This window comes from Numenius arquata, chromosome 2 (genome assembly GCF_964106895.1).
Source record: "Numenius arquata chromosome 2, bNumArq3.hap1.1, whole genome shotgun sequence".
NCBI classification, from domain to species: domain Eukaryota; kingdom Metazoa; phylum Chordata; class Aves; order Charadriiformes; family Scolopacidae; genus Numenius; species Numenius arquata.
Window position 1 is genome coordinate 63,313,830 of NC_133577.1, and position 144,179 is coordinate 63,458,008.

At 41.1% G+C, this 144,179-nt stretch overlaps 1 protein-coding gene across 2 annotated transcripts; it reads left to right on the forward strand.

Annotated features, from left to right (window-relative positions):
* Positions 1 to 2,470: 2,470 nt before the first annotated feature.
* On the forward strand, positions 2,471 to 110,794 carry RERG (RAS like estrogen regulated growth inhibitor). 2 transcript variants are annotated; one of them, XM_074168535.1, is made up of 5 exons: positions 2,471 to 2,592; positions 4,227 to 4,401; positions 95,361 to 95,417; positions 109,364 to 109,437; positions 110,170 to 110,794. In XM_074168535.1, the coding sequence occupies exons 2-5, from the start codon at positions 4,341 to 4,343 to the stop codon at positions 110,575 to 110,577; spliced, it is 600 nt and encodes a 199-aa protein (XP_074024636.1). In that variant the 5' UTR covers positions 2,471 to 2,592; positions 4,227 to 4,340; the 3' UTR covers positions 110,578 to 110,794. The 2 variants fall into 2 exon arrangements, with proteins under 2 accessions (XP_074024636.1, XP_074024637.1); XM_074168536.1 differs by lacking the exons at positions 2,471 to 2,592; positions 95,361 to 95,417 and having other exon boundaries at positions 4,341 to 4,401; positions 110,170 to 110,577.
* The last annotated feature ends 33,385 nt before the right edge of the window (positions 110,795 to 144,179 follow it).

Here is a 144,179-nt window from a genome sequence, read left to right on the forward strand (position 1 = left end):
CACAGCATACCTGGGCTGAGCTCTTCAGTAGTGGCACGTCCACAATGCCTGGGGTCACCAAGGGAGAGGAGGTCACCTGCTCTGCCCTATTACAAGGCTCAGTGTTGCCCCTAGGAGATGCAAAGCCACAGATGAACTCACTGGTAACCGTGGGTAGATACACTTCACTGCTTTGACACCATAGAAAAGGAGCCTACAGAAAAGACTGAGTTTCCCTCAGCTCCACTCCAGCCAGTAATTCCCATAAGCCAGCTACCCTTTTGTGCTGGGACCGCTCCTTTTCCTGGTAAAACAAGAATAACATTTTTAAATATACCAAAGTGCTATTTTCAGAAATTAATTAAGTCTGTGAAACACTCTGACTCACCAAAGATGCAAGGGACAAGATGGAGAAATCTAAGACACGTGGCTCTGGTGGGGTGGGAAAGGGGTTGCTCCTGACTTCTGCGGGATCAGGCTGAATTCAGACTGACAGCACACAGACCATCTGCGATCAGACCCCATGTACCTTCAGCTTTGCTTCCCTTCTCCCAAATTTTCATAAGATGGAAGGGCAAAAAAAGGAACCTGCCCCATCATTTATTCATTCAGTCATGTCACGGTCTTTAGAGGAGAAAACCTTGATCTCATTACCCATGCCAGGATAATACCCATGAGCGCACTTTAGGATCAGCACAAGTGGCAAAACCACTGAGAAAATACACAGCCACGTCAGCCACAACTACCAACAAACCATTGCTTATGACAAAGCAAGGTGGTCCTTGGTCTACAGAACTAAAACCTAAGGCTTTCAAGCCTCATTCTGGGTAGGAAAAAAACCCCAAACCCATCAACGTCATGTATGAGAGCACAGTGAGTACAGAGAAAACAAACAGCAACAAAAGGGGTCCTGGACCAGTCCTGTGGGTCTCAACCATCTGAAACCTTTTCCTGTGTCCATGATTAGTGTTTACTAAATTCCTATGCCCTGGCACCAGTAAGAGACTTTAGCACAAGCAGACTGCACAGCCGCTAGGATTTTTAATGACCAATAAATTATCTGCTGCTTTGGAAAAGCCAGTTATCGTATTTAATTTGACAGCCCCATGCAGGGTGAATTCCTTGGACACAAAACAAATGTCAGGCCTCGAGACTAACACACATTTCCCCAGATGCAAAATAGACACTCACCAGTTGCTCTCTTAGGAGGATGGAAAAAGCTAATCCCTCTAAATTATGTAAACCAAAACAGAGACTGAAGGCTTAAAGTCTCAGCATTTATTTTTAACAAGTAAAGCATAAACCATACTACTGCTTTCACATCTGCCTTCTAATTTAATTTTTTTTTTTTTTTTTTTTTGCCTTTGAATGATAGGCAGTACAACTATTTTAAGATCTGCTCTGCTCCTGAGTGCCTGCTGCTGGCACAGTTTGGAGGGAATAGTAGGTGCTCATTTCTCCTCAGGACTGCCACCCCGCCCCCTAAACTCTTACCGTGCTCTCATAGAGAGGCTCAGATCATGGAAGATCTTTTCCAATCCAACTTTGATTTAATTTTGCATCAAGAAAGACAGCAAGAGGAGAGCTTTTTCTTTTACTCATCTTGTATCTCATTCAGATCTGGGCTGGAACAGAAACAGAGGAGGAACATCCACTGAACTTTCAAGCTTTCCAGCTCTGGTTCACATCTGGTACTAATGTATCTTTACATTACTGGAGAGTTTAATAAACAAGGAAGTAAGAGTTGTCCGGAGAATTTGGTCCTGTCGTTTCAGAACTTGATCCCTGGCTCTGACACTAGCCTCTTGGATGGACTGATGTAATTACACGGTTCGTTTTCCCCATTTGCAAATTGAAATAACAACGCTTTCCTTTGCCATAAGCCGTGACGGGATGCAGGGAGGAAGAGCACCATGTAAAAAGTTGGTGCTACTGGGAAGTGGTCTGATGAGGCAGTGACCTTACTGTCGCTTTGCTATTGTACTTCTCCAGACAGGGAGAGGACTATCGGGCTCTGCATGGAGTTCTTGGGGGTGGTACTGCTGAGCAGCGCTAAGCAAATAATAGGGAAGGAAAGAGAGTACTTGAGATGTTAAATTAAATTGCGGAGCAGACTTGGCCGGGCCCGCTAGCAAGCACTTAGTCAAAATTTCTGCCTGTGAACAACAGCCATTGTCCCACATAATTAAAGGGCTGCGTTACCGTCAAACACGCCGAATTACAGGGTTGCGCTCCTTCCTCTCGGAGACCGCGCCGGGCACCGGGTTAGGCTCGCAAGGAACGGACAGCGAGGGGACGGCCCACCCTCCCTGTCCCACCTGCCGCGCCCCGCGGGGTCCGCACCGCGCCGGCACCGCACCGTCGTCGCGGGGCGGGTGTGCTGCGCCAGGCGGCCGGCAGGGGGCGCCGCAGTGCCGCCGGGCGCTCCGGGAGCCGGAGCGGGGCCGGGCGGGCGGAGGTGGGGGGGGGGGGGGGGCGGCCTCTCCGCATTGTGCGGCCGCGTCGCTGCCGCCGGCGGGAGCGCCCGGGGCTTCGGCCGCGCCTCCCTCGCTGAACGCCGCCGAGCAGCCCCGGCACCGCCGAGCGCGGCCCCTCCGCGCCGCTCGCTGGGAGGTGAGCGCCGGGGCTGTGTGCGCGCCCGCGGGTCTTCTCCTCCGCGGGTGCGGGGAGAAGGGAGGAGTGGGCGGAGGGGGAAAGGGGGCGCGGGGAGGAGCGTGAGTGGGGAGATGTGGCGTGGGGAACACGGCGCCCGCTGCGTGCGGGTCCGCGGGCGCGGAGCCGGGCGCGCCGGTGCCCGCAGCCGCGGAAGGTGCCCGGCGCCGGGCGGGCGGCACCTGCCGGGACCTGGCCGGGGAAGGAGAGCCCAGCCGCAGTTACGGGACAGGCGGTGATGAATCCGTATCTACATAGAAATGTAAAATATACCTGCCGGCGAGGGGCGGGCGGGGTGCGGTGCCGGTGCGGGGCAGGGGCTCGCCGGGCGCGCAGCCCCACGGCGCTGGGTCGGGTACCAGCAGGCGACCGGGGGCTTCCGTGGGAGGGAAATACCGGTGTCCCCCTCCCATCCACCCCGCTCGGTGATACAGCTCCTGGAACAGTTGGCGTTTCTGACTGTTCCTGCAAAGTGAGCGTGGTCTGGTATTTACTCTTAGGCAAAATGAATCAGGAGCGTAAAGATGTCAGAGATGAATTGGGACCCTTCTCTATGTAAGGTGCCTTTACTCTTTCTTTTTACAAGCCTGTTTTTATAGGCAAAAGCCTCAGGCTTTTATTTCAAGAAAGATGTTTGAGATTTTGCTGTAGAGAGGGTAATATTAACATAGAGAGTGTCCTACATCACTGTTAGAATTTATGTATGAAGTGGACACATTAGCACAACAGCAAACCTTCTTAACAGATTGCATTCACAAGTAAAGTTCTACCCTGTTTTAAAGGGAGACTGAATTTTTGATGTTTTAGTCAGGGCTGAGGATCATCATCATTGTCACAGTTGCCATTTCTTCATCTGAGATCTTAAAGCATTCTACAATGACAGGTACTGTTATATTTTTACTGTCCAGGTTAGAGAAATCAAGGAGATGAAGTGTTAGGTGATTTGCTCAAGGTCATGCAGCAAAGCTGTGAATATAGATAATTCCCATATGGCCTGTTAAAAGTATTACCAGAAATTCTGGCATCCTTTTTCTAACCCTATGCTTTGCCGAATGTTTATGTATGAACTAAGGCAGCTTAAACAAGGAGCACTAGAGAACTTCTGGGTAAGGTTTTGTTTAGCAGAATGGGCAAGGTACAAGTGCTTAGAGGTTTTTGGGCAACTGCAGCAGAAACCTTTCTGGAGCTGGAGAGCTTGAGGAAAGATCAGCTCTCTGCAGGCACTTGTTAGTGAGCGGTCATGGCTTTTAAATACATTCTATAAAAACTGATTCATTGGAGTGGAGGCAAATACAGTAAATATAAGCAATTGCAGCTGAAAGAGAAAGAAAGAATAAGGAACCTTGCAAGGCAGGTAGTTTGGGTTGCTAAGTACCTTTTGCAATATTACAGTGCCGGTGTGAAACAAACAGCGAGAGCTAGAAAGCTGAAGGTAGGTTTTGCACAAACAGTGGCAAATGTGTCAGTGGTGTTACTGCAATGTTTAAAAAGGGAACATAGCATCAATTATCATGACTATTTAAGAAAGAAAAAAGGGGGAGGCTGAGGGAGAGCCCAGCTCCTTGCAGCTCCATCCTCGTGGTGTTCTTCCCCAGGCTCTGCATTGACGTCACAATGACACGGTAAAGCCGAAGACAGGAGCTGGGAACAGTTCTTCTGCTTCACTTTTGATAATCGAGTGAATTTGTCGCCGCTCTGTTCCTTCCAGCATGGCTAAGAGTGCAGAAGTAAAGCTGGCGATCTTTGGTCGAGCTGGCGTGGGCAAGTCAGGTATGTTTCTTGTCTGATTTTTATTTCTGCTTGCCATCAGGTAACTTTTTGCTCCCTCTATGCAGACAAACTCTTTGTACAAAAGGATAATTGTGACCTTATTCTTGTCAGGGAGGTCAGGATCAGGCCAGGAGTTCTCCCTTACTTTCCACACTGTTTTCTCCAGGTTCTCCAGAATAAAAGTACTTCTATTGCTTTAAAAAAACCCAACCCAACAACAAAATAAACTTCCCACCCCTACTCAATCCCACTTCTCATGGAGCGAGTGGCAAGAATCCTCTTTTCCATTGGAACAGAATTAGTAATAATTAATTTATCTTTTCATAGCTTGTGCTCGAGGAGGGTATTTATATTATGCTCCCTGTGCCTAAGATCAGATCCTCTGTTTAATATTGGATGACTTCTGTAATAGCTGTAATTCTGGTTGATTTCAGTGGGAAATTTTAGACCCAGCAACTCAAAGAACTTCTATTTTCAGTGCTCTTGAATTTACACGTTTACCAGGAAACCAAGAAAATATGACGTGTAAAGTTTGCATTTGGAGAAATTTTTTGAGAAATAAACATAGTCTGCTGAGTTTGTATGGTAGAAACACAAGGGGGAGGCATAAATGTTGAAAATCCATTTCTACAGACACCCTTTCCTTTGGTGAGACAAGGAGCGTAATGTGAGGGTTGCAAGCTCTCTCGGATGGTTCGGTGGTGTTACATTAACTTGACAGCTCCAGGGCCACTCTAACATTTCCTTGCACCACAGGGATGAGGAAATAAGGAGACTGAGTCTCATCATGCTCCTGTGCCAGTTTGGCAACTGTAAGATGCTGTTTATTTTAGAGAAAACTGCACAAGAGAAGCCAGGAGGTATGATGTACTGGTAAGAGCATTAGGCTAGACTCTTAGCTGCTGTCAAGCAGCTCTGGTTCCCCAAAGTAACTTTTGTATTAGAAGTGCCAAGGTTCTGGCCCGTAAATGTATTATAGTTTTGCTAACTTCAGAACGGGTTGTTTATAAAAGCACATTTACCCAGAAGGTATTTTACCAGAACGCTATCAGTGAAGTGGCTCTGTCAGCCTTCAGGAAAAAAGGCGTATGTGAGGCAGAGGTTGTTAGAGATTATACAGACACAATGCAGAATAAATTCTACCTTTTTGAATAAAATACCTGAGGGAATGCTGATAATGTACTGGGATAAGTTTCAACTGTTTCTTCTCCCCTGCTGCGCTCACCCCACCCCTCTTTTGTATTTGCATTTCACTGTCTTGCCCAAGTTTTGTAACTTCAGTGGTTCTCCTTTTGGTTTGTCTTACATTTGGTTCGCTGTTTCTGTGGTTGTCCAGTCTTTTGGCTGGATTCAAAATGATGCAAGAGGAAGTATTTGCAGGAAAATTGAAACACTAAAAGGCTGCTCTTGCCCTGATATTCCTGATCGTTTGAGAGCTTATATTTAAAAAATACAAACCTACCAGTTAAGCGCTCAGCTAAAATGCCTCACCAGCATAGGATCAACAAGAGCCTTTTTTACCTGTTGTATCATTTTTGTAGGCTTCACCATACTAGGATTTTATGGTAAAAATGTTTTCCTGTAGTCCTGGAACTGGGTGGGAGATAATTTTTAATGAAAAGCCAATACAAACATCCTAGTCCTTCAGAGTCCTCCTACTCTCTCTCTTTTCTTTTTTACCCTTTGAGATGCAAGGAAATATTATATAAAATATGACTAAGGTCCCCTTTTTTGATTGTGACCACGCATGTGAATCTGTGTGGAAATGAAGGCACAAATAAGTGGGCGGCACAACAAGGTGCATTTAAGGGGGTGGAGAGCCTACAGAGTGCTATCAGCCACCTCGACAGAGCAGCAACCGTGCCTCCCAGAGTCTCCAGCTTGCTTATGAAAACCCCTCTTGTACGTTCCCATAAAAGGATCTCATTTCAACAGCTCGGTCAACTCCAGAGAAATACGTGTATGCGTGTGCATCGGGGTGTCTGAAAATACCTATTTGCCTGTAGCCAACAGTAGCAACTGTGGGAGCTGTGGGAGTGCTCTTACACCTTTGCTAAAAGCAGAGCTGGGCACAAAGTAGTTTCTGGATAGCTGGGTTTGGGGGATAAGTACTCTGCTAGATTAGAGTAGATAGTGTCTTTTTTTTAGTGTAGCCAAATAATTCCCTTTCCCTGTGACTGTTTTGCAATATGTCATTGTGACAGGATCCTGTGGCCAGGGGTTACTAGAGTAGGCTTGGCCAGACAGCTGAAAGATAAGCCAGAATCTAGAAGCAAGAATGCAAGGCAGAATGCTGGAGCACGCTAGATACGTGCGATGAAAAGGAGATGTTGGGTGATAAATAAGGCCACTGTAATTGCCAGAAAGTCATGCCAAAATATGGTCACTGGCTTGCTTTCTTGGCTCATCTTCATTTGCGAAGGAAGAGCCAGGCATTAGGTTCTTAATCTGTAAGTGGCTTCACCACCTGACAGCATCTGTGAAGTTACAGACACATACTGTAATATCCTGTAATATCACGGGCACAAGTTGGAACATAGGAGGTTCCACTCGAATATGAGGAAGAATTTCTTCACGGTGAGGGTGACAGAGCCCTGGAACAGGCTGCCCAGGGAGGTTGTGGAGTCCCCTTCTTTGGAGATTTTCAAGACCCGCCTGGATGCAGTCCTGGGTAGCATTCTCTAAGCAATCCTGCTTCAGCAGGGGAGTTGGACTAGATGATCTATATGGTCCCTTCCAACTCTAAACAAATTCAGTGAAATTCAGTGAAATCCTGGAGAGTCTCCTCTTCCTGTTCCTGACTGGGACTTTGGATCAGCCAGTCAAAGCAGCTATGAAGAAAGAAGTGTTGTGCTTCGGGACATGTAGAGAGTTAAAGCTGTCCCTCACGCACCATGAAAGTCAATAGAACTGTTACCGTTACTGAGAGCTAAGGAACATCCTAATCTTGTTGTTAATTCTAGACATCTGTTTAATGGGGTGCAATATTCCTTGTTCTACAAAGTAGTCCCTTCTGACTAATCCAAGACTCTCCCAAACACGAGGTGGGAAACCAGAACAACTGTTCACAAGTCAGAGTAGTGATAGCATCTCAAAAGAGAATTAAAGCCGGGGAAAACAAAGCTTTTCTCCACTTCTTGCTGCTTATCAAGTTTCCATGGCTCAAAGGTTTAAAATACAAACTGGGAATAGCAAGTCTGAGTGTCAGCTTTTTACTCTTCTCCTTCCTTGTCTTGTCCCCTCCCTGCCTCCTGGAGAAGGCCAGCAGAATTGCTGAACAAATCACCTGTCCTGTTTTTTTCTTTTACTTAATGTGGACCTAAACCTTTCAAATAGAAAAGGAGGAACAAACAAACTCAGAAAGGGGCATGTAAGAGCGCTCTATTAAAACAGTTCAGAATTACACTGTGTAGCAAATCACTGATCATATTGGCTTTCTCCTGGGCAAGCTCACCAGGTACGAGCATCCCAACCTTCTCTCGTACAGAGGACTGGATGCTCCTCCATTCACCCAGTTCTTGTATAAAAGTTGCATAAACAGTGCTTTAAACTAGCTGAAAAAAAAAACAAAACAAAACAACAGATGAGGAGCTTTGCCTGAGCCAAGGAGCACTTTGCTGCTGCTTCACTCGGGAAGAAGAGGCGACACTCTGTGGGTGGGACAGGACTTTGCTAAGCCCTGCTATCGATAACAGGGCTGCACCTCCTAATTTGGGCTAGAGTTAAGTGGCACTGAGGGGGAGAGAGAGCTTTTAAAGTATTTTTCTTTATGTCCAAGAGGAGCTTGGAAGAAGCAGAGAATTAAAATTGAACTGAATTACTTAAACAATGCTGTTTAAATTGTTCTTCTGCTGAATCCTACAGCTTCATTCCTATGGTAACAAAATTTAGAATTTCCTAAATAGCTCCTTTTAAAAATACAGTAGTAACAATTAATAAAGACTTAAAGCCCTTGTTCTTCCATGTCATCACAAGGTACAGTACGTGCCCAGAAAGCTAAAGAGGAGTGAAAATGTATGAACCAGGAGGAGAAAAGAAGGGCATGTACTGGGTAGCACTGCATGGCTGATGCTTTTCCAACTCATAACTCAGTTGACTATGAATGCTCAAAATACCTCCGCTTAGGAGCCTTTATGTTTTGGCCAAAAAAGAGAGAATGTCCAGCTGCAGCATGTGCTATCCAACTTGCCTTTTCGCTGTCTGCGTGCCAGGCTGAATACTCCAAGTTTCTGCGTTAGCGTGTGTGGTGTGCCCGGCCACGGGCAGATGCAGTTCTCAACTGTCTGGACAGGCCGTGCAGCTGCAGCCACGGTGTGTGACGCGGAACCGCGTGTGGTTTCTAACGGCGCCTAAGCGAGAAGGAAGACACTGAAGCTCCCACAGGCTCGCCCCAGTAAGCAGATGTGTCTGCTTCTAGGCAGCTGTGCAAATCATTTTCTTATGCAGTCAGGTACCCGGGACATGGGGCCGTCGTCACCTTTTGATCCAGCAATAGCTCAAGTGTTTGGGTTTGGGCAAGAGGGTGATGGATACAGTGGCATCAGTAAATATCATCCTGCAAAGAGCCTGTCCCATCACAGAAACAAAGATTTCACCAACCTCAGTGGTCATTCTAGTGTCAGAGTTGGGAAAGTCCTGAGTAGATGTAGATTTTTATCTGTTGGCTTACGCTATTTTCTCTGTCTAACCCAGGATGGGGGAATATACTTGGGAGAAAGATATCTGGATTTGAAAGTTCCTACAGAACAAATTCAAGCAACAGCCAAGCCAGAGAGGCCTACAACAAATCTGTGTTTTGTTTTCATTATTTGGGGATATGTCTGAAATACACTACCAGGGATCACTTCCTAATTGCAAGGTCTGGGCACGTGGGGAATAGAACTGAATTCAGTGCCACTATCTCCCCCTTCAAAAAAATGTACAGGTTACTGGGAAAGAAGCCCATTTCAAAGTCATTTTCTACTTCACAAATCCCTGCTCATATGCTTTCCCCCACTAGTTTCATTTCAGGGACTTTTGGGGAGGAAACATGAGTTATTAAGGAGTGATTAGTCATCAAGCTCGCAGCTCTGCTAGTAAGGCTGGGAAAGCTACCACAAAAGCTTCAAAGTCCATGCTATACCAACTGATGTATCTAGGGAGGATTACTGTAATAGGGTGCCTCTGAAATCCAGAAATGTGGGTGGAAGGATCCACAGGAGACTGTGGATTTTCTGTTGGTTGGGTTTTGTTTACAGTGGTAGAATAGACCAGTTGCTTTTTTTTTTTTTCCTTTGTTCTTAAGAATAGCAATGACAACCAGATGCTAAAGTGGTTATTCAGTGATCAAGTTTAACACCCACTATATTAATTGTCTCCTAATATTTAGCTGGTAAAGTACTCATTAAACAATTCTGGTTTTTGCGTCCGCTGGTTTTACACTTTTCAACTAGGTACAGGTTCGTTGAAGGTACTGTGCATGTACGTGTGTACATACTAGGAGAAGTGTAACAGTAATTTGGTCACTCTGGGTGAGGTTTTGTGATGATTTCTCCCCCAGCAAGCATGCAAATATGTCCCCCCAGGGCAGGTAATATTGCAAGCAACCAGTTGCATTAACATGACCTTTCCACACTTATGTCCAGTGGATGGGGGGTGAGCCCTGGGTTCATGGATGAGTGAAATAAGTCACACTCACCCATGAATGCATGGCCCTGAGAGTCCTTGCCATGCCAACAAGGAGAGGGGCTGCTGTTGTAGTGGCCCCAACACATGCAGTTTTGGGGCCAGGAGGGTGTACATTAACCACGTGCAGGGCTTTCCTGAGATCAGCAGTAGCTGTGGGCACCCCCAGCATGCCAGTTGGAAAAGCCCCACTGGCATTTCCACACAGGTACAAGCTTTTAGTCAGCAGCTGTGTGACAACCAGTCTCTCTTGGACTTTCTCAAAACTCCATTTGTTGAATCTTGTTAACGCTACCTGGACTAGACGCAGAAGCATTTGCCCTGAGTAGCAGGATGGTCTACTTGTATCTGTTATCTCCTCCATTTCCTCTGCTTATTTGTCTGTCCACGGCCTTGCCCTTCGTGTAGAAAGCATTCAATGCTCTGCTCGATATTCGCTCCTCCTTCTGGCTAACCATAAAATAATAAAAAGCGGAATTTCTCTAACCAAACGCCAACATTGTTCATTCAAGCATAGCTGCCTTCCCTGTTCCATCTCATTTAACTACATCTGACATCGGCTCTACCTGCGTCCCCTCTGAACAGCTGGTGGCAGCTGTTAGAGCTAAGACTAAGTCCTGCTGTTCTTTGTTTCTGTTTAGGTTGGGCTAAATATAGCCTGCTGTTTGATTACCGGGGAAGGAATGCCAGGATTCAAGATTTACGTGCGCAGCACGGCATTTTCTCTAGGCTTGGGCCCGGCCACCCCCCTGCAGCACTTGCCTTGATAAAACAGCCATCCTGACCATTTCTGTCTCCCGTAGCCCTTGCAAAAGACAACTGAAAAGCTTCCTGGAATTCCCAGGAGTCCTTCACCTGCGTACCGTGAAGCCTTGCAGCATTTCAGTCAGTCTGCAGTTCCCCACAGAGTCACTGAATGCACTGGTATCTCCCAGACTGCTGACCCTAATGGTTCCTTTTAGAAATGCTAAGGTTTTTATTCTCCCCAAACTTGTTCTTTACCTCCCTGGTGTCTGGAGTCACTGTCTACCCCTTGCCTTGCATACACTTTTTTGCCGCCTTTCTCCTCAGCTGTCACTCTTCCCTCTCCCCTTGCCAGTTCTACTACGTGTTCCCTAAAGCCTGCGTATGGTGGAATCACTTCTGCTTTGTACTTTACAAGAAAACTCTGTATTTACAGTGGCCTTTTCAGCCTCCTCATTTCGTGCTTCCTCCCATCTCTGTTTCTCATCTCCAGCTCCTTCGTCACTCTTTGCCCACACTGTCAGTGCATCATTAAAGCCTCAGTGCATGAGATCCAGTTGAGCCAACCTGGCTGCAATGATGTGATGTGGCAAAGAACAGCCACTTTGAAGCAGCTCCTACTGTCCTGGAAACCATCCCTTAACTGGGACTTTGAGGATGCTCCAAGCTTTGACTGCTCCAGACAGTCGTTGTGTGAGGCCAGCTTCACGCAGATTAAAAAAGGAAGCAGTGTATATCTTTACATAGCTAGCGTCAGTCATAGAAGTAGGTAAATTCACCTATTTTGGCTTTGTAGCAGAGCAGGAGAAACAAGTTATGTCTGTGTTTCCCAAGCAAACTTTCTTTTTCTGCATTTATCTTTGTGCCACCCTTATGCCTTTTACATTTACAGCACCCAAAAATAAATATGCAAGTATATGAAAAACTAACGCCGCCTTAAAGTGGGAGGATGAACAAATTGCTTCAGGCTTCAGCTGAGCTGTGGTTACAGGGCTGTCATTAGCTGCTGTTGACTGAAGGTGTTTGTACCCTCTCACCCGCCGCCTGGCAGGCGCTCCCAACACTGTGGTGTGCACGAGAGCGGGGTGGGCAAGGAAACTATGGTATTCTCATCCATTTGCCGCTTTTATTCCAAGACCGTGTTTGCTCAGCATTACTGACGGTCTGTTATTATACCCGCTGCTGCAAAGGCAGAGTTACAGCTCTGGGAGAAGGCACCCCTCAGCTTTCCTTCCCCTTCTATGCACTGTTTGTGGGGCACTGCCATGAGGGCTCCCCGTTGCCCCCCCTACTGGCTATGGGACTCCCACCTCTCCAGCTCTCCACCGGGCCTGCTGTTTGAACTAGCATTTCTTTCCATTCACCTCAGATGAAATCCGCTCCCCTAGTTTCATTGACTCCTACCTCTTCCCGGAGTCAGAAAAATAACGGAGAGGGAGGGGCGCATCTGTTTCTATCACCTTCTCATAATTCTGAATGGGGAAAGTACTTTTTATGATTGTTTCCCACCAGGTAGGGCATTCATGCTGCTGGAGTTAGTCTGCAGCTGTTACAGTTTCCAACAGATTTGCCATGTAGGTGTTGGGAAATGCCATATATTATGGTAGTGACGCTGTAGATAACTCATATACTATGCATACAGTATGAAAAGATGAATGGCAAGAGAAGCATGAAGCCCTGGGGAAGGAAGTAGTAGATATATTAAACATATGTGCGGCTTTAAAATGCCATAGAAATTGGCTGGAGTCTCCAGCTGCCTTTCCAGAAATGTTAGACAGTAGTCTGCGCATGGGAAAATGAGGGAGTATGCTGAAAACATCAAGCCTGGTTTTGAAAGCACATGAAGCTCCTGATGCTCACAGGTTGTTTTGCTGCTGCCGCGCAGGGGTTGGCAGGGAGGAAGCTGCAGACAAGCAAGAGCAGAGGCCTGGGGCAGCGATGCGTTACCGTGTGGGAACTGTTTAGATAAGTGGCTTGAAAAGTTTTCAAGCTGGAAGGATGCAACTGGAGAGTGCACAGGATATACTCTCCCAGGGAGGGAATTTCTTTAGCACTTGAGCAGCACTCTAGCTTTCCAAAGGGCTGTGGGAACAAGAGCCAACACCATGACCCTCCTGCAAGGCACGCCACTGTGTCTATCCTCAAGTGGCCAATATGGAAACTGAGGCAAAGGAAGGAGGAGCCTGATAGTCTCAAGTCACCAAGAGAACCGTGACTCAGGCATTGCCAAAGCTTCTTTCCATGTTTCTTCTCTGGGCCAGGGCTGCCGAGATCCAGGCTGCAGATGGCTCCCAGGCAGGCAGTAGTTACCCAGCGTCTGAGCCCCAACCCTTACAGGCCCTGCGGGACCCTTTATGACTCCTCCACTGCCATTAATTATTGACAGCAAAATAAAGCATTGAAATAACATTTATTTTCATTAAAAACATATTTGGCAATCCTGTCTTTCACTACTTACCCAGTAGGGCTTAATTTCATAGGACCACAAGCATAAAAGGAGCTTGTCTTTACCTTCCTTCTCCCCTTCATGTGGCTATATTTGCCATCCAACTCTCAGTATAACTATAATATAATCTATCATAAAGTTGCACAACTCTACTTTAGAGGGCTGCTTCTGTCAGTGGCTTATCTCTGTGTCTGCCATGGGAAACAAAAATCCCATTCCCTACGTTGGAAGCCAGTTATACAAAGTTGTCGACTACGATCTTTTCCTGACCTACCCAGCAATTGGCCTGTGCCCTGGAGGAGCTTTACAAGTGAGAACTTCAAGCCTGACATTCAGAGCAGGAAAGTGCAAGAAAGACTGTAGAAGCCAAAAAAACGGGGCGGGCTATTTATTTCTTCACTGAAATAGGGCTGCAGAATAAATAGAAATATATTGGAGAGTCACCACGGAAGAATGCTGTATTAGACCCATGGGGAGCAGAAAAAAAACCCCAAAAAACCACAAACAAAAAAACCCCCAAACCCCACACTCTGCAAAACTGGGGGCATGGGAGTATGAATGCCAAAACAAAGACCTTGGGTTAACCAGCCTCAGTGGCAGAATCTGAGACGCCAAGCACTACTGCTTAACCCAACTGGATGCTTGTGGTTACATACACTGGAGCTGGTTCTGCTCTAGGCCGAATTCCAACATGAAATAATTTAATAGTGATCCACAGCAGGAGTTTGTCCCACGAGTCCATGTCTGCTAGATCTAATGCCAGACAAAGTTGCAGGAAATTTATCTCCAATTAAGAAAACTTGGCCTTTATCTGCATGGAGCATGGTGGGTCACAGGAGATTTTCAGAGAGGAGTGGACAGGAATATCAGTGTCCTTATTTATGTATTTATTTAGAAAGATGTCCTTCAGTGATGTGTTGTCTTTTACCAGGGGGATCGAGAGCTCTTGTAATTCATATCCTCGCAAGTGCAACTGCACGTGTGGCCCTGGTATCCACTCCTTCTGTTTATTTATGTTTGCCTTGCTGATCAAATGACAAGAACAGGGAACATGGCAATTTTCCCACAAAGATGCACAATCCTGAAAGAATACCATCTGCCTCTGAAGAGCTGCAGGCAAAAAGGTTGCGTCTTAAAGTTTTTTCTTGTTGTCTTCAGGAAATCGTGTCTTGGATAATTATCAAATATTCATATACTGTGTCCTGTTGATGACTTTGTAACTAAAGAAATAGGCTTGGGCATAGGGCTGTGAACAATCCAGCTGGAGGCTACTGAAGATAGGTTTGCCATAAATGGAAAACAAAACTGAGTAGAAACAAATTCATTCTTTTGAGATTTGATAAGTGAAAAATGTAAATCAAAATTCCCCCCATTGCATATCAATGGAGGAAGGATTCATTAGTGAGCTGTACTTGTAAGACATGAAAAGTAAATGATGCAAAAAGCAATACAGGCTCATTTTTTGCTTAAAAGGAAGCGACTAACCTGACCAGATGGTTCTGACCCATTCACAGGGAGAGGCAGACCTGTCCTGGAAGCACCAAGTGACCACTCTTGTCCTTGTATAACTGATGCTGTCTCACTGAAAAGCAAGAACTGGCTGAGGCAAGAAATCAAGATCTTGCCTTTAATTAACCTTCAGTTCCCCATGGTAATCTCAAGTACATCTCACACAAAAGTACTCTTTTGTTAGTGGTCAGTTTAATTAAACCAGTCTATTTCTTACCACCCCTCACCATGCATCCTCAATATCATTTTGGTAATTTCTTGGGGATTTTTGTTTGCAGTTTCTGACCTGGCATCTGAAAAAACCTAGCCCCTCTCATGGAAACAAACTAACTCTATTTTAAATATACACAATATGACTGTTTTCTTCATTAATTTTCTATTTAGGATCTAGCATGAAAAAGTAACCTGAGCTTTGACTCGGCACCACTATGATGGAAACCAGCAGAATTTCAGAGTGCTCAGTGTACATTGGGAGGAGTTTGGGAGCATGTACTCTAAGAAATACTTGTATAGTTTGGAGAGGTCTTAATGTATAGCTCTGCAGAGTTCTGGGGCTCCAAGGAAAAGATCACACACTATTTTGACTCTTTTCTGCTTGAAGAGGTGGACACATTGGATTCTGAGCTAAGAAAGAAGCTTTGCCTTTTCTGTTTTCCCAGTCCCTTCTACAGAATAAATCACTAAGTTATATAGGAATGCCATTCTCCTATTTTATTTTCATGCCAAAACCTCAGAAAAGTTGGTTATTTCCTAAGCAATTATAGCACCTATGATGCATATTGATCTGTAAAATCATGGGCAGTTACAGATCTGCATGATACAAGAAGCGTCAGCTCTGGAGCAGGCTAGCTTGGCATTCCTTGGAAGATGAGGCAAGAGACGGACCATGGAAAGTGCAGAATGACCCTAGAGTAATTTCTGAAGTTTTAGCACCTTATAATTATGACAAGTATCATAATTTGCCTGCACGAGGTCTCTAGACACAGTTGAAAAAAAGCTTCAGTATTGTTAGGACTAATTTTGCGTTCAATATCGTACATCTCACCTCACATTAGGTCTGTATCTAAAAGACATTTTAAATCACCTGAAATAATTTTGCCTGGCTCATTTTATAGCATTTCTTCCATTGCCAAAAGTTTACTGAATGGTTCTTTCTAGTAAGCTATGAGAGCTGTAATACCATCAAGTTCAAAGAACTTTGTTGCACATCGAAGTGCTGCAAGTAGTACTTTTTGTTCCCAGTGCTGCAGCATGGACAGGGACTGGCTGCAAATAGAAGCAGGGGACTCAACAGAAAAGAATGACCTTCACAGCCAAGTTAAAACAGTACATTGCCACCGTAGATCCTACCTCTACTTTCTGCACAGGAGGTAGCTGACATTCACGTTGTTCAGAAAGGCAGGAAAAAATACAATGACCAACCGCAGGAGTTGGAACGGGACTTAGGGAAACATGTTCATGATTAAAACACCTTGAAGCTTGATTGTGCACTGTCATTTTCTGTTCATTCCCATTAATACTGTTGCTCTTGGTGAAGGTTAAAATACTTTTGTGTTTTGTGGATAACAAGGCATAGCAGATGGAAAAGTCTTTAGTTTCGAGTGTGGGCAGACTGACATCATCATGTGTTAATAGTACTAAATCATTGTGCAATACCAGGACTTCTCTGCTCACTTTAATAGGCGACTCTTAAGAAGTCAGGGCTCTACACTCCTGTGAAACTTAAAGGCATATTTCATATGACATTTCAGAACACTTGGAACCTGCTGATTGCAAAAGTGCTCTCAGGTGTCAATCTATTCTGCTCAGGAATAAACGTTTCCACGGCAGTCACAAACACAGGATGCTCGGTGTGCCACCCAGAGTACTAACCCAGCGAGAGTAGTTTTGCACAACTCTTTGTAAAGCGTAATCCAGTTGCACTTCTACAGTTTCTGAAGAGACTTAGGGATGGTTTTAATGATGTCTCTCTTGTATTTGGAGAACAAAATGAATTATTATTTATTTTTTTTTTTTTTAGTCTGGTTATTGACCTCTAGAAAAACTTATCTGTGTGACGCTTAGAGCACCGAGTGACATTCTCTAGTTTCCTGTTGGATTGCAGGCTGAGGAGCACGGCCAGTGTCCCAGTAAAAGTGGCGGTACATGACCCAAGAGATCCAAGTTTGATTCCTGTAAGCAAAGTGCTTGGGCTGCTGGTTTTCAGCTATTCTTAAAAATCACAAACAAAGCAACCCCCCTCCCCCCAAAAAACAAAATGCAAACACCACACTCAAAAAAAACTCCCATAAAAACAGGCTAAAAGTGCAGGAATGCATGGAGCCACTAGGTCACCATGGGAGTAAAGACTGTCTCTTGTATAATGCCTAATGATTGTGCTACTTCCAATTTATCCCCGTACCTCTCACACGAGGGATAACAAGTATTGAAAAAGCCTTATGGGTGGGGATGCCTTTTAGCATAGGGCAGGAGCGTGCAGTGAAGGCAACGATGCTAATGTGTTAATTCCTCATATCACTCAAGGACCTTGGTGAAGTACTGGGACACGATCAAGCAATTTTCTTACCTCAGCACAACATCATAGCCAATACTTCTAAAAAAAATTGTACCATCCTGAAGCTTTCTGGCACACAGATGAAATGAAACAAGTGTTATTTGCCGCCTTAGTATAGGAGGATTTACACCATCTGTATCTCCAGAAGCTAAGTCACAGCAGCTCCCTTAAGTCATGCATTTCGAAAAGAACATTGTTGCCTAAATATCATCACACAGGCTGTGCACTTGCCACCATTTTTCAATATGAAATGGTCCTGGAGAATCTCTGAATGGCAGAAACATGACATATACGTATGGACTATCTTAGGGAGTCGGTGCAGGGTTCTCTAGCAGTAGTCTCAGCAGTGCAAAACTTGTGTCCAATTTTAGGTAATTCATGAACCCCCTAGGATTTTATTCCCCAGTAAATAATTTCCCCAGCGACAAGCATTTTATGTCCTTCATTGCAAGGGGGTCAAAGTAGATGACTGCAGTGACCCTTCCTGACTTGAAAAATATCTTGTTGACCATGATTATATTAAATTAAGAAAGACTCTTTCCCTGGTGCTTTGTTGCCTTTTTTTTTTTTTTCCCCTTGACCTAAATCACTCCTGTAGTCATGAATCTCTCCTTTGGGCCGCTTGAATTTTCCTTATTCTTAGCAGAGTTTGCATTTTATATATCTGATTATTCCTATATGCTATCTAGCCACATGGAGCCCCATCTTCATTTTATAAGGCAAATGATTTTCACAATACAGTTATGAAATCTCCTTGCAGTATTTAAGAAAAAAAAAATTATGTAACTTTCTGTTAAATAAAAGAAATATATATAACTTTATGGCACTAAGTTGAAAGCATTAGCTGAGTCAATGTTTGGACTGTGCTACAGGGGTGTTAATGAGAACTTGCAAATTTTATGCATTTGAACTCATTAAAATGAACAACACTGCAGCAGTAGCTTATTTGCAAGAATAGGGATTAACAGGAGCATGCGGAATAGCAGAATACAGATGCGATTTCTTCTGTAAATTCACATGAAGATCAGAACAAAAATACAAAGCTTTCTTCTGACTCTTGCTAATGCAAATATTTTTACCTCTGACCAGGGTATAAGATTTGAAAACACACTGGCAAAGAAACTAAGAGCTTGAACAGAGGAGATCCTGCACATATCAGGGGGGAAATCTAGAAGTAGACAGTTTTAGAAAGAAAATCTAAGTTAACACTCTTGGAAGATGAAGTCACAGAAAGGTGAGCTTTAGTTACAACTCTTCAAAACCGGATGGAAATTTCATTGGATTATTTGCAAAGCTGAAGAACATTAGTTATGGGAAATTAAAGATTATTAGTTAAATTAATTCAAGGCTCCACAAAATGCTAGGCTAAATAACCTTGTACAGTCCCCTGAACAAATGATTTGTCCCTCACAGACAAGAGGAGGTTGATATATATAGCTAAGATTTGATTTCAAGAAAAATCTGAGTTGCTGTTTGTTGGTGCCACTACTTCTGCACTGCTTTCTCATTCTTTGAGGTGATCATCTTCTAGGGAGGTCCTGGTTTAAAGGAGGTGCTCCTTATTCAGGGACAGCTCTGGGAGATTTGAAAAGTGGAGGTTTCAAAACACTCACTGAGGGAAGGGTGAGAAGGTAGATGTTTGGGGATTTTTTTATTATTAATCTCTTGATTAAGAGGAGGTTTCCTCAGCATTAGCCACTCCACTCAGCATTAGTCACTCTGAACAGAGCTGATCCAGGAGAATCTGCAGCAATTTACAGGGAGACTTTTCTTTCCCTTCCTCCAGAAAAAAAATAAAGTTTTGGGTCTCCTGAATTTCCATCTTTAATTTCCCTAGCAATGTTTCCACAGTTAAGAAGTATTGACAGACATCTGGAGATCAATGGAAAGTCTGTGGAAATCAATGGAAAAACATGTGTTTATTTCCGTGGGCTTTGTAGCAGGTTTGTGGAGAGCAGGGGCAATTGTTCCATGAATTGTGTCCCACTATGGCAGTTCCCAGTGAGGAAATCAGGAGTCTGGGGGTGTCCCCACACCCAGTGCTAGCAGACTCTCTCAGAAAGCAGTATAAGGAATTGAAAGACAAAATACCATTTAAAAGCAAGCACTGCATCCAGCTCTGGAGTCCTCAACACAGGAAGGACATGGACCTGCTGGAACAGGTCCAGCGGAGGGCCATGAAGATGATCAGAGGGTTGTAGCACCTCTCCTATGAAGACAGGGTGAGAGGGTTGGGGTTGTTCAGCCTGGAAAAGAGAAGACTGCAGGGAGACCTTATAGCCCCTTCTAGTACCTAAACAGAGCCTACAGGAGAGATGGGGAGGGACTCTTTATCAGGGAGTCGAGCAATAGGACAAGGGATAATGGTTTTAAACTGAAAGAGGGTAGATTTAGATTAGATACCAGTAAGAAATTCTTTAGTGTGAGGGTGGTGAGACACTGGAACAGGTTGCCCAGAGAAGTTGTGGATGCCCCATCCCTGGAGGTGTTCAAGGCCAGTCTGGATGGGGCTTTGAGCAACCTGGTCTAGTGGGAAGTGTCCCTGCCCGTGGCAGGGGGGTTGGAACCCAATGATCTTTAAGGTCCCTTCCAACTCTAACCATTCTATGATTCTATTAGCAAAGCCATAGACCCCAGAAGCATGGCGTACTGTTTCCTCAGTCATAGGTGCTGCGTTGTTTTGCATTCAGAATTTGGAGCACTTCCTACAAATTCCAAGAGCTCATAATCTGAAAAAGTTACTAGTTCAGACTTCTTTTTCACCTCTGCCTTGAAACAGACTGCAAATAGCGCAACACTAACAGACCCTGGTGGTAGCACGTATTTCATATCCTGGGGACAGGCACCAGGCAAAGATGTGAAGTAACTGACACCAAGCTGTGTGAGGAGTCCAACCCAGACCTCTCCAGTTCAGCCAAGACCCTGACTCCTTCAACCAAAGACTCTCTTCCTGCTGTTTGAGTGGTTTGAACTGCCGCTATCAGCACGTTAGATTTTTTTCAGTCGCAGAAATACAGACTTGCCACAGCCTGCTGGCTTCATCTCCTAGATACAAACACCTAGCAGAGTGCTTCTTATCACAGGACAGCTAGGACATGACCACAGTTACAGTGTTTTTCTGTTCAACAGCGGTGCCATCCATCTGCATGAGCCTGGCTCAGGCTGCTCAGAGCGGTGAAAAAGAGAGAGGTTTGGTTGAAAGCTTCGGCAATTGAAATAATGAGGAGACAGTGCTAGTTAATAACGCACAAAGCATCAGGGTCACAGTTTCATTAAGAGGAACTATTTAGCTGTGCTGCCTCAAAATGCTGCGTTGTGTAAGTGAAGTCAGCACGGCTCCTGCATTTCTTTTTCTGACAAGGATGAGTGTCACCTGTGAGGCTACGCCTCAGTTTTTCAGTCTGACAGGCAGAGCTAGAAGCAACACTATTTAAGGTAGCCTTAAATCGTAGCAGGATAGTACCAGGGCCCCTTTAAGTTTTAGGGCATTGCTTAGATTTAACTATTCAGGCTGGATATTTGCATGCTGGATGTCTTTTTCAGGCTGCCTTTTTTTTTTTTTTCCTGGAAGATGCCTGCAGGAGCAATACAGTCATTTCTAAGAACAAGATTAGGAAAAAAAAAAAAAAAAAAAAGAAATGGGTTGTGTCTGTGTTAAAAAAATACTCTTGCAGCCATTTTACGTAGGTATTCTGGTGTCATCTTTCCCCAGAGCAGGAACTTGAAATATGACAGAGGAGGGTTAGCATGTCAGCAAGGGCATGCCTTTTGCTATGCTTGTGAAAGTATACTTATGTTTGGTAGTGAGCCAATGCCTCTGGAAGTCCCGAGTTGTGTTTCATCTGTTGGAGCTGGGAGTTAAATTTTCCTCACAAGTTTTCCCTTATGGAAAACATTCCAGCTCTGGATACAGCACTATCTTTCTTTTCAAGGAGCCGTGTAAGGGAAAAAGTGGGCAAGCTGGCATTACTGCATTTTCCTTTTTGCTGGCACAGAGGCACTGTGAAGAAGTAGTGAAGTGCATGGGAGACAAGTCCAAGAAACGAAAAGCAAACAGCAATTTAGGATTAAGATTTTCTTTCCATTAGTTTATCTGAAACAGATTTGTCCCAGGAAGCAGTTCTCGAAGCTAAAAATGCAGCTCCCAGCCTTGGAGGTCAGTGGCAAAATTTCAGTCGCTTTAGTTCATCTGGCACCTAAGTCTCTGCTCATCAGTGCGAGCCTTCCTCTCTTCCACACTTGGGCTTCGATGGAGCTTTTGACACTCTGCATCGCTTTTACATCCAGCACAACTAATAATAAAGAGTGAATCAGCCTCACCCACTTAAAGATGCTTCCCGACTGGGCAGGGTCACAAGACTTTGGCAAAGGGAGACCTCCCTCCCATATCTCCCTTGGAGATATTCAATGTGAAGCTCGACGAGGCCCTGGGCAACCTGGTCTAGTTGGGGGTGTCCCTGCTGACTGCGGGGAGGTCAGACTAGATGACCTTTGGAGGTCCCTTCTGGCCCAGACCATTCTATGATTCTATGATACTGCCTGTTATGTAGTTGTGCCACAGGGATAAGCGGAGCTCTCCTGTCTCAAATGCCATCAGGCCAGCCAGCATCTCACACCAGCACAAAAAAAAACCCACCAAAAACCAAAGCACAGGGCTGAGGTTTACCTCACTGGTTCAGGAGAAAACTTTAGTTAAATACAATAAATTTAAATAAGCATGCCCATAGGGAGATGGATGTGCACACACACACAAATGTGTATCTTTCTAAGCATCTTTTCACACCTCGGGGTTGTGGCCTCATGTTCATTGTCTTTTGAATAGCCTGGGCAGAGCCTGCAATTCTGCAAAACCAGTTCCAGTTTTCAAACAGTGCAAGGCTGTCTATGAATCTAAGAAACTGAAGTGCTACTAAAAGAGAAAAGCCTACCGTCATAAGGCTGCTTCTCAAATGTAGTCCACTAAGGGGATATCAGGGTATTATTTATTTTTCTATTTTGTCTAATGTCCTAGATAGACGCTATTGCACAACAGCTATTTTTCTAACCATTTCAATTGAGCGATTCATTTCTTGTGCCCTCCGAGTGATTTTTTTGGAAGAGGATTTTTTAGTACAGTGTTCAAACGAGGCCAGTGAGGTGCTTGGGAGGCGGTTTTAATACACTGAATGCATACCATGCAGCAGCAGGCCCAGACACTATTGTCCATGCATTATATTAATTCCAGGTGTTCATTCCAGGTGTTAGTGATGTTTTTTTATCAGAATTAGGTTGATGGTTGGACTGGATGATCTTAAAGGTCCCTTTCAACCTGGACAATTCTATGATTCTATCTTAATTCTAGGTCTTCATCCTAGCTAGATGTCTGTAAGACTCAAAAAAAAAAAAAGTGACAACGAATCCAAATACCTTCCTAAGATTTAGCGCTCACACAGCCGCGAGGAAGCTTTTGTTTAGGCTGAGATTCCAGTTGAGGCTGCCTCAAGTGATGAATGCAGGGCACTTCGTGCATTGGCATTTACATCAGCTCAGCAGCACACTGTTATTTAACTTTGGTGGAATTTTATAGCCTGCTTTACTGCAGCAAGAGCAGCAATGCGATGAATCTTTTAAATAAATCTCATCTGATGGATTTGCTGGCGCCTTGTTTAGACTAGGGGTGAAAAGTATCCCACCCTCAAAGCTCAACACATTACCACCAACACAGGCACCATTTAATACAATTAGCACAATTCTGACTGGGAACTTTTTATATATATAAAAAAAAACCCACATGTACTGTGTTGGGACACATCACGGATGACTATTAAGTGCATGCAGTGAACAATTCAACACTGAAATGAGCTTATATTCAGTATTAACTAGCTAAGAGTCTTACTACACCGCTAGATAAGTCATCTCTTCTGCTGTGTTTTCACCCAAATGCAACAAGTGAATTAAATGAGCATTCTGGGGTTCACCTGCTGCTGAAACAAGTTATGGGGAAAATAATTCTTTTAAGGGTAACTTCAATTTCGTGTTCACTCGGACGGTGAGTTTAACTCAACTTTTCTAAAGCAACTTCCTCGCCCTTTCCTCCAATTCCCCTGCTGTCTGCTTTTCTTGCTGCAATACGAAAGGAAGCTGTTTGAATGGTATTTTTCACCTTATCTGAAATTGCCATGAGGAAAATCTGTTTGTCCCAGTGAGAATAAGGACAATTTTGCAGACTCTCGAAAAAATCAAATAATTTTTGGACAAAATCTAAAATTCCAGAAGTTTATCCAGATTTGGACTTTTGTTTGTGCATTACCCAGGGAAAACCAGAAAAAAAGGTATGATTTGGTATGTAGTTCTTATTCCCATATGCCATGATATCTTAATTAAACTGTACCTTTGTTTGCTTAAGCCCTTAAGTATGTGGAACTGAAAAATTTGCTAGGACCTATTTATTGGGTACTCTCACTGGTCTATGCAAGTGTTAAGTTAATCACTCTGACTGTTGCCTAGTGTATCAGCTATGAGAAAGAAAACTGCCCTCTAGCATTTGTCCCTATAGGTAAGAGTCCAAGAGCCTGAGATACCCTGTCTCTTGCCTAGGCTTTTTACACATCGTTACAAAGGAGGTTTTTGCTGTATTTCCACTGCCTCCCCCTTACCATCTCTTTTCTTTCTCTTCCTTCCAAGATGACCCTTGCTGAAGGACAGCAAAAAGGGGGTCTTACAGCTCTGCTGCCTTTCTTGGGGATGCGTCCCTCAACACTGGACACCTTTGTGTCAGATTTTTCCTGCTCAAGGCTTTGCTTAAAGGTTTCCAAAAGCCGTATTGATTTAGCGTTTCCACTGTGGCTTGCAGGGTCATGAAACCGCTATTTATATGAACCTGAGGTATATTAATTTTGCATCTATAATGAGTGATGAAAGTCTGATCTTTAGCAAAGATACAGGAGCTGTCTGAAAATCCACAATGTCACATTATTTTGTGACATTTGGACGATCAGTTGCACAGATCTAGGAACTAAGCACATGAGAACTTGAATCCTGCAGTGTCAGTATTATATCTTTCACTGATAGTCGGGAAACCTTCAAATCCAAGTGAGAATTACCAAGGCTTTTTAAATATTTTATGACATGCCATTAATAAAAGAGTTACAGAAATACCTTAGGAAAAAATATTTCTTTATGGAAGTTTTCCCTTAACATGTTTCTGTATAAGAAAAGATACAGGTGATTTTGAGAATAGCTTGAACCTTTTTGAGCAGTGGGTTTAAAATCTATTTAGAAAGGAAAAAAGTTAATTGCTTTACTAGTTTGATACAGAATATTTAATGATTTTCTTCCTGTGATAGAGGAGGGGAGCATCTCCTTGCCTTTTTGCACCTCCCAGAGAATCATAATCTGACCTGCAATGAGTTTCACATGAATGTTCAAGTGTACTCTCAGTGAATTTTAACTGCTAAAGAGAACAGTTTTAACATGAATAGAAGTACAAGGATCACATTTACATGCACGCAGAAATGAATGACAGTTCTAAAGTCCAAGTGTGTCTACACCAACAGTTAATTAGCAGCCAGAAAAAAATACATACGTTTCAATATTTAACCTTGAAGTCAGATTGGCGTAAAGCTCTGAAGTAACATCACATTAAAATCTTATCTAGAAGTTGTGTCTTGAACACAGTGAGCTGTGGTTGACAGCAGGAGACTTCTGGTCCTAGTTTTCTAGTGTCTGTTCTTAATTCTGCCGCTATTTATTATATAACCTTGAGAAAACTTCCGTCATTTTTGGGTTCCTTGCTCACCATCCTATGCTGAGATACAAGGAGGCGGCTTTATTAATCTCAGAGAAATGCTTAAAGTCCTTGAATAGAAGGAGCTATACGAGGGCAAAGTGTGGATGATAACGAGAAAATTCCCTGGGGGCAGAGTAAGAGAAGGGGTAGTTGGAGGGGAGTTCCTGCACTCCTGTGATGCGTAGTCCTGTAAGTGCTTCTGCAGGATGTTTAGCTCTCAGAAGTCCAGCTAGAGTCAAAGAAATGATTGTTTGTGACCAGATTAAGTTTTGTGGTCAAGATGGATAGGAGAGAATGAGAAATTAACAGGATTTAACATCAGCTTTACAGTGAGACGGTGGAAAAAGTGGGATTCCCCAATTAGAAAGCAAAAGGCAGAGGGAAGATATGATCAAGACTTACAGATCAATAAAATGGTGAGCAAAATGAACACAGAGTTCATTGAATACTACAGTATGAGGCCACTTGATGAAATTAGTATAAGACTGGCTTAAAACATACACAAGCAAGTATTTTTTTTTTTACAGAATGGGTAGTGAAATACTGAAACTAGCTGCTAGAGTTTTAAAACGTAGGCAGCATGAGCAAGTTCAAGACGGATTTACACAAGTTCATGTATAACAGATCTACAGATGCATTTTGAAAAAAGAAGGCAGGGGTGTGCCCTGTAACATCCTTAACACAATTCTCGAGGTGGGGAGTGGACCACAAAACATCCAGGCTTGCACGGTCTCCCTAAACAGTATCTCCTGTTGCCACTGTCGGAGACTAACTACTCTGCCCAAGATGGGCTGCTGGTCTGACCCAGGAGGGCATTTCGTATGCTCCTGTGCTACAGGGAATAAATCACACAGTGCAGTAACTTTACGTGCTGAATTTTTTCCTATAAGACACCCTTTCTTATTAGCTCCAGACTTCCAGATACCATCAGATGAGGACTAACCACTTTCCTGAACATATGCTACTGCTGCCCTCCCCCCCGCTCAGAAAAGAGGTTTCGGTTTTTTGTTTGTTTTTTGTTTTTTTTTTTTGTTTTTTTTTTTTTAAATTCACATTTTTGATTAACTGCTATTAAGTTTCTTTTTGCTTTCTGGTGTGAGGTTTCAGAACGAACCTGCTCAACATTTTCAAACTTTTCTGCGTGATCAGGGTGGCTGAACACACATCTCCATAGGCTTTCAAACGAAGCTGAGGTTCTCAAGAGTGTCTGCTGCTGCCATTAGTCAGGACTGTGGTAAAGGTGGCAAATGTCAGAAGAATTGCAGTAAAGTCATGAGAGATGCCAATACTTTTGTGATTAAACAAGACTGCAGCTGGCTGTCAGCCATCTAGATGATTTTATATGCATTCAGCTTCCACAAATCAAAAAGACTTCTGGAATTAATCTATTTCAAAGGTCTGCATCAAAGAAAAACAACCATTAGAAGTGGCACTTGAAGTCCCAGCACAGGTATTAAAAAAAAACCCCAAATGAATAATGGCACTAAAAGTCTGTTTTTCTGGCAGAGCACCCCTTTCACCACAGTCACAGCAGTATGTTTTTTTTTTTTTCTTGAGGCTGAACAGATGAATTGTGTCTTAAAGTCTATCAGCTAGAAACTTCTGCAACAGGTGTTGACCACACAAGCTGATGTTGGTGAACCAGAGAGCAAAATCTAGCCAGGTACATTTCAGCTTGATGTGATTCTTATGTTGTTGGCTTATGTTTTATTCTGCTTCTGCCTTACTTCTTTCTTTTGCAAGAGCACTTTATCCAGAAGGCACAGTTCTGTACTTGCTGGGCCATATGATAGGCAGCCATCCATAGGGCAACCTTTTCATTTGGCAGCAAGGGTAGATGGCCCTCATAAGAGAGGTGATAACAAACACACGTTTTTATTCAGAAGTCTAACAAAATTTCAAGCTACAGCTATTCAAAGTATTTGGATATTTATTTTTTTTAAGTCAGTTGGGATTTTTTGTGCATTTTTTTGTGTGTGGTTGGTTTTTTGATTTTTTTTTTTTTTAAAGTCACCCAGACTTCTAGGAGTAATTTCTAAAGCATAAAAAACCTAATCTGACTGTAGCCAGAGGAAAATTTAGAACTGTCTCACTGTAAACAAATACTTCAGCTATACTGCTGCACTTTAAAACATCCTTATCAAAACCCCTGTAGGACCAGAGCGTTCTTCAGAAGAGCTCTACCAACCTGAACATGCAGCCTTGATATTGTAAGTCTCTCAGTTAAGAGGGCTATATGTCAAATCACTAAAGCAAGAAGATGTGCAGCCTACTTGTTCTCAAGCAGAGGTTGGCTTATTTTGAGGAGTTGAATTGTAAGATGAGTTCTTTGCCTACATTCTGGGGTGCCATAAGATGCACAGGTAGCAAGGAGGTTACCTGGACATTCAGTGGGTGCATTGATGCAGTTTCCAAGTTTTACAATGGTTTATGTAGAGCAATCCTAGGTTTTTAATGTGAGAAGTCCCATATCTGCTAATGAGAGCAGCAGACTAGGAAATAGGAGCCTGAGGACTACTGATAATAGTTTGCTCCTTGTGTGGTCTTGGCAAGTCACTTAACTGTTTGCTACCTCAACTTCTCTCAGCCCCTGAAGAATATGTACCTTTTGATCTCCTGCTTCCTCTTGCATTATGTTAAGAGCCAGCAAGCCCCAGCAGAGATTCATAGAATCATAGAATGGTTAGAGTTGGAAGGGACCTTAAAGATGCTCTTGTTCCAACCCCCCTGCCATGGGCAGGGACACCTCCCACTAGATAAAGTTGCTCAAAGCCCCATCCAGCCTGGCCTTGAACGCTTCCAGGGATGGGGCATCCACAACTTCGGTTACAGGGCTCTCTACTGTTTGCCATAAGGCAAACCAAAAAGATGTGCAAGAATCAGCTGATGTTTGTATATTTTCAAGTGCCTTGTTTGCAGCGCACCATATGGATGCAAAGTTTTCGTCTGGCGTATTCCTACAAGCAGATGCCTGATGGAGCAACTGCTCATCTGAAGTTTTTACTAGAGGAACCTCCCATTTCATTTATGCCACAACCTCCTCTTCTTTCTCCTCCTTCTCTAACATATGGAAGTTAAATGTAGTTATGACTCAGGGGAATGTTTGTCCTTAAAATTAAGAGCTTTCCCTGAATGCACTTTCTCTGAGGAGTTTTCTTTTGTTGCCTTTCTTACAAACCATTTCTATAGCTTGTGTGCTTCTATAGATTATATTTTATATGTCAGCAGAAAGCCATTTGCTTTTAATAATGTTATGGACCACTGATTTTGGAGACAGGTTTGCCATCTCCGTTGGCTTCAAGCCCAAATGAAGGCTTAGGCACCAGCCCAGCAGAATGGTTTGGTTCTCCCACTTTGTATCTGCAAGGAAATTTGCTTTGCAAGTGCGACACAACGCTCAGTGAGGGTTACACAGATAACTAATCATGGGGCAGACATTAATTTCACACCATTCTTTATTAGCTGCTGTGTGGCAACAGCCATATGTTTGCATGTTCTTACCCTGTGCAAGATGCAAGGTAGCCTTAAAGGGAGGTGAGCTTCCTTCTTTATTTAGGAAAGACTGTACTCACAGCTGCTGGTACAAAGTAAACAGGATGATGTAGTGCCTATCTGAATTTTTGTGGCCCTAATTTGTTTGGGTTCCCCATGTCTTAAAATGAAGTTGTCATTAAGGAATACATGTCTTTCTCTGAAAACTAGTGACTTGAATTGAAGGTTCCCATCTGTCACAGATTTCTTGTGCAACCTTAGGTCAGTCCCTTCACCTCTAACAGGATTATTAGAATATATCAGTATTTCAACAAAGCCTTGGGAGGATAAATGCTTTCAGACCTTTAAATAGTTGAACGTCACAGCAGTGGGAGGCTCCACGTGTGAACATGTCAGCTTGGGTTATAATTGTGTAAAAATGGTTTGGAGGAAATAAAAGATATATCAGCATATACCATATAGAACAGAGTGTATTTAGGGTTGCTGAGGAAATTCATTTACTGGGGAAAAAAAAATAATCAGATGAGATTTCTTTTATTGCTATCTACCTCCTTGGCATCCAGATTAGTTTATCCTCAGTATACTTTAGTGTCAAACTAATTTTCTTGTATTAAAAAAAAGAATCTTTCTGCAGTGTTTGCCAAAGAGTCAGGCTTATCTTTAGATGCCTCCCCCCCCATTCTATTTGTCATGCACACAAGGCACCTTTGTTATCACTTTAAAATTTTTTCCTCCGTTTTTTTTTTTTGCTGATTGTTTTGTTGACCACTTCCAGATATAACACAAACTACCAGCAACTGAGAAACCACAGGCTGAGAAACATCATTCTAGAGGCTACTGCCATACCAAAGACATGTTTGGAGGGAAGAATATGATAAAAGCTCCTGTTTCCCAGGGGAGACAAAGCCAACAATCAGAATATTTTTAGCTAAGGAGGTTGTTTCTTCACCTGTACTTTTACCATATTGTCCAAACAGCTCTGGCAGTATCCTCAAAGTCAAGTTTCCTGTCCATTCACTGGGCACCTCATGGGCACCCAACAGAGCATGTTGTCTGTGACAAATCTTGAAGACAGGAAGATTCACATAGCCTTCAACTCTGGGTGCTCCTGCCTGGGACAGCCAGAGCCCACCACTCAGGTGCCTTCACTATGTCCTATAAAACATACTCCAGTGCTCCTGTATTTCTTCCCATCTCACTGTTGAGGTATTTCTGCCCCCCCAGGCCCCAAACCTGCTAGGCACACAAGCCCATGCATGACTAGGACCTGCTGGCCTGAAATACCTTCACTGCAGGACATTCAAAGAACAATCCAGTCAAACACCACAAGCACAAGTTACTGGGACTTATGCTGCTAGGAAGTCTGTGCAGTCCAGAGGATGGGACTTCAGTGCTTTCAAAGATGACTGTTTCTACAAGAGAAAGTGCTGTTACTGAGGCCTTGAATAAATAATTCCCACAGAGAGTATTTTTGTAGTCTCAGCTGGATATTGCATACCTGTGTCCCAATTTAAGCATGTTTGTGTTAAAGAGCAGATCAGCGCCCATGGATCCCTGTGCAAACAGTCTGGATATTATACAGATTTCTATAGTACAAGCTTTTGTCGCTGCTAAACCAGTAACTCACACTGTGGTTTAGCAAGACAAAATGCCAGTATTGGCAATAATGCCAGTTGGTACTGCCTTGGAGCAGAGGGTTGACGTGTTTGGTACCTGACCCAGGAACACACCAGGACCCTTCTGTCAGAAGCCAACAGGCTGCACACTTCCAGAAGTAGAAGAACTTTCTGCTCTTTATGTGGCAAGGGGCAGGCTCACATGCTTGCTTTAAAAAGACCGGGGGTTAGAAAATGTTTCATAATGGAATGTAGGAGACTCAGCAAGTTGGTTTAAAGAAAATGTTTTTTTCCTCTCAGTCCATTTTAAACTCTCTCCCTATGTTTTTCCCATTGGCACTGAAGCACTCATCTGAAATAGCTCTACCCTGTAGAAGCTTCTGTCCCAGAGAATGATGTGGTTAAGAGAACATCTTCATGCAATATCCCAGTGGTACTTATTAGCCCTTCGATGTATGCCTGATGCCTTTTTCCTATGCCAACAAAATGGGTTGAGACATTAAGCTTGCCTGTGAGCATCAGGATGCAGAGAATTAAGAACGTCTCCTTTCAAGAACCAAGGTTATAGACAGAAAACTAGTCAGAATTCACTACAGTACAATGAGTTAGGCAAAAAGCATCCCTACTTTTATTGGAAGTGTGAAGATTTACTTGTAAAAAATACTATGTACACACCCTGCTCCACATAGTTATTTGGTCAGGACAGCTTAAGCCAGATGGCATAATTAAGTCTGTTGTGCAGGCTAAAGGACCTTCCCCCAGTATTACTGCCTGCATATATAGTGGCTTTGCAGCTATAGGTAGGTCAGGGAAGATGTGCAGATTTTGTTCTCCTAAAGGACAAAGATGAGCAAGCACAACCTTAGAAATACATTAAATGTAATTCGTCTTCAGCACATTGCGATGACAGCCAGCTCCGAGATGAGCATGACCTGCAAAGAACTGTGCTGATGTTCCCAAAAGACAAGGAAATTACTCTGGAATAGGAAGGGACAGTTAACTTGGAGCATAAGGACTGTTCTAGAATACTTTTGTACAACTGTCCCGATTTTAAACCTAGTATTTTATGATTTAGTTGAATTCCTTTCCAGGTATTTGCTCTTGCTCAAAGTACAGCTCCAAGAGTTTGAGCTGTATATCTTCCATTTCCCACATCAGAGATCCAGAAATAAAACACAAGCTTACAATACTGCCTGGGTGGTATCAAATGACTTGTCTACATGTGGGACTGTCAAAGTGAAGTTTTTTGTCCTGGTTTATAAGCCGCTATGATCATATTCCCTGTTTGGAGGGGCTTCAATGCCTTATGCAAGTTTTCTTACAGGTTCTACATCAAGATTTGCAGGGGTGGTTCAAGATAATGAGACAAAGTTTTCTTTAGCTAGAGCTCAGGACTATGGAATTACACTTCATTATCACCTCAGATATTGTCAGCAAGACTGTCAAGATCGGTACTGAAATGTGCAGAGACTGAACTCCGTTGAACCTGGTGATAGTACTGTATCAGAAGCAAGGCAAAGTGACATTAATCTTTCAGACCTTCTGACACCAACTTGCATTGTGTACTATTCTTCAGGTTTTTCCTTCTCTAGCATATGTCTGATTGAACCTATGTACAGCATACCAAGTGTCTTATTGAGACAGACTTTGTGTCTTCAGGGAATTTATGTGCTGCTAAATTCCATATTTTCTAGGCGGCACGTGGTGTTTACAGCCATGGGGTTTTGGTGGCTGCTGTATCAAAATATAGTATCAGCAGCTAAGAGATAGTAACTAGATCACATAGTAGGATACACTGGCGTGTAAGGGAAGTAGGATTATCAGATCCTGAAAATAAAAAAACAACTTTCTGATTTGTTGTGTATCCCATAGAAACAGCATAACATTTTTCTTGGAGAAGGGCCACTCACAAATGAGTCAAGCCAGAAGTCTAGAAGAAGAACAACAACAACAAAAAAAAAAACCAACAAACCACTGATTAGTTCAGGCCCAAATACTAAACCTTAAGTACAGAACATTTTCTACCTAGGAAGGTTTCTCAGCACTTTCCATTGATTGCAGCCAGGCACCACCTCTGTTTTCATGACATCAAGTCATTCACATCCCTTTAAAAAGGGCCTGCATGTTGCTTGGGTCAGACAAGCAAAGAGGGACAGTCTGTAGTAAGCAAGGGCTGCATCTCTTCACCTGGGAGTCCCCTTGCATACTTTCCCTCACTGACATCACTCTCCTCAGCATTGTTTTCAGTTCCCATCTCCAGTCCTTTCCCCAGCTCTCCTATTGTTGGAGTTACTGCTAACACGGTAATGAAAGTCACATCACGCTAGGCACAAGCAATGCGGACGTGGGTAGGAGGCAACCGTGTACCCACTCCTGCATATTTCACTTTCTGCTCTCCCTTTTCTCCGCCCTGGTTGGAAACCCCTGTTCTCCCACCCTCCTCTCTCGCTTTCTAAGACCGCATTGCTCTGCTTGGACTTCCCTGTGCTGTGCCTAGCACACAGAGGAACAGATGGCCCAGCTCAGCCCCAGAGAGGGGGACAGCAAAGAGTTGCCACGGTGTGTTAGGGCTGCATCTGTAACGCCAAGTGAAGTGTAGGCAAAAAACCTAGTGCTTTGTATTGTGGGGCCTAAGATCAAACTGCTTATTTGAGTGCATTTTGCCACACAGCTTTGGCCACAGGATGATTTCTGGACAAGCCCTTTTTCAAAGCAAGGAACCCTATATGGGAAACACTGTCACAAAGCACTTTGAGACATAGAGTGGATACTTGTGCTCTAAAGTGTGTAGGAAAGGATTGGGAAACAACTGATAAAGGAGGATATTTGGAGCCTTGGGTATGGATGAAATAAGTTAGGATCAAAGCTAGACAAATAAGAGAAAGTGTCTTTACATGGTGGGAGGAGCCTTTGAGGTGGGATTGCAAGAAGTCTCTAAAGGGCTGACCCCATGCTGTTCAAACAGGTATTCACATTGGGCTTTTCTACCTTAGTATAGAAGGATGAGTATGAGTGCTTCCCATCAGGGCTCAGAAAGGGGGTCTGGCTGCCAGCCTCAATACATAGCCTCACAGAGCACTTGTACCTCTGAATGGCCCTTCTTCCATCATCAAACAAGAGGTGTCTTCTGAATCTAACATTTCTGGCCTGAATATAGGTACGATTTGCATATGGGGAAGTACTCCATGTATAGTCCTGTTACAAAGAAAGGGTCATTTTTGTAAAAGCCATTTCTCAAGAACAGGTTTTCACTAAATTGAGTTGAAATTGATTCCTTTGCTTCAGTTAGATTAACTCCAGAAGAAACGCTTTTAGCCCAGGACTTGATCATGAGTGTTAAAATTAACAAAGAGCACTTTGTTCTCTAGAAACGTTTCATGTCCATGTATATTTTGTTCTCAAGGACAAGCAAATCTCTTAATACTTATTGCAAGTTTAAAACCCAAAACATTCAACCGTTTTAAGACCACTCACTGCAGCTCCACAAAAAAGCCCCCACCCCACCCTCTAAGAAATCAAAACCATTTTACTAATAAAAGGCAAAACACAGCAATGGAAGCACCTGAACTTGTTGAGTCATGTTCTTGAGCAGAGACGGCTAATTAACAACAAAATTGATGATATGGTACTTTCATCACATCAGGATAGATGCATACACAACTGTTCACAGAAATGGCATGGAGCCTCGCCGGCCACAGTTCAGGATTTATTAAAAATCACACTCCTACCAGGTAAGATATGGCATGCAAGTAATCTGGTTTTAGTATTTGAAAGGGATAAGAGTGAATTTAAGCTTTAGACTAGATTTTCCGTCTTCTCCCAAAGCTTGTGTACCACAGCTTTATGAAAAGCATTAGCAAGGAACTGCAGTTCCAGGCTTAGAAATACACAAGTGATCCAAAGTCTTCTTTTAAACCCATCAATAACAGCAATGCCTTGGTTCCTCAAGTGGGCAACCAGTGCGCATTCACAGCCCTGCCCACTCCCATTTCAAGCGCCTGCACCCATGAAACAACAGCAGCAGATTTTGGAGCTCCACAAAAGATCTGGTATTTTCAGCATACCTGTTTCCAACTTTGCACAATTGTGAAAGTTGACCATAAAGTGATTTTCTTATTTAAATAAATCATGGTTCATTTTTGCCTCTGTTTAAAGTCTTACGCAAGATGAAATGTTAAAACTGCCAAGCTTGAAATGAAGTATCAGAACATTCCTTGACCTTGTCATCACCATTCACTTTTTACTTCTTTGTGCGATGAAAATATTTAAAAAAAAGGAATCAACATATTCCCATGAAACTTGTTGATTTGCATGAATTGGCATTTTCCAACAGAAAAAAAAATGTTAGCTGGAAATTTTTCAAGCAGCTCTCTACACAAGAAACGCAGAGCAGAAAAATTGCCCCAGCCAGTCCAGTTTGCAATCCCCAAAGGATTCCCCTTTGCTCCTTTAACGTGGGCCAGAAGACAGAGCCTTCCTTGAATTCTCTCCTTCAGGATTATATACTGGAAAATAGCTCTTACTGCTTCTTTGGTTACTTTACACTATCATAACTGTATATATGTATTACATTAATGGAATTGATGTAAATGAGGGGAAGACATGAAAATCCCTATTGCATATCCAGGCATGAAATCATTATTTGCTTCAGGAGCAACACTGTAAAACAGTTTTTGTTGCTACAGAAACAGGCACTGCACATAGCAAGATTATATTTTTAAATCCATGTCAGATAAGTAAATAAATATATATATGTGTAGGGCTTTTACCTTTGCAGCAGGACCCCTTCTCAGCTTTCTGACCCTTCATTCCCATGGTGGTAGTTGTGATGTACATCCATTTCCAGCCAAAGCATAAGTCCATCCTTTTAGGGGCGAATCAGGCTCCAGAAAAGTTCTACAACTCAGGTCTTCTACTGCCTTAACAGAGCTTCACAGTCCTCACCCTGCCTCAGCCAGGCAGCTGCTTCTACTTCAGAACAACCAGACAGCTCATTCTTTGTCCTTGCAAACCAAAAGTTTTGTCCCTTGTTGATGAAGTAAAGTGGCAGTGGGATTTATTTAGCTGTCCCAGAAGAAGTTAGAGAAGTAGAGGTGCCAGATGAGGGCCAAAGCTCCTCAACAACCTTGTAGCACACTAGGTTCTTTCATCACGCTCCTATTTCATCTCCAGACAGTGAATTAATTTAAGCTCCTTTTTAGGAACACCACACTAATTTCTAATGAGTTTTTCCACTTGCTGAAGAACATACCCTCCAAGCTTAAACTAACCCAGGCAGCCCAGGGCTTGCAATTTAAAGGGGGTGCTGCAATCTGCTGATCTTCATCACCTGGTCCCCTGTTTCCCCTCAGCCACAGACTGCTCTTTCCATCCGGGATTTGTCCCCAGCCGTTCCCAACCATCCCCGGTTACAGGTTAATGGACAATCAGCTGCTCTGGAGCTAGCTAGTTTAAGTGACAGGGCATATACAGTGGCAGAGCTTTCAGCATGGGCTCTGCAACCTCCTTGGTAACTCTGTTTACTTGGTAGGCTGCTCTGGAAGGAAGTTGATGGAGAGGGAAGACACCATGCTACGAGCATGCATCATACTCTGCGGTCCAAGCCCATTGAAACAGATAGGAAGTGAATATCAGCATATCTGAGTATGGAACAATTTGGGAGATACTGTTAGTAGTAAAGATAGTTTTGACATGTGAAACAGTGGACCATCTGGTTCCAGCTACTGAAACTGAGAATAATACACCTGACTGGTCAGCCAGAGCCTGGAGTGCATTCCTACATCCTGTGAAAAAACAGCACACCAAGTAGTTACTATGGTGCTGAAATACAGTTTTAAAGCTGGGATTTAATTTCTCACTCTTGATGTGGAAGATTATTTAGCTAAACATAAATTTTCAAAATTACAAGTGATGATCTATGAGTAAAGCTGAATTTTTATGATTTACAGCTACATTTGATACTGGCCTCGCTAATGACGTGATGTTTTTGTCCGTGTAACCTAGGAGTTATCCAGCAAAAACACAATCTTTCAGCTGCTAATAGCTGAAGGGGAGTTTTTCAGGGAGACTTTATCAAATGGTGCCCCTTCAACAGAGAAAAGAGGAATCCTTTTTGCTTGTGCAGAAACTCCACGCAAGTTATCTCAGGATATGGGCACTAGCAGCCTATTACGCCGTATTTCCAATGAGGGAGAGATTTGAGAAGTAGGTTATATACTGAAAACTTGCAAGTATTCTGCTTCAGTTTTTCATAGATCTTCATGGTTTCATCTGTCTATTTAATTTTTCCAGATAGACCTAATTGGCTTGCAGCATTTAGGTTAGATCCTACTGCAGCACATGTGAAAGCAGATGTGCTGAAGAGAGTCTGTGCAGAGATGTCATATACCATATGGGCAATGGGTTTAAAAAAAAAAAAAAAAAAGAGAGAGAGAAAGGAAAGACAAAGAAAAAAGAGGGGGATAAGACTTAAACTGGTGGAACATTTCCAAGATGGAGATGAAGTAGTTTTCCCATCACTACTTTGCCTTTGTTTTATTAAATGTGATATTCAGGCATAGGGTTGTACAAAGGGTCAACAAATGGCCTCTGCAATATTTATATCCTATATCATTACACTAGGAATTGTGGTGAACTGAGGCCTTAAACTTCTCCAATGCATATAAACAAATTTCACCTTTTGAAATGCTGAGGAAGGAGATGACCTCAGAGAGACTGCTTCTTTGAAACTAAAGAAAGAAAGGTGAACTGCTTTGTAACGAATCTAATTTTGCTGTTAAAAAAGTATTTCAAAGTGTTTCGTATAACTTGGTCAGAAAGGAAAACAAAAAAATCTATTTCAATTGTATTTATCAAAAGTTTCAGAACATCCTAAAATAGTTTGGAAGTCTTGCAAGAATTTACTTTCTAATGGGATTTGTGGGGTTCTCTGCTCCTGCTTAAACTGGAACATGAAAGGGAAAAAAATGTACAAGCGGGGTTTGCTGAGCCTGAAATATGTTTGGCTTGAGATGGGAATATAGTTTTGCTTCATCTGTATCGTCATATTAATTTACACATTTTATGAGCAGCGTTTGTCCCTGCTATATCTCCATTGCACAGAATACCAGTTAGGTGTATCATGGGTACTTTTCCTTGTGTATTTTGCTACTATATTTTATTGGAAGGCATTTTGTGAGTGTTAGCACATTTGACATAGCTTTACATGATTCATTTATTGCTGAGGAAGAAATAAGCAATGTTTAGCAAAGCAGATAGTGCAGTCAGGTGTATATTCCTTTAAGAATAAATCACAGTGCACCACAATACATGTTCTGCCACTGGTATTCAGAAGTGAACTAGGAAAAGAGCCCAGGAACTTGACGCCTTTAGGCACTTAGAATAACTTAGAGATGTTTTTTACATAAATGTAACTTCTTAGTATAAAGAGGTTATTGCTTCTCCATTATCTATTGAATATCAATTTAAACAAACACTGTTATCCTTTAAAGCATGTTTCAGCAGGGCTGGGAACTGAAACCACCAAGCTGGCTTATAAGTGTAAATCTGATTTAAAACTCTGGAAATGTCAAAACAAAATATATTATGTTTGAGAAGAGTTCAGATCTCTCTTGCTAATTGCCATCTGAAGTTAGAAAGTAAATAATGACTCAGATCGGTATGGAAGTTTTGATTCATAGAAATCTAAACTGAACATACAAATCCCATTTCAGCAGTTCCACACTTGTAATTGTGTAAAAACAAATCCATCTGAAGGTTCAAGAAGAATAGAAAATAATAGTAAAACAAAATTTGATCAGAACAACATGGCTAACAACTATTTTCTTGTGCAAAACAAGTAATATTAAGTGATCCTGTTAAAAGAGCGATCAAGAGTTTTTGTCATTCCCCACCTTTAAAAAAAAAAAAAAAAAAAAAAAAAGATGGGTTTTGGACAGTGATGGATTTGGCTCAGAAAATGTGTACAAAAGAGATGAGAGGATTCTGGACGTTAAAAGTCCTTAGTGAAGGAATGAAATCTCAGTTACATGCTCAAATTCCCTTACTAGCAGCAGGAGACTGTGTTGAAGAATGATATTTGGAAGTAACTAGCGAGTCTCAGAGAATCTATGGATGGAATAGTCCTGAGCAAGAAGCATATTTCTGTGGGAACAAAGATACAGTAGAAGTCACTGATCCTAGCCAACTTACTGCATTTTGTGAGTAGGAAGAGACCAGAGAAATGCATAATTTTAGATAGTGATTTGAATTCCATAGGTTGTTGAATGAATCTTTCCTAAGCAGGGATGCATTAATACTAGAGATGGTGCTATGTGACCAAACTTGGATTCCTTAGGATGGTAATTTGTGGACTTATATGGAATCTGGAATTGGTATTGCTCAAAAAAAATGTGAAAGAGAATGGCACACTATTAGAAAATCATATAACTTATCTAGCAGAATCATAGTGTAGAAGATTTTTCTGGATATGCAAGAACATTGCAATATAATGTCTATTATCGAGACAGAACCATAAATGTGCTTTGTGTTTACTCTTCTAATCTCAAATTAACTTGCTGTGGTCCATTATTTTATCACTGTAATTCCACCTCTCAGAATTTGGGAGGTGTGACTTTAATTGCATAAGAAACACAAGTATAATTCAGAAGGGAAAAAACAATAAGGGGAGCGTACTTCTGGAAAAGTGTAAACTGTCAGAAGAAAAGATGTAGAATGAGAAAATACCATGTGAATCCAAATATCCCATTTTACTGTTGTCTGTGTGATCCTGGTTTCCTAAAGAAACTGCATTTTTTTCTGTCATACTCTCTTGCACTGTCTCACCATCCATTTCTTATTTTAATTATTTGCTGACCAAACTCCATCCAAATTTGACAAATAGACAGTTATCTGAAGCATATTATGTTCCAAAAATGCACGTAAAGCCTCAGTTGAATAAATGGTTGCATTGTAAACTCATCTCTTTAGACATTTGAGCTTAATCTTGGTACTCACATCTGAAAAAAAAACCCCGAACTCCATTAGGGTCCCTCCTTCCAGAGTCAGTCTCTTCCATAGTTGTAGCAGTTCAGTTCTCAACACACCAGACCGGATTCTGTTAGGTGCTATGCAAACACAGACCAAGAAAAGCACAAGCACAATGATTATCATGAGAGGACTCACAAAGCAGGAGAACGCCTAGAATATAGTTCTAGAGTAAAATAAATATATCTAGGCATACAAACATCAAAACAAAGCACTGGCCTGGAAAAAAGATAGCTCTGACAGCATCCTGGATTGGAAACCCATGAGCCTTTTGTATTTTGGTCCCGTGACATTAATTGGGTCAATGTGTGGTTAACCTTCTGTTAATCCCAGTTGTTCCTTCTTCCACACAGCTTAGTCTGTTGACTGTAGGAGAAGTGGAACATTAAAAATGGCCTAATGGACCAGTTCTGTCCCATCCATGCCAGATCCCACACTGTTTTGGCATACTCCTTCCTAGTGCTCCAACCTGGCTCTGCGCTCACTCTCCATTTTCATTTGGGGTTTGTGATGATCACATATATCCCAGGTTTTTGATGTTATGTTACTGTGGATTCATGTGACGTAGCTATTCTCCTGGTTTTACGCAGCATAGCTGCAAATGGACAGGCAGAGGGTTTCACTTTTCTCTAGCATACTACCAAACAGCTCCAAACCAGCCAGTTTCTCTTTAACTGTCATGCCAGTCAGTGGGCATTAAAGACTACGTCAAAGAGACCTAGAAAGCTATAAATGGGAAGGCAGAAGGAAATACTTATAAATAAGAATGCTTTTTAGCCAAGCGAACTTAACATCCACAAGAATTAGTAGGGCAAGAGGAGGTGTTGCTTGCTATTCCCACGTTGATTCATTTTGGTAATACAAGAAGAAGTGATAAGGAACTGCAGTTAAAATCTTCCTGTAAAGGAGGAATCTAAGTGCAGTTCCTTGTCACTTCTTCTATTACCAAAATTAATCAAAATGAGAATTAGAAGACTTCATTTGAAATTATTTTCAAGTGCTGAATTCAGCTGCAGCTCAAAAACTGAATTCATGTGCCAAACCAGATGCCTTTGTTGCAGATGACTGTAGTTAATTATTCATAGTCCATGAACTGCAATGAAAACAGACCTGGAGATGCAAAAGTTATTTTATGCTTGTAAGTCAAATTCACCAGTACTGAATAAGCAGGTGCAGCCCCACTAATTTGAGAGAAAGAACTTCTGCCAGGCCACCAGCAAAATTAGATCGTTGTTCAGCGTGCAGATGGCGGGAAGTTTTGGAAGAAATGGATGTGGTTGATTTGCTTTTCATAGCAGTTCTAATGTAGTGTGCTGCTATATGCCATGTATTTACTACAACTTTTACTTTACTGCAGCTGTTCTTCTATCTGGAGTGAATGCTTCCAGGCCATGGTAACAGATGATATACAGGCAGAGTGTTCCACCGATTCTCAAAACGCTATAAATGGTAACAGCCTAGGATGCTGAGGTTCTCTGTACCCTGCAATGAATGTCATTGCTCAATATCAAGCTCCTGAGAAAATATGATAGTCTTTTCTACAGGATAAATGAAATATTTAGTCTCTAAATCCCTGTGGGGCACAGTTGGAGCACAAGAGGGATATGAAGCTCTGCTCTCAGTGTGGTTCTGCATTTGCTCCTAGCATCAGTGCTGCCCACATCCCCAAGGGCCAACCGACTAGGCAAAAACTACTTCGAGTGGCTCTCTCCAGCCAAAGTAGTCACTGTTTTTTAACATGCCCCGTCCATTAGGGACATTGAAGCTGGGGGAAGAGGGACAGGAGATTGTTTGCTTGCTGCTAGCACAGTTAGGGATGCCAGTATTTTGCCAGGAAAATGTTGCCCTTTTGGCACATTTGCCACCAAGAGAAAGTTGTTTTGCTTAGTCCTGAAATGCAGCCTTCTTAGGGGAAAAGTGTGGATTCTGTTTCACAGCACAAAGTAGCATTACATGAATTTTCTGGAAAGAAAATGAAGGGCTTCTATAGCCATCCCAGCTTCCAGAGTGGAGGCTGGCAGAATAGAGGTGCCTGAGTGTGCCAGAAATAACACGGCTTCTCTCTCCTGCGAGGGTGGCCATCTGTCCTGCTCTCCTCATGCTGCCTTGGAACCGCACTGTGATCTTTGGCAACCTCCTGCTTTCAGCCTTCACATTTGCAAAATGGGGGCTTGTAATGTTTCCTCCACCTCCAAGGCCTGCTACAAAGCTCTAAGATGGAAGATGCTAGAGAAGTCTAAAAATACCATTGCTGTTAAAACTTGGAGGGTATTTGGATCGGAAAAGCCAGTGAGAAGCATCTAGGATATATCCAAGATCAAACAAGGCGCATTCATTTCCAGTTAGACTTTGCCATCTGGGTGGCAATGAGTCAATAAGAGGAGACCTTCTATTTCACATGTGCTCTAGAAAGACACTGCATTACCATTTGTAATACAAGTAAGTGTTGGATAATACTCCAAATAGGACTCCTTTGTACTTTGGTGCCTCTGGCAATGGTGTTAAGTGCATAAATATTGCAGTTCTGCATTGAAAGATGATTCTGCTTAAAAGAGAATTTGGATGGTTCAAAATTTGGTATTGTTCTGACAAGAGACATATTTTAAAATTGTCTATAAAAAGAAAAAGCCATGGGACTAGGACTCTGGAGCAGACACCTTGGCTCTCTTCCCCACAGGCAGTGCAGTGCCAAGAGCCCTAAGAAGCCCGGCCTTTGTGCTGACTGATCTCAAAGCTTCCTGGGTTGTGAAGGAAAACTGTCAAAAGCAAACCATCTCTTCAGAATGTTTCGGTTTTGACAAATAAGCAAATGCTAGTGGAAAAAAAAAGAAAAAAAAAAAAAAACCCAATCCTGCTGGAATTTTTCTCAGCAGTGCTAGTAAACATTAAAGTGCAATGGCTCCAGCTAAGCAAACAGGAAAGCATACCCCGCTGTCTAACTGCGTGACCTAGCAGTGGCAAAATAAAGACTAGATTAAAGGTGTGCTGGAGCACAGCAACCAAGAGAGTTCTGGATCTCTAAATAACATCACGTAACGGAACACAGAAAGATAGTGCCTCTTTATGAGCTCAACCCTATTCTGCCATGCAGGGTAATCAAGACTGATTTCGTGATGAAACCGCCCAGAAGAGCATACTGAAACCTGCCCTTGGCCAAAATAAATAAATAATGACTTCAGGACAAATACACATCTGTTCCCTCTGTTTGATTGGCAAAAACATCACTGGTATTCCAATGCCTCCCTAATTTACAAAATTAGCCCTTAGGATAATTATGGTTGTCGTCTTTGTAAAGGGCTTTGAGTTTTGCGCAGGTACTGCTCTATACATAAAGTACAAAATAGTATTATTTCAGCACGGTTGCTGGGATACCATTATATTGCGCATTATGGGAGTACTCATGTTAGTGATATTGCTAGGAGGGGGTGTGAGGAAAACCAGAAATATCTTCCCCACCCACCCTTCTTATTCAGTGTGATGGTAATTACTGCTCCTCCTTTCTAAACTTTGTAAACATCCCAGCTGGCTGTGAAGAGGCCAGTTTTCCTGCAACAGCCGCACACTCTCCCTCCCTGCAGGACCACTAAACATGAGCCACAGTTCCTCCGCCGTTCTGGAGCCCATCAGTACAGCTCCTCACATGCTCAGTATTCAGCACGTCCCAAGTAACTTGCTGAATTAGGCCCCATTAATGAAGTTAAGCAATGATTTACCTTTCTCTGTGGCTAGAACACCTGTGCGTGGCATCCCGTCCCATTCCCTGGGCATTTTGTAAACAAATCATCATGTAGGTCCACAGTGATTAAAAGCATTAAGTTTGCTCTAGCTGCCTAATCTATATTTCTCCGCTTTCAATTTTGTTCTTTGCTTTGGGATTCATGTTTGAAGAGCTATGACTCACTCTACTTGGGCTCCTGCTGCTTAAAATTAAAATAAGAAAGCTCCTCTCTACCCTCAACCCTCCATTTCCTAATATGTTGCTTTCTGAAGCCATACAACACCTTATAAATGTTTCACCAGAAGGGAGCTGCCAGAGCATTCCCATCTGTCACATTAACACAGCCAGATTGAAAATATTTTAAAAAATGTAAGATATCATACGGAGGGAGGGAATGAATAAGGAACTGCATCTATGACCAGGAGAAGCAAAGTTTATGGGAGACTGTGAAGTACCGCCACTTTGGGCTTGAGAACCTGAAAACACCTTGAAACATCCTTTAACACCTTTTACCTATGACAAGCAACTACCACTTTCTGCCTGCACTGTTGGTGCTTAGCACAACTGTGAGTTTGGCCCTTGCCATCTTGCTCCAGTCCCATCTAAATTGAGCTGCCTTTACTAGAAGTGAAAAATACAGTGTCTTACCATCACCAGAGTTTGAGTAGGAATGCTTGAAAATTATCTCTACCTACCTTTTCAAAGAGGGGAAGGATTATAAGATAACAACTATTATGTATTGTCTCCCTTGTCTTACCAAATATTCATAACAGTTAACCAATTATACAGTCTTTCATTTGAGCTGAACTCCTGCTCCACCAAAAACACTGAGTTGTGATGGGATTTCAACCTTGGGAATGGCAACTCTAGAATCATAGAATCGTCTAGGTTGGAAGAGACCCTTGGGATCATCGAGTCCAACCATCTACCCTACTCTACAAAGTTCTTCCCTATACCAAATCCCCCAACACCACATCTAGATGGCTCTTAAACACATCCAGGGATGGTGACTCAACCACCTCCCTGGACAGCCTATTCCAATGCCCGACCACTCTTTCTGTGAAAAATTCTTTCCTAACGTTCAGTCTAAACCTACCCTGTTGGACCTTGAAGCCATTCCCTCTCGTTCTGTCATTAATTACCTGTGCGAAGAGACCAGCACCAACCTCTCTACAGTGTCCTTTCAAGTAGTTGTAGAGAGTGATGAGGTCTCCCCTCAGCCTCCTCTTCCTCATACTAAACAGTCCCAAACTCTCTACGAAACAGTACGTTCAGATCTCACCAAGTGAGCACTGAGTGGGATCGCTCAGGAAATAGAAGTGAAACAGCCAGCTGGTACGTATGCCTGCTCAGAGTAATTAACCTTGCTGGTTAGCAAAGCCGGTTGTTTTGGGCTTTGTATAGCTGTACTGCTATGCAAAAAGACCTAATGATGAGTTCTTATCGTTGAGACCTAGTAGGACCAAAGAGCTCAGGGCTAACTTCGTTTGAAGCAGATTTGTCTTGGAGAGAGCTAGTTAGCATGGTCTAAAAAAAAGCCAAGGCAACCTAATGAGTGAACAGTGAGATTGACTGAGAGCTATTGCCTGGTCTTGCTTTCTGCCCCTGTGTCATTCAGCATTATATACTCATGCCGTGTAGACTTACCAGTTCACTCAGTCCTGTGGGCTTCTTCCACCCTGGGGCTGTCCTGAGCAGGAGCCCTGTCATGCACCTTACTGGCTTGTGGAGTTGCAGTGGATGAATCTACATCACAGTGCATGAGATTCAAGCTGTAAACCAGAGTCAGTAAAAGGTTGTAATTAGTGCAGGAAAAAGAACCTTTTTTTTTTTCCCTAGGACCTTTTGTCTAGGATTTCCTAGGATTGCTTGCATCTGAAATGCAAGCCCAGATAGTCAGGCCGTCTTTGTTTTTCTCGGCTCCCTTGAGTAGGAGGAGGGCAGAAAGTGTTATATTGCAGCTTTCCAGGAACTTGCTTAATTCTGTCTCGTTCCCTGTGTCGCGTACAGCAGCTCTGTCATCATGCAGCATGCTCTTCAGCTTGCGTTTTAGCCAGTGCCCACCTCGCACACCGCTGACATGCAGTTCTCACTGGAGCTGAACACATATGCTATTATAAGCCAACCATACTGCAGGCCAATTTGCAAGAACATACGTGGACAGAAATGGCCTGAAAGACTGAATCCTAATTTCATTTCCACCTGTTATGCAAATGCTCTGTTGCACTGGGGTCTCGCTCTATCTGACAGTTTGTCTTCTGCAAAGCAGTGATAGTCTTACAATAGCAATCCAGATTTTCAACAGATCTCAGCCTCCCACTCTGACAGCCAGACTTTACAAGGAAATCACCTCCCATTTAGGCACCAAAATGTAATATTGATCCGTAGAAAGAAAGTTTAGCACACTGGATCCTCAGCTTCTTACACAATCTGGGCAGCAGGCACTGCTGTGAGGGTTGGAAGTGTTGGGAACTTTGAAAAACTTGCTCCTTATTTAAGAACCTAAATGAGAATCCAGCTTTTCTGAAAAATCTGGCTCCAATTTAGGTGTTGAGCACTCAAAAACTTGAGTCTCAGCTCTCTGGAAAATCTGGCATCTAACGAAGGAGTGCTGTGAGGATAAATTAATTAATGTGAGATCCTGGGGTAACAGTGATGACAGTACTAGTAAAGATTGTAAAGAAGTGAGGAATAACTTCATGTGTTGAAATTTCACAGAAAATACCTGATAGACAAGAAATTATGACCTACTGCGGGTCTGCCACAACACAACAAGAACCACAGTAGGTTCTCCCATAGCTTAATTCTGCCACTGGTAGCATGGGTACTGTTGCCAGTGACAGATGTGATACTGTTGGCACACAACTTTAGGAGTCTTAAAATATTAAAGTATAGGCTTTTAATATAGTGGAGAAACACATAATAAATCTTTAATACTGATTTCTTAACCAAGAAGCACAAAGAGTATTTGAAAGCTGTTGCTCCGTTGCTATTAGTTTCATCAGACTATTTGTCAGGTGGACTTAGATTTTCCAGATGACACTAATATCCCTGCAGGAAATGGGAAGGAGATGAAGCAATGTCTTTGAAACTGCTGAGAGGCTAGTTTTGTAAAAGACTTATGTAAATATGATAACTGTGTGGTTTTCTTTTGAACAGTTACTCTATATAAAAGGAGGAGAGGTGCATCTAGGAGACGCCTGTTGCTTGCTCAGATGTTCGCTGGTTTAATGCCTGCTTAGTGCCTGTAGCCTGAAAGGTGCCTGTAACCGTGAAGGGTCTTCACTGATCCTCTCAAAGACAGGCTTATAACTCTGTTTCGGGGAAGGTTTTTGTAATGAGAAATAGGAAGGGTCTTTCTTCTAATGTGGTTCTTTCATTTCCTGGTAGTTTCTCCAACACAGCTGAAGAATAACACTAGATCTGGCACATCCTCACTGTGTAGGGGAGTCACATCATCAGCAAAAGCTGAGAGTGCTGTAGCTGAGGGCTAGGAATATTTATTTCATAGCTTCGTGTTCCAAGGACCATCCATCTCTTTGTTTTGTAGTGAGATAAGCAGCCACGATCTAACAAATACGTAATTCTAATGAGTTCAGCAGAGTTACTCTATTTTATATCAGCTGAGTAAATAATCTTTATGCAGATACACTAGTTATTTGTACCTACATAGATACATGCACAGCATAGCACTCCAAGGGCCGTGGAAACCAGCAGCTTGGCATTTTTGTCTTTTCTCGACTATCTTGTCTCTTTTCTCAACATTTATTTTGTAAACTAAAGCTTTCTCTTTTGCCCTTGTGATACTTAACTCTCACGCCTGCTTCTGCTGATTTAAAAAAAAAAAAAAAAAAAAAAAAGAAGTACTGGGAAAATGAAATGATTTCTGGAATGTGTCAGCAACAAGTAGAATCCCTTGGGATCTCCTTTGACATACAGGAACAATAAGTTCGAGAGAGGAAATTGGTTCCCCACGGCTGATGGTTTTCCTGGATTGGCTTACCCCACTCCCACAGTGTTAAAGCTATTGAACGCTCAATTAGTATTCCCCAAAGTGTCAAAACGAATTGAACCAACTCCAGAAATTCTTCACTGCACTTCATGTATCATTTCTCAGGCTTTGAGAAAAGGACCCACTGTTACACTGTGTGCAGCAAACAATTTCTCCCCTTCTCAGCCCTGTGCCACTTTGCTTTTTTTACTTGCTTCAAGGGCACCTGCAAAAATAAACAGGAATGGCAAGTTATTGCCTCCAGAATGTGTGGAGCACCTCAGCTAACTGGTTTATAAATAGCTAGACAGATGGATATAATGACTATAGTATCTTGAAGTATTTTGGGTTGGTTTTGTTTTGCTTTGGGCAGTTGCTATATTACACTGTGCGATTCTGACAACGGTAACAGACTCCCAAAGTGCAGGTGGCAGGCTACGTTTTGAGCTACAGGCCAAAGTCATACTGCCAAGCCCAAGGACTCAAAAATCCTGACCTAGATTTCACCTCAAATAATGGACTTTCTTCAGAAGCTTGTGGAACTGGGTTTGTAAATTAAAAAAAAAAAAAAAGTTGCTTCTATTTCATATTTATACTTTTGAGTCTTTGTAATGTGTTTGGCTACATTTTTATCTCATCTTTATAACCAAGAGTCATAAATTTCTTGCTTAGTAATAAAAACGGAGAACCATAGTGTGACTCCAGGAGCCAAAGCTCCAAAAAAAAAATGCTGGTTTTCACTAGAAATGACAAAATGGCTGAAGTTAGAAATTAACTTTTCAGGCACAAGAAGTTTCCAAGGATGATCCATTCCGGTTCATCCAAGTTCAAATTCCAAGAAAGCTGCCTCTCAGCTTGAATCACTCACTAAGGTACTCAAGTGTAATAGTCTCCCCAAGTCTTATTTGCATTAACTTCATTAGATTTGCTTACTATAATCATTCTTGATCCAGTCTGTGTTAGTGGTGATGGCTTCATTTGTACTGTCCAGGCTTATGTTTGTGGTCAGAAGAAGCAGACAGAAATAAAAATACGACATAGCAAAGCTGGGTGCTGGACAAGACTGAGTACATCACTCACCAAGGTGCTCAAAAGAATGAAAAAGCAGAAGTCATTTGTCCTTTGAACCTCAAATCACAGTTGGATTTTAATGTGAAGTAGGAAAGAAATTTCTAACAGCTTGCTATTTTATTCTGAAACAAGTGAGCTTTAGCACTTCGGTGTTTTGCAGTGAGATCAAGGACTATTTTTCAACGATTGAGACACTTAGCCTTGAATAAGACATGAAGAACAGCTCTTCCCAGTTCAGTCAGAAACTAGTTATAAGAAAACTGCATGCACAGGGAAGTGTCCAAGAGGATCGGCCTGGAAAATGATTCAGGAAAAGAACTGAACAGAGAGAGAAGAGAGGCAGTGGCAGAGAGACTATGGGTCAATTTGCAAATATTCTTTGTCAGTCCCTGCCCTCTGACAGGCACACTGCAGTTTATTAACTGATAATTTTGATGGTGGGGTGGAGAATATACTTATGATCCTAAGCTGGGGTGGACGAGAAGTGTGTCAGAGAGCAGAATAAGAATTCAAAATTGTGCTGGTGAGTTGGAGAAGTGATGTAACTCAACCATTCTTTTAAGAAAAAGACCATTTCAGTTTAGAAAAAGGTTGTGGTACAACACAGAGAAGGGGAAAATGTGGCACGGAGGTTGAAGAAATTAATGACATGAACACAGCCTGGGAGATGTCTGGCGGGGCATCACTTAATCCAGTAAGGATTTGAGGCTTATAATGAATCAGAAGCTATGACCATGAGTCAGTCAACCTGAGGCAAATAGGGAAAATATACCGGTATAAATCAGAGTTTCATCTGTAAGAATGGTGAAATAATCACTCTACTTGGAGCTGCTTAAGACCAAGAGAGCAATGAGTAGCATTCTCCAATATTTAAAATGTAGTTGTGAGTATGACAAAAGCAATGGCCTTAAATTTGCAGTAAGAAGAGCTCAGTTTTAAGCACAAACATCTAAGAGCAAGGATGACGGACCCCTGGAACAGATTGCTGTGGGAAGGTTGAAGAATCACAGAAAGCTTTTACCCACAAGATAAACATCCGTCAAGAACAGATACAGTTGAACTTTGAGGGGCGGATTTGGTGACCTCAGTGTCCTTATTTTCAATGATTTGTTGATAAAGTCTATATAAAAGAGGAAGAGCTCAATACAATACTCTCACCATTTCTTTAACACTCTGGGCAAAAATGAGCAACCAAAGACAGTGCTTCCCTTTTGGTACTTACTGATTCTGATGCTGGGAACAGCAGCTGTTCGGTGCATAAGGCAGCTTGCAGCAGAAGCAGTACAAGGGCGAGTGGAGAAGCGAGATGAGGCTGTTGACCCAGGCTGTACAATGCATCAAAGCTTCAGAGCCACTTGCCGTCACAGGATGCTCAGTAAAGAGGTGATGGTACCGTCACTGCCCACCACTTGCTGGCTTCCAACATGGATGACGGCGCAGCTTGGGCCATATAAGGCCACATAAAGAAAAACATTCAGAGCTCAACTCCTTTGGGCTTTACAGCACACATGAGGATGCAACTGTCTGGCCCACAGAATTTATGAAAGCCCCCGTCATGCATCAACTTCCATTTATTTATCCCTGACTGGTATAAAAGGCTGCTACAGGAAAGTACCTTGTCCATGTTTGGGCTTCTAGCAGGATTCTTACTTGAAATATCTGAGAGAAATCTAATGTCCTACCTGGCTCGCTTCCTCCTGGAGCCTGCTGCAGAAGCTAAAATGGCTACCTTGAGCTTCAGTCCTTACATACTGCGGACCTTATTCTAACTTGACTCCTTATAAAATGTGGTGCATGGAAGAAATTACTTTAAAAATACACTTGAGCAAGCCAAGAGAAAGAGATAATGAGAATCAAAAATAGATCACTCTCAGGCGCTGAGGGTGTACAACTCCTGAAACTCTATTTTCATTTTAGCTTTCAGCTTTCTGTCTAAGAGTGTGAGAAAGTTCTGGGAGAGTGGGAGAGTGAGTGCTTTGACATGCACACAAAGACTAGTTCAGTGGCAGAAAATATATTACTGGGTTGGCTACTATGTCAAGAGCTTTACTACCTTGACTTCGGCACATACACAGTGTTTCCCAAAGTCATGTTTTTCTTCCGAAATTTCCCCATCTCATATTTCCATTTGGAAACTATGTAGTCAATAAATAAAACATTAGATAGGCTGCTAAACAGAAATAGGCCTCATATCAAAGAAGAGTAACTGGTGAAGAAAGTGGTGTCAAGTAGGGTAAGGTTGGGATTAAGGATGCCTAGAAACTTCTTCTATTTGAAATAATGTTCAAAGCATTTTCTCAGCACCAAGCTAATAAACCCCGGTCAAAGAGATTGTTTAGTCCCCTGGACTGCCTCTTGTTTTAAACGGATACAATTGGTTTATTCAGCTAGGAGAGACACAGGTCTAGCAAGCAGAAGACAAAAGATGCACAAGGCATTGGCAGAAGGCACGGAGAAAGAGAGTGTCCCTATACACCTGTATTTAGGATGCTATTTAAAAGGAGCCCTCCATAGAGGTGTGCCATGGAGAAAGCTTAGTTCTTCCTGGCATTGTGGCCTCAGCCCAACTCGGGGCTGAGCTTGCTAGTCCGGGCCGGGGACATATTTCAGTACATACCAAACTGGTCTCACATTTATGTAAGCATCTGAAGAGCCAAGTGGCAGACCTGGGAACAGATGCTCAGTGAAGGATGGCTCTGTTGGATGGCGAGGTGAAACTCACCTGTGAAGACAGACCAGAGAGAGTTTTCATTTACCCAAAGCTGGTATCAGGATACCACAACCTAGACTCCCAACCAGTTAGACTGTGGGTACTCAAGTAATCACATCTCCAACGTATATCCCCTCCATCGCAGCTCCCTGCAGATAGCCTCCATTCAGCTTAATTAAGCAGCCACTTTAGGAAAAAAGGTCATGTAAACCAGAGCATCTGAAATTATCAAGTATGCAGTAGATTATTTGTAATCTCACAGCAATGAAATTAAGTTTCCATAAATAAGTCCCTAACAAGCCTGTATTACTTTATTAAGGCATGACAACAATCTAACTAAATATAAATTAAGTGCAAATTTGGGGACTTTAATTGAAGGGATTACCCAAAATGTTTAGCTGTATCATCATCAATTACCATCTCTGTTTTCTCCTAACAGCTGCACTATCATCTGTGCAGACTTTAAACAATATGCCATTAAGGGTACTTGAACACATGCTTACCTTCAAACCTCTCAGTAGATCCACCAATCCAACCTCAGTCTTGTATATCTGCTCAAAGATGTTGCTGACTCGCAGCCACAATCCTGAGTGGGCATCCAACACATCCAGTTGCCATCAACAGCATGAGCTTTCATGTGTGCGTCAGAAGCAAAAACACCACCAGATTTTTCTCTCCAAGATGCATTTATCACTGGTGACAGCTGCTGAGCCTGCGACGGTGCTTCCCAGAGCGTACATCCAGCACGAGAGCTTTTGCAGGCAGCTGCCATATGCGGCCACTGCTAACACATGTCAGTGAAGGGAGATCCTTCTTCACAGCTTATTCCCTGCCCTGGAAACCCTGGCCTCCCTCCCATGCCTGGTGTTTTATGCTCACCACAGGGGGGGTTTTCTCAGCGGTCTGGGTGGAAGAAGTGTTCTAGAGAGGCAGCAAGGGTGGCAGGCTGAGTCAGAGCCCGGGGCTGCGAAAGATTGCTAGGGAGAACGGCGGCTAAACTCATCTCGAGGGGGAGGGTTGGAGTGGGATTTCAGCTTGTGCGTGGATTGCTGTTGGTTTTGCGACAGTCTACAAGTTACCGAGGGTCCCTGTGGGCTGTTTTGGCAGCTACGAGCCCACGGTACGGGGGGGTGCGTTGCCCATGCCCTTTTCCTTCTACGTCATAGACCGTTTGCTGGGGAACTTTCTGGCGCTATTTAGGTTGAACTCAGGCCTGAGCAGCCTAGACTATAGCTAGCCTAAAAGGGGAAAGAACTTGAAATGCAGATACAAGGAGATTCCAGCCTGTTTCTAATGTCTCCCTGGAACTGCTCTTTACAAGCCACCAAGAAGCAGCCAGACAGAGGAGACTCACATTTTCCACTCACCGTGGAGCTACATGAATTTAACCTTCTGGTGAAAAGTTTTGTGTCCCATTGCCAGTGCCTCAGCTTTTGTATGCTGATGACAAAAGGACTACCTGGTGTGGAGGAATTACATTCTTAACGCACACAAAATTTTAAACCTGAAATCTTAATTTTATTTTATTTTATTTTTCCTTTAGGACTTCTTTATTGTTTCAGGACTTTTGGGGTAATTTATGCCCTGTTATTTCACTTTATTACACAAGATGCCAAGATTTATGTTAATAGAGGAAAATGCATTTAAAATGTCTCCTAATATATTTCCCTTGAAATACATGAAGATTACAGCTGCTGCAATAAACTCATAATCTCTGAATGCTAGAATGGAAATGTTTGACATTAACAGGCTGCTTTTAGAAATGAAATATCTGTGGCGAGGACATTGAAAACTTACAACTGACATCTAATTGTGAGTGAATTTGAACTTTGCATGCTATTTGAGATTCGGGGGAGGAGGGGAAGTTAACTTTTTACACATACCTCAACACTTCTTGATGTCAACCAGAAACAGAGGCAGCAGAATTCCACAGGGGGGTCTGCTCCCATGGCAATTTGAAGTTGACAGGAAGCAAGGAGCATATGAAATCCTGTGAGAAAGTCTGATCTCCCCTATTTTCCAGTCTCAACAATTTCCATGGAAATGGAATGCTAGCGAATGCATACAGAGATTTAGATCTCGACTGCAGCACAAACTTTAAAAATCTGGAATGGTGTGGGACAACTTTGGGTATAATCGAGTCTAAATTATCACTGAGTTCCTGACGTGTCCTGATTAAATATGTGACTGGGAGACCTTGAAAGTGGACAACCGTCCTGCAGCTCTTCCTGTACTTTCAGAGTACGGAGGCAGGCTTTTCATGTTACTGTGAAGCAGCAAATGATGAAAAGAGGTGATCTCTGACCAGATTCCATACTCTGCCACAGCAGTTTCATGCCACTAAGATTTTACTAGCTTATCTCACCATAAATCTGATGAGCAAAGATTAAGTTTGGGTTTAGAAAAAATGGCCAAGTTCGAAATTAAAGTATTAGGATAGACCTGTAGTTCATAGTACTGTTAGCAATCCTTAGTGCTTAAGTAAGATGAAGACCATTTTTGTACACATGAAACTCCCACTGAATTCTGATGGCATTGACAGGGTAGTTACTAATTGCTCAACATAAAATATGATTGCCGGTTCTGAATTCCTTTTTCTAAGAATCTAGACCCTTTTGATATACGTAGGGTTATTTACATCCTCCTTTGCAAAATGAACGTAGGAGTATGAGTCTAAGCACGAAAAAGACCTTAGACCTCCACATTTGAGTTGGGGAAGCCTTGTTATAACAGTCATTCATCTGCTGGGAACGGTTTTGTTTATATACTAGGCATTAATTGAACAAAGTATTGCAAAATAAAATGGTACCTTTTCCTTGTCCTGGAATACAACACCAGAAGGAAAGCACATTCAAAGTGTTGTGCAACCTGAAGGAGGACAACTATTTTCCTACTTCTCAAATGATCACACACAGATATGACGCTGTGTCATCAGAAACAAAGAAAAACAACCCTAAAACTAATCTGCTTTAATAATATCAATAATTTGCTATTTTTTATGAAGGAGTCAGTTTAGTGTTTAGTTTATTAATACGTTCCATCCCTGCTACACAGATATCAAAATTGAAACACTCCACAGACCAAAGCAGTTAAAAGAAAATCATCTGTTTGCATTCCTCTTCACTTTGTCATATATTTAGAATAATGACAACAGGCCAACTTCTGTTTGAGTCAAGGTCAAAGTAATTTCAAAGAAATCAATAAAATTCATCTGCAGTTACCTATGTAACTGAAAGCAGAACTTGATCCAGTAAGTGTTAAATGAACACTCTTAAAATAGGAAGTAACAGATTCTAGGCACATGTATCATCAGTTTAAATTAGATTTTACCTCTTGAAGCATCCCAGCACAATGAAGAAATGCACGGAGAGTAATTGCTGTCAGTGAGGAATACAGGATCTCTTCTACTGTTTATGTTATCTTTCCTATATGTTCTCTATTGTTCATCAGTAATAAAGTTTTTAGGTTTTTAATGCAAATTCCTTTTTCTGTTTGCTTTGGGCATTTTGTGTGTCTTCTCTAAAATTTAGAATTATAATTTCTGTTAAATCTCCCTTTCTAGTCATTATGCATTGTTACCATTATTTTGCTTGTGTTATAAAAGAGTCGGGACTGCTTCTTTGCTGTATAAAAATACGATAGAAACCACAGTCCCATTCCTAAAAAGCTTAGAGGGAAAATATTAATATGCTTGGATTCATCCTATTTCAGGAAACTAAATTTAGCCTTTAGTATCTTTTAAAGAGAAATCACGACATTACGGGAAGAAAATATTTATTTGAGACAAAATAAAATACTTAATAGAATCTTAGTTGGGGGATTTATCTGACTTGGTAGGACTTCTGAAAACGTCATCTTTTGCACTTTGAAGGGATAAACTGAAAGACATTTTGCTATTCCAGTAATGCTGGGAATTATAATTCTCTGCTCACGAGCCTAAAAAAGCCCACAGAGTAAAGCATCTATTAGCACAATTTAGCCAGTATGGCTTGAAAGCACAGATCACAATGTTAATCAGCTCACCAAAGCTGCTATGTTATTAACAGTCACCAAAGGCCTTTGTAATAATAGTAATACTAAACAATGAAGATGCAAATTACACAACACTTGGATGTGTTTTACAGTTATACTCTCTTCTTGGGGGCTGTATTTTTTTTTCCTTGAAGAAACGTGGGATCCGTTTATTGAAGTGTTTCACTTGGAAGGTCGTTACATTAAGTGGGATAGAACCAAAATTAAAAAAGCATATGTTCATACTTGTTCATGTCCTAGTCTTGACAGTGGGAGTTGAGAGCTAATTCTCTTAGATGAAGCATAGCATGCTGAAAAACTCAAGTTTTACTGTATAATTTTCTTTCATTATATGAACTTGGTTATACAGAAGAATATTTCATAAAAATTATGGTTAATCAAAAGCCAATTTATAGGTGAAGAATGGTATTGATGACAAATTTATGACCAGCTGTAGTCCATAACCATAAGGAATTCTTAGCTGGGAAGTAAAGACCTTTCTTTTACTAAATGTATTCACGACTGTAGCATCAAATGTGTTAAGGCTATTTTTCTCAGGTGGAGCTTTACAGAATCAGATCCAAAACTTAATTGCACAGCGTCCACCTTCTCCAATCAATGAGGCAGGTCTCCAATATACAGAAACTTCATTCATTATCGAGGCTCTGCCTTCTACCTTCTATCCAGTACACTGAATGTACCAGAGATCTTGAATAAACGGTACATTATCATGTACCTAAAGGTTGTATAACATATACAAAGTAATTAAATTAAGATATTATGGACAACCTGATAAATACTTGAAGCTTAATTTTTTACAAACATGGCAAGCATACTAATAACAAAAAAAAAAAAATATTTAGGTGTCTATGACAGCTAGTATTAAAAAATGGATATCCCGTTAATTTTATGCACATAACATACTTTAAGATTTAGATTATATTTAATGTAAAATGGTGGACTGGAGATATAGGCATATAGAATTGGAAGAGAGTAGTTGGTCACTGAGTCTAATCCTTCATGTCATGAGTCCCTATAGGGTATTTGCCTTCTATAGGAATAGTGTATTAAAAAAAAAATTGCCTCACTCATAAGTTGTTTTCTATTTTATAGATTAGGAAATAAGTACAGTATTTGAAGAAGACATTACACTGAAGAAATCAATAGCAGATTGCTTTGATAAAGTGATGATAAAAGAGATTAGGAACATGAAAAACATCAGGAAGTACCGAAGACGCTTTTTCAGTCAAAGATTAATCCCTGGTTTAAGTTAAAAAAGAGGAAGAAGATTGCCTCAGCTCTTCCCGTGTGTTTGTCATAGTGCTTTTAATGTATGACAGTGTTATTAATCAAACCTAAGGTTCTTTAGGAGTATTGTAATACCTTGGATACCTGTGTGTTGTCTGATGAACACTGAATCAAGCTGCCTTTGCAGCTAAATATTCTCTCTTTGACTCAGTCTTATTGAATATGCAGCAATGTGCTTGTGGATTTTAAGGGGTGCTTTGCTTGGAAAGGAACTGAGAAAAGCATGTGAGGACATGGCCATCATGCATATGTCAGGTGTTCACAAAGTGAAGTTAACATAACACATTTATCTTCACAAGTTTGACAAGCAGATCATCTAAGTGTGCTGTGACATTCGTCCATAACTGAATGACTAAAATGCCCACTTTAACCTCAATTTACTCTAATTGATTAGCTCTTCTATCTATAATTCAAGAAAATGGCTCTGCTTTCAGAAATGACAACTGAAAACCAGGAGAATGATACCCATGCACCTGATTTTTAGATTGTCTGAGCTGCTCTTCCGATGACCTGTGAGGCAAAGTCATGAACCTGCTATTTCACGGTGGTGCTGGATGATGTGTACTGCAATTAATGCTGTCAGAGGAAGCAGACAGTTCTGTTCATAGGCTGCCACTTTGTCATGTAGCTTTTGCAGCTGCACAGTAAATAGCTCTAAAGCACGCTTCTGGAGGTTAATTGTCCACCATGATAATTATTCAGACATCACATTATGTACGCAGTCTTTGATGCACCTAAGTATCTGCTTCATGCACATACTATCAGCTCTGCACATACATATTCTCACACAGCATCCACAGCCCAAACTCGGGTAGACTGATTTAGTTACAGCTGCAAAACAACACTCGGTATCCAAAATGTGGTGGCTTCGGGGAGGGAATTCACAATTGCACCTTCCCTGCCGCCCCCCCATAACAATTGCCATCCCTGACCTTGATATATTAAACTTCTAGATTCCAGTTTCCAGTTCAGCACACTAAATCCTACTAGAAAGCATAGGTTTAAAAAGGAAAGCATGTGTAAAAATGAGGTATTGCTGGCTGTTAATGACAAACTGCACCAAACCAAAGTCGTTTAGGCAATTCGATAACAATGTTCCCACTCCTTTACCAAGCTAATAGTACATAATGGGATATATCTGTTTCATTTCATGCAGGTAATCAGGTAAACATATGTATGTGGTTCAGTCAGATGGTTATGAAAATACTGCGCTTTGCCCCAACGATTGCCGGCGTTTCATTGCCGTCTACTTTTATTTGTAACATAAGCGCTTCAGGAGATGACCGTGGCACTTTGCAGATCCCGTCAGTTAGGAGTGAGAGGAGGGCATGCCGATGCAGTGGGAACAGGACATAGCAGGAAGAGAGTCTGAATGCCTTTAGGGGCTCAAGAGCTCAGGTGTGGGTCACAGTACCCTCCTGCCACCAGAAACGGAGGTTGGGTGGCCAAGTTGAAATAAAGAGCGGAGCTGGGACATTTTGTTCCGTTCCAAATGAAACATTGCATTTCTCTTCTTCAAGTTAGTAAAGCCTTATGTTTACACTTTTTACAGAATGACATCAAATCAGCAACGGAAAAGCTGTTTCCAAAAAAAAACACTTTGAGTTTTCTGAAACAATTTTCTCCTTTCTTTTGGACAAGACTGCTTGTTGATTTGACAAATGTTTTTTTTCTCCCTAAAGCCACATTTTCCTTTTATTATTATTTTGTTTTACAAACCTCCTTTCTTTGCTTTCTCTCCTGTCTCTGGACTGATTCTGTAGCATACTGCTTCCGTCCCCTCCATCCCCATCCAGCTGTGGGAAGCTGCTAAGCTCCACTTATTCCCCAAATTCTGCTGAAAACAAAAACTAGCTGAGTTGTTACCAGAGGTGAAAAGAGGCTTCCTATCCTCCCCCCTCCAACTGGTATGTAGGAATATTTATCTCCCCTTTGATTAAGGGAGGTCTTTCCCAATACCTGCTGGGTTCCCAGGATGACAGGGAGTCAGAGAGCACAGCCGTACAGCCCGTAGTAACTCTGCTAGAGGCTGCTTCCCTTCAGCGGAGCTGCAAAGGGCTCAACATAGGAGCACCGAAGGCAGCACCTAACCAGCTTGCCTTCACATTTGCAGCGGTCTGGAGACATGCACAGTCGATTACTGTGTCCTGACTGACGAGAAAAATACACCAATGCAATGGTTTTCAACTGGTGAGCTGCACAGAGCATGAAGACGCACACTGACTTCTCATGTTCCTCTGAGCCAGGTGGTCAGGTGATTTGAGGGGAACGTTAGGGTGAGTCTCCAGACACTTCTGGCTGAGAGAACATCCACCAGGGTCTCTTCCCTGCAGGGCCTGGCTGCTTACCTCTTGGAAAGAGAAGAGGCAGGCAAAGGGAGCGATAAAGGCAAACAGCCCTGCCGCTAAGGGCAGCAGCCACATCCCAGGACATTCCTCGCCCCAGGCCCCTCTCTAAAGCAAAACCTGAGCACTATGAGAAGGTAACAGCAACATATCGGAAAACTCTATTTTCTGAGTCTGTGGGTTCCAGCTAAACTGATGAAGAAGGAAAGAAAAAGAGCGAAACAAAACATTTGCCACTGTTTGAACGGAAAATTTCTGTTTGATTCAGATCTCAAAATCAGATTTTTTTTTTTTTTTTCATTCATCGGCACACATTGCTGCACTGGTTTTTTACACAAGACACCAGATGCTGATCTGAATTGCTTCACAGAAGCCATTAGCAATTCAGGAGATTTAGGAGGCTGCTGATAAGAGAAGATACAGCAGCTCTGTAAATTGTCTCATTACACATTGATAAAGGTTGAAGTGGGAGCTTTCATCTACATTTGATCTCTTCCCAAATATATAGAGTGGTTGAACGTGCTCATTTTTCTGAATAATAAAACTATTGCATTAAACCTTGCAGAAATTAGTAGGTTAATTCACCATCTTTCACTGAAGAGGTAGTTGAGTAGATTTTTTTTAAAAAAACCCTATTTTTTTTTTACATCAAAGCTTTTGAGGATACTGATGACATTTGCTTACTGTGGTTTTAAATAAATTTACGATGCACCTGAAGCTGTTCTCAGAAGGACTGGGTTTTTTGTATATGCTGTATCAGCAAACCTAAGTAACCATCTGAAGTTGATAAGGTATAAATGTTAAAGGCATGAATGTAAGTTTAGCGAGTAGTTATAGTTAAGCGTAAATATTTTCCATGTGACTTTTGAATTGCTCCGTCCTGTTTAACAGATCCTTTCTAAGTCATGCTGGAGCCTCTCTTGAGAGGCAGTCCCTTTGACAGAACTGCTCGTGAGTCCTTAGGAATGGAAGCAGCATCATGACAAAATACTTACAATAAGTTAGAAGAGAAAGTGATAGGTACATTTACATGCTGGGATCGGCACATTTACAGTTTTGCTGAACCTGTCTGAAGCCGTTTGAAGGCACTCACTTGTGTAAGGAGCAGAGCTGGAGAACACCACCAGAATCAGGCTACTGTAATGGGGTGGACTGCACGGACCAGCTACGGCTGTAGCCCAGCACCAACCCCAGCTTAGAGCGGTGGCCAGAGGAGAAGAGGGAAAAGAAAGGAAGAAGAAAACACAGGCAGGGAGCAAACAGTGCAGCGGGAGTGCCCGCATTAGGATTCCCACTGTGTTCCCCGGGTTCCTATTCAGAGTTGAGTCCTCTGCAGTGAGCTTGCCATCACTTAGTGAAAACAACAGAATTCGGATCAGAAATATTCTCAAAAGGAGGCTAAAGCGTTAAAATTAAGAATAGCCTTTTTCAGGGAAATTACAATCAGTGGACTTAAATTTCCTGTCCCTGTGATCAAAGTTTGTAGTGTGCTAAAGTTTTTGGGGTGGGGAGGTGGTGATGTTTTGGGTTTTTTAAGTTGTGGTGGCTTTAGATATTTGCCAACAGGCTTTTCTAAGTAAGTTTGTTAGCTTGATGTCAGAGGCTAACATTTGCAGCTCGTAATAGCTGAAATGTTCCAGTATGCTCAAGTGATTTAAGTGCTTTGGGGATTTCTACCCTAATTCCTTTAAATGTCAGTTATAACAGAAGAAATTACAGCAAATACGCATATGAATAACACCATTTACAGTTAAAGGATAACTAAACATTGCTAGAGATGGATATAAACCAGAACAATTGGATCCAAACATAAGCAGCCTTTCAGACAGACTGAGATCTGGTTACAATCTTTTAGCTGAAGCATCTCACTAAATAACTCTGAAAGGAATGTATAACAACTTGCACTGTAATATCTGAGTCACCTTTCAGCCAAGGGAGTAGAGGTGGTGAAGACAGCACTGAAAATTTGGATATTAGGGGCGCCTTAGGAGCTATAAAATAAATAGCCAGTGTTGGGATGAGTAAGGGAAAAAGTCAATAAAAATCTCTGAAACGTCATGTGTTTGGTTCTGAAGCTACAAAGCTGTTGAATTGTGGACAAATAAAATAAAGTATTTACCTAATGTAAATGGAAAAAGAAAGGGAGCCAACCGGATGAGAATACACACTCTTATTTGTAAACATAAGGTCAGATTCGAACTGCATAGAAATCTGTTCAGAGTACATCCACACTATCCAATAACATATCTGCATGGTTTGTTCCCAGATCTGGTCCTTTTATCATTTGCACGGGATGGAGTAAAACATCTATATTCCTCCATACACCTCCAAGTATGATTCTGGGAGTAGTTTGCTCTGTGCACTGTTCCTATAGCAGTAGGGATGAAGAGCAAAGCATCTTCCCCAGCACCTCCCCATCAGCATTGCACCCTCAAACACCCCTAAAGCACTCTCCTGTTGCTCTGCCCGTGGCATGCCATAATCACCCACGTCCTTGGGCTATAGAAACACCACTCTTTCAAGCTGTCATATAGCCTACATGAGATCTTAGGCACCCCTAAGTGAAAAACTGCAAGAAATAAAACAACTGTCCCTTAGGACCACGAGATCTATAGGGGATCAGGGCCAAGTACTGGGCAGTGTGAAGGCAGCTGGGTGATTCTAAGTGGGGTTAAGCCTGTATGGTGGGAGTGCAACCCACTTAAAAATGCTGGGCTGGGCTGTTCCCTGGGCAGGTGCCACTAGCAGGGTACATGGTACCCTCTGTCTCAGAGAGAGCACCCAAACTGGGTTATGTAAAACTACTGTTAAAAATGAGCAACTCTTTTTATAGGACTAATTGATATCGTGGTCTGAGAAGTCCAGAAAGTATCAGTTGGAGTGCTCAAACAAAGGAGGTTACAACAGAATTTTATTGAGACAATTATTTCTACCTATAAACTGCAAGAAGTTTGTGGACTTATGTTCTACATACTAAAAGGCTTGTTGGGCAGATTGGAAAAAGCTTATGACTGCGGATACTAAAGAAGAGGTGTCACGCTGGCTTTTGGACATGGACAGTCAGACCTGTCTAGATTAGAGATTAGATAATTACATTTAGCTATTTTAATAAACTATTTCTCATCACGCATAAATGTATGCTGATCAGTAATGAAACTGGCTGTAGCTTGAATCTCTGCAGTTTTTCTTTAAACAGGCTTAACTGTATTTTGCTGCCCATTCATTTTGGTCTCTCTTCACAGCACTGTGCCAAATATAATAAAATGAACTTTTTGGGAGACCAAGTGTGAATATATTCGCATCCAGCGATAAAGAATTGATTTGGTGGTTACAACTCACTAGGTGTCATTTCAGAAGCCATCTGTCTCCATTACTGGTACAAAGATTGGAGAGAAAAGCTGCACCTTGTGGCTGTGCACAGAACAAAGACCACACAGGGGTCTCAAAGATAAGACAATTAATCTGTAATGACAATGTTTATTAACAACAGTAAAATGTGCAATGATCTCACATCAGGGGAAGAAAAGACTCTTAACTGCAATTTTATCCTAATTTGGCTGAGTGTGAGGCAATAAATCAATGGGATTTTAGAACAGACTGATATGCTTTATGTGAGTGCTAGTATGAAAAGAATTGAGAATAACATTGCCAAAAGCAGTAGTTTATCCTGTTAAAATTAGGAAGATTCCAAGACATCTTTGAGGGTATTATTAAAGGAGCATGTTTAAAAAAATAGTAATTGGGGCTTGGGAGAAGTCTCAGAAAATACATGAGTGTTCATATTTTTAATTCTTTTATTATTCTTTTGTTTTTATTTTATGGTGGTTAGTATTGGAAAATGAAAATATTTTACTTCATACTGGAAAATGAATATGCTCCTATTAGGTAAAAGTTTGGACTAATCTGCAAAGTAATTAAAATTGTCAGTGAAAGAAAAGCAACTGAAAACCAACAGGTCTGCATTTTTCATCTGTGCTGGTACAGAAACAAAACAAAAACGTTCCCCAATATTTTGCAAATAAAGCAAAACAATTCTGTGGAAAATGAAGTTTTATTTTAAAAAACCTTTTTTAAACTGAAAAGTTATTCTAAAGATCATGCATAGTTGTATGGTGTGTTTGATTTATAGCCCACACAGGACACCATAAGAAAGCAGAGCCAAATCCAGAGCAAGCATAAATCAGTTGTTAGCTTAAATAGAGCGTTGGACTAGCTGAGAAACTCATCCTTATTCCACTATGTTGGTAGTAAAAGCGGCGCATCTCATCTCTTTCTGAATTAGCTCTCAGTCTTGTAAAGGTTCTATACAACTTCCAAGTCCATTATTACCCTTAGATGAAAGGCTTGTAATAATATATGGCGTTAAAAGATAGGGAAGAAACCAATTCTGTAAGTCAGTGTCATGTCTTAAAAAAAAAGCACAAAGTCCATCTTCCCTGAATTTGGATGATTTTCCTTAAGAAATGAAGCCAGGGAAGATAGATGAGCTACTGGCTGAAAGGAAGAGTTATTATATAATAATAAATATTGTAGGAGACAGAGAGTCACCTTTTCACTGAACATTTTAGAAGTTTCAAGATATATCACCCCTGCCATGACATTTAGCTGGGGCAGAAGAGCCCACTCCCACTCAGTTATCTGGGGAACCTCATTAAGCCAAATTCTCCTCCTTGACACATTTCCAGCAGCTGTTTAAAGACCATATGGAGCCCTGCATGCATCTCAGAAGGCCTACAGTTCTGCAAGTGCTTTACCCCTAAGTAATAAATACCTCACAACATCTTGTGCTTTGCTAGTGGGGAAACGGAGAAACAGAGAGAGACACTTGTGGTCCCCTCCCACGGTGCGGCAAAGGCAAAGATAAAACATGCCTTTAGGTCAGAGGCCATGCTTCCATCTTTAGACTGTGCTACTGCTATTCATAAATGTGTATTCATTTCATATTCCAAATATGGGTGATAGTAAAGGCAGCAGTAACATTAATATAAATGTTTTCCATTTGCATTCTACTACACACTAGTGACGGCAAAACAGGGAAACTAGGGAAAGGCCCTGTCTTCAATTTGATGGATGATCTCTTCTATCTGATAATAGAGTCCAAGCAAGTTAACAGAAAAATTTGGCACTACATATACTTTTTCACTGTAGAAGCATCTTCAAGAGTAACGATCACCCTAACACAGAGAAGCCATCTAAGACCTGTGTATCACTGTGACGGCAGAGTATGTTTTATGTTGTACATGGTGTTTGAGTGCTCCCTTCTACACTGGGATTAATTCCTCGGTACAGAAGACATTCCTCATATACAAATTATATCATAATCTGACACGAAATAGAGCTGAAAAATGAATTTACTTGGCTGAAATGAATTAAAAATTGTGAACTGAACACTAGTGAACACTGTAGGCCAGATTTTGTCCTCATTCTGCATAATAAATGTTTGTTAATGGAGCCAAAAAAAAGTGAAACATATCTTCATGCTTGTGGGATTGTAAGAAAGAAGGAGGTCCACTGGAGGAAAAAAAAAAAGTAGTACTTTAACAGGAAATCAGAATGAGGGAAAACACATTCTCAAAGTGGGGATACACTAGTGTAAAGTTGGAGCAACTTACTGATAAAAATGGTCCATGAAATCTGAAAATACAGAAAATACTTTTTCATAGAAATGCATCTCCACTGTATATTTCATTATGACCTTGGGAGTTGCTTATGTATATCATCTGCATAGAATAGCATGAATTCATCTTTAGAGTATTTTGCTGCTAGCTGGGAAATCAACAAAGTGTTCATAAACAGGAGCTACTAAATGCATTTCTGATTCCTGGGGGGAAGCATTTCTAGTGGCAGCAGGCATGACTGGCTCTATTTTCTACCTTGTCAGACTTTCAGCTAACAGTGAACTGAAAACTTTGTGCTAGGAGCTAATGACTGGTATGTGGGAAAGCAGCAACAAGATTACGTTCCTGTTCATCCATGGTTTAGATCTGTTCCACATGGCTGTTGGTCAAAAGTCTTTTCCCATCCAAATGCATCTGGAGATAAGCCAGGATACTGGAGACTCATTACAGCTTGTAGAGATGGGTTGCTGCCTACACCACATCCTAACTTCAATTTGTGCTGTTGATTTGAGCATACAGAGTGCTATGTCCTCTCCAGGTTTGCGTGATGCAACCAGGATGTTTAAGCAAATATACCTCAAGTGAGAGTAGCCATACAGAACAGCGGGATGAGCAGTGAGACCATGCCCAGTAGAGCCGTCTCGGCATCCTGGCTCCATCCCTAGGTCCATCATCTGCAGGATAAAGCTTTAGCCTAGTGGCAAGCCATTTCCTTGCAGCTTGAAGCCTTACTTGAGTTCTTGAAAAGCATACGTGGATGACGATCAGTCCACCGTTCTGATCGTGCTTAAGCCTGTTGTGAAGATGAGACCATGGTCGTGGCTCTGCAGTGTAGCAGCAGCATGCTGCAAGTTGGGTTGCATGTGGCACTGCTGTCCCCGGCATGCCAGGTCTGTGGGGAAAACAGATCTACCAGCACCTTCAAGCAGGGAAAAGTCCCTTCCTGGTTTGTGAGAGTCAGGAGGGGGTGCAGTACACAGTGGTTTTAAATTGTTTGTGTTCACTGTATTATAACAAACTCTGAGGCAATAATTACTTCCCTGAGGTAATATCAACTGCACTAACAGCATGAGAAATTTGATCTGCCTGTTTCCTGGTTTTGGCCACAGCTCGTGAAATCACAACTATCAAACGCAGAGCCTGGATGAAAGAGCCATTCTCCTCTATCTACACAGCTATTTTTGGTTCTTCATAGCTTATAAATAAAATAATCTTTGAGACTGGAATTGCTCAGGCGGGTTTTTTTTTCAACCAAACGGCTAGTGCCTTTAGAGCACTTGGGGACGCGGGGGAAGCCAAAATCACTTTTGAGTTACAACTGTGTTTTTTGAAATGTTTAAAACTGAAAATTTGTTCCTAAAAAACCAGATACACATATATTCTGAGTTTGATCCTCTCCCTGGAGAAGCATTCATAGCTTCAGTGATTTCCGTGTGGAGTTATGTCAAATTACAGGAGCTGGATATTTGCTCCGGGCCGTTTTGCAATCACAAACAGCAGCAACGTGATAAAGATCTCAGCATATTTCTGAAAGGAAGGCAAATGTCACTGATAGACTGGTTGCAAAAATGTCATTCATTAATAAAAAGGTCACGAGTGACTGAAAGGGATACAAATGAAATATTTCACCTGTTTGAAGCTTCAGTTTGCAGTCCCTTTAATTTTATTTATCAACCCCATTTTCCTAATATTTTCAAAGGTTTAAGGTCTGCGATCTAAGGTCTGCGATCTAAGGTCTGCGTTTGGGAACCTCAGGTTAAAAAGAGACCTCCTTTTCAGTCTCTAAGCCTGGGTACACACTGGAAAGGTGAGGACTACTGTTGCAAGATAAGAGGAAAACTGAGATTTGAAACCAAAGACACTGACCAAAACAGCAGGCTATGTAAACACAGGTACAACTACAGGCAGCAGCACTGGCGTTATATAAAGAAGCAAGCACTGGTTAGGTAATTACAGATGGCATTTTGAAGTCGTGCACACTTACTGAGTGAGCATGTAGAAACTAAAAGCATGAAGTGTGGCCTAATCCAGAACACAGTAGCATCCTTGGAAAGAAACTCCAAAGAAAATTAAGGCAAAAGAGATGTAATCTCACAGCAACAAGCATGAAATGACTGAATACTTGACTTCCTCAATCACTCCTACCTTAGGTAATGAAAACAAGCTTATACTCTAGGGTGAGAAGGAAAATTTATGAGAATTAATTACAAAAATCAATCACAGTGTTTTATTTGTCTACAGTATGCAAGAATTTCTCAGAATCCAGAATAGTCTTTGGGTTTTTTAAATTATTTTTTTTTCCCCCAAACATGAATAAAGAATGCTTACTTAATTAGAGTGGAAACTTTTAAGTCTGGTTTTCTAAGAAAATGAGCTGTAGCATAGGAAAGAACACAGTCCTACTTAGGGGTCACAAAAACTTTCTAGTCCCCTGATCGTGCAGCAATAGAAATGAACATCTACAATTCTTGCACAACACATAATCCAAAATGGAATTCAATTCTAAATGAATTACAAAACACCGAAGCTATTACACTATGTAGCTTTTTCCCCTCTTCTACCAAACTGATGTTAGCAAGAAAGTATGAATGGATAGTACTAGAATCAACTAATGGTAGGGATAACCCCAAAGTATTTGTACAGTTGTTCCTGTTCCCTCTCTGACCTGCTCTGCTTTATGTCAGTGTCTGCTTTAAGGGGTAGGAATTGTCTTTCTGTACTGTGGTTTATGTAGTGTCACAAACGCTGATATTGATCTCTTGCAGCAAAGGTTTCTGTTTGATCTCACCATTATAAGAACGTGTATGTTATTTTCATCAGGGCCTTTCCAGTCACTTGATTCATTAGTTTTGCACAAAGCAGAATTGTAACTGGGCAATGAGGAGGGGGAAGTTGTATGTGCAGAATAAGATTTAGCAATTCCTATATTTCCTGTAAGACAGAGCCTATTTTGAGGTTGTGGTGTTATGTTTGGTCTTCCTTCAAAAAAAAAAAAAAAAAAAAATCACCCCAAAGCATAAAGCAATGGCGTCTATTTTTCCCATCCACTGTTTGTAAAATCTTTATTAAATGAAGTTACCTTTTACCTTCTCCCTCTTAACTTCTCCACTAATTCTGTGACATGGTAACCTTGTTCTGAGCGTAAATGTCCTTCCTCTCCCAGTCAGAGATGTCAAATGTCCTTGACAAAATACTACGTCTTCATTTTTCACAACAGAGTTGCTATCCCACTGGTTGCTTAAAAAGCAAAATTAATGTTTTGTCTGTGGGAGAAATTTAAGCTGAGATAAACTGTGGGCATTAGCCTCTCAGAGATTGTCCCAAGCTGACGTTATAACCTTGTTCAGTTGATACATCTGGTGGTATATGAGCTCTCCCACAGCAGTATCTGCAGAAATGGTTTAGTTTCGGATCATGCCAGTAGCATTATGAATCTGTAACACTACCACTGTAACAGGTGGGTATTCTCCTAAGGGCTCTGACTAATTTGTCATTTGCATTCTTGTAAGGAGGAGAGTCCTTAAATATGTAAATCAAAGGTATTAGTAGGAAGAAACTCATATCACCTGCAGGAAGCAGGAAAAAAAGTAAAAATCCCAATGGTCTTGCTCTACATCATCTCCCTTATAGGATCAGTTGAACATTATTATTAGGTCGTAGTCACTCTCAAGCTGTTTGACATCCTGCGGATGTGAATTGAGGTGTGAAGTCCCATAGAAAGTCTCCTGTGGAAGAGAAGTTGAGAGAGACTAAGGATAGGGTTTGATTTCAGGAACCACAATTCAACACGCCTGCTTGTTTATATTTACACGGGAATGAAGGGTCTATGCTCTTTACATCTAGCCAGGGCTCTATGAAGTTGGTTAAACAGAGTCACCTAGTGCCACCTGACATGTGCTGCCTGAGACAGCACCTGTCAAAGGCCCGTGCTCTTCTAAATGGCAGCCAGAGCCACGTAAAGTACTTCAGGGAATTTCAAATGTCACTTCATACCTGCATTCAGCCAACTGAATGGAGCCCTAAGTGTCTCTTCTGCTCCTTATGCAGACAGGCACACAGCAAGCACAGCCCAGAAAGTAAATGGCACTGGTCGCCAAAGAACTGAGTGAACAGCGCTGGTTCTCCCAATCGAAACTTTTTCCAAGGTAGAAATCTCTCTGACAGGAATTAATTGCCTCCCTGCAATTGCCTCAAAGTAGAGTGGAGACAGTGCATCTCTGTGCCCTTCTCGTTTCCTGTCTTCCTACACTTTCAGATCTTCTCCGACACAGACAAGTAATATTTGAAGTTGTGTGGGCAGAGAGAGTCCAGCTCAAGAAAACAATTCAATATCCTGGGATGTTGAATTGTGACAACTGACCAACTTATTTGCCTCTCCATGCCTGTCCTTGGTTCTCTTTGCTTTTCTCGGATATTCTTTTAGTATCATCGGAGGCTGTATTTAAGTAGCAAAGACATTTTTGACATTATTCAGGAGGAACAGCATCATTATTCTGGTGCTTTATAGCCCACAAGTGCCTCAGAACTTACAGGCGTAGTTGTTTGCTGTGCAACAGGTCTCTGGTGTTTAATCTCCCAAGTAAATATGTGACTCATTCATCCTACAACAGTGTGGGACCATAAATATCAGACATTTAATCGCTCAACAGAAGGCCGTGTTCATGTGTGATTGATGAATGCAAGTCTCTAGATAGTAAACACTCAGGCCTAAAGCAACCCAAGCCTGCAACCAAGAATAAAAAGCTTTGTTGTTTTGTAGAATTTCATGTTACAAGGTAGACCTTGTAGTCAGTAGATCAAGAGTAGTCCCTGCTGAGAATTATGCTATCTAACTTTAATAACAAAAATATATAACAACTATTAACTCAGTTTTGTTGTTTTTCCTGTCTTTAGTATCCTTGTAAGGCCAAAAATATGTTCATTGTGTCATGAACTGTTTCCAGTCAAAATATGCTTGACAGATTCTAATTAATACATTCAAAGGGACAGTTTTAGTACAGTTTCCCACAGACACTTCTGTAGCAATTGTGTTTCAAGGGGGCAATAAAACCACAGGGAGGTTTTGCACTATAATTACACTTGGCTGTTTATCTGGGCTCAAGGTTACTTGGGTGCTACATATTCCTTCCTGGTGGAGGAGAATGAATTTAAGAAGGAAAATAGCAAGCATCATTCAGGTAGGAGCCTGTGTCATTCTAGAATTTTTTTAGCAAAACTAGTTCAGTGGTCTTCACCCTAGCAGAGCTAGAAAGAGCTCAAGGACACATACATGCTCCTTTGCACTCATGTAGTTTCCACTTCAACTATTTGTTGCTGTGGTGCAAATCAAATGCAGCATAAAGATACCATTACAGAAGTACCACTAGGGACTCCAGCATCACAGGTACGTTGACAACTGCACTTAAAGCAACATTAAAATCCTGCTAGTTCACGAATTAACGGTAACTCTGGAAACCAAATTCTAACACAATAGCTCTTTAGGGGACAATCTGGAGGAGGAAAAGAATTTTAATTTGGCTTTGACGATCTTGTTTTCTTGGCCCCTTTTTTGCTAACAGCCACTTTGAACCTAGCACTTGCAGAGTATACTCACACTCTAGTACGAGTCTCGGGATACATGGCACATTTCAAACTTTTAATCACAGCCACTGATCATTGTTCTTCATAACCTAATTTAGTTCTGCAAACAAGACAATTAAAATGTCAAGCTTCATCAGTTGCACTGATTTCTCCAGAGCAGCCTCACACTTGGCTACAGCCTTGACTAGAATGTCTCCCTACAGGCTCTGCTCTTTCCTTGCCCTGTTCAGATACCAGAACCAATCTTCAGAAGCAGAAACTCTCAGACTGAAAGACTTTATTAGTTGCATGCGATCCCTGGTGAGATCCAGAGGGTGCAATAGAAATTGGAGTAACCTTCCAGCAAACCTGCAGGCTCTGCTCCTCAAGAAAATAGAGTTCTCTACTGTAGGAGCTGCCAGTCCTCCACCCCTACTAGTAGCAGCAAGGCAGCTTCTCCCTCTGACGAATTTCCTGCAGTGCAACAACTTTTCAACCTTCAGTTTCTAACTAGAGTATGTACTTTGATGAGAGCTGAAGCCGATGGCAGGAGAAGCAACAACAAGCAAGACTGGCAGAGAGTTCAGCCTCTTCAAACCTTCCTACATTTGAAGAGAAATAGCCACTTGTGCCTTAGTACTTTGGTTCCAGAGTAAGTGTTGTTGAACAGGTACGTTAGACAGATCTAGGGTCTAACATGAAAACTACCGTAATAAAATTATACTGCACATTAACTCATCATCATTCCTAACTACTGAGCTCTAGACTGCTTCAGTTGTACCTTAACTAAAAATTGAGCTTTGAAAAATTCAGAGACCACTACAGAAAATTAGAGTTCACACTGGAATCTACACAGTGTCGGACAGAAATTAAGTACAGAGGAGAAGAGAGAACATGTCATTATGAAGGAAAAGGTGAAATCTAGTCACTTCTTCCTGTTTCTCTAATGCTACAATGCCAGAATATCACTCTCTGGAAAGATTAATAGCTGGTAGGTGTAGTTTAAAGCAAAATAAGAGGAAATAATATTCCAAACAGCAGCTGTTTAACCTGTACATTGTACGTTGAGAAAAGATCATAGCATAATTTTCATTGACAAAATGTTGAAACAGTTTATGGTCTTCAATAAATATCTCTAATTATAGGTGGTAAGATATCGGAGGGCTTTATGAAAGCGTCATGGTTTAGACCTTTAGAGGAGCACTGCCAGGCCTGAGGTCTGTTTTATCATAGATTCATAGATTGGTCCAGGCCGGAAGAGACCTCCAAAGGTCATCTAGTCCGACCTTCCCGCAGTCAGCAGGGACACCCACAACTAGACGAGGTTGCCCAGGGCCTCATCGAGCTTCACCTTGAATATCTCAAGGGAACGGGCCTCAACCACCTCCCTGGGCAACCTGTTCCAGTGTTCCACCACCCTCATAGTAAAGAACTTGTTCCTAATATCCAATCTAAATCTCCCCTTCTCCAACTTAAAACCATTACCCCTCGTCCTGTCACTGATGGCCTTTGTAAACAGACTCTCCCCAGCCTTCCTGTAGGCCCCCCTCAGGTACTGGAAGGCCGCTATTAGGTCTCCCCGGAGCCTCCTCTTCTCCAGGCTGAACAACCCCAGCTCCCTCAGCCTGTCCTCATAGCAGAGGTGCTCCAACCCCCTGATCATTTTAGTGGCCCTCCTCTGGACCCGCTCCATCAGGTCCATGTCCTTTCTATATCGAGGGCTCCAGACTTGCACACAGTATCATGGATATAAATGCTGGGCTCACGCTACCAGGAATATCTAAACCATGACTAATCAAAAGGATCTGAGTCCACAGCATAAAAAGTAACCCTGAGGTGTACATTGGTGGGTAGTCAGGAGTGTTAAGCACTAGAAGACAGTAATCAAGCATGTCAGAATTTACAAGATCAAGACAAGATTTACTCCTAACCCGACTCCTAAAAAGACTGGATAGTATATGCATCCTAATCTGCAAAGGTCTTCGAGCATACTTCACCTAGAAATCAAACTGGGCATCTTATGGCAGCACACTCATGGAATACTGTCTTTTCCAAGTTGAGATGACAGCCACCTTGTGAACCTCACCAGTTCTTAAACCTCCACCCCTGATTCCCCCCAAAATCCTTGTTCAGTTAAAAAATACTAACAGTAGGAGATATTTTTTGGCAATGCTTTCTTTTACATTCAAGTCAAGCCAGTGCTCCTGGACCAAATCTTCAGCTGGTGTAAATCAGCATGATTCTGTGGGTTTCACTGAATCTCAAATGAAGCTTAGACTCATCTCTTGGCTTCAGTCATGCTCTTCTGGTCTGCACAGGGAGTTTGCCATGCTGTTCAATGTACTTCATGCAGGTCGCAGTACACTACCTGCTTTTCCTCTACTTGGAGCCAGTGAGACTTCTGGCCTGCTCTCCTTAGAGCTTTCACAATCCAGGAAGGAAGCAGCCAGAATGGTCACTCTCTCCTTGCCACCTCTTTGCAGACAACTGAAGCATGGAGCAGTGCCCAGAGCACTCTCAAATTGTGTCACTGTGCTTCTGGGACTCATAACTGAGAGAAAGTCCAAAGAAAACAACTCCAGGTACCTTGGAATATCTGGTATGATTCTACATTTCAGTTTTTTAGATCCTATACATTACTAAGATGCTCATGAGACATTCCTCATGTCAGCAATGAGGAACGAACTGGGGAAGACAGCTTGTCAACATGGGAACCCCCTCTTGTTGTCTGAGCTCTTTCAGCTCGGTTGCGTAAAGGTCCAGCAAGATCTTCAGCTTTCCCATGTAGTCCAGCTACCCGGACTGCAATCGTATTAAGTGCACATTTTCTCTGGCATCTTAGAGCAGTGTCCTTTGCAACTCACCGCTTAAAGAACCAAGAGTCAGTTTGGGACTTAGTGACCATTAAATTGTATGTGCTCCCTATTCTGTTATCCATATGCACAAATATGAACAGTGTATGTGACTCCAATTTCAATAAAAAAAAAAATATATCACCAAATGTACATCATGAAGATACGTGTAAGTATATTTTAAGATAAGGGAAAAATACAGAAAAAGATACTTGCAACTTCTAGATAGATCACGGGAGGCACAGAATTATGATACTACTGTTTTTCCCCCACCTGCCCTATGAATTTTTGGCGTACCCTTGCCATCATACACCTTTCATTATTTGTTGCTTTAAGTGAATGCTAATGCTAAATAGAGACTAATTTGGTGGCAAATTGAAGGAACATTTAATCTAATCAATGCTTGCTTTGAACTTCTACAATGCTATGAAAACTTGTCAAATTACTGTGTTTACACAGTGCAGCTGCTATTCATGAGCCTGCACATTGTACATGATTTAGTGGTGCATGAAGGTGCCAGCAGAGCTCAGGACTATGGTTGCATGTGCAGAAACATCTTGATGCTTTGTTGCAAGCTATCTGTGGTCGCACAAGTAATATCAGAACCTTAAGAGAACTGTCTGTGAGGAAAGTTCAGTATTTTTTCTCCTGGTCTCATTCAAAACCAACCAGAACAGAAGCAAATGAAAAGTTAACTGAACTGTCTCAAACTTCAAAAGAAGTGCTGAGCAATTCACTTTACAGGGAAGCTTCAAGTAACAGAAATAAATAAACAGGTTATTTTGGATGAAATCAAGATGGTATTAAGTAAATCTGAGCACTGTTTTCTTCACAGAATTATTCTTAGTGAATGTAATATACTTTATATTTTATGAAAAAAGAAAATAATAAAAAATACAGGCAATAAAGTCTTGCCTTTACAGAAAACTTTCAGCCAACACAGGAAAATGTCACAGAGTAGAGTTATCTGATGGAATCCAGAACTGGAGATTTCTTTCTGTGTCAGCAGTGCAGGGAGGCTCTCAGAAAGTTATACCATATCTGCGTACCTTGTGTTTATCATAAAGCCATAAAATATGTTCTTCTAGTGATCTTGCAGAACTGTGGGTGAAAACAGAATTGTGTAAGAGCTAATACCAAATATTTATATTAACTTGCTTACATAGCTGAAAACATCACACGGATAGAAGCTACATGCAAGTGTGTAATTGGGAAGCATTAACTGGAAAACAGGAAACATCAATTGCTTATCAACGATAAATCGGCAGGACTGGGAAAATATTTTGAAGGCTGTTAGATATATACACAGGATTTAGGAACCCAAAATTTAGCTCATATAAAGTCAAGACAATAGCTGGAGAAAAGTAATACAGTCGCTAGGTGAGAAATCTGGAAAAAAAGTAATGCCAAAAGTGATCTGGAAGCTGCACTGAATTATGAACAAATCAAAAGTTGTAATATTATGTGATTGTAAAGAACAGCAGCATGTACTTGGGTTTCGTGCATGAAAGTTCGCATCAGTGTAGAAAGAACGCATCAAAAATTTTAAGTATAAAAGCTGTTTCAGTACCTGAAACATAAATACATCTATGCCAGGCTTTCTTTTATTAATTTTATGGCATGCTTTAGGCAAAATGGGTATGGTGGAGGAAACGGGAGAATAAGCAACAAAAAGGAAAGGGGCTCAGGAGGTGAATACGTAACCAAAAAAATTAAAGGATATGAATAATAAGGAAGGCAGCAATACTGTGAAAACCTAAAGATACTCCCTAAGTCTTATTCTTGCAAAAATGTATTTTTTATAAAGAGGACACACCAAGAGGGTTTTCCTTGTTGTTTTTTTTTTAGAATATCCTAAATGCTAAAAATTATCAAACAAACACCCCTACGTTGTTTGTGGAAAGCAAGTAAAAGAATGCAAAGCAAATATGCAATAAACTAATAACTAGTGTTTATTCAATTACTGTTTAGTATAAACAAGCAGAATGTTTTAATATCAGTTTGTAAACATGTCCTTACCCAAACTGCCTGTTCAGTTGAACATCATCTACATGCAAGTCCGTTGAAACAAGCACATGCAAAAAACAGGCTAAAATTCAAAGGAAAAAACCCTTAAAAGTGCAATAAGAAGGGGTGGAAAAGGGTGAAGAAAAGCAAATTAAAAATAAAAGTAAACGTTCAAACTTTTTACTTGATAAACAGCCTTAGAAAACTGTCAGCCACAGAAAGAGAAAAAAATATCCACTCATCTTGCATACACTCAGCTGTAGATTGGCAAATGGAAGATTTTAAACAAGGCTGTCTGCCAAGAAGAGAAGAAGCGGAAGTCCCAGCTGTAATTAAATAGATTGACTCTTCTTCCCCTGGAAGCAGCAGAGCAAGAGCTCCTCTGATGTCTCTCAAAACGTCCCCCTTTCTGTGGCTATTGCAGTGAAGACCACCTGGCTCAAAGCAGGCTGAATTAGGAACAGTGGGAGGACTGGAGATTTTGGGGACTTTCAGCCTTTTCATTCAGGTGTTTGCAGGAGGAGGTAAAGAAACTATTTGGGAAAAGGAGGATTGCCCCAGCTGAGAGTCTCCAGCCTGCTGCAGGAATTGCCCTCAGCTGCCTCCCCTCCTCTGCAAAGAGAGAGGTGCTTACAATGCAGATTGCTGTGCTCTCTCCTATGAAGGAGGTTAAAACAGAGGAGAATGTGCTTTTCAAATATGGAGGTTATTAGCTTTGATGAATAAGCCATACAAACTGTAGATCCTAGTTAGGTGTCCCCCTCAGCAGATCAACTCCCAGCCTCACTGGGACAGTTAGATTATGCAGGAAACTGAGGACATTCATCCTTTACTGAAACATCTTATTCTTCTCGAGCCAGTTTTCAGGTTTCTGAGTTTTTCTAGCCCAACAGATAGTGCTGGAGCAACCATTTGGCTTTCCTATTAGGTTGAGCCTAGGATGAAGAATTTCTAGGATATGATGTAGTCCCTTCCATAAGGGCAAATCAGCTGAGTATTACAGCTTCCCTTCAGGTACACTTTTTCCTTACTCTGTCCTCTCTCCTGAAGTGCACACCCCCAGAATCTAGTGCGACCCTGTGCCATGCCAGCTGCTCAAAACCCCAGGGGAAGCAGCCCTTGAAGGTGCCCTTTCCCACCTGGCTGTGGCCTCGCTGGCTGGACTGACCAGCTGCTCCGCTGAGGAGGCTGCAGGGGTGGTTGGTTTGTCCCACAGCTCAAGAGGCAGCATCTCATGGGAGGAATCCTGGCTCTTCTTTCCAATCTACCTTGTTTTGGAAATCTTCCGAATGTTATTAGGTTCTGTAAGACCTGACCTTTAAAAGTCAGGGGTGCAATTAACCAATCTGGCCAGCTCCACATCAGCAGCTCACTCTCGTCTAGGAGAGGCAGGAACCAGACAGTTCACTTCTGACTAATGTTATTACAGAGGAACAGGAGGTGGACCCAGACGCTCTAATTAAACTGCAGCAGGTCTGCTCAGCAGGCTGTTATGATTGAGTGCAAAGCAGAGATACCGTGTAAAGCATGCTCGAATTCCCAGGCTTCGTCTAATTACGTGGCATAGCCATTTTGGTGTTGATTTGCTGGCGGTAGCCTGTCATCCAGCTGGCCAAAGACAGGGAAGGTATCCAGCGAAATGGGGATACTCCCCTACCAACGCTCTGGTTCGGAGGCCTCTGTGCTACCTCACTTTATCAAAAGTAGTGCATAAAAGCATGACTAGAATGGAAGGAAAGGCAGCATGGCCAGGAGATTGCCTTCATTATCTGGGCGAGTGACTCTCTGCTCTGCTTTCATTTATGTCAGAAATAGCCCTGCATGTAAGAGTGGCCCTGAAGATCAGAGGAGTCATTTGCTCGAGTGTGACTCAGTGTTTCCCTGGTGTGGGTGAAGATCTAGGCTCTAGAGCCTCCAGCCAGTGCTAAATGGTCACTCCTCTCTCTCCCTGTCCCATCTACTTTAGATATGGGCTTAAATGGCAAATTTAAAATTCTGCAGAAAGGTGAATCTTGCAGCTCTACACGGCTTTTTTGCTTTTTCTGGTATGTCAGTTGGCTTGGATTGTGGACTGCATTTGTCTGTGTCAGTGTTTGCTGTCCTTTCCACTGGGGATCAGCTGACATTTCTTGCTTCTTTCTCTGCCTTCATCTGCTCACAGTGAACCGCCTCTGGTTCCATGCAACCTTTTTCTGCTGATACACAGAAAACGTCAGGCTTAAGATAAACTACTTTTCACCTGGATCAAATGCGTCGAGCCCGATTTCAGCTTCTATTTAGGCTGGTAACCTACTCACTCTGCAGTACAAACAGAAGTCAGACCTGGTTGGTTGGTGCTGATTGTTTTGGCCCCTTGTTTCTCTTATCTCTTACTCACAGCAGATGAGTTTTCTTAACTGTGGGAGAACCACAGGCTCTCCATTTATTCAGAGAGAGCCTTGGGCTGTCCCTAACCTTCCTACCATATGCCAAAAGGACCCTGCATACTGAAGGAACTCAAATATTCTTAACATTATCAGAAGCTGAGTATGTCATGGGAAAAAAAAACAGGGAGGATGTTCTTAAATGTGGCATTAGCTTCCTGCAGCTCTTTACCCAAGGGACAGAGACTGTAATCCAATGCGGGAGCCTAATCTATCCACTAGAGAAACAGCTTGGCTGAAGCCAGCTGTTGAGAGCAGGTCCCTAACAGAGCTTAGATCTTAGCCTAAGCCTCCACGTTTTCTTGCGTTTAGCTGATAGTGCAAGTGAACAACTTTACATTTCATGTCTGTTAAGTAAGCTGGGTGCAAGAGCTTGGGCACTCATTTTTTTAGGCTAAAGAATCTAATCCAAAATCATTTGAAGCTTTCTAATGATTTCTCAGCAAAGCCTCTGAATTGCCCTCTTACTTGTGTGTCTTTGTTTGAGTACTGCTTGTAGAATATGCAGCTGAAATATATACTCTTTGACGTGCAGAAAAACATTGCTTGTTAGCGTGATTACCTCTGAGGAAACAAAAACCCTCTTAACACTTTTGTACTCGCTCCCGATTTATGTCTTTGGTTTCTCACCTCTACTTTGCTTTGCCATATACCATAGTAATGTTCACCCAGTTTCCTATTAATGCAGAACACTTCCGATTATTTAAAAATAAAAGTTATAGGAATAATTAGATGTATTGCTGATATAACCTATAACAAAAGACTAATCTGGCATAGGTGCATTAGTACTTGCAAAGCTAATAGCCGTTGTACCTCTTCTTGGAAATAATGAAAATGACAGAAATTGTAGGTTATAAACAGGGACTGATGGCCAAAATTTTAAACATAAGTACGTCCCTAGAGCTGCAAGTAAGTGCCAGGAAACTTGATGCTTTGGGAAAATCTGATTAGGCCCCTATTTACATCTGAAGAGCTTAAATATAGTTATGTATATGGTAAATTAGAACTTTCAACAGAGGCTGATTTTGGATCTGGGTCTTTGAAAAAATCTAACCTCACTGAAGTGCTTGGGAAATCTTTAAAATGCCTTTTAAAGTTTTCCCAATCTTTTAAGTTGGGGTCATCCAAAATTTTGACAACCATAGACTAAATGATATTATAGGAATTTGCTCAGATTGGGCTTTTGGAGACAAATATACTTTATGATCTTATAGAGCAGTGGAAAAACCTTTATGCCAGGGCTAGGTGGAAAGGACCCATAGGCCATCAGCTGTGCAGCCATGCACCAAGTTTACGGAGTGACTAGTTGCTCATTAACCCCGTTTTTTATGATACTTGCTATTTTCGTGATCAAAGGAAGAAAAACCCTCATACTTTCTGCAATTCAAGTCCTACTGGACAGAAACATAAGAAAGTTTGTCTGCTACATTATCTTTTCAAATGGAATTAAAGTGAATTTAATTTGGCTTAAGTCATAGACTTGTCTTGTGTGTTGGTGGATCACAACTTACTTGCCTATGTTTAAGAATCAAGACTCATATGGAATCTGAAATTTAAAGACTGGTGTGAAACGTGGCTAATGCTATTTGAATGAGTAAGGGGAAAGGGAAGGTATGGGAACAACATGGTTAGCTAAAAAATTATCACATTTTTTTCTCTTAGGATCCTTCTGGTGGGCAAAAAAAATAAAAGATCCTTCCTAAAAGGGCAAGAAAAGAAAGATAGAGTGATCAAGCAGATGGATGGCAAAACCTGCAATGAAATTTTAGCTAAATTTGAAGTATTTTATGTTTCCTTTCAGAAAATGGGAGGTGGGGATTGGAGGGACAATAGCCTCAAATGGCAGCTATTTCATACTCAAGTAAAATCTCTACCAACAAGGGCAAGCTATGATAGTTGTAATGATATTCATTTTTCTCTACATACTTCCTCTACTTCCCTTACATAAATTTAACTGTCCCGTTTTCCCCTCAGGCCTATGATTGTACTAAACGAGCGTTTTTACCATGACCCCTCTGGCACACAACCCTGCCATACCTCTTTGGATTCATTAGTCTCCTGTTGTGGTTTACAGTGTGTCCATCTGCCATTCATTAAGGCACTCTGGTCACGGCTAGTGGTAAGCCAGTTCAGGTCCGGTAGAGCAAGACCGTAATGAACCAACAGCTGAGTCTAATCCTAGCGAGCAGTTATTGTCCATGTTTCACTAGTTGTGTGTTTATGGACCTTTGTGGCATGTTATTTTCCTCCTCCTAGGCTACGTACTTTTTTTAGTAATTGGTGTAGCTTGAAGGAAGATCTGCTGGAATAAATAGATGAGGCCTTTGGTTTTGTGAGAATCATAGAATCATAGAATCATCTAGGTTGGAAGGGACCTTCAAGATCATCTAGGCCAACCATCAACCTAACTCTGACAAAAAAAACCATCACTAAACCATGTCCCCTAGCACCGTGTCAACCCGTCTTTTGAACACCACCAGGGATGGTGCCTCAACCACTTCCCTGGGCAGCCCATTCCAAAGCTTGATAACCCTTTCAGTGTAAAAATTCTTCCTAATATCCAACCTGAACCTCCTCTGGTGCAACTTGAGTCCTGTCACATGTGACTTGGGAGAAGAGACCGACCCCTGCCTCTCTACAACCTCCTTTCAGGTAGTTGTAGAGAGCAATAAGGTCCCACCTCAGCCTCCTTTTCTCTATGGCACAAAGAGATAGGTAAGCACTTGAAGTGATGCCTTCAACCAAAACTGGGCACTTGTGAAGTAGGCATTTCCTAGGGACTAACCCTACCAACACCTTCCACAGCAAGTGTCTAAACCACCCACAAACCACCTGGCAATAATTGGTGAGTGGCTGCAGTTCTCTCTACCAGCACCATCTAGACAGTTGTGGAAGCCCCAGGCAAGCAGGTGAATGACTAAAGAATAGGGAGAAAAAATACCCAGCCCATTTTCAAGGTGCTCCTTGCCCAAACAGTCAGAATTTGGCCTAACAGTCCTTTTCCCAATTATATTTGAAGTTGATTTAGTTTAACCAAGTTTTCTTAGAGAAAGACCAGGAGTAAGCCTATGCACATAAGAGCTGTTGAGAAATAGCAGTTGTACTTTAATTTACACGCAAGATGATTTTCCCAGGCACAGACAAGCTTTTCAGCGCCATGAATAGCACAGCAAACATTGACCTCTTAAGATCAGTATCTCGTGAAACATTTGCAAGAACCTTCACAGAGCAGGAGAGATGAGAAGCTCTGTCTCCAGGAGACCCCTCTGTGATGCAGGAATCTAGCCTAAGCCTCCTAATTTCCAGATATTGCAGGCATGGGATTGTAGTCATAACTTCTGTTTTGTAGGAGTGGGGCTGCTGCTGGTATCAATTTGAGAACATTACTTATCTCACGGTACCTAAACAACTCCCCAGAGGGATGAGCTTCAACCTACAGAAAGACAGGCAAAGCTGTTGATGACTTCAGTGGGTTGTGCCTCAGGCTCCATTCAAGGAAGGAAGAATTTGGTACAAAAGTCATCCCAGAAATACATAGCTAGGGCGAGCAATGGCAGGGCATTTCCCAGCTGTTGAGCAATTTAACAGCCCAATCGAAAATAGCTTCCTGATGCATGTTCCTCTAGGAATAATTTCAGCAGCATGTGAGTTTTCTGCATTTTCATTGTCAGCTTTATTTCCAGGAATGTTTTCCTCATTTCCAGCCAATGTTTTCTGTCACAGTGGCTTATCTGACAATAGGTTGCAATGAGCCTGCTGCTTCTCTGCTTTCCCAAACACACAGTCCTGGCCGCCTTATCTCCTCTATCAACGAGCGACATACCTTTAAATGTTTTACTTTATCCAGTTAAAATGAGAGCAAAACATGCGCTCCTTTTTTAATCAGACTATGCTCATTCCTTTAGAGAAGTGGATACTTCACCTCTTCTTACCACTTCTCCTGCTTTTTTTTCTGGGCCAAACCGTGAAGCCTGGAAGGGGAGGGAATTCAGAGGATGGGGAGGCATAATAAAATTCCTCCTCCAGCTCTGACCTGGGTAACAGTGGGGAGACCAAGAATTGCTGCTCATCCTCCAGGGCAACAGGCAGAGCAGATAGAGCCACTACGCCTGCCTGGAGCAGGAGCATGACAGAGCAATGCTGCTGGGAGGCAGGAGCAGGGTCACTGGGGATTTTCTTGCCCTGCCCTGGGGCTCTGTGTCATTGGGGCTCCATCACATCTGCACCAGGTGGAGGGGCAGGAGGTGCCACAGCCCTCCCAGGTGCTCTGCTGCCTAAATGGTGAGCCCACAGGGCAGGCCAGTACCTGTAAATGGAGATTAGAGACTGTGTCTTTTCTCCTACATGAAACCAAGAGGGGGGATCAGACTACTTTAAAAATAACCCTTGCTCCTGTAAGAAAGGTGAGCAAAGCTCTCAGCTTTGGCTGAAGTCAGCTGGAGTTGAAAAGTTCATCCCATCCTGCAGCATAGTCATTTGTGAGACCACAAGACTCATCTTTATCTCCTACAGAGGCTATGTCAGGCTGCATCAGGAAAGTTAAAAATGCCAGCTAAATTTACTGCCTTTTTTTAAAAAGCAGTAAGGAAATGATGGTTCAAGAATATTCTTGCTGTCTGTGCACAGCTCATTGGAAAATGCAGCCTCTAACAAACAATAAGAATAAATGTATGCTTTCCTTAAAGGTACCTCTGTGAAAGCATTGTTTAAGCATCCAAGTAAAAAGCACTATTTATGTTTCCAAAACACTTCTGCTTTGTCAGCATCATCCTATCTGCAGTGATAATCCAGTGATTATCCTGGCAGCAACACCCAGGTTCCAGATGAAACTGAGGAATGAACAGAGAAACTAAAGACCAAATTTTCCAGAAGCTAACCGGGGCCTGAAAGAGGAAGATAGGTCACAAAATAAATTTCTAGAAATGCCCTAATGTACATGAAATCACCCAGTGTAGGGTGTGTTTTCTGCAGCAGCAAAGCCAATTCAAGCATTCCCCACCTTTCCCACAGGACCACTTGTGCTCTCAGTTTGGCCACTTTGGCTGTTGGAGGCCCTGTGCCTTTCTCGGGATCAGTGGAAGGATCAGGGTTAACAAAAAAAAAAACAAAACAAAACAAAAAACCCCCCAAAACCACAACAAAACCAATCTTGGGGAAGGAAAGAGCATCTTTTGAATCAGGATAATTTCATTAATTCCACGTAGATCTCATTCCCACAAATACATAATCAGCAAGGCTGGATGGTTGGACTTGGAGAGCTGCAGACTGGGGAGTGACAACAAGAGACTTGGTTGGAAGAGACAGATGGGAGAACATTGGGGAAGGGCATCTTTAGAGACCAGCACCATTTAAATGCTTTTTGAGCATCACTCTGGCTACCTCCCTGCCCTGCCGGGCACGCTAATAGCTGTGAAAATGTAATCACCCATTATTCTGGGCAAAGCCAAACAAAAAGCATAGTGAAGCAAGGAATGTAAACCATGTCTCAGACTGGCTCCCTAGCCACTGCCTCCGCCTTCATTATGAGAAATTGGAGGTTTTCTTACTTGTCAAATTGTAGATTCCCAGGGCTGTGTTTCCTCACGGCTCATATGATGTCATTGTGAATGGCTAAGCAAATGCAGATTGCTGCAGTCAGTATATGGCACTCTGCAGGGCAGTAACAGGAAAAATAAATGCATATTGCTTTACTCAAATGCTGGCAGAGAAAGTGGAATCGTTTATATTCTCTCTGCTCACTCTAAAAAGATCACGAGGTTAAACTGAGGAAGTGTTCTTAAAAAAAAAAGGCATTAAAAGAAAAACTCAGCAATGAGACGTTTATCACACTGGCCTGAGAAAAATAATAGAAGCTAATACATCATAATTGCAAACTTCCTTAGTCCTGAAGGATCTCTGAGCACCTGGCACATGTGGTAGCATGTACCTACTGAACCTCAGAATGGAGGAGAGGATCTTAGCAGGGAAAGATGACACAATACATTTGCAAAACTGCCATGGGATCTTTAACGTCCCCCTAGAGCAAACAGGAACTTGGTGTTTGCAGCCTCATGTAGAAGGAATGAAGAACATCCCATCACTAAGGTCACTTTAAACTGGGTAAACCACTGAATGAGATAATGACTGGAAGACTCCTGAGTATATGACTTTCCATCTTTGCTATCTGGGTAATTTCCATGGACAAGAGAATTTCACACAGATAGCACTTCAGATTTTTGGGGTGTAACTCATTATTCAGCATGAACAAATGTAGCAGAGCTTCCTCTTTATGTACACTTTTAACGAAGTATAGCTAATTAGCTAGCCAAGACCAGAAGAACCCTCCCTGTAGCTATTGCACTCTGGGGAGGCAGGGCCAGGTCTCCTGGCAGCTGGGATGAACATCATAAACTAAGTTATGTAAATCCTCCAAGTTTCAGACTTGAGATAAGTTAGAGGTTTTACAGCATCCGTTATCTACTACTGTGTTTTTTATTTTGTTTGAAGACATATGATGTTTATTAGCTGAATGCCCTTAAGCATTGAAAATGAAAGCAGAAATTTGCCATTTAAATTTAGATCATGCTTTCCTCCTGCTGCACACACACATAATTTTAAAGTTTACTCCGAACAGTTCCCAGGATCGTGTGTCCAGATTCCAAGCAGAGGGCTAATAATAACCCCTACATTATTATAGGCACCAAATAAGTGCTTATAAAACTGTAATTGCAGCCAGAGATGGGAGATGATAGTTGTTTATCAAAACAATGAATTAGTTTAAATTCATTTAATACTGTCACTGGTACTGGGAACCAAGGACACCACAGTGTAGTACACTGGCTGGACCACTTAGCAGTGTTTATCTTTGCCCACCATAACATGCCATAGCTCTGATAGGAAATCATTACTTCCAGATAAAGTAGGCTTCATACTCACAACAGCTGTATGGGATAAGCAGCGATGTGAGATCAGGCAGATCACCAGGTAGGCTTCAGATTTAAGCAGGCTTTGGTCACTAGTGATTTATGAAAAGCTGCTCTCCACCCACACCTGCTCTTCCAGCCTGCTCCACAAAATAAACAGGTGATGATGTTAGATACCATTAGGTGCTTACCAGTCCCATCTCTCTTAGGGTCATGTTTTGCCTCTAGAAATGAACATCTATACAGCATGTTAGAAAACCTTTATTCAGACTGAGCTTTCTTTTTCAGCTAATCATTTCTGCACCATGCAACATACTTCTTTGTTATGTGAGAAAAAAGAATGTGGTCCGTAGCATTTAACTTACATTTTACTTCAGTTGTTGATCACAGCCTTTCCATCATTCTCTTTTCTTGTTGTTTTCTATTGCAAACCCTACTGTGGAAATTATACCTGTGTCTCTTAAAGAGCTTCTCTGCTCCTGCTGCTGTCTATCTTAATTCTCTATGTGTAATGGCAAAGCTGTTTGCTGCAAAACAAATTGCTGGTACAAACAAAAGTTCAAGATTCCAGGTGGCAAGCAAGTAACAGGAGCAGATGTCTTATCAACACAGAGAAAAGGAGGGAGGATAAAAAAAAAAAAGAAAGCATAGATAAAACATGAGAAGAGCCACCAGGACATTTGCCACCACTTCCCATGAGATGCTACAAGCAGTTGGAAGATTATACAATGTCGCTCGTAACTAGTCACACAAGCCTGGAAACCATTGTGGTTTATGTCACTGTCTGATATATCTGTTCTCACATGCCTTTCTCCATTCATTCTTCTGGGAACTTCTCCAGGTGTCTGGTTCAGGTACTTGGCAATGAGCCCGTCAGAAAGAAAACAATTCCTTATCTTCTGCCTTTAAAATTCCAGGTAGCCAAGGAGCTGCAATACAAAATCAGCTAATAGCACAATTTGAAAAGAATTGGTTCCCATAAATATTGTATTGTTCACTGTCTTAAAATAATGTAACATTTATCAATGCTTATGTCATCAGGCTCATAAAAAAAAAGGATCATGAAAAAACCATGAGTCAGTTTTCAATATATTTTGTTGCCCTAATTCTTCATTTCCCTGTGACACAGGCACCGTACAGACATGCATCTATTGATTGATGAGCCACAAATCAGTCAATAGGACTGATACGAAGCTTCTTTGTCAAAGAAAGCTGGAAATTGCAGAGGACGTATGATCTTTCAAGATTTTCCCATATATCCTACTCCAACTGGATTGTAATAGCCACGTAAAGTTTTTCCAGGTTATCTGACATTTCCATGGAGCCAAACCCAGAAAACCAGGGTGCACACGCAAAAGAAATGAAGTATTTCACAGGAAAAGCCAGGGAACGGCTTGTTTTTCATTTGATGCGAGCTGTAGTCTCATCTGATAAAGTATACGCAGACTTAAAATTAGATGAGAACATTATGACAGTCAGGCTGCAGAGAAGAGAGTGATAGATAGTCTGTTCAGACTCTGACCACACAGAAACAGCTAGTACTGTCTACCAAAATGAAATAGGGAGCTCTGCATCCCTTTATATCACTGGGTTTGAGGCAAATGAGAGAAGAAGGTACACTTCATGCCATTTCTAGTTACCATTTGTGCTCATCTACACGGACTTAGTGGTAGCAAAGCAAGGCACTTTCACAAAGGTACTTTTTGCCATCGTGAAGGTTACAAATACAGTAGTGATCAAGCATTAATGCCAGTGGCCTTGCTCACAGCATGGTAACTGCCCTCTCATTCAGGCTGACTCACCAGGGCCTGATAAAGCCCTATTTTTAAGCATTTATAGTTACACTAAGTCTTCGGCCTAGCATGAAAGGAGTATGTCGTGCCCTTCCCAAAGGGGTTTGTCAGACCAGGAGGTACCACATGAAACAAAATGTCTTTTGCTCCTGGCAAGAACAGCAGTCAGTAGGATGGTGAAACACCAGTCAGCCCCCAAAACTATCAGGCACTAACCTCAGCATGAGGCAACTTGGTTCACTGAGCTCCTTACCAGCAGCCTCCCCCTTAGGCAGGGGTAAGGATTTATGGCCAGGTTGCTGCTGACAGGCAGGATGTTCTCTCAGAACAGCTGGGCCTTGTAGACCAGTCCTCACCCTGACCAAGGATTCACACAGAACTGGCTTTTCACTGTGTCGGAAAAAATTTCTTCATCTCCTTCAGGCATGAGACCGCGCTCCCTCCCCTACTCCCTGGGAAAGGGGTCCGTGGCTCTCCCAGGACACGCAGACCTTCTCTAATAAGGCAACTTCACTTCTCTCCCCTTTCTTCCAGTTCCTCCTATTCATCTCTTGCCCTGTAAGCATGGGAAGGGAGAGAGAGCAGGGATCAGAGCAAGAGCTGAAGGAGAGACTTAAAAAAAAAAAAAAAAAAGGCAAACAAACCAACAACCAAAACAACAACAAACAACAAAAAACCACAACAAAACAAATAAAAAAAACCAACAACAGAACAGCAACAAAAATCCCCGCTCCTGCACTGGCCGCTGCTTCCTTCTGTGCTCGTGCACATTCCTCCCTCTGCAGTGGCAGGGTCTGGGGCAGAAGCTCCACGCTATCCTAGGAGAAGCTCAAGGCATCTCCAAAACAGCCAGCCAGTCCTTCCTTTCAGAAGTACCATCAAGTAACTCATGTTGCCTGCACCTTTAGCCAGGCTCAGCACCAGCAGAGCGAAACCAGCTTTGAAGTTGAGTAGCCGGTGGATGCTACAGCCAAGAAAGTGCATCGTTGCCGTCTCCCTGTAACAGCGGCGTCCGGTTAAAAAAACCTCACAATTTAGTCCCACACTTTTCTCCAGTGCAAGAGCACTGCAGTGCAGTGAATCACACTGCAGTGAATAAAAGAACAAAATGGAGGCTAGCGAGTTGGGTAGGTTTGTTTGTTTTAAATTTGCACTTCCAGAATTACAACTTCTTTGAAAACAAATGGTGAGGTGTTCAGGCATTTCCTTTGAAATAGAAATCGAAAAAACTAGCTTTCTTACAAAAAATGGCCTCTCTGTTCAAAGGGCATTTTCCAACAAAAATTCACTCATACAAAAAATGCTTTGACAATAACCAGAATATCATCCTGCCATCTAAAGTATTATAGAATTCCCTCCTTTATTTCCTTTCTTCCTTTTTAAAGACGATGAACAAATTTGACCAAAAGAAGAGAGTGGGATGTTTTCTAAAGTCTAACACTGGGACAAATGTAAGGAAAAAAAATACAAAAAAAGCTACAGCCACCTGAAAATTTTGTCATCTTGCAATTGTCTCAATGAACAATTTTTTTAAAAATAGCTTTCCACCCCTTCTTTCTTCTGAAAATATTTTCTTTCTTTTTTCAGTTCTTTCTCAAAGAAATCAAACTTTTTTATTTTTCACCTTGAGACGGTAGGTGGGCGTTATATCAAAGTTTTATGCTGAGAAACCTAGTATACTTTACTTTGCCCAATATCTTTCAAAACAGCAGGAAAATTCAAACCTTGCCTGTGTCAGTCATCTAGAAAAGCAAGTTATTTGTGTGATTTCATCCATAAGACTTGCTCTACAGCCCCATCACAAATATACTCTGTTTCATACACACAAACATCTGGAGGTGTTACCATTAACTATGTTTTGGAGAACCATATGTGTTAGTAATAGCACACCAGAAAGTTTAGTCTTCACAAAGGGGTGACATAACAAGTTATACAACGAAGTCAAGAAAGGAGAAATGGTAGAAGTATGGATATTACACACTACATTCCTAAAATGATCAAAACCATGAGACACACCAGTCTGATCATTTATCTTTTATATGAGATGAGACCTGTGAAATAAACAACCTTATATTGGAACAATATATTATGGAATGGGATAACGTAATATAAATTAAGCCTCCTGCTTTTATTCCATTCACAGCAGCTGCTGTTAAAAAAAACCCAAACGCCTCCAGCACTGAATGCAAAGGGTAGAACATTACCGCAAAAATCCTCCCATTCAGTGGCGATGGGAGGAATGGCTACTGTATTGTGTATTTTGTGAAATTCACAGTAGACTATTCCAGATGAATGTACGGAGATGTTCTTTTATTGTGAAATTACCACTCCAGGAGCAAGACAAGAAACACTTCCTGCTATTAACATTAGGATGTGGTTATAATTGAAGAGTTTGACAAACAACTCCTGTAGTTTCTGTATTCAGTACTGAGTAAGCAAACCGGCCTTCGTTCCACTAACACGCCTCTGCCAAGGTTGCTTTCTCCCCAGTCTCTGAGTAATTGCAAACTTTGCCTCTAAACTGGGGGCCAGACATCTCTGTCAGTGAAGGGAGATACTGACAGTTCCCTAACATTGAACTCAATTTGTGTGAAAGCTGCAAGCCTGCGAAGGCAGGACAGGGCATAGCTAGATGTTGCAGAAGAGCTGGAGCGTCCACAAGACCCCATGCCTGGGTGTAGGCAGGCAGGTAGCACCCCTAAGCCTGGGCAGCCCATGCGTGGTCTGGTTGGTGAGCAAGAGAGCAGAAACACACGGGGAACAGAGCACGGGGTAAAGAGTCACCCTGGAAATAAGCGTGAATGCAGGTAGCACAATTACCCTTGTGCAAGTCAGGAAAAGGATGGCTCCCCTTTCTGTTTCACGAGCGCCTGCAAGCATTAGTGTCATTGCACTGAAGTCAATGATTTTTATGTTCATTTTCAGTGGTGGCAGAAGTAAACTAATGTGCATGCTCTGATAAAAGCACCAGCTATTGTTTACCTCATTCCTTAATTGTGCTTAATTTTTACATTTGAAAGTATGTTAGTGTCTTAGAAATACTTGAACATGTGATGTTGGTTTACTCCATGATCCTGCCGTGACAATTAAGATAGACAGATATTCCAGTCCCTTTATACCCCACCAGACCAAAAAAGACATTTGAACCAGTTTTGATGTTCAGATTTGGGTCCACAGAACTGAAGCCCACATCATTACCACTGAAGAAAAAAGGCTTAGGTTACACTCAGCAACACAACCTCCTGAAAGGCAAGAGCAACACATTTCGTCACATAGCTGTTCAATCCTAGTCTGTATTTACTGTTACACAGTGTATATATATACACAGTTTTATATACATACTGTTATATATATATGCTGCTTATATACACCGTTATATATCTACTGCTATACAGTATGAGTATTTTTAAAAGTATATATACTTTTGATATTTATATTAAATTGATATTTATATAAAAAGTAGATGTACTTTTTATAATTATATCACCAGTCAGAGGAGGACCTCACTGTGCTGTCACAGGAAAAAAATACAAGCATACACAGTAATTTCTCTGAACAGTTCGCTAAGACAGTGATTAAAATATGCATAAAATATGCAGGGTTTGAGACAGCAAGGCAGTCTCAAATCAGTATAAAACAGACCATTTTTATACTAGGTAGAGTTCTTCCTTTCCTTTCCCCCTACTGATCTCATTTTTCTCCATTAAATTTACCTTCCAGTTTACTACAAGCACATTAGGTCTCAAAGTCACAAGTGACCACAGTGAGCAAACCAAGAGAGGAGGGAAGGCAGAGAAATCCTCCTGGTGATGTCTCACTCGCCACTCACATCCCCACATCACTGGTTTGCCAGAGATACTGTCAAAAAGTGAGTCAAACCCAGGCCCACGGACGCAGAGCCAGAAGTAATGACTACATGTTTGCACCCGTGACGTACCATGACGCACTCTGCATTATATTTTCATACTTTCCCTCTCACACACAGACACCTTCAAATGACCTATGCTTCCAGGAGAAAATTAAATTCTTATGCCAGTGCCTTTAAAAGAAACCATTGCTTCCCAAAGCTGGGAAAACAGAGCTGTTTAAGGAGGCAGCACATCGCATGCCAGAACCCTGTGGCACCACCATCCTGCAGGCTGGAGCTCACCACGTGCTCCAAGGGGACTGAAATTTTAATACATGAGGGGTCTCTGAGAGGGTTAATGGGGGATGAACTCTCTAACAAAAATATATGTTTAAAAAATTATGAAATATTGCATTTATGAAAGTGCCTTTTGATCAGTGTAACCTCTGGTTTTATCCACTGGGGTACCTCCTGCCAAGTATGGTTTACTGATGACACATCATCATGGCACCAGGAATGGACTTGTTGATAAGTTAAATAATGGGACTACTTTCAGACCATTTTTATAGCTGAACATTCTCATGGCATAAAAGAGTCATCATACAGTTATTTCACTGCAGAGAACTGTTCTTTTTCTTAGAATAACTTTGAACTCTGTAGCTTTTGGGGAAGGGGGATGTTTTTCATATAAAACCTTGCTTCCATTCTTCCCCCAAAAGTTCAGCTTATATTAGCTGGAACGATAACAAATTCATGAAGATATGTATTTGGGCAGATTGTAAATTTAGCCAGAGCATTTAATGTTACTATATCCACATAAAGATCTAAAGCAAGATGCAAAACACCACCACCAAAAAAAAAAAATGTTCCAAAAGATATGGACTGAGATTTTTAAAGCTAAGGGACTCAGTCTCACAAGTCCCAAAAAAAATGATTAATTATGTGGTTGATAATCTCAGTTTATGTGCCAAGTTAATTCTTGATAGAACTTCATTGTCTTCAGTGGAGTTATACAGCAAATGTATTTGACAGATAGTCATGGTTCTTCTCCAAGAATAACTTCTAAGGCAGAAGGTTTAAACATGAGTGAATGAAAGTCCTGGGCCAAGTTCTACCCTAATTTAAACCCTGTACAAAACAGCTGACTTGGAAGTGAAGGTGTAAGGAAAGGCAGAAAGAGACATGAGTCTATTCTTCCTTTGTTGGGACATTACATCAATTCCCTTATGTCATGTCTCTGAAAAACACAGTGGGAATCCAAATTGCCATTTGTTGGAGATTCTTTCCTTCTAAGCCTACAAGTTCTTGTATTTCACAAGCAATAAGTGTTCAGGGAAGAGCTTGGACTAGTCTCTGTGGAGGACCATGAATTTACCTCCTATTAGGTACTGCATCAATCCGAATCTTGCGTATTTCGTCTTCTTTGACGACAAGCACTGGAAATTGTAATTTTAATATGAACATTGGAATTAGTCACCTAATTTAATCAGAAAATAATGCGTTTCAGACATTCTCAACCTCAATATTATTTTGAATCAAAACCCTGCATTTGGATTTTTTTTTTTTTAGTGTGTTGGGTTATTTTTGGCTCATACTTAGTATTAGAGTTAAGCATATCTAAATAAGGCTGATGGGTCAAATAGGGTGCACACACTTTTGCTAAGGTGACAAGGCAGTAATGCCCATCTCAACTCTTTCTGTGCAGCATTGCTAAGGACATCAAGAAGTTTTATTGCTTTGCCCAAAGCATCATTTATGCCAGCGGCAAAAATCTGAGTGCTACAGCCCTAAGTGTGGTGAATTCCTTATGTCCTCACTTCTGATTCTTCTGCTGGCAGAAGTCATTTTACTAAAAAGTGATGTAATTTGGGAGGAAGTGAGCTGAACATATACAAAATGGCTCCACAGTAATACTCCCACTCTAGGGTGATCATTGCTAGGGCAGGCGGTGAGACCCAGCAAGCTGGTCTCCAGACTGACAGCCTGAGAACTTGGATGCCCTTCCCAGCTCTCCTCTCATTGACTATTTTGAGTCAAATCAGATAGCAAAGTCACATACATTATCATAATGCTCAACTGGATGTCAAGGGCCCTTCTGCTAAGCACCCCTAATGAGGCAAAAGTGAAGACATTTCCCACCCAACACAGTTTGCAGTAGTTAGAAGTTATATAAGTTATACTGGATCAAGAGCATCTCATGTCCCCCATCTGTGAAATGCAGCTGCTAAGCTTCAGTCTTGTAAAAATGTGTGGAAGTGAAAAGCTCCATAGGACGGGCCATGAAGAAGAGCGGGAATATCTTGAGGGAATGGGCCAGGCCAGAAGCCGGGTGGCTGAGCAGAGCCAGCCCTGCAGGAGCAGCAGCTCTGCACAGCCCCGACTGTGCATGCCCCCAAGAGTGGCGAGGAGCACGTGGCTCTGAAGCTGACACCTCCCCACTCACCTGGGGCTGTGCTGAGGTGGCATTTTCTTCCCTTCACTGGGCCCAAGCAAGCCTTATGCAAGTATTTTACCACCAGCAGTATTTTACTACCAGCAACTCGCTGGGCTTGCTGTGCTCCCGCTGAGACCTGCCAGCAAGGGAGACTAATTGCCTTCTGGCCCTATGCGTGGCAGCCACCTCCCACCTTTCTTTTCTTCAGCTCCCTCCTGCGTGTGGGGTTGTTTGTTATTTCTGCATACCGGCCTCCCTGCTGGAGACTAATACAACCTACTTTTTCCCTCTTCACCAGAGCTCACATCTGTGATCTCTAATTCTTCGCTTCTGTAGCACTCAATGTACAGTTCCATCCCGTGTACATAGCCATACCTCTCTTCTCCCAGCCTCATCTCAGCTGCTGCAGTCCAGTGCTACCTTTCCCTCTTATTGCTTGTCACCTTCTCACCTCCTTCATTTGGGCTTCCTCCAAAATCAGTTCTTCTCCCTCTTTTCCTTCAGAGCCGCTGCTCTCTCAGACATTAGCGCTTGACAGACTTTCTTCCAGTCCCCTTCATCACTTTGAGCCTCCTCTTCAGCAATTTCCATCTACAAGTACAAGGTTATCGTAACTAAGTGGACAGTGTTTAAATATGAAAATAGCTGGGCAGGTTCCCTCAGGCTCTTCTGCTTTTTCTCCCTCTTCATTAGCTACTCCAGGCTCAGGCTAGGGCACTGCAACCCAAGCAGCACATCACTGCTTCTGCTTCAGAGTACGGCTGTGAAAGAAGAAAGTATTTTTAAAATCTGTTCTTGAAAAAGAAGATGGTAAGGAGCCTTCTGAAAGTATGTCATGAGAACTTTTACCTTGCATCACTTCCCCAGTCAAAATGGAAACAGGGAAGAAAAAAAAAAAAAAAGAGAATATGCTGTGTATTTTACTAGCAATTAGAGAACCTATTGGCAGCAATTAGAGAAAAGTCATGACCAAACTTTTGAAACATCAAGATGTTTAAAATATTCCAGCTGAGGTAAAATGTGGGGAATTTACTTTGGCTTTATAAATCTTAGAGAATCAGTCTAGCTTTGTCACACAAATAAACCATGTAATAGGTTTTCTAGAGACAGATAACACAAGTGGACAAATCATAGAATAGTTTGGGTTAGAAGGGACCATTAAAGGTTATCAAATTATCTCAAGCTTGATGACTCGTATTCTATAAATGCCCCTCCGTCTTTCCACTAACTATAGGGGGAGACTAGATATTTAACTAAAACTTCTTCATATGGCTAAAATTGGGTTAAATGAATCCTATCTGACTGGAATAAAAAAAATGGTAAATTGGTGGATCAAAAGCTGGACATGAGCTGGCACCGTACACTTGCAGTCCAGAAAGCCGACCACATTCTAGGCTGCATCAGAAGAAGTTTGGCCAGCAGATCAAGGGAGGTGATTCTGCCCCTCCACTCTGATGAGCCTGGAGTACTGCGTCCAGCTCTGGACTCCTAAGTACAGAACAGATTTGGAGCTGTTGGAGCGGGTCCAGAGGAGGGCCACAAAAACGATCAGAGGGACAGAACACCTCTCCTATGAGGACAGGCTGAGAGACTTGGGGTTTTTCAGCCTGGAGAAGAAAAGGCTCGAGGAGAAATTATTGTAGCCTTTTAGTACTTCAAGGGAGCCTAAAGAAAAGATGGGGACAAACTTTTTAGCAGGGTCTGTTGCAATAGGATGAGGGGTGCGGTTTTAAACTAGAAGATGGTAGATTTAGAACAGATATAAGGAAGAAATTTTTTACAAAGGGGGTGATGAAACACTGGAACAGGTTTCCCAGAGAGGTGGCAGATGCCCCATCCCTGGAAGCAATCAAGGTCAGGTTTGATGGGGCTCTGAGCAACCTGATCTAGTTGAAGATGTCCCTGCTCATCGCAGGGTGGGTGTGTGTGTTGGACTAGATGACCTTTAAAGGTTCTTTCCAACCCAAACCACTCTATGATTCTATGAGAAAAGTCCTGGTGCAGACATCATCATGGATAGAATATAAGCTGCACAGACATCTTCTTGTAGCGTAATGACATCCACATCAGGACTATGACTTGAAAAGTTACTTTGGCTAAGAAATGCCACATTCACTCTGAGGGCCAAAGAGAGCATTTCTGCAAAGTCTAAAAAAAAAATAAATAAAAAAAGTAAGATTTCCTAAGGAAAACAGAAACTTAAAATAACACCGATTTAAAATTGCTTTTTGCACAGTGAACTCATTTCCTTAGGATCAGCTTCTTACTACCCCTCCAAGCGTGAAGCATAGTTAAATTTTCCTGAAAACTAATGTTCTGATTGTATTTAAAAAATAGGTTCTGATTAAGCAAAGTTTAATGTATTATATTTACTCTGCAGAGTGTTGCCTTGTCTTACTCTTGGACACAGTAATCTGGGGTGGGGGCATTCTCATTCCTTTAATTTTGAAAAGGATCAGAACTGGGTTTAGCTGTCACATTCTACTGTCTGTCTGCAACTGAAAGAAGAATGGAACAACCCTGTAGGGCTGACAGCAAGGAAAATTTTCCTACAGCTGAAATCACTGCAATCATAGCTAGCACAGCTCTAGCTCCATTTTGGAAATGCAGAGAGGATTCTGAATTGTTTGCAGTGGTGAACACTTAGTTTACATCACTACAAATTCAAGGCACTGTTTAGTTTTAAATTATACCATAATCAATATCCTGACAAAGCCTTTATGATTTCAAAGGCCGGGGAAGATTAGAAAAAAATAAATATAAGAATGTAAGTAGCAAGATCTTAGCTCATAAACTGAAACTGAGAACTAGTTACACAGTGCTCCAAAATCTAGAGCTTTATTTCTACTGCAAATTCATTAATATTGTTGAACATTAGTTTAAAATATTATAGCTGATTGCTTCAAGTGACAAGTAGGCAAAACATGGAAGATAAATTGGTGCAAGGAAGGAATGCCAAAATACAGAACAAAGCTATTTAGCCAATTATATGCTTACCTTCCAAGGTTTAAAAACTGAAGGGAAAGTTTTCAAGAATGAAATTATTTTGAATACCCCTAGTTTTGAAGCTTCAAAGCATCCTGGTTCAAAAACTGCCAACCTTTTCCCCACTGGTTATGGGGAATCTAAAGCATATAAAATGTGTTTTTTTCAAAGGTGACCTGCTCATAGCACTGTAAATAGGGCTGTTTTGGCTTTTTAATAGTAGAAGCTATTATGACAAAAAAAAAAAAACCCCACACACAGGGAAAAAGAGAGACTACCGTTGAAAAATCTCTTGGTATTCTTTGTTCTGCATTGTTGCATGAGTAAATGATTAATGCTGTAAAAAGTTTTTGGGTTTGTCTTCATTTTGTTTCCCCCCTCCAAAGTATAAAGTGGGCCACAAGCAGTGAAAGGTCTTGACTTCCCCAAGAAGCAAAGCTGAGTTCTGCTCGCAGTTCAAGGGAGCTGCTACATGCCTGTTCACGCACAAAAGTTTTCTGGGAAAGCTTTAAACACCAGTTGAGTTGATGGCTTGTGCATCTCACCTGGAATCTTTTTGTTCCTCCAGCTCTCGTTGTACGCTTCCTGACAAAACGGTTCATCTGGGAGTATGACCCGACACTAGGTAGGTTGCATTTCATTCTATACGCGTGGTACACTGTATATAGTAGCACAGCTGAAGTAATGGAAAGTCATAGAGTTAAAATTCCAATCCTCAGCCAACCTTTAAATTTGCTGTAAAAAGCTTCTCTATGGTCATTTAAAGCTGGAAGAAATTATTACCTAAGATGGTAGAATAGAGAAGCAGTAACGCACTCAAACGAAAGCAGAATTAATATATGAGGCACATTTCTGCCCACACAGAAGTCAGTGGGAATTTTGCCATTGAAAGCAATTGCGTTAGTATTTCACTCTGAAAATTATTTAGTGTGTGATCAGTTTTCTGCTTGTGGATAACCCAAACATCAGCTACTCCAGAATGAGATGTCTGGTATATCAATCTCAAAAATTCAATGGGAAAAAAAAAAAAATTGTAGGTACTTACAGTCAGACTACCTATTCTTAGGTAATTTTTTTGTCCTCATTTTCAAACATACATCGTGTCTCACTTTTGGGGTGACCAGATAGGGACACCAGTGATCAGAAGAGCATCCGCGTGTCCTCCACTACTCCCACTTAGCTGTGTTGTGTCTGGCACTTTTGAGAAGCTGGTACAGATATCTCAAAAAAACCTGTCAAACAATTGCTCTGAATTAGAGGCCTTGCTTGCTTGAAAATTTGGGCCAAGGTCCAATTTCTTAGTATTTCCTAAGTTAGGATATATTTGAATGCTCTGCACCAGGGAAAATCCAGGCCAAGAAGTCCGAGATGAGGCATTCACATCTTAGAAAGCATCTTCAGTACCTCAGGACTAAGGGATTTGCACATGAAATGAGGGGCTGGGAAATTTCCTTTTCTCCTGAAATCTGTTGTCATCTCCTTCCTAACCTTTCTGCAGAGGCTCAAATACAGACCATGCAGTTAAATACCTATTTCTTTGTTAGGGTTCTTTCTCTAAGAGATCACACTAAAGAAACAGAGAACGCCATAAACTTGCACAGCAGAAACGAAGATGAACGTTTAATACATTTTATTGCAAAACTCGGGCAGCACTTTCCACAGAGCAAAGTATCCAGTATCATACTAAGTATTTTCATCTGGTAAGGTGAAAAAATGAGATACCAGAAATCTCATCTTGGGAAAATAATTCTCAGAATAATCCGAAGTCAAACACATTCTTTTATGTGCTAATATTAATATATAAATCAGTGAATTATATGTCACCTGCCTTGTACTGCACAGTGGGATGTTCAGTACCATGTTTTATTAGTATTATTAGTATTAGTACTTTATGCAGCCTTATCACTAATGTATCATTTTAAGAACTTGGCAATAGACGTATATAAAGTGGTTTGTATCAGTATAGTTGAAGTTCATTAATGTCTTACAGGGACACTGCATGCAAAACTATCCTTGTTGCCTTGTTCAAGCACACAAACTAAATTATTAGCAAGCTGCAAGGTTTATTATTGTTTGCCCCATTATGAAGGCCCTATGTCTTTTTTGGTGTACAAGACTTGAAATTTGTTTCTGTTTTACAAATGAATACAACTGCAGATTAACTATGCCCCTTAGGAATCTAATCATCTTCTGTTTGCAACACTGAAAGCTTTCATACAGACAACAGTCCTATCTCAATAAAGCAAAAATTAAATCTCCTCTGATTTACTGAGTTCTACGTTCTCATTTGGTTTAGAGGATAACAGCTTAAATCATGTATTACAGTTATTGCAAAGCTAAGTGCTTTAAGTTGCTCAGAGGAAAAGGTTTGAGAAATGCAAAAACTAATAAACTATTATCAATAAGTTACTTCTTAATCACTGTGATCTCTGTTGGAAGCCACCCACCAGAGACTGTTTTTTAAAGTACTGTTTTTTCAAACTATGGATCACAACAGGAGTCAAAGGAGGTTCTGAAAAGTTAGAAAAAAAAATATCTCCTGAAATTCTAACCGCTATTCAGACCCTTTAGAGATCAACCAGAAAGGCACTGTATCTTCAAAAGCTTTAAGAAACAGTGCTTTAAAGAACACATTTCTGTCTTTATCATGATCACCCTGCTGTGATTTAGTGGCCAGTTACCTGTAAACATCACTGAGCTGAATTTACCCACAAGTTTTAGGTGAATAGACTCATTTCTTCTTAGCAGTGGTGGACTGGCAATTGGGTGGAAAGAGGGATATCTATATATTCCACCAATATAAAAAGTTAAAGTTTTATCAGTGAGACCCACTTGCCCTAAAGGGAGAGTAAGTAGCTTTGTCAAGTAGTTTTGAAAGGGCAGGAGTAACACAGATGCAAACTATCTAGCTACCAAGCAACAGAAGGTTTCGCAAAAAATAAATAAATTAAAAAAATCACTGGGGCTGTGACAAAACTGTCATTTTCATAGTTTATTTCTTATGTCAAGTTTTCAACCACTCGTTAGCCCTCTGATTAAAGGAATCCCCAGATAATTCCTATTTTTAGGAAAGCTTTCAGCAAGCTGTCCAAGGCCTGATGGAAATTCAACATTATCCTAAACTAAGCCTCAGGGTTAAAAAAAACCTTGTCCTCTTAATTCAAGGGTGGCACATTTTAACTGGAAAGGAAAAAACACACCTTATAAATATTCTTTAGTACTCTAACCTGCCAGGAGAAAATGAAGGACCATATTTTTAGCAGCGTCTGGATATACTGCTGTATCTCCACGAGCCAAATTACAAACCACAAAATAACATTTTTTGGCGGGAGGAGCATCACGGACTCTTGCAAGCTTTGGCACATGGAGCTGCTGCTGAAGTCAGGGCTTTGCAGCTCTGCCACTTTTGTGCATGATGTTGGATCTGTGCAAGCATCAGTACGACAGCTGCATCTTCGCAAAAGTACATATTACTGGGCTTTTTATTTTATTATTCTCAGCCAAGGGGTAACAACTGCAGCAAAGGTCATTTTCTGGGGAGTGTTAACTGTCAGCCTTGACTTCTCTATCATTTCTGCCTAACTGGCGACTCACTGTCTTGGCATGTTTTTATTTGGTTTTGGTTTTTTATTGTTGTTGTTTTGTTGTTGATCTTTTTTTAAAGCACCTAATTCCTCAGGCTAAGTGATAACCTGGCGTTATCAAAACAAATGAGTTTCCACTTTCAATCTTTTTTAAGTCACACAACTATCCCACATGTGCAACAGAATCAGAAGGTCCAGTGAAGGAGCTCTATGTAGAAATAGGCTGGAACTGCACATTAAAAAAAATAAATACAGTTGTTTTCTAAAATATTAAATATACGCATTCAGCATTAAATACTTAGTCTTCTTCAGCTCATTAAATATACACTGAGAAAGGGGATTGGGTTACCACAGGGATTTCACCAAAATGCATTAATGTTTATATGTTTTTAAATAGAGCCCAACACACAAATTAATAAGCAAATTCTCTGTGGTGTTAAAAGGCCTGAAAACATTTGGTGTCGTTAGGGCACCACTTAAGCCACAGCCTAAATGCGCTTCACAAACACAAGCAACGCATCCATGGTGTATTTAATACAGACCTGGAAATTTGTGCTATATTTCAGTTTGGCTCTATTAAGATATTTGTAGAAGCAACATCACAACAAGCCTTCCTGGGTACCATTTCACGGGGCTTGCCAGGAACGGGGTGGCAGCAGGCTGATAATCTGTCTGCCACCGAGGGGACTAGGTCCAGTAGAGTTTGCAGCCTGCAAGCAGCCGCCCTCATGGCAGCGCCACTGCAGGTGGTCCTCTCGGGGCTTGACCACCTCACCTCACACCAGCGGTGTGTAAGTGCATCACAGCTGCCAGCCACCATCAGCTCAGGGATGGAGATACTCTATGGGAATGAGTTTCAAGGTGGAGGTGCAAAGACCTTTATTTGGCAACCTGTCCTCTATGAGTAAATCATTGGTCTGGAGGTAGGGCTCCCATGGACCTCAGTGACCCAGGGCTTCACACCATGATTTTCAAGGCTGCTGCGAATAGCTGCTCTCCTCAGTGCCAGGAAATAGGAATAACTCTCTGGATCTCAGCAATTTCCCCTGTGAGCTAGCAGCAGCACCCAGAATTTAGGGTGCCTTTACCTGACCTCAAAGATGGAGAGATAGTAAGTTTTGCTGTCAGACAAGTGGTATTTAATTGATTTTAAAATTGGAGATGATGAATCAGAATAAGTCATAAAAGGAACTGGTAAATTTATGTTTTCCTGGGGGGCAAAAAAGGAGGAGGAATCCCCAAGAGTTGTCAGAGCAACAGAGGGACAGCACTGATGGCCTACAGAACATGGGCAACAGCAAATTACCTGCCTCTGTAAGTCATGACATGCAGGGAGAATCTACTGGATCAAATGATGAAAGAAGAAAATTCATCATAGCTATGGCTCAGTGGGTGCTTTTCAAAATTAGTTTTGTGGTATTTCTCTGAGAACACATTCGTTGTTCTACCATAATTGGGACAATTTGCTTAAATAGAAACAGAGCTGGGATATCCAAGTTTTTAAAAAAGAGGAGATTATGAACTGGGTTGTGCCCTTTGGTCTGAATTAGCATTTTTATGTACAATTGGGAGAAGCAGGTGCTTTCTGAGATGCAAGGACTTAAAACATCCATTTTTGCCAGATAGGGCAAACAAATAAAACCCCAAGGACGTGCAGGAGAGAGGTTCCTCAGTTCTTTTCTTGATTCTGTCACTGGTTTCTTGCCCACAGTCTCTCTGCCTCTGCTTCTCACCTATAAAATCCTTCGTGTCTCATAGAAGTGTCGTAAATCCTTTAAGTAACTGGTGCTCATAGAGTTAAGACTCACATATCAAAGGTGCACAGAAACGTCAAATATTTCTCCAAAGACTGAATTTTAAACAGAAGTCTACATATAAAATAACAGCAACCAAAGCAATAATATTTTTGTTGACCTTTCTAAAAGTCGCTTGCCTTTCTTGCACTATCCCTAGATGTCTTTCTCTGGCTGTTCCCATATTTCATACAACTTTGCTAATCCTCTGAAAGCAAAACTGTCTCTGAGCAGATAATCAGCAGAACAGCGCATGACAGACTGGCCAGTCTATGAAGGCAAAGAGAAACAGAAAGCATAGGAGTCAATTTAATTTCAATGAGTTAAAGACCATTCATTACTTTGAAGGAGCAGAGGTAACCATAAAGAAAGACGAGTCTCTTAAGAAAAATTATAGTTTTGCTAGGACTACTAGATTAATAGTGACATTTTTAAAGAGTATTTCTTCCAACTATGCCACAATTTCTTTAAGTCACTCAGGTTTTTGTTCACTCTTTTTCTACTGGGAGAGGAAAAAACTCGAGTTGGTGTTTCTATAAAGTCCTGTCTAATGCAACATACAGACAGCCCATAAGACACATCAAACATTGTTAAAATGTGTGGGTAACAGTAAAACAGCAAAGACAGGAGATAAAGTGGTACAAATTGCTGTCCCACTGGCTTGATTATGAAAGGGCCATGATAGCACCTATCTTCAACATAATGTGAAACAGCCAAAGGACTGCAGAAAGGTACACTAGGTAAACAAGTGCTTGAGGGAGGGAGACAGACACCTCTGTTAGTGCCGTGAATTATCTCACAGAGAACTTCATCTCCTATAGTCCAGCTCAAGACTTAAAAATTTCCCTGCCGTGGCCAGAACAGCAGAAATCACTTTGCAAGGATACTGTTTACATTGGCAAGAAGGCTCTTCCCATTGGAAAGCTTTGTTTCAAGGGAGATTATTTTTACATTAGAAGGGTAGTTTTTGCCTATATAACCCCATCTGTAGCTGGAGGTTCTGTTAGCAAAATGGCGTCATTTAGGGACCACAAGGGAAGTTTGCACACACCGTACATAATGTAATTAACATTACAACACGAGCAAATATTGCTAGCCTGAGTTTCTTTTCTGCACCTGATAAATACAGATCTGTACAAACAACATAAACAACAGAGCAGAGTGGGAATATATCCAAACTATCTTCCATCAAAATGATTGATAACCAGAAACAGCTGGTTATCAAGACCTCACCAAGAATAATTTCCTCTAGCAAGAGAAGATGCAAGAACTATCTTTCTGGGCTAATTTTGTACCAATGCAGCCACAAAAAAGAGTTCAGGTCCTCAGGTCCAAATGCAGTTCTCAAGGACTGTCTTTCCTGTCTGGTATATTCAGCTAATATATTGTGTACTGTCTGAATATAAACTCTTTGTCCCCAGGATTGTTTTCCCTGCTGCAGATCACAAGTTGAAGAAACACATGCCTTTGGATATTGTAGGCTTCTAATTTGCTTGACTTACGGCTCACTCAGCAAGTTTGTCTTAACACTCCTGAAGGTCTATTGCCTGCCTCTACCATAAAAATACTAACTCCTAGTAGCACAGCTGAGAGAGAAACTGCCCAGACAGCAAACAACTTTTAACAAAGGAGCCCATACTAAAATAAGCGTTAATAAATCATTAACTGATGGCCCCTTCAGCCCTAGGGTGTAAAGGTTGACAGACCAGCAGCCCCAGGAGAATGGCAGCCTGGGGAAGCCTCTCCTCCCAACTTTCTTTTCCTCCTGTGGCACAACAGGATACTGCAGGCTACACAGTGCTATAGATCATCAATATGGTCAAGATTAAAAGATAACTATTTTCCGTAGTGAGCAAAAGGGAAGAGAGTCCCGCCACCATCTTGCAGAACTTTGCCTTCTGCATATTTCATCTGAACACCTATGTTGACAACTATAGTTTATCCAAGCACAAGCTAGGAATAACGTATGTGGTCCAGTATGGGCTTTCAGCCAGAGGGCGATGTAATGGTAACCAACCATTTGGGGCTAGGAGGAATGGTTGCCAACCTATGTTTCAGTCAGTACCATGACAAATTTGTAGACGCTTAATAAATTGCTGGAAGACAGTCTTATTTTCAAGCCAGACTCTAGCTATTAGTATCCTCAATTTTTATTAACAAAATTACTCATTCCTTCCAGTGCTTAAGGGATTCAGTCCTCAATAGCTCAGATTGCACCTTGCTAGGTATCTTCCTGGGCTTCTATTTTTCCCCACTTCAAAACAGTAGAAACATTACTTAACTTGATATACATTTAATAAGCTATATTGTTTTTACTATACTCCTCAGCAGCAGGAATTTATACCGAATGTCATCATTGTGGCAGTGAGCCATGAAAGTATTCCTGATTTCTCTGAGGTGTTTGTAAGGAAATGGACTGATATGGCCTAGAGCATCTTAAACCCCTGGCACTGGCTTCTAAAATGCTTGACAGAGACTTGAAATGATGAGATTGTAATAGAGAGCAGCAGAGGAAGATGCTTAAAATAACACGGGAAGAAGTTATCTGAAAATGTGGTTTGTTTTCTTTCATATGAGTCTCAAGATGAAGATATTGCTGATGCCAGTAATAAAAATACTGCCTTTTTATGGTAGCTCAACAGGCAGCAAAAAATCAAGAATGGCAGTTGCTCCTCTTGCTGTAGCTACAGCTGCAAAATATTTTGCCCCTACTTTTCTTGCTCATCATATTCTGAAATGTTCTCCAGATGAGCAGAAGTTTCCAGCGCTTGCTTTTGCACCTTCAGGAGAGCAGGCTTTTGTTTTGCTTGTTTTAGGTGTGAGAAAAGTCTCACTGGTTAGTTTTCATTTATATTGGCAGAAATACGGTGAAACTCACAGCTTTGCTAACAGAGACTTCTTGCTACAATCAAACAGAAAAGTGTAGCAAAATATGGCTTATTTAGACTTAAACTTCCCACCAGGAACTAATGCCTCTGCTTAGTGTTGTTGGGAAAGTTTAAATAAGAAAATTAAAAAAAAAAAAAAGAAAACCATTAAAGCCTTGTTGCTTACTGCCTGTTATTTAGGACTGCTCCAGCTTTGTTGGTTTTGTTTTAGCAACTGTTTTAACATGCCTTAGTGAACGCAGTTCCCAAGTATCTGTACAAATTTTCTCTGCCTACCTCAGAAAAAACTGAGTAAGGACAGAACCTATAGGAAAGGAAATGTAACACTGTAACACCACCCTCCTCCTCCTCAAAAGAAACCCAGTCTTTGCACACAGGAGAAAAAATTATATGCAGCAGAAGCCACCAAGTAGACATCCCATTATTTTTAGAGTTGTCTTCAAGAAAACATACTTTGGCCTCCAAACAGAAATCCTAGAATACAGTTATTTATTGAAAGTATCAATAAGAAAAAAATGTTATTCTGTAAACTAATTTCGTATCTCCCATCTGTTCTATCTAAAGAGCAAATTTTGGAGATGCAACAAATGCTTTCATACCAAGATGAGAATTTCAGAGTCTAGTGGGCCACATGTGCGCTAGCCATTTATGTTCCTTCTCACTTTATAATAAGAGGAAAACATTATAAAAACCAGAGACTTCTCACTGAGCAGCAAACCTAATGAAGCCTCACTTGTTCTGAACTTTTTCTCCCTATTTCATATGGCAGTAACTGTTTGCATGAGTCTCCACAGCACCTGAAGCTTCTAAGGTCACCTACTAATAGTCTTTGCCCATCTGCATGGGCCAGGGACAGCCCCGCAGCCTGGCTCACGCAGAGGCAGATGCCAGCTGACCACCCAGAGCATACTCTGGCTCTTCTGCCCTGTGCCTCCTTAGGGGAGTTATATAGGGTCTCTACCCTCTGCCCAACCTGCTCTTATACAGGACATAAACATGTGAGAGCTTCGCCTTGGACTGAAAACAGCAACTAAAAGCAGCTCAGCAAGCGAAGGCACACTGACTGTCTGCAGTGCCTCGCGCATGACTTTTTTTGTTCTCAGCTTTAATCTGACTAGTTTGGGAATACCTGCTGTACTGAAATCACAACTAGCCTTATAGAAGGCAGCCAAAAGAACCAAAATTGAAGTTAGAAGAGAAACTCCTTTGCACATCACCGTATCAGTTCCAAAAGCAGCATTCACAACGACAGGCTTCACGTGAAGCTGAGTAGAGTCCCTTGAGTTGAATTAAATATCACTGCAAACAAATACCTCCTTTCATACACACTTTGGTTTAAATTTGTGGCTTGACATGAATGTTTGTGTAGTATGATAGATATAGAGCACATCACAGGTACTGTACAACTTCCTGGAACTTTTCCTTCTGTATTTCCTGACTCTTGGGGTTACACATACAAAAACACAACATTGCATAGTCCAAATCCAATTATCAGAGTTGTCAGTTTCCCTTCAGTAACTTTCTTTCTACTACTTCTTTCGTATGTGATAATGATTGGAATAACAATGCATGGCATATCATTTTATGGTATTACTGATAAATAACCCAACCATGCTTAACTTTGGGTCTGTAGTATCAGTTAATAAAGAGACATGTGGGGATACACTGTATTAGCATTAGAAATATGTTCTTACTACACAAGGGCAGTACTGTGCTTACTGTAAAACCACTGATATTTGCAAAATAAAAAGCCTCCTGTAAGTAAATAATGGGTGGAGTAAGTAACAGCCAGACGCAAGCAAGAAAAATACATTCAGCTGAGTTTTGAGAACAGTCGGGGAAGGCGGAGAGACTTTGAGTCAGGAAGGTACATTCAACTTAGAAAGGCTTTCTAAAAGGTGAAATGTTCCTGAAGCAGCAAGGAAACTTAGAGGGGACAGATTTTACAGAGGTAGCTCAAGGAAGGGTCTGGAGAACATATCAAACAGCACCAGAGTCAGGAATGGAGGTGCATTTTTTTCCCAATGGTCTGTTAAAGTCACTGTTCTCAAATGTGATAGAGAAGTGTCACCCTAATGGATACCAAAGATTGCAGGAGTCTAAATGAGCAGGGAGTTTATTAAAAAAACTTCACAACAAACAAAAGGATCTTTTATTATTGTAATCAAATAATTATGGGAAATTTTAGTCTTTTAAACATACTGCTGTATTGCCATCCAGCAAGACCTTAACCGTAACTTAGAAGTTCATGCCTATTAGCTGAAGATTTTTGGTCTGGAAACTCAGCTATAATTATTACACAAAAGCTCTTTCTCTAGGTCTCTTGCAGTTCTCAGATCCAGCTGGCTGAAAGCCACCATGAGACCAAAGTTTCTTACAGCATTTTTATATGTATTTATTTTATTAACCTTTCTTGACAAAAAAGGAACTAAAATTCTGAATGGAAACAGGGTTTGTGTCCCTCTGTGCTTAAAGGCAAACAAAAGAGACCAGGATGTTCCTTAAATGTACATGTAAAGTGGTGTATGTCGTCGTTCCATCTCAGCTAATTTACCCACTCCTACTACAAGCGTTTTCCTAGAAGCAATAAACCCTTCTGATGAAAATGTCTTTCCAGAGCTGTGACATACCCCTGATATATATTGCCTGTTCACAATAAACAAGTACTGAAAACAGCTTTTTACATCACTATGGCTTTTTACATCATGGCAAATACAAACCAAGATCTAGCAATTATTTTTAAAATAATAGTTTTTCCTCTAGAAAATCTGATGTTCTGGAACAGATATATTTAATAGGGAAGGATAATCCTGGATAAATAGGTTTGATAAATGACCAGCTAAGTCTTATAGGACAAAACTCTACTGAATACGTCACAATAAGCATAGTGCAAGGATGTGATGTGGCCAAGCTGTGACCGAATACCACATCCATAGACAGTTTATGGATCACGCACCTTAAAGTTTTCTCTATACAAGTTTAGTAGGTTTTTTTTCTTGCATTTTTTAAAAAATTACGTTGCTCAGAAGAATAGGGAGATTTGTAACACGCTTATCAACACAGAGAGCCCCAGGGCAGTTTTTAATTATTTTTTTTCCAAAATCATTATTTCCATAATTACTCAGCAGCTGTGATAATTTGAACATTTTATCCAATCCTATTAATGGCAAAATAATAGACTTGAAAACAAAGTAACTGCTACCACTTTCCAGCATGTTCCTCAGGCCTTTTGACAGCTCTAAACCATTCGGAAATAAACTTAAATTTTTCAAACGAAAAATTCTTGTGAGAACCAAGAGCGCTTCGCACAGCAAGAGTGCTGGGGGATTGCAGCTTCAGAACTAAGCGGGACCCTGAAATCCGGCATCGGCTTTCAAAGCCACACAGTCAGCACCACCTTTGATCTTGTTATTGGGAATATGAATAAAAGCATAGCACACCCCCAAACCAACAAGAACGGGTCAGATTTACTTACTTATATTGAAGCGGAGCAAAGGACCAAATATGGCTATTTCTACAGCACTAGCAGCCTCGGGCACACCACGGCTCAGTCAGCAGCAGCCTCTCCCTAGCTCTGCTTTGAGGCCAGCAGTTTTGACACCGAGTCTATGAAGAGCCAAACATAGCTCTGAGGTTTCTTTTCTATCTCTGAGGTTTTAGCGATCTAGCTACAGATACAATATATAGGCATCACCTGGTGCAAGTGACAATCCGAAGCTCAGAAAGTTGCCTGTGGTCATCTTGGGAGCCACTGGTACAGTATTACACTTTGCTCTTTCTACTTGACCACGAGGATGCAAGCGTAAGACATTTACAGCCTGGATTCATCTAACCAATTTTAGACTCCTAAGTGCTTTTCAGGTGTGATTTATCCCAGGGGAGAGATCATACAAGCTATGTCCAGCACCTATTTCACTTCATCAACTCTAATAGGAGTCAAGGGTGCTTAGCTGAGACAGACACCTGCGTTGTCAGTGGTTTCAGTTAGAGATCCAGCAATATCTCAAGTCATCTAATTTCTCTCTAGCTGCATGTCTAAAAAAAAAAAAAAAAAAAGAGCCACAGCAAAAATGATATTAATAAATCCCAAAATAAGGCAATGTATTTGTGAAGTACTGTGGGATAGATGTGAACAGACTGGAAATCACAGGTTCAGGATTCATAACTTACAAGACGACCAGATTCTTCAGATATTTCTGTTTCCTTGAAAGAGAAGCCATGTCTGTAATTACACTACAAAAATGCTTTAAACATCCAGCTGTTTTACACTTCTCGTTAAAATTCACCCAGCTACCACACATTCCAAAGCACAGGAACAGACACACATTTACTAAGATATGTTTACACTAATCTGACCCGAATCAGTGGTACTTGCCCAGGATCAAATTCCATCCCAACATGAGCAGCCAAAGTGAGTTAAACTCGCAACATGAAGTGCTGCCAGAGTCCTATTTTGAGAACTCAAGTATCATTTAAGAATCATGCTGCTTTTCCGTGGCTAGCACAAGTCTGCTCCTTGAGATTTATTTGCCCGTTTCACGGGGAAGAGCCGTACCGTATGGCCTACCACGGTCTGCCTCCTGAGGAGGATGTTTCACAGATATGCTGCAAACATGGTTGGATGAGCACTTTTTCAAGTTGTGGGGACCAATTCTCAACAGCTACTTGTCAAGCAGGGCCAGATGGTCGAAGGCATTTCAACATTGCAAGGCCTAAACAAGTAAGGAGCTGATATCACGTTACTCACTCCGAGATCCATCTCCTTCACAGCACTCTCAACCTAGCACTGAACATTTTAGCCACTGAAATAACTTGTTGAAGGTGCATCACTGCAGCTTCCACTCCAAACTAGAGCTCCTGCCTTTTCTGCATTCCCCTGGGGGAATTGCTGTGTCTAGGAAGGTTTACAGAAGGGACAGATAAGACATATCACCAAGAGACCTTAGATATATCTTACTCTGCTGTGTAGGTATAGCCTCAGGATCACAAAGGTGGAACTCCAACTCCTTCAACAGCCTTGCAATGTTAAACGGAAGGGGTATTTACAGCCTTTAAAAAACCTAGTCTTCATTGCCTGAAACCCTACAGCAAGATTGCTTGCCATCTGCCTAATTAAGTTGACCATTTGTCCCTGTTAGAGGCAGCTGTGCTACTTAAAGCAATTAAGGTGGCACAGGAGGGAAGTGACATTTTTGCTTTGGGAAGAGAGTGTTTGCAGCACTGACAGGATTGGAACATTCATCACTATGTAGAGGTGACATTCCTAAGCATGTAATGGAAAAGGCATTCACCAAGCATGAGCCCTTTCAAAAGTTCAAATTCAAGAAACGTGTTTCCTTAAAGATACCCTTCACTCCTATTGAGGAGATTTGCACCAAATAAAAGAGTTGTGTCTCTGACAATGCAAAGCATTCATAGTCACTGGCCACAGTTTTACAGCATACGCGTTTGCCTTTTGATATAGGACATCTGTGAGCTGGCAACAGTAATAAATATGAATGTTAGCACAGATAATTTTCCAAGTTTTAGGTCAAATGCTATCAAATCTAACTTATCAGCTCATTAAGATAAAACAAGCCTTTTGTCATTAGCTTTCTGATTACTTGCCTGGTTCCAGAACCTGGGACACAGTAAATAGGTTCCTTTTTTTCCCTGTAGCATGGTGTGAATGCTTAATGCCCACTGGTTATCGTTATAAATCATACATAGGGAAATCACTGCTTGAGCCCTTGCTGGAAGAGGGGAATGTGATGATTTCAGCATGTTTCAAAGAGACATTCTTAGAATAGCTAACTGTTCTGTAATTTTATCACAGTATAAGGCCTGAGCTTAGTGGTTAGGTTCCCTCATCTGCAACCATGCTGGTTTTGATCTTGTCAGACTTCAAACTACACGGTGACAGGCTTTTGAGTTGGATACTTTGAGAGTAGCGGTATTTGTGTTTCATAGGTGGCAGCCTTCCCTATGAACAGACATGAAAAATGGGCTGCAGCATTGCAGAGCTCTTTGCTGGGAGGAAACTCTGTCCTCTTGTTGGGCGCCAAGTGCAGTGTCCACAGTCACAGCTCTTTGTAGGTATAAGACATGGGAAAGAAAGAGTTATATCATGTGGGGAGAGGTAAAATAGTCACCATGGTAGAACGGAGGCCTTGAGTGTGCACCGGAATGGCTGGAAGAGCTCCTACAAATAAAATTTAGTGAAGTTGTATGTCACATCTCAGGTCTTGTGCTGGCGTAGCTGTAAGGAAGATAAAAAAAAAAATTACTTTCTTTTAATACATTTCACAAAATGTGTTCTTATTTTAGAGTCTACATATCGTCACCAAGCTACCATTGATGATGAAGTCGTTTCCATGGAGATACTAGATACAGCTGGTCAGGTGCGTGGGTACATGTACTATTATCCAATACCTTGGCTCAGATAGACAGCAGGGAAGGGGAGTGCGGTGGTGTTAGCAGTGTGGTGGGTGGCAGGTGTGCTCTGCTTCTGGGGACAGAGATTTGCTTCTGAGCAGAGCCTCCCCTCCTCCACCACCATCAGCTTGCTGCCAGACCCAGCGTGCTGGATCCAGACCCTTCTGCAAGGAACCCTGCTTAGAGTCTTCAAACATTGGAAGAACAAACAAAGTTAGGGTTTACTCTGGGATTAAAATTATTTTTTTCTCATTCCTTGATTCAGGGCCAACCCAACAACATGTTATTACTACGCACAAAGTCACAGTCTATTTCTGCAGTCAAGTGATGAGGCTCGACAGCCTCAGTCAGTGACTCCCACCAAAATGAAGAGCAGTTTTGTCATAGCCAGGTCCCCCTTCCTTTCAAAAGGTGGTCGATGCTCACACTGCACAGTCCTATGCAATTTGTGAGCTGGGTATCGTTCAACAGAGACCCTCTTCCAATTGCCTGCTACCAGCCTGTCCACAGGCAGCCCATGGCACCTTGGCAGAGTAGATCTCCTATGCCATATGATAAAATAAGTGATGTGCATAAAGTGCAAAGTCAAGTAGATATACATGGCTTTGCAGGCTTTGGAGGACCAATGTCTAGCTGAAGACCTGATGTCTTTTTCATAAATCAAATTCCTAAGGCTGGTGTCTGTCTTTTCAAAACAGGAGGACGCTATTCAGAAAGAAGGACATGTGCGATGGGGTGAAGGTTTCGTGCTGGTTTACGACATCACGGACAGAGGCAGCTTTGAGGAAGTGCTGCCACTTAAGAACTTGTTGGATGAAGTTAAAAAACCCAAAAATGTCACCCTGATCCTGGTGGGGAACAAAGCAGACTTGGATCACTCCAGGCAGGTCAGCACAGAGGAAGGTGAAAAGCTGGCCACAGAACTAGCATGTGCTTTTTATGAGTGCTCTGCTTGCACAGGAGAGGGCAACATTATGGAGGCCTTCTATGAGCTCTGTCGGGAGGTACGGCGTCGAAAGATGGTCCAGGGCAAGACTCGGAGACGAAGCTCCACCACCCACGTCAAGCAGGCAATTAATAAGATGCTTACCAAAATCAGCAGCTAAAAAGAGCTGTACTAAGCCAGAGAAGCATTTTAGAGCATATTAGCTTGAAGTAGGGACGAAGCAGGCAGAGCACATTTAATTAAAAATGGTCAAAGCTTTGCAAGTAAAAAAAAAATAGAAAAGACAAACCACACCACTTTTTTGAATAACACGGGGTCAGACTTTTTTCCTGTTTTGAAATGTATTTAGCCACACTGCTTCTGGCTAATGTGGGGGTAAAAAAAAAAAAAAAGAAAAAAGAAAAAAAATGAACTCCAAAGGACTAGATGATTGTGGGGATTGGCACTGACAGAGCATCTTCTGCTTCTACAAGGCTGGCTCCAATCCCCTGCAAGTCAGTAGTGCCTAAACATCATTTCCAGCCAGCCAGCTGCTCAGTAGCCATTGGAGAGTAAGATTCAGCCCTCGATCTGTCAACAACCATCGCAACTGGTGTTCTCAAGGACTGAATACACGTAGAGGCTGCTGTGTTGTACCAGAAAGTTCATCTGACACCTTTCACCAGCTCTAAATTGGCGCGTTGTGTGCTTTTACTCCAAACTGTCCTTCCTTGTTGTTTTTTTTGTCAAATATATGAGTGCTGATGTTCTTAGCAAGGTATGCAAAAAATATAGGAAAGGTCTGCTTCATGGAGTGTTTAGCCAGCAAGACACACATTTCAACAGAGCTGAAGTTTGGCTGCTTTTCCAAATCCTCTGAAACCGCAGAGTTCATCAAGAAATAATCAGCTAGTCCAGTGGCATTTCAGCATTTCCCCCCTCAAAGTGCAGTACTGTACTTGGGGAAATGAGAGTGTGCGTGTTGGGATATCAAAATAAAAAAATAACCATATTAGTATTGATTTAGTTATGGGTAGTTTTTAGATTTTGTTTACATTTTTGTTTTGGTCTTCTTGCAATTCAAGTAATTCCTCTTATTCTATCTTATACCGAAGAAGAACTGAATCCATGGGAAGGCAAGTATTTAAAGTCTAAGCCCAAATGCAAATCAGATGTGAATGGCCTCTACCATATCAAAAGGCCATATTTTCCAGCCGTTTAAACTTCCAGATGTTGCTTGAAGCACACTGTGGTTTAAACCAGCACAGGTTTTTTGTGACTCTTATCTGGCACATTCAATTGAAAGTGCATTTTATCAGATTTTGGTGCCTGGGATGAAAGGTGTCCAGTTTTTTCTCCTCCCTCATGCATCTCATTTAAGCCAGCTAGCAAGTTTTGCCTTGTTACTTGGCTTGTTAACTGTATGCTAAGAGATGCAAGAACCAAAACTGAAAAGACTTTCATTCAGATTGTGCTCATCTCCCACCAGTTGTGTTGCATCCCTTTAGGCAGCGTGGTGTGCAGCTCAAACCGGCATCACGTAGAACCGCAGCCAAAGGTTGGGATGACAAGTGGGAATATTAGCAGTATTCTCCTTTGAGGAACAGCCCTCTTGTAGCGAGTACTTACAACTTCATTCTCCACTGCTTTGTACTTCATATTTGCCTCTGTGAGGAAGTAACCCCAAAAGGCTATCAAACCCAAATTGCCACAGATGTAGGAGAGTGAGGATATCTCGTTGGATAGCACTTTATAGTTATAGGTAGCCATAGAAGAGGTGTAACTCGCTGGAGAATCAAGCGTGTATATCCCCATGGACAGAGAAGAGTCCCAAATCAGGACTTTTCAAAAGCATTTGCTTAAAGATACTTTACCAAACTAAATTTAATTTAAACATTCTCTCACATATACCTTTTACCCAATCAGCATCAAAGAACATCACATTCAGGTGTATATTTTATTTGTTCTGTTGTTCATTTTCTCTGCTTCCCCCAGTCTAGAGAGTGAAAATTCATTCCAGTCTTCTGGAATCAATATCTACATTTTGGTCCTCATATTCAGGTATGTTGCCATACAGCAGCTGCACACACTGCAATGGAAACCTCTCCATGTGCTTCTGGGCAGGAGGTTCTTGCAACAGGTGATGTCACTATCTCCATCATCTGTTTCTAAACTGTTGGTCATGTCTGTAACTTTTGTTTAAAAAAAAAAAGAGAGAAATTTTGTCATTCTTAGTCCTATTAGTAATACAGAATCAATATGAGCATAAAAGAAAGAGGTAGTGCCTGTTCACGCACCGGTAGTCATTAGCTGAAGGTCTAACATGTATGTTACAACATCAGGAGCCAGAAGTGAGCTTTTCACTAAGTCATTCTGTTATCTTCCAAATCAGTGTTGTTGCACAAATCTGAAATAAACAAAATCCTTATCTGCAATCCCATGGCAACATAGCTGATGAGGAAAGTGATTATGTCAGTATTCTAAGCAATTGCTTTATCTCTCTCTTAGACAACTTCAACAGTTCTTTTCTCTGAAAACCTTTCTTGGGTTTCAGAGTAAGGCTGCATTTAAAATACAAAAAAGATATTATATGAATTACAAGAGAAAATGAATTTATCATATTCATATTAGGAGATTTGAAAGGAAGGAGAGGCTAAGTTATGGCCCTAATACTTTCCCAAAGAATCCTAGCAAATTAGATCCTCTTTTATAATGTCTGTATGGAGTAGTTATAAAATCCTGGTGAAAGAAAATGTTCCACTGTGCAAACATGACTTGTTACATAAAGAACCTCTAATAAAAATAGTAACATTCCTTTGCAAAGACTGAATTTGGAAACTGCCAAACATGATAAACACTCGGTCAAAAAGGAGGCTGCTATTTTGTGACCTTTCCTCCCACACTAACACAAATTTCTTTACTTAATTGCTTTTTTTTTTTTTTCCCCTCAGTGTAATGGGCTGCTTGTCAACCCAGTTATAATATGGTATATTATAATTTGTTGATACATATTACATAGTATTAAATGCAATCTGATTTAGTGTTGCTCACGATGTTGCAACATATTATTGGCTATGCTATAAATGTGCCATATTCCTACAATGCAAAAATTGAGCCAAAAAAGTGCCCAAGCAGTGAAAAGGCCAAATGCAACATGAACCCATATTCAGTAGCTTTTCTGCAGCAGACATCAACAGTTTAAATTCTGTTCCTACTGCTGCTATTTGAATGTACGTACGACACTAACATTATATTCCTCTCCTCTGCTGTCATTTTTGCAGAGAGAGGGTGGGAAGGACAATAAACAAAAAGGGGGAGGAAAGGTGAAATGGATACTTGTTACCTACAACAAGTTGATTGTCATTTAAGAAGTTTTTAAATATTTATCTTCAATTGATGAAGAGTTAGTCATGCCCATGCTGCAAGACCTGGATCAGGAGCCAAGACTTCCCTAGAACTTTGAGAATCTTCATATCTGGGGGTTCGGTGCAACCACGGATGGAAGTGAGGGTCAGCCACTGGGTTTGCACCTGGATCCAGAGAAGTTGTCCCCAAACCTGGGGATAGTTGCATCTGGCAGTTTGCTACAAGGCTAGTTGATTTTTATATATATAATGATCTGTATGCATTTTTACATTAAAAATATGAAAGCTTGTGCTTGTAGATAATATATAAGAAAAAAATAAAAATAAAAATAAAAATAAAAAGTGTTCTCTGTACTGAACTCTTATGCATTGATCTTCAGATAGTTGTCTCCGAAATCATGTCTTCCACGAGCCCAGGGCCAGTTCCAGAAGTCTTGATTCAGTTTTTATTCAATCTTTGTCTAAGGAAAACAAACAGTGAATTTTGCCTGAATAAACACTTCAGCATTTAGATTAGTTTATTTGAAATTATTTGGCTGCTAGGCCTGGAATTGAGAGGTTGGGCAGCATCTACAGTGAAGCACAGAATCGCATGCCCTTGCTAACTGTTTCAAGGCTGACCAGAAAACCTACAGTGCCAGGGTTATTAAATGACCTCAGTGAAACACTTCAACCAAACTCTGTCCTGCTGACTCAATAACAAGAATCTTGATTCCAAACTTCTCTGGTAAAATCCTGGCTAAAAGGTCTGGGAGATCCATGCCAGTGATTTGGACAGAGACAACTTTTCACCCGCGGACAGCTATGCCCATTTTCCAAGGATAAATACAATGCGCTGTTGTTCTGAAGAGAAGGTACATTATAGGTACCTTATGTAAGGTACATTATATCAATGGTATACAATAACACTTAGTGTGGGTATTAAGCTATAGCAGAAGCTTCATTGCAGAAAAAAGAAACCTTCTGTAATCCCCTGTCTTCTTTCCTCCCAGCCTGGGCCAACCAAGTAACACAGTGCATGACCATAAGCAGCTGAACAGCAGTGGGAGTATAAGAATACCCGCTCTGGCAGATTGCTGCATAAAATCCAGGTGCAGGATCTATGCTGTGAGGTAAAACCTCCCAAAACTAGATAAAGCATCTTTCCAATCACTGTCCGCCCCTGTAGCGCTGCAAAGTAACCTTGAGTTATATCAAGCTGCACTATAACTTGCTCCAGTCAAAACAATGTTTCCTGCAAAATAAGTAGCTGCTGTCATAAAGGCTATGTATAAACAATGTTTGGGATTCCTTTTATCTTTCTCTTTAATGGCTCAATCTATTTGCATATCTTGAGAAGAAAAGAAAAAAAATAGAGACTTTAATTAAAAAGACTCCTTGGCATTTTGATGTGTCTGCCTTTATGTTCTTTGAAAAATTAAACATATAATGAAAACAGTGTCATCTTAGAAACTCTGATGTTATGCACTTTATTTCCATTACAGATGCCAGGCGCTAATTACTGCAGGGTTATGAAAATACAGATCAGCAGCTTGTCGTCCTGTACTTTGCAAGGTTACTAGGAGGCGATAATGATGGCTTGTGTGAGGCCAGTTCAGTCTGATTTCTGTAAACACAGTTCCCCATGAGGAAAGCTGTTGCTGCAGCTCACAGCAGAAAGACACAGGCTAAGTTCCTGGGGCAGGACTCCACTGACTCCAGCAGGGTTACACACAAGACAGGTCAAGCCTCTGGTTCACAGCCTTGGTAACCAACATGTGGAGAAAACACTCCAATAGCCAACTTTTCTCCACTTGAAGGATCTCTCCTCCATTTTTGGTCTGAAGTAGACTGGTAGGAAACTGGTAAATTGGAAAATATGGTAGGAGTTTGGTCTCCTGCCTTTTTGGACCGGTCTCTTTCACATCTACTGGATTCCCCAAAGAAGCACTTTTTCTTTTCTCACTGCTATTGTTTTAAAATAAATGTTTTTTGAAATGGCACGTGTCAGTACATTGATATCCAGGTATGTCGTATGGGCAGAGGTTGTATCACTTTTCAGAGGATCCTCTCACAGGAATGCAGTATTTACAAATCCCTCTGGATGTAAATTCTTAAAGCTGAACACAGCTGCTCTCAAGAGTTGGAAATCAATTTTCGTTGATAAAGGATTATCTAATAATTAAAGTGTAGACCCCTTTGTCAATTACCATGGTCCTAAGCCAGACTGAAACATTTTATATCACTAGGAGCAGCTACATCCCACCATGAAATAGTAACATGCAGGATAATAAAAAAAATAAAAAATAAAAAAAACCCCACAATTTGTAGACAGACCTCAAATTACACATCACAGAAAAAATGTACACATTTTTTAATTTTTTTATTTTAATTATGTTGTATCGGGAATTCACAGAATCTCATTTCAAAATCCAGCAAGTTATATTTACTAAGAATACATCAGTAAAGTAAAAAATAACGGTTTATTATCAAACTACTTTGTCAGTACACATTGTTTAACTCCATCCAGCTTCGTGCTTGTTCAGTATTTCAGGGTTCCTTTTTAAGTTACGGAAAATAAATACCTCTGAATAACTTTACTCGGTGTTATCCCAGCTATACTATTCATGATTCATTTTCAACTATTTTCAATTAGCTGCAAATAGAGGAATAGAGCATTTTTCTCAGTAACACAAAAGCATGATTCTACCTGAAATCTTAACAACTGAAATGTGATGAATCAGTATACCAAGTAATGCCAGTGACATACTGGAACAAAAAGCGCCTGGATTCTGTGCAAGCCTTCACAGATCAGTCCCACTACAACATTTCCCACCAAAACTTTCAACTGAGCATGAGATCTCTGGATTGTCACGTACAAAAGCATGTACCTCTACAACCTGAACTCAACAAGTAATTTTTTTTGATGGCAGTAAGAAGCTCATGTCATGGAGAGGGTTCATTGCTGTAGGGAGACATAATCTCTCATCCACACAGATGTGGCATGCTATATCAATATTTACAGACAGATTTCATTCTCTTGGGTTTGAGCTGCTCATCACTTCTGCAAATGAGAACTGCATAATTTTGACCCAAATCTGAAGTCCAAGAAAATCAGTTGTCTACCTAGAAATCTTTCACAGTAGCCATTTCTCAACCCCAAAGAGCAGCAGTAGAGCAATGAGCAAGGTCTTGTAAGAACCAGAGAAAATGTCAAAATCATGTCGCCTGACGTCTTTTTTCTTTTCAATAAATGAGGACACCAGGCATAGAAAAGGTAAATCAGTTGTCTAAAGTCATCACAGTGGCTTGTGAAATGTCAGCTATAAAACACATCCTCTGAGTCAGTGATTTCTGCTTTCAAACATCCAGAAAATTAATTTGATTCTTTTAGTTCTATTCATCTTCTGCTTTAAAAAAAAAAAAAAAAAAAAGAAAAAGAAAAAGAAAGAGAAGAAAAGAAACAAAAAATCTCTACTTTAAAAAAGAAATCCAAACAAATTTCTTTTTGTTTTGTGTAGTTCTACACAAAGGCCTTTGCTAGAACACTGAACATTGACACTTGTTATCCACAAATCTTTTACCTTCTAAGGACAGATATAATCACAACCACATTTGTGTAAACATTCAATTCAATTCAGTACAAATCTGGGACAGAAGTTTATATCTATTGGAATCCAAATTATTTAATTTTTGCACTCTGAAAGCAGGGAATATTTCCTCTCTTTAGAATAGAATACAACGCCAAAGCAGAGAGTGTTATCAACAATATTAAATACATGTAGTATTATTATGCCAAAATGTATTTAACAGAAATCCATATAAAAAAGAATGATATGTCTGTGTGGACTGAAAAGAACAAAGAATGTTGGATGAGTTCTATAAATACCAAATTTCTTTTAATAGACCCATGAGTTGCCTTTTCCTACTTTTCTGTGTTTTTCAGTATTTGAAATAACCACAATAAATACAAAAAGGTTGTCATTTTCTTTAGGGACTTTCTTTGAAGGACAGTATTTCTCTGGTGTGAAATTAAAACATTCAAAGTTTATAACTCAAAAGGAAACATATCAGGAATGACATCAGAAATGGCAAAATACTATTTTAGATATAAAGAAAGGTAGGGAGTAGAGAAAGATCTTCAGACTTCCTTGAAAAGAAGCTAATTACAGCCTTCTGAAGGACTCTGACATTTACACATTGTGATGAGATGTTATATGAGGTTTAATCTTGGATTCATTTGAAGTAATTATTACTGCAGGGAGAAAAGAAGAGATGGATGAGATGGTATATCTTGGTAGCAGGCCATCAGGTCTTCACAGGCTAGGTTTGTCCTCATTCTGAAGCAGAGTTAGTTACCAGCCTGGTTTCAGACAATTTTGCCAATAAAACCTGCTGCCACTCCAATTTTTGCAAACATATGTCAGTAGGAAAAAGAGCTGGAGACTGAAAGATTACGGGGTTGTATTTACCTTCATAGCCATTGAGTATTTATTGGGATTTTAGAGATAGCTGCAGGCAGAAATCCAGAAGGTACTGAAGGCATCCATAACACAATAGGCAGGATGTTGTGCCACACTTCGCCCTTGTGTTGGCCCACATTTTTCACCGAAGTTTTCACCACCATATTCTGGGTTGGTTTAATGTCTTTGTCCTCTTCAAGGATACACCTGAAAACTGTTAATGCAAAAGGTTAGTGATTTCAGGGCGAGTTTGGTTTTGTTTTTAAATTGAAACATTTAACATTTACAAAAAACAATCTCCACCACGCTTAATGTAGATATTATTGTGATGAGCTCAGTGAAAATATCTAGATAGCTGCTTAAGAAAGCTATTTCTTAGAAATATGTTAAAAAGAAAGTATCTTTGGGACAAAATTCCAATCTTTTTTGTGAGTTCATACACAATTTGATATACTCCATAGTTTTCTAGTGTTAACTTCTGATCAGTAGGCCTCTTATTCTCAGCCATTCTCATGGATTCCCGTAAACCTTTATTAAAACAAGTTGCTTTATTAAGATAGTTGCACAGAGCGTGTCATGATCTCACAGATCATGTGAGTAGTCTGAGGTTATTAACCACTGGTTCTAGTCAATTTTCCATATTCAAGGAGGAGTAAAGGGAACAATAATTCTCACATCAAAGAGAAAAAATATTTTTTAAAAAAATATTTATTTTATGAGAGTCTGAAGATTAAGATATTTGTTATTGAGTTTGGGTTTTTTTTCTTAGTATATTGAAATGACTCCTTTAAGCTAAAGGAGGCTGTAGAGATTTATTGAATGAGATTCAACTTAACTTGTAGGAAGGCTAAATGAAATACAGAGGTCAGAGTCAATATAATGCACTTCCAGCTCATAGTCTCAGTGACCAGGAGGAAGAAGCAGTGTACAGTTCAGTACCAACGTTCCCAAAACAATCACTATATTTCAGATGGAAATGTGCCATATGCTTTGGGTTCCATGAGTTGTTACTTCTGCTTGTCTAGCCCAGGTCTCAAGTCAAAAAATAATGTCTATATTGTCCAGAGTTCATTTACTTCCATTCACACATTTGAATGTCTGGTTTCCATTTAGATGGCACAGAGATCCTTAAGGCTGTGTGCCGTTCTGTGCTTACTTGGGGATCCAGTGAGTAAAGTTCATTGCTTACGTCTCCGTTACCCTCCTTACATGATGCTACCTTGTGTTAACACAGCTGAGGCTGGGCACTCCACGTCACTAGTCACTGAGGAAAGGGTGGAACAGCACCACTCCAGAAAGATATTTCAGACAACCAGTGTCACTGTGTCTCAAAGAAAAGTCTCTAATGCAAACACTTTCTGACAAACAAAACACCACCTCTGTGGGGTTTGTAAGCCTCAGATCTACATCATCACAGGGCTTTCATGTGGCTTGACAAGACATGTTCTTGGCCACACCACTCAGCTGACCAACAATTCCAGCTGCAGATGATGACTCTTGATCTATCATCTGTGCTTGATTTACAGCCACAGCATGCTTTTCAACTTAGAGGCAGAAAGGCTATGCACTTTTCACACATGGTTCTTCATGGATTTGATCCAGTTGCTTCTTTGACCCAATCTGAACTTTGAACATAAAATGCACAAAAAGCGTGGTGTTTTCAACATGCAATTATTGTGGCTGGCTATGAAGTTCCAAGAAGGAAATAATCTGATTCTAATCACATGAAGTGAATGTGTACCAATGGCAGACTTCAGTAGTAGTCAGGGAGACTTTCCAGAAAGTCCCAAAGACTGGTGAACATATCAATAAGACTGTTGAGAGGCACTTTGCTGAATTAATTTTCCTTTTCAAAGAAAAAGTTATACAGCAGGACATGACTAGATGTCCTGGGTTGAGAGACACAGGACTAACTTTTCTTCTAATGCTGGGGAAAATTACACTTTTAGAAGACTCTAGTGTCTGAATTTGTGAAAATATTTACTTTATAGCCAGCCAGGCTCTGTGGGATTCAAGGTTTTAGTGTTTTCAAGCCTTGCCAGGTGCAGGAACAAGGAGGAGCAAGGCCTGGGCATTTGACCCAGGCTGGCCAACAGGAGTATTTCATACCATGAACGTCACATCCAATATAAATTAGAAAAGTTTGCTGCGTAGCGGGCTCTCTCCCTGATGGCGGCGGTCCGGACAACTCCTTGCCCCGGTGCCGGAGCCCTGAGGCCTTCCCTTCCTCCTGAAGCCATTGCGCTCGCAGTGTCTGATACTTGCTACCCACTGCTGGGAGTGCACAGCTTCCTACTGATATAGTTGGCTGAGTATAATTTCTGTATATCTTATATCAGTATCGGGATTAATACTGGTTCTTTAGTATTATTGTTAATTATTTAGTCTTAGTCTGTTAAATCTATTTATACTTCAACCCTTGTGTTTCTTTGTGTTCCCCAATTCCCCTTTCCGGGTGGGGAGGGGTCATCGGGTGATAGAATAATTGTCTAACGACAATAGATTGTTATGGGTTCTCTCAAACCACAACACTAGAATACATTGCAATTCACTGCCTAAAGACCTGCACTGAGACTAAGTTCAGTTTTCAGATTGCCTCAGACTTCCTTCTTTTGATCCTGAGCAAATAAATTAGATGAGACCTGCTTCATAGTTTACTAAAGTTAATAAAATCATTCCCTATATGCTTTCAGGAATGTTGGGATCTGAATCTTTACCCTTACACTTCTGTTCCCTCAATTAGATGAAAGGGATAACAGTTTATTGACCCCTAATCCCTTTTCATGTTTCTGTGGCACATCATGTTAAATATGTATACAACTCCTGGCATACTGGGAGCCCAAACTCCACATTTGGAGACAGTAGGCAGTAAAATGAAAAATTAACATTGATCATCTCATCTAAAAGCCGCAGTGAATCCATATCAGATGTAGTCATGACCAAGCCTATCTAATTGCCCAACTGTCTTAAAAGAATTACTGTCTTTATCCTATGAGTGGGTAGGCAGTGATTTGTAAAAACTGCCACTACAATTCTTGTGAGGCCAGCTTCCTATCAGTCTCATTGCAGAGGAATTTTCTTGAGGTCTTGTGTCCTGGATCAAAAAAATACTTACCAATGAACCTTCCATTGCCACAGGGTTTAAGTCTTGTGACTGCAGAGAGAGAGAAAAACATGACCTAAGTATGCATGAAACCACACAATAAAATTGCCAAAGTGGTTGCTGAGAACTATCTAAAGAGTTTTTTAAAGCTTGTGTTAGACTACTGCATGGATATGCCAATGACTAACATTTACAGGACACGCCCAAACATGGAGATTCAGTTCAGGAAGAGATCTTGTGTCACATCTTGAAAATAAATCTTGACTTCTGTATGTCATCACTACTCTCAAAGTGATGGTATTGCATAATTTAAACACACAGACACACAAGTACTTGCTGATAAAAGCATTTTTAACTAGTTTCTTTCTTTTACATGGATAAAGAAAACATAGCTTATAGCACAAGAGAGGAAAAGAAACACCCTTTTCTGGAACATGATGTTATCTTTCCCTCCTCTGAGCGGGCAGTAGATTAGATAACATCCATAGGTCCCTTCCAACCTAGGTTATCTTGCCATTCTATGAGGAATTTTAAATATTTGCCTGTATAACTCCACTCACCCAGAGATCGTGACATGGAAAAGAGGGTGGTAACCATCTGATGACCCCTGGGATTAAAAAAAGAAAATAAAAATCAGGAAGCAGCTCCTATCAAAAAACTTTATTCCCTTCCTCCAGACTAAATAAATTAAAGAGACTGTTCCTACCAGAATGATTAACCAACATCAAGATGGTTATTCAAAAGCAACTACTATTTTTCTCTAGTTTTGTTGATTAAAAAATTTTGTGAACATTAGTAATACTTCAGTTAGATATTGGAGGTGGGGGGTGTTGACTGTTTTTGGATGCATTAAGTCACGAAAAGCTTTTTGTTACAAATCATCTCCTAGTTGTTCCTCCTTGTTCAAACATCCACATGAGCTGTCTCCATTTTTTACTTTAAGCCCTACAGTTGTGTACTCTTTCTGCCTACTTCCATACTCAGTAAAGCATGAACTAAAAATTACATACTCAGCCATTCCTTCAAACCAATCACATCCCTTTTTAAAATTCATTTATAACCTTTCCACTAGGGATAACAACAAAAATTTCCAGTACTGACTTCAAAGGCTTTGGCAACTCTGAGCTGCTTTTCCCCAAAGCTTGCTGCCATCTTGGGTCCATTAACCTGTCTCACACTCTTCTGACTAAACTAATGACACCCCATTTAAGGCCTGTATATTTTCTTTCTCTACCCTTCTGTGTAGGCATCCTCTCCCTTCCAATTCAGTCAAAAAAAAAAAAAAAAATCACCTTCTTGCCAAGTCAACAACCATTCTTTCCAGGATACTTACCAGAAGAGCTCAAAGTATGTTACTTAAATCAAGTTCTTTGGCACTGAGAGATTTATTTTCTCTTCCATATATTCTATCCAGTGTTGAGCAAATACCTAGCACCAGACAGGATTAGAGCAGTAATACTTGGCACACCTCAAATTTTGGCCTCTATGCAGAAAAAAAGTCTGAAAGAAAATCTCCTGTTGCTTGTTACTTCCCTTTTCATCTGGAGAATTTTCCTATGATGGCAATGTGCGCAAATTCACGTCATTGCATTTGGGCAGGGTATTTCCTTATTCTTGCTCACAAAAATGACAATTTATCCTAGAAAGGGCTGCAGAAAAGGATAGCTCCATAATTAGCATCTTCTCAGCACTATAAGTTGAAAGGAAAAGGATTGGCTAGACAATGAAAGCATATCATATTCTTACTTCTAATGTCAGCTGTTTCTGGTAAATAGGAAAGTCAAAAGCACATAAACCCTCTTGTCTCCAGTCCCTAGCTTTGCTCCTTTCAGTTCCTCTGACAATTGTTTCTTGTCCATAGGAAGTCAGTTACTATCCTGAAAAGATCACCTTGTATAATGCTTAAAATGATATAATATTCAGAGCAAAATTCTTTCATATTTTGGAAAAAAATACTTAACTGGTGATAGGAGGAGGGCAAGCCAAGTGAATTTTTAAATATAGCATATTGAAACTAAGCTTTGCAGCTTTCTCACTGAGATCACAGTTGCTCCAATGTTCTTTTCCTGTTCTCGGTGGATGTTTGCCCTATGAGAAATCTCACAGACAAGACACTGCACATAGAGAACAGAAAATACACCCAAGAGATGCTGTCATTTCTCTGTCTTAGTTGGCAGTGCTGGAAGTCGTATTGAATTGGGTCCACAAGTTCATCAGTGAAACCATAATAGTGAGAATAGTGATGGTTTCTCCCGGAATGACTGAAGTTTCTTTTTTCAATTTACATACCTAAAATGATCTAGTACATGAAAACTACTCCAGTGATGGTTTACAGGGACAGTTTCTCAGCAGAAGGGAATGGATCTCTTTTCAAGTTCACTTAAACCCACTAAGAAATATATCTAGGAATTGAAAGATAGGAGTCTGCTTTGGGCTCTGCTACAAAACCTTCTGTCTACGTTGGCATCAGGCTCTGATTGCTCATTTGAAGAGAAAAGACAGCAATGCTTATCGATCCCATCAGGATTCCTGAGCCTTAATTTATTAGTGGAGTTGGCTTGCTAGTTCAAGTACACCTCAGTCACATCCTCTGACATCTGCTATTTTTCGGAAAAGTACTCTCTACATTGTGATAAAAAACAGGGAACTTCACCCTAGAAGGCTGAGACTGCACGGTTATCACATACTGAAAAGAGACTACTTGCATAGGTCCAGATTATTGAGATGAGGAGACCATAATAGGAGACAGCATGGTCTGCTGCCACGCTTCTCAACAACAGAGCTAGGTCACCAGAGGTGAAGGTAAATGATAAATGTGTCTGTGTGTAGTTACCCTGGCAGCTGTTTTTGATACATAAGGCCTTGAAAATTTTACTAGACAATAAAAGAAAGATAAACAGTCCCCTCCTCTTACCCTTCAAGGTCTTCTATTGCTTTTGTAACCCCTTGAATCCCACATGAAACTGTATCATAGGCATTGTTTCCACCACCCCCATGTATTTAATCTATTGTAAATGTGAAGATACAGTGAAATGTTTAGATTGCTAATAAAGGATAACTAACTTTTGGAAAAAAGGAAGGCAAACCCCAATACATAGTGGTGTACAAATTCTGGACACTCTCCAGCCAGAAGTCCTGGAGTCTTTTTCCTATCATGTGACTTAATAAAATGACTTCATCTCTCTGAGCCTGGTTTTTATTTCTAAATGGGGAAAATGGCATATGACCTTGTTTGAGATTCATATGTGAAATGTGCTTGATAACAGGTTAGAGGTATTGACCAGAGCAACTCAGCAAAGGGAAGAGCTACATCAAAGAGTGGGTTATAACTGGAAGAGTGACAAATATTTAGAATTTCAAACTTTGCTCTTATCTCTCTGAGAAGTCTTGTTTGCCAGATATATTTCCAGACAATTTAATTTTAGAATACCATTAGAACAACAACAACAGAAAAAAAAAAAAGTAGACTATTCTGAATTTAAGATACTCACACGAAAGGATCTTTATGAACTTGGAAGTTTCTTCTCAGAACTTTTCTCATAGATACTATTACTATGGTTGCATCTTTTAAAATAGTAGAATAGCATGGCCAATGTTTTGATATATGATAAAATAAAATTTACAAGAATTCCCATCATCTTGAATATTTTCTAAAGGAAACAGCAGGAAGAATTATGTCTTGAAGAAGATGTTGACATAATCAACTTACTTTCTCTTTTGAATTTCAAAACAACAATGAACAGATTCTATGGGGTCAGCATCCTCCTCACTCTCCTCCAGTGAGGCCTAGAGTGCTGAACATGCAGGATTTGGCCAGAAAGGTGTTATTGATCAATGCATATGTTAGTGGGTTGATGCAAGTTTCAGCCTTCCATCAATGCAAGGATTATGTACCAAGTATGCTCGTGTCATGGTAGCAAGGGGGCTAAAGAAACAGTTGAATATAGAGTTAGTGATGTTTCTGTTCCAGTGTCCCTTTGCTGGAATTTTATTACTGTCAGAGAAGGGTTCAAAACTATGGAAAGAAATTGGAATATAACAAATTTTCAAATTTCACAGCTGGAACATGTATCTCCCATGAGCTGATCCAAAACACTAGGTCTGAACATCCCTCAGATCCTTTTCAGATCTAAATTCTGTCACAATATCCAGGTCAAGCAATACTGATATCTAGATTCATGTGCCAGCAAACATGTAAACTAAGCAGAGTTTGAAGTCCAGGTCAGAATATTTCCATACTCCTACCTTAACTGACCTGTTTCTCCACTAGCTGTTTGGGCAACTCTAAAGATTATTTTGCACTGCTGAAGTAACACAAAATAGCACAGAGATATAAAACAATCATGATGGAGGGACTAGGGTCAACAGGTCAGTTCCCAATTTAAAGAAAAAGGCTTTAAGAAGGAGAGCAGAGAAGGCAGACCCTGAAGAAAATAATTGGTCAAGAGAAAGTATTTTTTCTGGATTGTGGGAACAACCTAAAATGTTTTTTCCTCTGGGACCTCAATTGCAGTGGCATTGCTGGCTGCCCCAGAGGACTCCCTTACTGTCTTTGGGTCATGGAGCTGCCTTCTGGAAAACAATTTCTGGAACCAGAGGGGAGAATTAACAACAGGGAGGATGAAGGTGGTTTAAAAAGCCTCCTTGCAACCTTTGCAGAGGAAGGCAATGCAGTGGAACTCAGCAGGCCATATAAATTCAAATCTTGCTACCTTCAGAGAATAGGATATCAGAGTAGATTAAGAAAACAAGTTTCACTGTATACGCTATTAGTAAAAAGAGATAATGGAGCACTGCATGAATGCAGACGGGAAGGAGAAGGGAACAGTCAATCGTTCTTGGCAGTGCCTAGAAAGGGGAAGAGAAAACTGACACTTCTTGACAAACAGCCTCAGGCCTGAAGATGCCTTTGTTTTTTGTCAAAAAATGTTAAACAAAGCAGAGTGGTCTTTTCCCCCTGCAAGATTAATTTTTTAAAAATGCAAAAAAAACCCCATGCACATTCCCACATGCCCTTTCGCTGACTGCTTTCAGAACTAGTTCTCAGCAAAGAATACATTGGAACAATCTATCTCTGGTATGCACTCAAAGAAGTTGATAAAGCAACCCAGAAGAAGAGAATTTTTCCATTTTATGTAATCTGAAATATGTGAAATAGCCTACTGGAGAAAATGGAAAGAGAGGAAAGATCACCCTTCACTTTTGATAGTTCATTTAGATTCCCTAAACAAATTTTTGAATACTTGCCAGTGTAGCTCCTGGGTATATTAATAATTTAGAACAAGTCATAAAATAAAATTGAGGGACACAATAATATTCTTTATAATTTGTTTCTTAAATTATGTGACTTGAGAAAATAAACTTACAGATATATCCACCTATATTTGACTAGTTATGCTTTTTGAAGCTTCAGGATATCGCTTCCAAATTTCATAGGGTTTTCAAAATGCAAAGTAAAAAATTATATCCGCATCTTTTTGAGGCACAGTATACTGCTGGTGTATTAAAAAGAGTAGAGTACTCTCAGTTTGTAAAAGGTATGAGACACAAATTTAAAATTGAGGCGCAAAGTTTATGGACCCTTTTAAGTCGTTTTTACATGGACTCATTTCCACAGCTGAACAAATGAGACGACAAGATTATGTTCCTTGACTTTGTCAGATAGGTTTACAGCTGAAAAATGTTCATGGATTTAAAATTGCTACTTTTCTGCTGGGAATGCCCTGCCAATAGCTGTCCCTACCAGTTGGTAGGTCTGGGCAGCACTACCACCTATTGGCACGACCTTCCCAATGGGGAGATGACCAGTCACCAAAACCCTACAGACCAAACGGTCCTCCTAACGATGTTGGCAAACTCTGGGGTGCCCAGCAGACAGTTCCCTCTGTTACAAACTGGTCCAAAGACCAGTTACATCAATTTGTCAGTCTGGACATGGACAAACCCCAGAGTGCTGTACATTCCAGCAGGTTCACGCATCTCCTGCTAGGAATAAGGTAGGTGGTTCTCTCCTGACAAGGAAGCGAAGATGATATTTTTATTAGTATCCAAAATGGTAATATATGCCATCTATATGGCAGATGGTCCTGTAACAGGCTACAGAATTTTTCAACATCTTATGAGGGAACCACAAGCCTCTAGACTCAAAGCACTCAGCGCCAAATTATACAATCTCTGAAACTTAAACAGGAGGGGAAATGGGATGAGGTAATCACATGCCAAAAGAAAAAAAAAAATCACAAGATGCAAAAGAACTAGTCAATTTAAAAGTAATCCAAGTAAGGTCCTGCAAGGGTGCATTAAACACCTAAACACTACTATTTTAAAGCTGGGAGGTGGAAGCTTGAGAACAAAATCTAAACCAGAAAGAAGGCATTTACAAACCAAAACCCCCTCTAGCCAAGTGAGGGAGTCCATGAGTCATAGCCCAGAGGCAATGCTGAATACAGGTACATGTCTGAGATTGGAACACTCTTCATACCACAAGAACACATAACTACCTCCAAGAGTTCTTTAACAGACATTAGCAACACTAATGTGAATTTTGATCCCCTTACCACCCTACCAAGAGAAATACAGTTTCAGAGCCCTCTTTTACTCTCCATGAAACTTGCACTCCTTTCTAAATAGTTATAAACTTCAGAAGGAAGGACTTAGATGGAGGAATTCACAGGCCAAGCCACACACAAGGATCCACAGTGAATGGAGCCCAAACTGCAAACAAATCAGAGGTAAATGGCACCCTACTGATCCACACCACAAGTAAAGCCAGATGCATTAGTGAGGCATCACACTGCGAGGGACTGTTACCAGTGGGAGATCTTCCCCAATGGATGGCAAAGAAACTGGATAATCTACTAAGATGCTGAACAAAGAAATACTTAGTATTTAATTCTATTTACCTTTTGTTGGCATTCATACTACCTTTCCTAAGACCCAATTTTGAGACCATAAACCCTTTCCCCTGGATAGGTTTTCTTTTTTGTAACACGCCTGACAGCAGAGAATTTCTACAAGCTAGAGGTCTTCAGTGAGATGACACATAGTCCATCTGAGCTTCAGAGCAGGATGGAAGCCAGAGTAGTTACTTTTAAAGGCACTAGAGAGAATTTAAACACAGTTATTTGGTTGGATTTAATCAGCTCATAGAAGGTTGACAATCTGCATTATAATACATATTAATAATAAGAACAAGGCACCCATTTTTCTAGAGATACAGCAAATGTCACAGAGCCAGTCACTGTACAATGAGATATATAAGAGAATTACCCCTATGCACATTTCAAAGAGCAATCAAGAAGATATGGGGGTCACAAAGATAATTTGTTCCACAGCTGGGAACAAGAGTCAGTTATCTCAAGTTTCAACCAACAAGGTCAACCTATTCTCAGCTCCACAAATCAGATTAAGTAAGGGCAGCAGAAAAAATAAGCTGAAATAATTCCAACTGAGCAGTAGGCCATAACCTAAGCTTGTCATGGCCTCTTGCTATTTAAAAGAAGAATATGCAAACAGAAGATGAAGCAAATAAAATCAAGGTACAAAATACATCTTGGAACAACTGAGCTGGTTTAACTCTGTGTTGAAAACTGAGGGGGACATTATGTACTTAAAGGACATCAGAAGGGGAAATGTTTGCTCTGGCCACAGAGGTAGAAAAAGAGGAATGAGAAAAGTGTCCTCACCAGACTGACTTTGTGAGAGGAATGGGAAGGATTTAATGACAACAAAAGGCCACTGCGTTGTCATCTCACCAGTTTCCAAATGGTACCTGAGGTCATATCTAGTCAGTGTATGAATAAGAAAAGCCAGTGAAGAAAATGGAGGAAGCTTCCATCACTGGTGCTCTGCAGCTTGAGACAACACTCACCTCATTGTGGGGGAGTTGTAGAGGCTGTTTCCTGTCCAATCCCAAAAGCAGAGGGCTAGAAATTGAGATGAGTGGTGTAGATGACGGTTGAACTGCAGCCTGCCTTTTTCTCTTCATAGCCTCAAAAGGGATAGTTGCCTTGCCAGGCTTTTCCTTCTCACATACACAATTCATGCTGCATCTCTGCAATCTACAATTTCTCGCTCTTTCAACAGGCATATTTTCCTCTACAGTTTCTATAGTATGAAGAGCCCAGAAAGTAGTTCTGCTAAGATGATCTAATGAGACAGTCAGCAAAGTTCTCTGGAGAGCTGAGAAACAGTGACAAACCCAGTGAAATGAAGGGTTGCCACACATCTTCAAAATAAGAAGTCAGGCTCATCAATCTTTCACTATCAAAACACTCTCTTATACATACAAATCTTTCCACTTGCTTTTGTGAAGCTGTTTCGGTGAAGCATAATAAATGCTAGAGAGTAGATGAGGATAACAGAAGGGACTGTGTGGTGAATTCAGATGGTGCAAAGCACATATATAATTCACAGACACCCAACGGAAGTACCTGATCAGAGTTTGGCCGGAGTACAGGCTGCAAATAACTACCCTGAGAGATCAATATCATGGATGCGGCTATATAACTGCTGTAGCTTTGTTTTTCCCATTCTGTCTCCTTAATATTAAGGAAGGACTTGAACACCTCACCATTTTATAGGCAGTATAGATACAGCGTCTTACAAAAGACATACTTCTGTTTGTTTTGCTTTGGCTGTGGCTTACCTTCAGCTAACCAAAAGCGATTTCAGCTGGAAGCACATAGCCAGCTGTCGATGTCACAAAAAAACAGTTTAATGTTTACTAAGAGACAGCATCTCTAGCTCATTGAGCTGCAGCAACTCTGAGTGTAGAAAGACACACGTTAGCCAATCAACACCACTTACCTCAGCACCTGGGTGATTGTTGGAGGTTTTACCAACCAGCTGTGGGCCGGACCAGCTCATCTTTGCCTTTTAAACTGTGATGAATTCCCCTGAACTGTGGCCTGGCTTCTGGCCAGTAATAATCTGCAGTTCTACAATTTAATTGCACTCCTCTAGTGTTTGGGGTCTAAATTAGAAATGTCTAAAGAGATAACTACAGATAAGTCAACTAAATGGATCCCAATGCACTCTCATTCAGAAGACAAACTGGGGGGATAAAATATTACAGAACTAAATAACTGAAGTACAGAGAAATGAGAGCATTGCTGAGTAATAGTGACAATTGAGTGCTTTACATAGTGGTTTTACATACATATAAATTTTATACATTCATATATATGAATATATAAATATATATGATTTTGAACTTACACAGACACATACCCACTTAAATGGTTAGAGAGAGAATATTGCAAAAATTTACCACTCCTCCCCCAAAAAAGAAAAACTAGTCTAATTAAAGCAGATTTTTCACATAGGTCATTTTCATGAAGATTAAAGTACTGTTGTGTTTGCAGTATCTTTGAATAGTTTTGGAAAAAGGAATTGCTGGGAAGTCAGGTATGCTCTGGTTTGAAAAAATACAGGAGCATTTTACACAACCTCTCCAACGCTGTGTCTATAACTGTATCAATGAAGAGTTTCACCGCAATTGAAGCCTTTTATTTATTTATTTATTTATTTATTTATAACCTGTGGTTGTTACAACAGATGGAGGAATCATGCAGAGCTAGAAGCACATAATTGCTATATGTAGTATGCACAAAGTCAAACTTTGTTAATTCAACACTAACCTTGCAGCCTGGAGGATATAGAATAACTTCTGTCCCTCTGCGTCCTGACACTGGGTCATTCTCAAGTTGTTAAGGAAACACTATGAGAAAAACACAGAGCCAAATGTTCTCCAGCAATTCTCTCATGCCTCAACAGCTCAAGTCAAGCTAAAGGAGGAAAATTCTCTGTGGTTTTATGCTTGTGTGGTAAGTACACCTCACATCGTTCCCAGGGTGATGCTAAAGGATCCATCTCAGCAGGGATGAGAGAAACGCAGCAGCCAATGTGCAGAAGGATAAAGACTCTGCACACAGGCAGTAGTCATCCTAGGCCAGAAAGGCAGAATCCTCCACTTCTCCTCACAAATCTGCTCCACTGTTCATCTAAGGCAGGTTAAGGGATATGGGAGCGGAGAGTTGCGCAAACACCTAACTAGACATCCTGCCTCTAGCACCATATGGCTTCCATGACCTTCAGAAAACCTATAAAAATATTAATGTGAAATAGACATTTAAAGTCATCCTTATTCCCCATGCACCCGAGACTCTGGGCATTTTTGAAATAACATCTTTCAGCGGAAGAGATAGAAGCTATATAAAACCTACAATTATTTCTTTTTAAGCACATCCTAACGAAATACTGTTGAGCAAATCAACCAACCCTGACTCACCTTCATAGACAGACACCAATTTCCTGCCTCCACAAAACAGGAAACAGCACACACTGTCATTAAATCACTCAAGCAAGAAGCATTTCCACAATTTCTGTTTGGAATCTGTTTCTTGACTGTCAGTCCAATTGTCGTTTTCCTCTGCTTCATCCCATCATTTGAAGACCCACCTTTCAGGCCACCTCAGTCTCCTCTCCATTGTTGCTCTCAGATATTTTTGTCTTAGTCACCACCTCTGCCAGATAGTCGTGAAGAACAACCCTGATCAGAGAGCTCCCACTCCCTTTCCCAATGAGTATGGAGAAGACAGATTTCCTTTTCTAACAAAAGTCCTCTATAATTTCAGCCTGAGTATGAGCAGATTTAATTCTCTGCTCCTACAACTGAGGACTCTCTGGAAGGAGAAATGCAGTCTTTTCTTTCCAAGTCAACACGTAATTACATATAGTCCAGTCCAGAAACTGTCTGTAGCATCTTCACAGTTATTTTTGTCCCAGAAAAGGATTAGGCTGGGAGCAGCACGATACAATACATTCTAACATAGAGTAAAGTTATAGCCAAAAAGCACTGAAATAGAAGTCTCTGACTACTCTTAGCCTTAACTGTAGCCTGGAGCCAATGGTACTTTTGCTGTTCCTGTGCTTGAGCTACCTGGGCACCCCAAACAACTGTGTATTACTTTGGTGCTTCCCTGTGAGATAGGAACTACTAATATCCCTCTTTTGGAAATGAGCAACCAAGGCACAGAAAGAGCAGGATCTCCCTATGAAACTGAACGATGATGTCTTTACCCTCAATGAGCCATCACTGGAGTTAAAGTCCAATTACTTCCACCACTGCATTGGAATGGGAGTCCTAAATAGTTAAGCCTTGTGTTTTCATGGGTACTGCATCCATAAAAATAAAGCAAACCAGCCACTCCCCTCTCCCCTCACACTGAAATGATTAACCAAAGAGGAGAATGCCTGTGTACAAAGCAAAGTACATTTTGTGCTCTTTTTAGATTTGAGTACAGATTTGAAGACATTCAAACTGGGAATAGGGTCTCAAAAGGAAATCAAAAGATTAAGTCGAAGCCCATAATGAGATATTCTTAAAAACAAATTAATAAGTGAGGAACAATACATAATAATTGCTTGAAGTATGGGAACTTGTATATTTCCTATATTCTCTTTTGTTTAGAAACTTTCCCATCTCCCACCCCTTCAGCTTTTGTAGTATATTTTCAATTTAATTAGTCCTGAAATGTAACATCTTCCCATGTCTTCTAAAATAGTCTTTTTGATTCTTAACGTAACCCTTGATTTCAAAAACTTGAGCTGGGCACTGGTACCAAGAACATCAACTCACTACCAGTCTGGTGTTTACAGCTAGCATGACTGGAAAATCATTGAGTGTGTTTTTGAGTTACATCCTTATTTAAAATGACAGCACTGCAAACTTAAAATAAATTATGTTTCTTCTACAGAATGGCTGGGGATCTGAACGAAGTTACTGGAGACATTCAGCTGTTGGGAAGATGTCTGCAGATCTGGCAGCAGGAACAAATAACCTAATCCTGGCAAAGAAAATAAGACTAATAAATGTATATTATTGGTTACCATTCATTGCTGTCTGGTCAAGCAGCAGTTTCACAAAGAAATGACCCTGCACTAACCTGGCTGTAAAGCATGGGTGGAGCAAGTGCTCTATATCTTATTACTGGTGCCAGGCTTTCATTGCTCAGAAACTGCCTAGGTGAAGATAGACCTCTCCACTCAGCAGGAGATCTAACTGTACAGAGTCCTTTGCACACAGAGCTACCAGTTTCAGCAAGACTATGAAGCCTGTATTTCTTCAAGACGTTGCTTTCCCCTTTACGCCCCTCACCCTCTGCCTCTCTTCTCCCTCCCACCCTCTTCCTGATTCTTGTCCTCCCCACACCCTGATCTCCTCCTCAGGTATCAAAGCACTGTTGAAGAAAGCAGTTTATTTTGCTGACCAACTTGCCTTCTCAGTTTAACACTTCCTCTGGAGCTGCAGCTCCAGGACTCTCTTTCTTCAGTGGACAGAAAGCGGTCTGTTAGACCAAAGCTTGTTTTTGCAAAAGCAGTATAACTGGTGTGTTTATCTCACCAAGGGAAATGCCTCCAAAGTCTGATTTACATAAAACTTTCAACAGGAATCCCACGTTACCCTTCCCAACTGAAGCAGGTCTGTGATATCATCGATGGAGAAATCATCCAAGCAAAATTAAATAGGACCTGTTTGAGTATACTTTTTCTTATACAGTACCATTCAGGCATATAGGCAACAGAAGCTGATAAACCTGCAAACTGACAGGCCTGATAGCATCCTAAATAATAAGCTGTATTTACCCCTGGCTCACAGTAGCAGCATTTTCAGAAAATGATTGTGTGCTGGAGTTTAGAATTTGTTTCATATCGTTTGAATTAAAGCTCCAACCCAAGTGTCCTTAGACATTGTGTCCACAGCTTCGTGTTAGTATTGGCAACAGTGAGAAACGAGCATCCTCTCTAATCTGAACATTTGCGCAAAAAACAAGGATGAACTGAAAAGAGCCACAACAAAGCATGCTGGTTGGTGGCTTCTGTCACTGCAGAATCAATAAAGTATTCAAGGAGCTAAAACACTTTAAAGCTGTCTTTGCTGCTGCTTGTTGCCGTTCGGCAGCAAGAGCTCTGAACTGAAAGAAATGTCCAGAGCAGCTTTACAGTGTTGTTGATGAAGCACTAATTTCCCCACACAACAAACAGCTCTTTGGCCTAAGATGTGTTTGGAAATGCAGTTTGAATCCCATAAAATTTGCTTCTATCAGGAGATAACCAATGTAAACTGAATAAAAAATAGGCTGCCTGTGTGGGTCCTGGGAATCCATTCAAATACAGCAGCCACTGTTGCAGCGAAGGCTCAGTACTTCACCGATGGTTTTATGCTGATGTTTTACCCAAACTTTTCAATAAATGTAGAATGTACCAAAACAAAACCCTTGTCCTATACCATTTATTAGCATTTAATTCTGATTTCCATTTACTCACATTTCTAGACGCACTGTAACCAAACCTGCCACACTGTTTGACTTTCTCCAGCATTTTCTGCATAATACATATGGTGTTATTGGGTGGCAGCTGGCTGAATATGAGCCCAAGTGGCCAAGAAGGCCAATAGCATCCTGGCTTGTATTAGAAATAGTGTGGCCAGCAGGACTAAGGAAGTGACAGTCCCCCTGTGCTCGGCACTGGTGAGGCCACATCTCAAATACTGTGTTCAGCTTTGGGTCCCTCACTACAAGAAAGACATTGAGGTGCTGTAGTGTGTTCAGAGAAGGGGAACAAAGCTGGTGAGGGGTCTAGAGCACAAGTCTTATGAGGAGCAGCTGGGGGAACTGGGATTGTTTAGAAAAGGAGGTTGAGGGGAGACCTTACTACTTTCTGAACTACCTGAAAGGAGGTTATAGGGAGGTGGGGGTTGGTCTTTTCTCCCAGGTAACAGGAGATAGAACAAGAAGAAATGGCCTCAAGTTGCACCAGATGAGGTTTAGATTGGATATTAGGAAAATTTCTTCACAGAAAGGGTTGTCAAGTATTGGAACAGGCTGCCCAGGGAAGTGGTTGAGTCGCCATTCCTGGAGGTGTTTAAAAGGCACGTAGATATAGTACTGAGGGACATGGTTTAGTGGTAACTTGGCAGTGCTAGGTTAATGGTTGAACTTGATGATCGTAAGGGTCTCTTCCAACCAAAACAATTCTATGATTCTATGATATAATGAGAGCCTTCTCACACTCGAAATCAGTTAATAGCTATGCCAGGCTGAAGAGCTGAAATACTGGATCTTGTGCAGAAAAACAATTGTATTCATTGTCAGGGGCTTCCAAGAGTTTATTCTGAGACTTGTCACAAATTTCAACTACAGACATCTCTTTGGATGATAAGATTTTGCTACCATTTAAAAAAAAAAGGCTAAGATATATTATTCTTCCTTGGAATTTCAAACCAGTTGTCTGGCTTATATCCTTTAATGAAATTAAATGTACAATACAGGCAATATTACTGCTTCAACCTATCCAAAACAGGCTGCATAGTCAGAAATATAACAGATCACATCTATTGTATTGTCACTGCAGCCTTCAGGGTAGCCCCCCTCCAGATCCTCCGTATAAGAAAGGGATGAGGATTGAAACACCTGGCAGTAAGTGCACCTCTGGAATAAAGCTCCCAATCCAGAAGTTTTACAACTTCAAAACTGGTTAAGAAATTTGCAGTTTGACCTCCTTTGTAACATCAGGTCAAAAGCATTCTAACATACTAAGCTAGCAACAGGGAATCACTGATTATTTTCTAAGTCACCTGTTTATCACAGAAGAAGCCACTTCTAGGTAGAGTAGGATGTGTGAAGCTACTGAATAGAATTAACATCTGAGTCAAAGTGATTTGGAAAAGATTGATCCAAAGTGCTCTGAAATCAATGTAGAGAGTCTGAGAAATGTGGGCATTCACATTCTGATCCTGTTCAAGGCAGAGGAATCTTATGCTCCGAATTTCAGCTATTCTTAATTTCTTAAGCACCTACAGGGCACACATATTCAAAATACTTTAGAAACATGAACTCTCAAAAACATATTGCTGTTAAGGATCAGGCCATTGCTGTCACCCTGCATTAATAATAGTGCATCCTGCTATTCTAATGGCTGGTCCTGACTTTGTCAGAACCTAGAAAATGTCAAAGCTTGCTTTGAACTACATTTTGAAGGTCAGTAGAATATCTATGGTTTCATCTATACGCTAATTGCCACAAATCACCATGTATTACCTTAATTCTAAGAAAATCTTCAAGGAATATGCTACAAGGCTGCAATTCTAATTATTTACACTGCATGCTTTCTGCAAGGAGTTTATGAGGACAAAAATGCAGTTCAAAAAGCTGGTTGATAAAGAGAGAAAGTAATTCCTTCCAATTACTTGCAGAGAAACAATTATCCTTTGGGTACAACAGGTGCTAACCAGGGATAGGAATTTGTTTTTCCTATGTACACCCATACCACCTGCCCAAAGCACAGTAGAACATTTCCATTAATTTCCCCATAGGATCTTTATTACTATACTGACATTGAAGTCACAGAAAGAATCTTTAATGCATTTCATGCGGAAGTGCTAGAAATAAGGCATATATTTTCATAGTTTGCCTAACTGAAGCAATATAAAAGGTCAGAGTAAGCAGCCAAAACAACAGGCTTCTGGATGGAGGAGGAAAAAGGAGGAGTTGTGTTAATGAGATGGAAAGATTATTGCCAGTCTTTTTAATACCAACCAATTACATAATCAGAGGTGGAAAAACTGTAAAATAGCCTTCTGTGCAAAATGAACAATCTCTGGCCTAACAAATTTAATTGGCATTTAGAAAAAGTAATTGTTGCTGAGCCACCTTGATGACATGTAAGTCAGCATCAGCTGTCCCCAGGTTAATCCAAAAACGAAGTTGTGTTTTACCACATCACCACATAAAAGCCTATAGTTTGTCTGTAAATTTCCATTATGGCTAAGAGATAATGGTGTACTCCTCTGTTTTTCATATGATATGCCACTCACATTTAATTTCAGCAACTAAATACATCAGTGACTTACAACAGTAGTAACTAAGGTTTTATATATGGTCCATTCTGTTGGTTTTTCCTTTTCCTTCAGAAGCATTGCTTCCTCTACTGCAACTACTGCCAGGACCCAGCCTAAGCCCTGCAACCAACAATATAGCTTCTGGAACCAGCTCATTTTCCACTAAGAGAATAAAAAAACCCAAATAAACAACCACCACACTATTAAGAATGCAGAAGAAATAAATTAATTTTCCAATTCAAATTCTGACTCATGCCACACATTTTTCTATCGCAGAAGTAAAACACCTGAGCAGTCTCACAATGCATACTACCAAGCAGACTGCAGTTACCAGACCAAAGTGACAGAGGAAACCAGGTTTTAATTTAGAGGCTTCTATCATCAAGGAGACAACAGGAGAAATCCAAAGGATGGAAAGTGAAAAAATAAAACTGGCCTGGATATTAGATATTAAATGAAAACAGTTACCTACTTGGATTCTTTACATTTACTAGCATCTCTCTAAAATGTACAGGTGCTAACTAGGACACATCAGTCATGTTGTGGAGGGATGGCATGTCCCTGCAGTTATTGCTTAGCATTCCATGGTTTGATGCAATGCACATGTGCCAAACTGGATGAATTTAATGAAGAATCTGCTATCTCTCCGTCCTTCTCCCTGTTCTTCTTCACTAACATTGCACCTGCAGTTACTTCAGTGGCAAGGCAGTAAGGTTGGATAGAAGACTAAGCAAATAATTGTCATAGGTTAAAAAAATAGCTTAAATTGTGAACACCAACAGGCAGCAGATAGTTGAGCTTGTGTTAGTGGGTGAATGTCCAAAACTGAACTTTTGAATTTACCAGCAGAAGCCTGATACTTGCTAGCTGCAACAAGTGCAGGCTGCTGTAGATTTTTAAAATACCTGGAATAAACAAAAGTTGCACATCCCAAATCCTTCAATTAGGAAAGAGACATGTGACAAAACCACAAATTAGGAGGCTGACCACACATTGTGCTTCTTCATACACATTATTTAGATGGGGATTATCAGGGATTTATGCCTTCAGAAAGGAGTTCAAAAAGAAGAGTTCCATAGAGAAATAGTGGTCTTGGAGTGAAGAGGGCCTGGAAAGAGGAAGGTGAAGATCCCAGGTGGAGGAAGATCAGGGAGATAATTGAACTGTATGGAAACAAATGCTGGGGGAGGCCCAGTGGAGTTGGCCAGTAGCTCCTAAGACTGTCAATTGGAAGCAGCAGCACAGTGCGAAGCACCATGACTTTCAGCCCAAACTTCCCAGATCAACAGCAACCTCCTCAAGAGGAAGGGAAGTTGAGACCCAGTGAATGTAACACTGATGAGGGGAAAATGTAAGAGAAATAATTAAGGAGGGTAAAACTTGTTTGAAGTTTGTGTTGTTTGGGCTTTTTTTCTAAAAGTTTTTAAAACGTAAAAGTTTATTTGAGAACCTTGACAGTTCTTAAATAAACCCCAATAAAACTCAACTACAGGCTGTCACTAACTCTCCGTCACCCATGACAGTGATGTTCAATGTTCACTGTAATGTAGAAGAGACTCATCCATCACAATGGCTCATACTGGACACACAGGTCATACCACAGGGCTGCTGGACACAATGTCATCAGCACCCACAGCACTAGAGAGAACTTAACCTCAATGTCCTTCCCCAAGGCTGCTCTGCCCTTCTTCAGGAATCTCAGGTTTCCAAAAACGTTTCTCTCACGTCAACTAGTCAAGTGACATGCCACCTCTTGAAATGGCACTGACCAGAAGAAGGCCAGGGCAGGAAACTGCAGCTATCAGATGAGATGAGATGAGATGGCTGCTCCCACCCCTGGCACTAGAGACTTCCAGGACAGTATATGAGTAGAGGAGAGGTGGAGCTACAGAGGGAGTTTCCCAATGGAGTGAGAATTCAAAATCCTATGAATAATCCCATCTTCGCTGGGGTGAGGAGCAGGAGAAAACAGATCTCTAGCTGGAATTGTGTATGTTGTTAACAGCATGGTGGAGGAATGTTAAACAGAAAATTTAACCCATTTTTATCCTTCCCTCCTATTCCCCAGGGAATCTGTAGTCGGTAATGGTCATTCTCACTGTAATCACAGGGAAAGGTGTCACGACGAATGAGCGTGCCACAGCTACAAGGGGACAGCAACAGAAATGTGAACAGCTCTCGGGAGGTGGAATGCTTGATCTTCTGTTCCAGTGGTAAGATACATACTTGGGAGGAGCAGACATGATCCAAAATCTCTTAGATGTGAGCAATTCTCACACTCCTATAATAAACCCTTGCTCAGCTCAGCTGGAAAAATATAATAGACAAACACCAAAACTACCAATGCATTTGCAGTGAATCATCTGATTACTAGTCACTTTTGTATGACATAATTTGCATGGTATTCATAAACTGTTTTTTGTTCTCTGATGTTCCGAGCCATCAAACTTACAACGAGCAAAGCCTTACGACTTCCACAGAAACCCTGCAGGGAGAAAGCTTGCAGGGCTATGCTTCAGTTCACTGGTTAGGATGCACACGCCAGGCTGCAGCTATGCATGCGTGGAGGTTACTAGAGCAGGACATACCAACATCCAGTGCACCAGCACAAAGAGCTTGTGGAATCCCCCATATGCCAAGGAAGGAACTTCCAAAATCCCTTGCTCCATGAGGGATTGCATTAGGCAGTGAGGGAGAAGGTCTTGGTTGTAGGGTCAAAAAAATCACTGCCCACTTTCCCAGTCTCAGTGTCCTAACTTCCACACAATGTGTCCATCTACTTTAGGTTGGCCCCTGGCCACAGTTCACAGTCCACAGTCTGGATAGCATCCAAGGCTCATGATCCGCAATTTGGCTAGCATCTGAGACTGCCTAAACTTACTTTTCAACCTGAAAAAAAGTATTTTGTGCCAAAAATATAAACATATTACATTGCCTGACCTTCTAATGAAACTTAGCTGCTGAGTACACATGATATTCTCTTTGCATAAGCTAACATGGTGACAACAATAAAGTTGAATAATAAGAAATTATGTTCCTTGCTGGGAAGCAGATCAGCAAAAATCCTACTTCAAAGCAAATTTCTTTGTGACTTCCAGGTACTTATTTTCCTATAAACCTATTTTTAAAAAAATAGCATTTGAATATTGAAAGATTACAGGTTAATGTGACCTTAGGATTAAAGATACTAAGCTCCCAAAATACAAATTTTGACAGATTCACAATAGTTTCCTTCCTGAAAACCTGTTTAAAAAACACCTAGGGAAGTAGGGTTAGATCTTAGATTTAGCACTGTTTTACAATTCTGGCCACTTGTAAACTGGATTTTGGTATCATAACTAGTTACTTAAGTCCTAAGACAAAAGGTAAAAAACGTCAGATAAGTTTTTTTAATAACTCAGGACAAATTTTTGATATGGATGCCACAAGATCAATTATTTCATAATTTTACAGAAAGTGTTACCAACCAGCACGTTTACAGACAGTCTTACTTTAATGGAGACAGAACTGCCTTTTTATTGTTTTTGTGTGCTTGTTTCATTTGAGAAGCCATAGCACTCAGCAGGGAATTTAATTCCTTCTGAATACTTACCTAGAGTCAATTCCTGAGACACTGGCTACCCGTAAACTGCTAAATAGAGCATGATCATGGACTGACCCAAGGCAAAGAGTCACTTTCTGACTTCCACCCACCCCATACAGGATGAAATCACTGCATCACACAGTTGTCTGCAATAGAACTAACTGGAACAGTCCAAATCAGAGCCAGGAAGAGAGTGAGAAATCAAGGAGTACCGGGAACCAGAAGGCTAGGGCAAGAACTCTATATCTTTTATTTAACAATATACACATAGCCATATACTAGGACTCTCACACTGGTGCTTAGGTAGAGAGTGCTGAAAATAAGTTGCTTGCCGGTATTTCACTGACCATTCTTGTGCTAGCAATAGTGTAAATAATGTAAATAAAAATTTCATTCAATACATGCCCAGGTTGCATTACCAAAGGTTCCAGAAGATAATAACTGCTGTTCAGCAGAATTATGAATCAATATATTAATTGTGGGCTGAGGATATTAACAGAATAACCAATTTTGCAGAACGCCTTTATGTGGCAAGCTGCAATTTGACCACTGTTGCGAATAAGAGAATTGGCACAAGGACTTTAATTTCTTTGCCACAGCAGAGAAGGGGAGTGCAGCTACAGCAGCCATTCTGCTGGATTAAGAATCTTTCACATTAGGAGTTAAATGCTATGAAACAGTATTGGTGTCATTTTACAAGAAAATCTTAAAAACTCTTACTGGAGACTTCAAACTAAAACCTAACAAAAAAAAAAAAAAAACACAACAAAAACAAAAACCAAACACCAAACCAACCAAAAAACAACAAAAAGGCAAGTTCATTCCAATTTTTCCTTTCCAATAACCAAACCATGACAAACTACTAACCCTGCGTATAATTCTATTTTATGGTCCATGCACTTATTTGTACTCTTATATGAGATGAGGAAGAAAAAAAAAAAAAAGACTTTCTACAGAGCAGTCACTTCAGAGCTGTTAGCTTTACGCTGTCAAACTGATAATGGTATTGTTCTGTCCACCTGCAGATATGGGAGATGCTTACCAATTCCCCCCACTGATTTCTTTTACTCGGCAGCCAAAAACATTAGGGTTTACTCAAGCTTCAAACATAGCCAATGACAAGAATGCCACTGATTTTCTGGGGAATGACTGAACCATTAGAGAGATAACTATTATAGCTGTCATAAATACTATGTTCCTGCTATGGAGAGTTCCTTGGAGGTCATCACAAATTAAAGTACCCTTGGAAATGCAGGGCTGTTCAACTGCAATCAGCCTAGAATCCATTGAACAAGAAAGGGATTCACCTGCTGGTAGGGTGTAGAAAACCACTCCTCTCAGCTGTTTACAAGACGAATCTCTGAACAAGAGATCAACAAATATGCTGATTTACCTGAACTGTAGCACTAATGCTCTTTGATGTCTCTCGTCTCTGATTTTTTTCAATACTTGATGAAACATGAAAGCTCTAGTCTTTTTACTAAGGCGAAAATAGATGCTTTTGTGACAACCATCTGTAACACGTTGGACGCTAAATGCTTTCTCACTCTCTGTCCTAAATTGGACTGTTGCCAGCTCATGCCTTATTTTAGTGTTTTCCATAAAGCTACAGAAATTTGAGTTAGGCAGAATTCAGCTTTTAATTTTTCTTCATTTTTAACCAAGTAAGAATAATTTAGCATTTGTTGTTGAAGGGGAAAATATGTCACCTATTTGAGCTCAAAAACTTGCTAGAAAAATGTATTCTTCTCCTCAGTTAAAATAAAAATAAAACCTGAGTTTTAACCTAGTTTCTGGTGGCCACTGAATATTTGGAGGTAATTCTACCAAGTCTGCAGCAGTTGTTACTGCACCAGCTACTGTTTATCACACTCTGTGTGTGACAGAGTGTGCAGGAGCACTTGCATGCAAATAGCTGTCTTTAGTACTTCTCGCCTCCCAAAAATTTAGGGTATATAGTTGTTTTGGGGAGAGCACCAAGCAGGTAGGAGGTACCTATGCTTCATATCTTAAAGTATTAATAGAGGGTAGATGGATAGATGAATAGATAGATGGATAAAGAGGCTGAGTAGAGGGGCAGCACTTTTGCTGTTCCTGCCATGGGTGACAACGTGTTCATTCCACATCAGACATGAAAATGTCACATAGGCACACTCCCCCTGAAAGCCACCTCTGTAAAACAGACCTCCCTAGATCCATGGCTCTCAGAAAACTTGTTTGATTTATAATTGCAGCACTCAGCTTATTTATAAAACAATCAGTTGTCTATCTATATCTAAATACATTTCAAAATTTGGAAGTTAAGATAAAAAGAAAAAAAAAGGTAGTTTAGTCTATTCCTTTAATCTATTCCCTGCTAATACATGCTGTCTGCGCTGTCCTCCCAACTTCCAGATGGTAAGCCATTTCCAAAAACATATTATTCTTTCTGGATGCCTTTCTGAAATACAACCCAAGCAGAAGCTATAAGTTTGATGCAGCTATTAGTGGCTGGATTCTTTGGCTTGAGTTATGCAGAAGATCTGATTAAATTATTATAATGGCCATTTTTGGCCTTAAAACAAAAACAATACAAAACAACACAACACATAACATCTAATTCCCCTTTTCCCCTTCCAAAGACCACAAATAGCTCGGGATTAACTTTCTTTTACAGAAAGAAACCAAAGAGTATATGCTGTGGGTACACCAACCCATGCCAGTGAACTAATCTTATTTGTTTCATCCTCATAGTGATCGCATAGTATTTCTGGGAAGCAGAGCTCTTGGCTTACAAATCAGGACCCACAAATGTTATTCTTACTGTTACATGAAACTCTGTGCAACATATGGTGTGCAGAGCATGCAGGACCTGATGCTTGTAGACTGGCTTACCTGCTGTACCTGCACCTTCCCTTCTACAGGAGGACGCGGGTCAGTTTGGGCTACCTTCGGGTCTGACTCCAGGTGTGACACAGCCAGGTGTTTTGGGGTTAGCCCAATAACACAGAGTCTAAAACTTTGGAAGGGGATACTTGTTGGGAGATACCTCTTCTTTCTGACAACCCACCTAAGATGAAGTGTAAAAGGCTGCCAGCTTCACCTGGTTCCCTCCCCATATTTTTGGGGGTTAGGTTTCATTAAGTCTGTTTGTAGATTCAGAAAGTCACTGTGCTATCTAGGGATAGTTGTGCTATCTAGGGATTAAAATAGAATATAGTGCTTTAATGCACGCTATGTGCACATTGCATCCCAGACAGAAGCATTTTGAGAAACTCTGGAGAGAGAACCAAATATTGTAAAATGCTGTTAATAGCAGCAAGCTGGATTTTACAGAGCAAGTCAAAATGTAGCCGTTGTGTAGTGCAACCGGATTTCTTGATTCAAATGGCCAGATTTTAATTGTGTAG

What these genes read in the sequence shown, in the direction of transcription:
- RERG (XM_074168535.1), top strand. Translation starts at nt 4,341, where the DNA reads ATGGCTAAGAGTGCAGAAGTAAAGCTGGCGATCTTTGGTCGAGCTGGC. An exon ending in AGCTGGCGTGGGCAAGTCAG is followed by an intron (nt 4,402 to 95,360) that starts GTATGTTTCTTG and finishes TTGTTCCTCCAG; the next exon opens with CTCTCGTTGTACGCTTCCTG. An exon ending in TACTAGATACAGCTGGTCAG is followed by an intron (nt 109,438 to 110,169) that starts GTGCGTGGGTAC and finishes TTTTCAAAACAG; the next exon opens with GAGGACGCTATTCAGAAAGA.